The sequence below is a fragment of the Excalfactoria chinensis genome, chromosome 1, assembly GCF_039878825.1.
Source record: "Excalfactoria chinensis isolate bCotChi1 chromosome 1, bCotChi1.hap2, whole genome shotgun sequence".
NCBI lineage: Eukaryota > Metazoa > Chordata > Aves > Galliformes > Phasianidae > Excalfactoria > Excalfactoria chinensis.
The window spans coordinates 55294998-55439176 of record NC_092825.1 but is presented as its reverse complement, the minus strand read 5'-3'; the positions used below and the strand labels follow the sequence as shown (position 1 = coordinate 55439176).

The 144179-nt window shown below is 38.6% G+C and overlaps 3 protein-coding genes across 3 annotated transcripts; 1 reads left to right on the top strand and 2 right to left on the bottom strand.

Moving 5' to 3' along the window:
* The first annotated feature begins 37988 nt into the window (after positions 1-37988).
* STMP1 (short transmembrane mitochondrial protein 1) lies at positions 37989-44067 on the top strand. Its single transcript, XM_072351848.1, has 3 exons — positions 37989-38129; positions 41707-41760; positions 43600-44067. Exons 1-3 carry the CDS (start codon positions 38115-38117, stop codon positions 43678-43680), a joined length of 150 nt encoding a protein of 49 aa, XP_072207949.1. The 5' UTR covers positions 37989-38114; the 3' UTR covers positions 43681-44067.
* Positions 44068-53359: 9292 nt separating this feature from the next.
* SLC13A4 (solute carrier family 13 member 4) lies at positions 53360-77590 on the bottom strand. The gene is made up of 16 exons (XM_072345942.1): positions 76771-77590; positions 72255-72383; positions 69316-69452; positions 68590-68771; positions 67914-67968; positions 66352-66391; positions 65627-65698; positions 63923-64113; positions 62581-62700; positions 60103-60204; positions 59523-59624; positions 58453-58550; positions 57183-57313; positions 56195-56356; positions 54225-54362; positions 53360-53505 (listed from the first exon to the last, which is right to left on the bottom strand). Exons 1-16 carry the CDS (start codon positions 76867-76869, stop codon positions 53368-53370), a joined length of 1896 nt encoding a protein of 631 aa, XP_072202043.1. The 5' UTR covers positions 76870-77590; the 3' UTR covers positions 53360-53367.
* A 4089-nt stretch (positions 77591-81679) lies between these two features.
* Positions 81680-106661, bottom strand: FAM180A (family with sequence similarity 180 member A). Its single transcript, XM_072326866.1, has 3 exons — positions 106586-106661; positions 83044-83144; positions 81680-82073 (listed from the first exon to the last, which is right to left on the bottom strand). The coding sequence occupies exons 1-3, from the start codon at positions 106659-106661 to the stop codon at positions 81732-81734; spliced, it is 519 nt and encodes a 172-aa protein (XP_072182967.1). The 3' UTR covers positions 81680-81731.
* Between the last annotated feature and the right edge of the window lie 37518 nt (positions 106662-144179).

Below are 144179 nucleotides of genomic sequence, written 5' to 3'. Positions count from 1 at the left end.
AAACTGATTATTCCTGAGTTCCATTAGTAATAGCCTCTTTAATTGATCTCTCTTGAAATGTTACACAGAATGAAATAATCACCTGAGTGTGCAAACATATTTAATGGGACCAACTGCCTTTGCTGTGGTACTTAATGCTTTGAAATCCAGAGAGTGTTGTTGAATTAGTAAAATTTAAGGTTTTACAGGCATGTGAAGAAGGGGAGTTCTTACTTTATCTGAACCAAAGATTTCTCATATCCAGCAAAACCATGAATATGATAATAGAAAATAATCCCACAGCAATGGAAGATAGCTGAAACCCTAGAACTGTAATTGCAATGAGGTTCACAGAAAACTACTACCACAAGCAGAGATCAGATTCCAAGTGAATCCTCTGTTCTTTATCACTTTAGTTTTTGCTGTCAACAGTTTACCACAGATCGACTGCTACACACTTGATTGAATGTTTTTTCTCACCATAAGTTACAGATCTGTTGTAAAGAGTATGTAAGGTTTTATTTTGTAGAGGCGGAAAGGTTAAAGGAAGATGCGCAATTGGGTCTAGACCATCCATCCTCCCTATGAGGGGAGAAAACATGCAAACGGAAAACTGGAAAGAAGGAGCTAGGGAACTACACAATGGTAAATCTAACTTCAGTCTTTAGGAAGACACTGGAAGAAATAATTGTGGAAAATAATTTTTGGGAGCAGCCAGGAACAATTTAGCAACAGAAATCAGAACTAACCAATTTGATTTTATATGAGCAAATGACTTGCTGCATATGCCACAAAACAGACAAGCAGAAGTTATTTATCTTAGCTTCAGCCAGGAGAGTTCATGGTTGGAAATGTTTAAAGGTGTTTGTGAAATACCTTGTGATTTAGACACAGTATTAAGATTCAGCTCCTTCAGACTTCATGTAAGTCTGGAAGGAACACTTTCAGCATAATTTAATTTTTTTCTAGTTGTTGAGGTAGAAGACAAAAGCCTTTGGATTCCCAAATCACATTTGTAGGAGAAAAAAGAAAAGAAAAAGAAGAATAAAAAAAAGGAGAGATGAGGCAGATGTATCTGATGTATTTAGGGGAATAAATACTACAAGAGTATAAGTTTTCTGCAGCTAGGTAGCTAGAGACCTCATAATTCCAGTGTAGTTCTTAGGTTCCTGGAAGAAAAACATTTACAAGCACCGATTACACAAGGAAATAGCAAAGTGATAGGATGTTTTAATTATAATACCCTTTGAGAGTATTTAGTCATTAGCATTTCTATATGTAGTTTTCAATACTTAAGAATTCTCTAGCTCTTCCCTAGTTCCCTGGGTGACAGTAGCTCTTAACATTTCACAGAAGAACATGCATGTTTTCTTAATGTTACTTTATCCTGACTTTGTAAATGAAAGATTTTTACCCCACACACATTTTGCATCTCTGCCCACTGTCTGATTTCTCACTCCTTGCCTCGAGTGTGTTATCAACATTGTTTTCCACCTAGAACACAAACATAGCGCCATACCGAATACTCTGAAGAAAACAATACCATCTCAGATGAAACAAAGACAACTTCTAATTCTGCAGTGGGTATTCTCTGAGTGAGACCTTGACTATTGTACCATAATGTGAACCTCCAAGTCTTAAGAAAAATAATGTTGTAATGCCAACTTTCTACTATGCTTGTGGAACATGAAAGGTTTGGTGAAGTCAAACTCCTTGCCTCCACAACCTTAAGAGATCTTGAGACTAGAAAATTCATTTGCATGGTATTGCACAGGAGAGACTGTTTGAAAAAAGGTTGGTTTGGCTTTTTGTAGTTTTAGATGTTTAAGCAAAGATTATGCTCAGTAAAAGTCCCCTTTAAAGCTGTACAGAGCTTTAAAGACCTTAGTTGACTGAGTGAATCAATGTTTTCCAGACACTTCTGTATTTGCTTTGACATGGCTGATAAATTCAATGAATAAATTTAACCAGGGGGGATTTGGGGTAAAATATGGAGTCTGAATAATTTTATTACATTTTGAAATGTTGCCCCAAATAAATCTGTTTTTGAAGAGCCACAAACACTTGCACAAATGCTGACAGTGACTTAGTCTGGTGAAGGAAACAGGCTCATGCACTGAAGAGTTACCTCTGTTAAAGTTATGGGCATTTCAGACTTGACTGCTGTCATCTTCCAATTCTTCAGGGTAAAACCTAAATCAAATCAAATAGTGTCACTGTAGACTTTCAACAAAAATAAATAAATAAATAAAAATAATAATAATAAAAAATCTAAATAGCAAGAATTCTTAAGTTTTGTAGAGGAAGATAAGAGTTCCTCCTTAACACAAAATGATACTCTCCTTTACCTACTTTCTACCTTTTTAAAGAAAAGAAAATATAGAGAGGAAAGGAAAGAAAGTGGATTAGTAGTTATTGAAAAGATCTATCCAAATAGATGAGCTGAACAGAAATTATATGTAGTAAGCCTCCAAACAGCTCCATATGTTATTCCTGCTCTCAGTGTGTTATTAAGATGATTTTTTCAGAAAATTAAAATCACTGAAATCGACATTAAAAGAACCAGCAGTGCAGGAAAACAGCCAACAGCTAAGCTACTGGTTTCAGAGTAAGGATTTCTAATTCTCCAAAAGCTCTCCTCAAATTCCTCTTAATATGTTCAAAGACATTCACAAATTGTGAAAGCTTCAGCCAATAGAATAAGGCTTATGGATTTAGCACAAGAAAGAATTGGCACAGCTTCACAGAACTCCCTCAAGGCTCCTTCAGGAGAGTATGAAGTGACCAAAGGCAATGGCTTCTCATACATTCTTGTCTTTGAAAACTAAATCCAATATTAGTTCATCATCCCCCTAAGAATCTTTTTTAATTCTCTGGCAGCTGAATGGCTCAAAAAGCCTAGGAATTTTGCAACAAAGTGGATTTCGAGTGGAAGCAAATTTGAGTGAGAAAAATGATTTTCTTTCACACACAAATAATAGACATTGAATTCTACAGATCAGTGGGTTTGTGAGCACAGTATACGCAGCACTTTGAAGGACTCAAAAATTCATTGTAGAGACTAGTTTTAATGTAATAGCTGTACAGTTGCATTGTCAAGAGAACTATTGTTTTACAATTGTTACAAAATTTAATTTTACAGTCTAAATGAGGTATTATGTAGCAATGAACCTTTTTACAAAGACAGTCATTTTCATTGTGAATGGTGACAATAATTTCTATCTGTGAGGTACTTCTGTATCATGCAAGGATTAAGCACACTTTCCATTCCAACTCACTGTCCAATGTGATTTATAACACAGTGCTTCTTTTTATTATGTTCAGTATCTTCAAACACATTTAATTGTTCAGAAGGCCCCAGCATATATTCTTTCAAACAGTGTTCCTCCTTCCTAGCTTTTCTAATTTTGCTTGCATTTTAATTCTTATCAGTAATTTCAGTATAATTAAAAAGAGTTGGGGAAAAAAAAATAAATAGATAAAAAACAAAACACAACTATTGCTGTGGAGTGGAGAAAAAGTCAAATGATTTCCACAAAGGAGTAATTGTGGTTCAGCTTCTTTTTCTGCTCAAATGTCCTGTCATCAGATGCCATACTGCACTACCACCTACTGCTTTGTGAGTTTGTGCTCTGTTTAAGGCACTCATTGTGGCAAACATAGTTTCTCAGTCAAGGCCTTAATCTTACTGAGAGGCAAGGTGACAATGAGCTACCCAAAATTCCTTCTAGGACAGGAAGATGAACTTTTGAACCAACAAAAGGAAAATAAGGGTGTTTACACAGCCATCACTTGTGTCAATACTGTTTCAACTGAAACATACTCCAAAGACAGAGACAAAACTGAGCTAGATGGGGAAGTGGGGCTCAAGTTGTTTGGTCATCTGAACCATGTATACAGTGATGTAATATCTTCTTGTGTCTGAACCACCATGATCATCTCTGTTAAAAGCTACACAGACACAGACAGTACAAAGACAATATTATCTGTTTTCCCTCTTCCTATATTCCTTTTCAATGGGATACTTCTTTCTGCAGCTCAAGGCTTAGCCCCAGTGCAGTGGCTACGCAACCTGAGCTAAATGTCAGAACAAACTGTTTTATTCTGAGAAAAGGTTTTGTGGAAATATGTAGAACCATAAGAAAGCTTAAGCTATGAAAGCATATTGCTATGAGATACAGCTTAGTAGCTCAGTGGGTAGTAATGGTGACAGGAGGACAGTTGGAACACATGACCTTGTAGGTCCTTTCCAACCTTGTGATTCTATGATTCTATGATATTTAGAAGCTTGAGAATTTCAGAGGTAAAACACCAATACAGAAAGTGAATACATACAATTCTAAAAGATCTGAAAAGAGAACCAGAAGACAGCAAAATAGCAAAAATGAGGATCTTTAGCCCTTCAGTGGTCAGTGCGGTGGCAAAAGTCACCCTCTTCCACAAAGCAATAAAGGCTCATTTGCCCCCTCACTGATCACTGCTTGGTTAGCTCAGTGTCATCAAGCTTCTTGTTGGGGGATGAGAATATACTAAGGCTTAGCCTAATGGCTTGGTAAGTTTAGTTATTTATTATGTGCAATATCTTTGGCCTTTCAAGCTGTATGTGAAGGCCCTGAACACAGGGCAAAAGCTGCCTGTAAAAAATGACCCAAGAAGACTTGCAAAAAAACTGTTTACTCTGTCTCAAGGAAGCAGGGCTCGATCATTCAAGGAAACACAATTCAGAAAGTTACTATTGGCTTTTATTTTCTATACTCACTCCTTGCAGCTTAGATTGGAAAAGAAACCAATAGAGAAGAAAAAATCAACCTCATCAATTGAAAGTGTTCTCTGCTCTTTTATTTGCTGTCTTTCCTACAGTACAAAAAAGAAATTTAACCACTCTTCCCACTTTTCTTCCACCATTTATTTTTATTTTATTTTTTTTTCAATGGTCTGTATTTCTTTATTTTTTTGTTTTCCTTAACAGTATCTGAGCTCTGTGATTTGTTTGTTCACAGTTCTCATATGGGAAATATGTCTAATATGGAAGTGCGTACTCAATAGGAAAAGAGGGAAAACAGAAATGAAATTTCATCCACAAAGATGGTCTTGCCAAGCAGTGGAGAGAATATGCAAATTGCTATGTCATTATGATTATTTCTGAAAATCTAAGAAATTCAAAAGAAAATGATTTGGAGCATATTTTCTACTTTTGTATCCTTAAAAGATTTGTGGAAGAAATAAAATCCAATTGTATTTGACTAGCAGCAGCCCTACAGAAAGGTAGCAGCTAAACTGACAGGAACTAGCTTAACAGTGAGGTTTTTTTTTTCACTATAGCATCATTTATTTTATTTATTCTCTTGATCAAAAAGGAGAAAAAAGGCAGAGAGAGGCAGAGGTGGAAGAGAAAAAAAAGAAAAAAAAAAAAAAGAGGAGTTAATCCTTAAAAAATGTTAAGCCGAGTTGTGGAAGAAAATAAAAAATGATGCTTCAGGTATATGATGTAAAGCATATTGTGTGTCCTTCCCTTTATAGTAATAGAGAGTATGATGGAGAGGATGTGCTTTGGGGTAAAATTGCATACTATCAACTTTGAGCGGAGGCAATGCAAATAGAAGCATTAAAATGTAATAACACCTTTATTGAAGAGTCAGATGAGAGAAAACCTGTCTGCTTCTATTTTCTTCTTGGGTGTTTATGTGATCTGACATTTCTATCCAGACTAGCAGGAAGCAGCAGTACATACAGTACTGGGAGACACACTGACAAAGATTGCTTTCCTGTAGAGCTCAGCCATCAGGACAAGCTTCTTAATATTTCTGGCATGAAACAGAGACCTTTCCTATGATTCCTTTAGTGCCTGGGCACAGGAGCAGCTGATACTGTGCAGGCTTCCTTTAAACAGTTTTGAAATACAGTGTTCTCCTGTCTTTCGGCTTTCACACTGGAAAGAATACACTTTGGTTTTAACACATCTCCATACTCCAGACCTGTCTGTAACATCCTCACCTCTGTTAATGGGTCTCACACCTCACCTCAGTGTCTCTTGTGTTTCCTCTTTCCTGTCCCTGAAATGCCCAGGAGCCTCTCAAATTATGTTTTCAAGCTCTCATGAAACCTCTGTAAGTTTCTGAGCTGTCCAGAATCAAATCAAATACATCTATGTAAACTTCTTGACAAAAAGGTACCGGGCAGCTTAACTCTACTCTCACTGTATTTAATTCACAGCAAAAGTCTTTAGGATGGATGTGTGGGGCAGAAATATATACAGATCACATCAATATGTCATCTGGTTAATAAGATATCCATATCACTATAAAGTGAGCTTAGTAGCCCAGTTTCTAACAAATCTCTTCTGTCTGTGTGTCAAGTGTGCTGAGAGTTAAGAGGACCTCATACTCAGAAACCCAGATATATTTTCAGTGTGCTAGGTTTGTTAGTAGTTAAAGCTTCCTAGTCTACCAAACAGCAACCCAGTAACAGAGCTTGTCTTTGTGAAGACCTCCTGACGGGCACAGTGTGCTTTGTAATGATAAAGAATAATTGTGTTCTACAGAGACCATCAGTTTTTATATGGTCCTAGTATTGTAGTCATAATCATATCTAACATAACTGGACACAACCATTTCTAAGTAGGATCTTCTTAGAAATTGATGGGGATCTTCATTTTAGCTCCATTTCTGGGTTTGGATCTTCTCTTTCCTGCATGAAAACAACTCTTCTGAATTACATGAGAAAGCTTTATCTTGTACGTCAGGAAATACAGCTTAAACCTTTTAATTCATCAACAAAACAGCATTCTTACATCATTTACAAAGGAGACACAATTATGTAATTATGAGATTTAAAGTAGATCTGGTATAAGATAATTAGTTTACTTCCCTTAGAAATCATTCAAGGGATTTTGGAGAAAAAATAGTGCATATAAACTTTTTTCACCAGTGCAATATTCCGCACCACTTCTCATAGTCAGATGAGTATTTCATAGAAGTGTCTTTCTCCAGACAGTGTGATACCCCGAGACTACGTTAAGTTGCATGGCTGTCAGATTTTTAAATAGAGATGTACAGAGAAAACACATTTTGAAAACAATACACAATAAATTTAAAATCAATGTTTTCCTTGATTGCATGTCTACCCGGGAGAAATGTTCTAGTTCATTTACAGGCTATTAGGTTCAAAGCAGAAATGACTGGATGAAATTCAGTGAGTCAGATGAAGTGGTTAGTCAGAATAGATAATGCTTATGGCTCAAAATCTATTCAACCACTGAGAAGAAAGAAAGAAAAAAATAATTCAGACTGATAGATTTGTAACATGCACTTTTCTTTCTTTTTTCTTATTTCTTATTTTTTTCTCTTTTTTTTCCTTTTCTCTCTCTCTCTCTTTTTTTTTTTTTTTTTTTTTTTTTTCATAAGAGAAACAGATAAAGCTCCACTTTAGCTTCCCTGGGAGCTCTGCTTGGATTATCAAACTAGCAGCACATTTCTACATACATTTGAAGACCAAGAATAGGAGTTAAAAACTTGGGCACTGATTCAGAAATGTACTTAAAAATGAGCTCAGACTTAAAATTACTCTAATCAAAGACAACAGGCTACTGCCTGATTTTAGAACGCAAATTTAGCAGTAATAAAATGATGCCAGCATGAATGAAGTGAAGGCTGTCATCTTTTCCTGCACAGAACAAAATGACATTGGGAGTAGCAAGGCAAGATCGTTTAAGATATTTCCCCCTCCATCCTATCCTCATCAAACCTTTCTCTATATTCAAGCTTCTTAAATTTTTCCCACTACAGTCCTTGAGATGTTCAGCAATAAGTTTAGGTGGCATCAACATTGCTAAGGCTATTATTGACACCAATTCAAACTTATAATGTAAAAGGCTATTGTAGCTCCTGTCAGCTAACCTTAACATTTCAGCATCTTTTTCCCTCTTCCTGTTACAGTTTCACTGCTTGAAGTTGTTGCCCACAGTTCCCTCACTACCAACACCTCAGCATGATGTGTGCTACCACTCAGAACATGTTAGGATACTTGTCTGATTGACTGGTTTAATTATGAGTAGCTGGAGAATGATAGGAGCAAGAGCATGAAGGTGACGAACAGAAATGAGATTTGGGGTAGATGACCAGAGACCTTAAGTATTACTAAAGGCTTCCAAGGGTGTGAAGTTGTGAAACAAAGGTTTTATTGTTGAAAACATTTTGTAAGAGTTGTTCCGGTTTCTTAACAAGTACATTGTTTTCATAATCCATAAATAGTATTTGAACAGATAAATGAACTTTCATTCCTGTGCAGTTCCTGCATTGACTTTTGACAGATTTCTCACCAGTGCCAATTATCACTTTTTCTCCAGTGTAACACTGAAAAATAAAACTAAAAAGCGTTAAAAGTGGTAAAGATATATATGTACATAAATGAGTAGTTACAGTAAGTAGATGAATACATCAAATTTTTGATCATGTTAATGCTTTTGTTTCCCATGATGTTCTATAGGAATAAGCTCTCCAAAATTACTGAGGCACCATTTCAAAAATAGCTTTCATGTTTTTGAGTTTGGAAAATGGCCAAAGCATCTCCAGCTTATCTCCTTTTGGATGTTTCTTTCCAAGCTGAGAAGTCTGCTTAGCATTTCTTCATGTCTGGTCATATTTGTTGTTCTTTTTCTCACCTAACTAATGCCTCCTGTATCCTTCTTGAAGACTACATAAGTATTCAATGTATGAAATGCTTACGTTTTATATTATGGAATAGTGACTTTTTTTCTAAGTATTCTCTTTGATCTCATAATTATTTTTTTCCCAAGCTTAAATTTACATGGGTATTCATAAATTTGTTTTTCTTTGTCCACATATATCATCTTGAATTTCTTAACACTGAATTTCATTTATCATTTTAGATCTCTGTAACTTACTGTCATGGATTGTCCAGAAAAATTCAGTCAAATTTAATTCTTACTATGACTATTTTTTTTTTTTTCAGCAGAAATTTTAATCACCACATTAATTTCTCCTTTCAGTTTCATTTGTGATGCATGGAATAGAAAAAGCTCCAGGAAATATTTGTAGGTGAAAATATCAATGATAAATCATTTATTCACCTTTGCAGTAACTTTCTGGAAATTCAGTACTTGAACTGTAATTCAATAATGCTGTATTTGCCAGGTCTTTTTTTCCTTTTACTGTTAAAGGATCAAAGATCTCTGTGAAGCATGACAAACATCCTGATCTCTCTGTAATATTTTGTATTTATACATAATAAACTATTCCTGTTTTATCATAATGTGTACCAGTTTTCCTACTGCATAAATCAGATTTGTAGAGTTACATTTTTCTTAAATGCCTCTTAAAATTTGACTTAATGCTCCCTGTTTTCTGATAAAAAACTTAACTTTAGAAATTAGATATTTGTTTTAGTAAAACGTGTTAGCAATTATTAGTTGTACAACTTTATATCTCTTTTGCCAATCTCTCATTTTGTAAAGTTTCCAGACTTGTCTCTCAATTCCAAAAAACTTTTATAAAGCTCTCCATATAAAAACTAACTTACTTATTGTTTATCATTTTTCCTTCTATACCCAGATAATTTTCCATCTCAATCAACTTTCTGGGAGGCTTTTTGCTTTGATACATTTTAAAAAGTTCCTTTTAGCAGCTTTTTCTCCCTCTGAAAATTTTTTTCTCCAACACTTCACTGATGTGTCTCATTGTCATTCTCTGTGTCACATGTCAATTTCAATTCTTTTTTCATTTTCCTCATTTGGATCTACTTGTATCCTTAGCAACTTAGCAGATGACACCAAGGTGAGTGGTGCAGTTGACACATGAGTAGGAAGGGATGTCATCCAAACAGACCTGTTTGGATTCTAAAACTGGGCACATGAGAATAAAGCAAGGTTTAACAAGGCCAAGTGCAAGGTGTTGCACTTGGGCCAAGGCAATTCCAGATATGAATACAGACTGGGGGAACTCATTGAAAGCAGCCCTGCAGAGAAGAAATTGGAGTTCCCAGTGAACAAGAAGCTGGTCATGAGCCAGCAGTGTGCATCGGCAGCCCAAAAGGCTGCCTGCATCCTGGGCTGTATCAAAAGAGGGGCAGCCAGCAGGGAGAGGAAGATTATTGTCTCCCTCTCATCTGGAGTATTGTTTCCAAGCCTGTCTGCTCCAGTACAGGAAGTGGTTGCAGTGAGTCCAGAGGAGGGCCATTAAAGATCAAAGGGCTGGAGCACATCTCCGATGAAGACAGTTTGAGAGAGTCCAGCTTGTTTAGCTTGGAGAAGAGAAGGCTCTCGGGAGATCTCCTTGTGGCCTTCCAGTAATTGAACTGGTCTTACTACCAGGACTAACAGTGGGACTGACATGGTCTGATAGTGAGATGATAAAGCAAAATGTCTTTAAACCAAAAGAGGGGGGATTTAGGTTAGATGTTAAGAAGAAATTTTTTACTCAGGGGTTGGTGAGGCTCTGGCACAGGCTGCTCAGAGAACCTGTCAGTGCTCCATTTCTGGAGACATTCAAAGTCAGATTGAATGGGATGCTGTGCAGCCTGATCTAGTGGGTGGCAACCCTGCCCCTGGCAAATGGGTGGAACTAGGTGGCCTTTAAGGTCCTCTACAAAGCAAGCCATTCTGTGATTCTATTACAATAAGGGAACACAAACAATTGTTTTTCCTCTGAACTGTCAACCACTACCTGACAGTACAGTGAATGGAGTACTCTGTCCTCTTGGATGAAATGTCTACACAGAAAAATAAGGGAGGTTTAGGAGACAGAATTTCTTCAAAGCCAAAGTATCTTGGTTGAGGACAATTGTCACCTTAGTATAGTATATCTCCATATCATTCCCAGCACTGGAACATTTTGGGAATATAGCTTGCTTTAAGCAGTAGGTTTAACCTTTTGATAGAGATGTTACATACTGCATGAAATATGTACTGCTGAGTGACATTTTCCCAAAATGTCACCTTCTAAAACTCCTGGATTAGTTATGTGGTATCTTGACACTGCCCCTTACTTCAGCAAAATGGATTTTTGTTCTTTATACCCATTGCCAATACGGCATTCTTAGTAATAGTTCCAGAGACTGAAAGTCCATTATGAATAACAGGATTTGGGACTGTACAGTTATGCATAATGCTATTTCTGCTTTGTCTTCTGCTACCATGGCTATGCAGCTGATGGAACTAAGGCATCACTATAAGTCTCCTGAATTTTCTGTGCTTACCATGTTTCAGAGAAGCATTTTTTAAATCAATTCACATCTCATTTGGAAGCAGCATAAACTAGATGGAAATCTAGGCACTTTAGATATTAGATTACTTGGTGACAATTATTTTATTATACTGTTTTGTCTCCCCATTTCAAAGTAATAATAATAAAAAAAGTAACTATATACTTTTTTTTTCTCCAAATTAAACAAAACTTTTCAAATGTCTACTCCGAGAAGATCTCAGGTCATACAGTTTTCTAAAAATAGGATTTGAAGAGCAGATGCATACAAACAACCTGTGCAGCAAAGACAATACCCTCCCTGTATAGTCATTTCCTCAGGTTAATGCAAATCACAGTGAATGAGGCCATGATCATGTTTTTAAGGCTGATGGATCACCTTGTGAGACTCATACTTAATACAAAGCTGCCTATTTAGATGACATAAGTCATCTAAGATGAAGCATGGAAATGCCACCTGCACAAACTGTAATCACTGCAAAACATAGGTCACACTGTTAACTTGGCCACATATTCTTCTAGATGATGAACAACCTCTTATCTGGCATGCGTTGTGGGAAATGGCTAGGGAAGTGTGTCATTTATGAAAGTACTTGTTTGGCAGAGAAAACAATCAGAGTGGTCAAGGAAGCCTGTTGTGGTTAACTCTGGCAGGCTGCTAAGCACTGAAAAACAGCTTGCTCACTCTCTCCAGCAGGATGAAAGAGAGAATATGGAAAGCAAAAGTGAGAAAATGTGTGGGTCAAGAGAAAGACACTTCAATATGTGAAGCAAAGTGGTGCTTGTAAGCAAAGCAAAACAAAGTATTCATTTATTATTTCCCATCATCAGGAGGGAAAGCAGGTCTTCATGAGAAATAACAGTTACTTGGGAAGTCAAACATGATCACCCTGAATATGCTGTTCTTCTTTTCCCCAGATTTTATCACTGAAGGTGGCATCATAAGGCTTGGAATATCCCGTTGGATGATTGGAGTCATTTGTCCCAGCAGTGCCTACTTCCAAATTCTTGAGCACTGGGAACATTCTCGTGAAAATATTCTATTCAGGAGAGGTGCTGACATCCCAGAAAAACCAAACCAAACCAAACGAACAATAACGACTACTACAAAACTAAATATATTTATTATCATGGAGTAAAGGGCCTAAAGAATACCTAAGATGTGCAATAAGGGATGTGTTCTGGCACTTTGGGTTAGTTCATCTTCCAGTATTCTAGAGCACTACAGAAGAGCTCGTGCATGAAGTAAGTTCTCTGAAGAAGTGAAAGCATCTTTTTACTGTAATTAATATTGTTATATTATAAGATTTTAGCATGCAAGTATGACTTTTTCTGCCACTGAATACCTGCGCAACTCCTCTGCCCTTAGCCCTTTTAGTGAGAGCTGTAAGAGCAAACAAAGTATCTCAATCAGGATTCAATTATTGTACTTACTCTACAAATTAATATAATCCGAAAACCAGAAGCTTTGTCAAGGGAATCTTTTAAGAGGTGGGCTGAATTTTATAGACAATCTGGCTTTGAAGTTTTGTGCCTTTGAATACAATAGAATTTAGTGACAATCCAGCAATTATTCTTCAGAGTGTTGTGAATGTCTTGTTACATGCTTCATTAAATCCAGAAGAGACGTCATGGCTAAATTCCTGAACTGATAGAGAAAATAACCAAAGAAAAGAAAAAGCAAGTTTAAATGCTCAGTTTCTTCACTAGACTGCGAACACTGACTTACTAATTCTTAAAATAAATAAATAAATAAATAAATTCTTCCCAGGAAGAGCAAGAAACTCTTGTATCAATATACAGTTTTTAAGCTTTGAAATAAAAGTACAGACAGCATTTTGACTCCAATTTTTAAGAAAACAAGCAGGAAAATATGTCGTTGTTTACTCAAAAACTCTACATTTGCAGACCTAAATAAATAAATAAATAAAATTGAAAGAGCTCTTGTCTTTTTCTCAAAGTGCTGCCAACACTTGCTACTCTCATTTTTTTTTGCCATGCACAAATGTGCACACAACCTTCCATAATCCATTTGTACCCCGGTGCTGATCCTGGCAGCCGAACCCCAAAGAACCCACTCATCTATACCGTTTGCCTTCTGCTGAGCCTTATGCTTCCCAGCACTTCTGGGAAGACTTCACCACACCAGCTGACCTACCAAATGCAAATTTAGACGGGTCTGGATGTGTTTGGGCTCCCTGGACCCATTATAGACAGCTGCTCTGGCACGTGCTCACAGGAGTTATATGGCAGCACTTCTCTGTGTCTCTTTCTAGAGTGAGGCTGTACCTATCTTCGACTTCCCAAATATTTAATTGCTTCTTCCAGTGATGCTGGAAGTATTTCGTTTACCCATTGTCTTTATATACATCAGTAATCAACCACAATTATGACTATATTCCAATATTATACAAAATTTTGTAGGAAACAAAATCAAATTTAGCCTTTTATTACAAGCAAATTAATTCACATACACCACCAAACTGTGTGCTTTACATCCAGGACTCTTAGTCTCTACATCCTGTAACTAGCTGATGGGTATCTCACCAATACAGCCAAGAGGAAAAATAAGATTAATCCCTTCTAATTTGGATATGTTTTCTGTTTGCTGCTCAAAGAACCAAACAAATAAATTTTCTTTATCTATTTTTACCATCTCTACTTTCATTTTAATCTTAATCTTCTCTCTCTTATCTTAGTCCATTTCATATTTATCATCTTTATTTTTGTCTTAATCTTCATCTCTTTTTTACCATGGTCTTTGAGTGCTCAGTAGTGTTTGATAGACTGAAATTTTGGGATTTAGGCACTTTGAAATAGCCTACAGAGTTAATTGGTTCGGTATCACCTAAGCATTAAATTTTCTAGTACTCCTAGGGTACTAATTATAATTTAAAATCTCCCCAGTGATTGGTTCTGTCCTGATATCTTAGGAACAACAAGGCTTAAAAAACCCTTGTGAGGTAGATTTCATGATGCCTTTTAAATAGTTATATAAAATGCACTGCAAAGAGATCAGGTTCTTTGCACAGTGGCGTGCTGTGAATCAATGATAGGCTCCGCAATAGACCTGGAATGACCTACAGCAGTTTTGCTTCCTTTATCAGACAGGCTTTATTTACTCAGAAAACAAATTATTACATGCACAGTCCTTTCCTTTTCCCCTATAGAGCACAAATTATCAGTGGATGGAATTAGATAGACTTTTTTGTTTGTTTGTTTTTGTTTTTTGGTTTTTGGTTTTTTGTTTTGTTTTTTTAATGAGGCAGCAGAATGTTTCGCAGTTGGGCAGTTTCCTGGTGAGAAACTAATGGATCTTTTCACAAAGTTTCAGAGCCCCACAGATTCTGTTTTGTTATTTTAGATACTATTTTTATAAAACAAAGAAACCAACAAAACTTTGGAGGTTTTGCTCATTTGTTTTCCTTCCTTACTTTCAAGACCTGGTTGGGATGATGAAAATAGAATGGTATATAATGCATTAAAACAAATTTTTCATTTATATCCTCCTCCATTAGGTTCATCACATTTTTTAGATCCAGAGTGCCACAGCACATAACTCTTATTGTTAGGTTAATAGCTGTTATGAAATGAGGAGCGTAGCGTAGTCTCAACAAAGCATCATAATCTGGTACAGTAATGGGGAAGGGTCCCTTAAACCTCATACTGAAAAAGCAAAATTGTGGAAAAAATGCTAATACTGAAGTTAATCTGCTTCCTAACCACTGAGTGTTTTGCATCTTTTGATGATATTTTCAACCATCTTCTGTTGTGATATGTAACAAATGCACTTGAGCTTCACTTAAGCTGTCTTGAACGTCCAGTGACTGCAAGAAATCAAAGGCTCTTCACTTGCCTTCCATTTCATAGCTCCTACATACTTCCTAAGTGATTGCTAGATTTATCAGCGCACCAGCATGTCGGTGACTTCCAGCCACTATGAAAAGCACACTTAACTCACCCATAAACAATATTATGGTGATTTGTAGGCATATTCTCACTGCTTGATTGCCTTCCTGTAGCTCAAGGGCTGCAGGTACTTGCTAGTCCTCCACAAGGTGTGCTGGGTTGATTAACACAGGGTCAGCTGCCACTCTGAGTATCTCATTACTCCAGCCATCACTGTCAAATACTAAAAACTTGTGAACAAGTAGGGTCTTTCCCCTGTTGCATGAGTCACAATGACACTGTTTAGATATTAGAGCAGCACAAGGTCACAGATGCAATAAACTTACTGTTTCCCAAGCCAATAGAAAACAATCATTCCATGTTGGAACAAGCCTTAGCCTTCACAGTACTAGTTGTTCCCGAGCTATATCACGTCACTTTACGTTATTTGAATGATCAGAATGTCTGCAAAATTAACGGCTACAAAACAGTGCACAAGCTGTCTTGTATATTGGCTTGTTTGAAGATAATTGTAATCATGCACAATTGTGGAGCTATATGTGCATGGCATATAGGGCAGACGTCTTTGCTGCATTTGACAGAACTTATTCTCAGAATAAATCAATCCTACTATTTTGTTTTGTTTTGTTTTGTTTTGTTTTGTTTTTCAGGTAATTGAAGTTCCAATAAATTCAAAGTACTTCCATGTCTCATAGAACCCTACATATTTCCTGAATGTATCCATTCAGTAGTTCAAAAGACTGATTGGAAGAAATTTGCATTGGTATTAAGGAAGTTTAATATATTTTAAAATCCCTGATGTTCAAATGAGAGTTTCAGAGAGAAAAACAACTCCTGGAATTTAATCATTGCTTTTCAATAGTTCTTAATGTCTTAGGAGTCCAAGTCACACTGACTTGAGATGAAAAATTTGCTCTGTCTTGTCTTAAAATAAAGACAAATGTTCAAAAATTACTGAGCAGTTTACAGTTTCACTTCAGTTGTTGTGGAATACCACATACATATCAGGTCAGGATCATGCTTCAATGGCCTTTCACCTAAATAAGAAAATGAGTTCACCTTTCTCTTTTTATTGCCATGAACACCATGTGTCAGTAAAACTTAAAGACTAAGGGCTTTTTTTATTCTCACAGAATGAATTATAAAGAAGAAAAACCTTGCCAACAATTCAGTTCAAACATCCCCTACAGTTATCATATATGGTGTTTTAAGCATAGCATTAAAGCACATATTCTAACCTTAATAAGAAAAAGATTATGGATGCTATAGTACCTAAATTATTAAGGGAAAATATTCCAGCCAACATAAATCAGAGAGTACTGAATCCCCTTATTGTGCTTCTATCTGTTAAATCAGCTTAGATTAAATAAGGTGATTTTACGCTTTGATCAAAGATTTGTTTCTGTTAAGACATTAGATTTGTTGAAATATTAAGAAAAACGTATCCTAGTGCTTCAATCTAGATAGCTCAGAAGGCACCAGAGACAATGAGGGTTTCACACATAATTGTTGCGTAGTGGTGTCAGGGATAAATATAGCATTCCTCCTGCTTTATGAACATCTATCACAGGAAAAGATGGCTTTCTCTTCTCAGTCATGCTGGTAATCCAGGCTAAAATCTCAGCTGACTGTAACAGGAAACATCAGGCTTGTTGGTGAAGTTAAAATGGGAAAGTCAATTCAACATAATCAGGCTTTTTTGATCTAAAAAGCATGTTATTTCTTTGGAACTAAATCACTTTTGTGCATGCAAAACAGTGTCTTGTTCACATGAACCAGCATCTTGTTCACACAGTACACATATGTCATGGTCTTGGTAAAAACGCTGCTATCCAGTAAAGGGTGCATGGCCGCACAGACTTTTTGGACCTTAGTTTACCCATCTACAGTCCAGGCCTGATTTTATTAAAGTTTTGATAATTCTTAGAGGTCATGAGATGCAAATTCCAATTAACAATAGATTTTTTTTTTTACCCGCTCACTTCCAATATTTAGTTAGGTGATCTGATTTCTGCCCATTAAGAGTAAGTAGGCACAGCAGCACAAAACATAAGAGATGAACTAGCTCATCGTCTTCAAGCCACACAAAGAAGACAAGTCCAAAATCATAAAACCATTCAGCCACCTAATAAAAAGACAGAGGTATGAAGATATTTCCTTTAAGTCAGAATTTCCCCAATGATTTTTCTGTACACCACAGTCCCAAAGTTGCACTCTAGTCTCATTAGCATGGTTGCAAGACTATGTATCTGTAGCTGCACCAGAATGTACAGCTTTTAGTGTCATCACCTGTCCTGCATCTCACAGCATAAGCAATGCATCTGCCTACCTGGAGGCCTTAGTTCTGCTACAAAAGTTCTGATAGACTGCACTTTCTCCTGCTGATATAGTCTGGTTTGTTTAGCAATAGAATCCTAGAATCACAGAATGGCTTGGGTTGGAAGGAAGCCCAAGGATCATCAAGTTCCAACCCCCTTGCCACAGGCAGGACCTATAGGGATCAGTGTCTTTGTTTAAGGATCAATATATTAGCTTAGGAAAAGGAATAAATGAGTGCTAGTTCTTAAACTTTCCCTGTCAGCTGTGTGAACAGCTTTGTTTTCCTCAGCCTTTCTACTTCACAAGAAGCACTGGAGTCACAATAGACTACTTATCTTTGCATTTCACCAGGTGCAAGGATGCTTTGCTCAGATTTTCACGTGTATTGTTTTGGAAATAGCTCATTATGTCCTAACAAGCAATGGAAATTTGCCAAATTGGGGAAAAACAGGTAAAGGTCAGAAAGAAGTCTCTATGATGAAGCTGATGATTTAAGAATGGGAAGAAAGTAAGTGGTTGAAGACCACTGGAGGCAGCTACCATGAGTGCCCAGAGGAATGTTTGCATATATTAATGAGTTCTTGGAAAAGAATGAATATGTATGTCAATGTACTGCATATGCATATCTTCACTGTTTAAATGTAGAACCTGAACTCTGAGAGAGTGCGCTTGATTTGTCAAGGCACCCAGTATATATCATTAAGAATAATGGAATGCTGCTTTCTAACTCCACACTGGAGTTAAAGAGTTTTCTTCCTTTATTTCAGATGACACTGATAAAAGATATTTACATGATCTCTGACTGTAAATTGCACAATAAGGAAGGAATTTTGCAGATTGTAAGGGATGGATCGTGCTTGTATGCAGTTCTAAATGTATATGTATATATTTGTGCCTTTTGTTTGAATGCCACACTTTGAGATATCTATATAAACAAGGATAACATGTTCTGCCTGGTCCATACACCCAGCATGGTGATGTTTTCAAGTGCAAGCCATAAAGCTCCTACCAGCTTAAGGACAAAGCTCTGTCTGACTGAAATGTCAGATACTATATTAAAAAGGTAGCAGATTGTGACGATAATGAAGTGCTGCAGCCTGTCGCTATGTTACCAGCTGTTCCAAACTGACATGTCAGAAGGAATAGCAAGGAAAATGCCCAGAATCCCTGTTTGGAAACTCTTCCCACGCCTACTGCTGACTGAAGTATTTAAAATATTTACAGATACAGCCAACATGTTTCTTTATAAACAAAAGCTAAAATGATAAATAGATAAGCATATTACCCCAGTGAGCCTGCTGTCTAAAATCATCCTTTTGCCTATCCACTCAGCCTCAGACTGCATTCTGCACCCTCCAACAGAGAGAGATTGATTTAGGAATGGGCATTTCTCTGCCCATTCTCTTTCCCTTAAAGAGGCCAAACTCCCCCTGATTGCTGCAGAGTGTTTAAAAGTAGATTGAAACAGGAGGAGAGAGTTGTTCCTGCTGGCAGAGGATGAGGTGAGAACTGTGAATGCTCTTTAAGGGGAAGGGGGGGGGGGGGGGGGGCACTTTCCATCCCTCAGCCTACTGGTTCTACCTATTACTATCTTATTTATACCACATTAGACTCACAGACTTGGGCAACGAGCCTTGTTGGATAATAATACTGGCTCCCCAAAGGTGGGGGCAGATATGAGGAGGTGCTACACAAGGGCACAGCCAAAATATTGCTTTCATCCTGCACAGAGCAGAGCTCACAGCAGGCTTAATCCCTTCTCCTCCCTTAGCAAATCTACCACTGCGCAAGACAGAGAGCTCTCATCAAACCATTTCTGCTCTCATGGATTTTTTAAATTTTTTTAAAAATTTATTTATTTTATTTTATTTTTTTATTTTTTTGTAAACAGAGAGAACAAAACAGAGTCCTTATCACAGTGCTAGGGCTGTGCTTTGACTTGCCTGGTGATTTTGATATGAGGTGGACCTTCATCACAGGATGTGTTTGTTGAGAAGAGATTGTGTTTGGAAAGGCACTGGATCTGGATGTGATTCTCTGCTCAGAAAAGCCAATGTCATTTTCAAAACGCTCTGTCTACTCAGTCAAGCAAACAAACTGGTTGGAGTCAGTTATTTCCTGCTGAACACTGTGCTGAAATAGAATTCTTAATTATTTTACTGGTTGTGTCTGAATTGTTGCTTACATAAAATGGTAGGTTTTCTCAACACTATGAAACAAAACCAGTTCTTTGGAAAGCCTACAACACTTTAAGTAGAAATAGGTTCATTTTGTGGTGAATATCTACCATATTATTACCCTAACTCAGTAGTTAAATATTTTTAACTGGTTTTAAGTGAAACTAAATTTGTGCTAAAAATACAGAGCAGGTATATTTTAAACAGCCTAGAACAACACAGTCATGAAGTAATTTCATTGTTTGTGAAAAAAAATCATACTCAAATACAAAGGCTGCTTGATATTCAGTTTCAGTAAAGGTGTTTTTTTGAAGGTGATATGAAGCTGAGAATCACAGGGGAGTATAACTATGATGTTCCGGTTACCAATGAAATGTCGGAACCAGCATGGTATGAAGTATGAATGGCTGCTTGCCAGGGTAATCTGTAGATAATGGAAAATAGAATTGATAAAATCATAAATAAAATTCCTTTTAATTATTAGTGCATATAAAAACAAGTCGATCAGAGAGGAAACAGAGCCCTGTACTGCTAAAAGAATCCTACTCCTTTCCCTGTCCTTTCAGTGATAAGTGCATGTGATGGTAACTGCATCTCTGTTGAGAAATAAGGGTGATCAGCCATTTAACCAGCTTTCTGTGTAAAAGTGCATAAAAGCTTCTTGGTCTGTCTAACTTGACCTACTGTATTTATCCTCATGCTACTTCAAAGCACTTCACTGCAGCCCATATATCTCACATGAAACCTGATAGAACTTCTACAGCAAATACAAGGCTCGGCCAGTATCACGTAAGTGCTATGTTTTCTCCTCATTTTCAACTTCATTTTCTGTTCCTCAGTTTTGCACTGTACTTGTGAATGGATAGCATCTAGATCTAGATAATACAATATACAGCTCTATATGTTTGAGCTAATATTACATATAAAAGAAAGAGGGAGATTAACAAGACTAGCTGCAACAGTTCTCAGAAGCCTCCAGATGAAGGTTAAGCCCCCTTTTTCTTTCATAGACCAGAGAAGGGCTTCTGGTAAAAGCATGTGCTTTCACATAAGAGATCAAATGATATCAGAAACCATGAATTGATTGTTCACAGAAACAGTGTGATGTCCATCGCTTAAGGTTTTCCAGACGTCTGCCAGGAATATTTTAGGTGATGACATAATCCTGATGACTATCTGAATCCCTTTCTGATCTGTTTTCTATGACTGCATAATTCTGCTATATATTTTAATGTGTTTTCTACCTTCTGTGAAAGAGGAAATGTTTCTGTCTGATCTCTTTAGTAGTATTTGCTGATATATAATTTTATTGACAGCAGGGTCCCCGGAGCTCAAGATGTATTGACTCAAATATAAATAATTTATTTTTTTTTTCCCCACTCCATTATTTCTGCTTAGCCCTTTATTACCATCCTCCAGATAGATTCCTGATTAACATAATTGGAGCAGAGAGTTCTGGTTTTGACTTTTCAGCAGAAAGTTTTGTTGTTTTTTTCCACCCCCCAGGAATTCAGTGCAAGCTTGACAACATCAGACTGGTTGATTGAAATGTGCCTTTTAACTTTGTCTTAAGAGAAAACCTAAAGGAAAAACATCAAAGAAAAATAACACTCTAAATGAAAAGTGCAGAATAGCTACTACTCCTCTACTCTTTCCAGCTTCTGTGCTGAGTGGATCAACAAAGGCTGATAGAATAAAACTAGGGACTGCCTGTACCACAGAGACTTGTAATGAAAGAAATTGTTGGGGACTTAGGCCAGTTTAGCAGTAATGAAGAAAAGACTTCTGTGGTCAAGGTTCTTGGCTCTGGTTGTGTTTATTCATTTGCTGTCAGTGCATGATTTATAGACAAATTATTATTGACAGGGTGAAAGCACTGCACTACTTTGGATACTTGGAGCCTCAGTAAATACTGAGATTATCCATAAGCACAAAAGAGGATTTGTCAAGGTAAATTTTGGCCATATTAAAATCTGACAAAGCATTCACATTCAAATACTGGATATACATACATTACCATGTACATATGAAGTGATACATTTATGTTTTGTGTTCTCAAGCTTGAGTTATGTCCCTTATCTTATAATTACAGGAGTCATTCTGAGTTCCTGGCAAATGAGAAGATGTCATGAATGCATCCTCATTGTTATATTTCTCTCTATGATGAGAAACAAGCAAGATGTATTTTTTAGCTTATAATCAGTAACTTTAACATTAATGTCTTTAAATAATTTTGTAAATACAGTTTCATCAAATGCCACTAACATCCCTATGTCATCTTACACTGATTTCACTTCACAAAAGCCAGTGCTGTGGGATATAGGTACATCTGAACTGTTTCTAGTGTATTCAGGTTCTTCCCGGAGACTTTGTTTTTCTCCATCTCTTGGAAATGCATCTCTAACTCTACTCATGAAACAGAACACTTCTGTACCACAGCATCTCTCAGAGAGAAAGCACTCTGCTCAAGTGCTTTCTTAACCAGCTTTGTGGTCTTCCAGGAAGTGAAGAATTTTTCTTATATGGCTAACAAGTTTGCTGCCTCTCCTCTGCCTTTGAAACATCTAAAACATATGCCAGGGAGTAACACTACAGTGCATTTGAAAGAGATAAAACAGAGAGATGATCAATCAGATCCAAAGATGTCATAGCTGAGAGCTAAAATTCCAGTCCATTTAGGTTGCTGGTAACATACCCATCTCTCTGTGTCTCTTTGAAACCAAATTTCCTGAGTTTTCTGAGTTAAAAACATAGCAAAATCTTTCATGTTGGCCATTAGATGGTAATAAGGCCACTAAAATTGACAGAGTGTACAAAAGCTGATGCTTCAGAATGGAAATGAAGACATTGTTTTCGTCTGGAGAGTACACTCAGGTAAACTTCAGTGATCTGAATATGTATTTAACAGATCCCTAAGGACAACAGCCTGCCAAGCAGGGCAAACTGAGTGGCTTCAATTGAGCTCAGTCTCTTACTGCCAGCATAATACTCATCTCCTATCTCAAACTGACTCTGTTATCTCCTGCAAAAGAGAGGGTGCCAACTCCTATACCTCCACTGCCAGGAGACAATGGACTTCCTCAGTCTGTCCAATAATGGCATTAGAAATGAGAATCTGTGATGATTTAACTTTGAGATATTCCTCCGTAGATTATGGGATCAAATTTACTCTGTGAGCATTTAATTCCATTACATCTTTTTGTAATGCTTCCTTGAAGATTAACAGTGATCTCCCCAGGAAGAAAGGAGGACCTGAGAAGTTATGCTGTGACTCACTTCCACAGCAGCATGGAACTATTAAGCTGCAATTTCCAATGAAATCATAAACAACCATCCAAAGAAAGTAGATGAATAAGTGACTTCAAGAAGAATCCACATTCTAACCAGTTCTTCATCTTGAAGTAACAGAGAATTAGATCATCATGACAAATTAAATATAAAAGATATGTAGACTACTTCAACATTATTTCCCTCAACCACCAGGTGGGTTATTCATAGAAGGAGATCAGGTTGGTCGAGCAGGACCTGCCTTTCATGAACCCATGCTGTCTGGGCCTGATCCCTTGGTTATTCCAACATGATGTGCAATAATCTAAAATTATCATAGGAACCATACAAGTTGCACTTTCGTTTATCAAGAATTGAGACTCTGCAAGAGTCCTGGCAGAAACTTTGAGCCATTTAGGAGTATATAAACAAATTAGCAATTTTGAAGACAGACTCAGATCAATACATGTCAGATCTGTAGGGTCTCTTGAATAAAAAAAGGTGAAAGGAAGAAGTGAGATATGTTTTCAGATGGATTACAATGGTGAAAGTGATTAGAGACAAGATTATTCAGAACCCTTTTTGATTAGCTGTGCTACCCAATGCCTTCCAAAGAGGATGATTAATTGAACTGGGTGAATACTGGCTAGCATGTGTTCCTCTATATGTATAGATATGCACATGCACTTTGTAATAATTATTTTTGCAGAAAACGTTGACTTCAGTCTCTAGATTCTTGAGCTATGTGCATTGTGGAACTGTCAGATAAATGAGTGGTCCAGAACATAGCTATGTTACTTCCCTATGCAGGGATTTCTCTATTTGCAAAATGATGTTAATTATACTGATTATGTCAGGCAGAGTATTGACATCTGCTGACAAAAATTATTTCATGTTAATGGACTTGAAACCATTTACAGCTCTTTCTCATTAGAACGAGTTAGTTAAAATTACAGTTAGGGGTTTGACTTCAAAAGAAAAACCTGTGCCAGCTTTCTGCTGTACTTTCCATTGACACTGTGTTACAATTTAGAAGTCTTATCAGATCACAGAGCACAGGAAGGTTTCCTTGCCCCAAGGAGCTCAGGAATCTTTAATGGGAGTTTTCAATGTATTTGTATCAACTACACTCACACCCCTCAGCATTGCCTTCTCCACAGCGTTTCCAATATTGCTAACCTTCATGCTGTTACTGTTGTGGGTTTTTGTTTGTTTGTTTGTTTGTTTTGTTGTTGTTTGTGTGTGTGTGTGTGTGTGTGTGTGTGTTTTGTTTTTTTTTCCCCTCTGAGGCTTAGAAATACAATGGGGAAGAATAAAAGAGAAGAGAAAGTCTCCCTCTGTACTAAGAGCTTATTCACTGACTCCTTTGCACACTCCCATTCTAGCAGGCTCTGTTCAACAGCTCCCTGCCTGCCTGCCTACCCCAATGATTTTCACATACATTGAGAGCTTTACAGGAGGATGGCTATTCAGTATCTTCTAAAATGTTGCTGTACATCTCTCTCAAAGCAAAAATGAGTCTGAATAATACCTGACAGCCAACAGATGTACAATCTGTAGACACAAAACCATTTTGAAATTCTGCTAACAACAACAGCGCTTCTCTTTGTTGCAAGATATTAAAAGGGAACAGAGGGAGAACATGTGCATGAAATGGACTCACATTTTCCAAGAAAACAAGAGCCATTTATATTCAGCAATCAGTTATACTTTGTAATTGTGGGACTGAGAAAAACAGGAGCTCAGCATGCTGTTTCAGTAGATTTGCCATTCTCAAAACCCTTTATTTTCATTTTATCAAATAAAGAGGTTAGTCTACTCTCAGAGAGTGGTCAGGCACTGGAATGGCCTGCCCAGGGAGGTGGTGGAGTTGCCATCCCTGGCAGTGTTCAAGAGGCATCTGGATGAGGAGCTCCAAGATATGGTTTAGTGGTTTGCTGTAGCTATGGTAATGGGAGGATAGTTGGACTAGATGATCTTGTAGGTCCTTTCCAACCTTGTGATTCTGTGATTCTATGATTCCGCTAAACTCGATTTGCCCTGAGGTTGATTTGTATGGCAGCACCACTTCAGCACCCTTTGCCGCCTCCGCTATTCGTAACTACATAGATTTGAATGTTCTTCAGCGCCATGCCCCAGAATTCTTCTGCGACGTGAAGGCCCTACTTTTAAAGCAAAATATTAAAATCCTGCTGCTCCTTTTCCCCTTTTTCCCCTGTAAATTTGTGGGATAGTAGAAAGTGACCCCTGACTGCAACAAGCTCTTGAGCTCACATCTTGAGTTCAATATGTGCTGAAGAGCTTTGTTAGACTGCAGGATTAGATTGCAACCACGTGGGATCCTCCAAATGTTTTTTTCCACTTCCACTTTAAGTCATGATTCATCATCCTGCTTGATAAAAGAACGTAAGTGCTTCATAAAGCAAAAAAGCTTTGTAGTCATTGCTGCCATCTCTATGAAGAAAACATTGCAAATGCACTTTGCCTGTGTCTAGTTCACCATCTTCCTATGCAAAAACGTGTAAAGGGGAAGAATCTGCAACAAAGGTTCTTCTCAATGTTTCTGAGCTTTTAGTCTTTAATGAATGCCAAGGAGTAAAAGCAGTGGAAACACTGAAGTTGAAAATCAGAGAAAGCTATCAGGATTCCTCAGACAGAGAGAATGGAAGAAAAAGGTAATTTATGAATGACAGTCACAAAATTGTTTCTTCTAATGAGGTACATTTCTGTAAATCATCTTCTTTTGGAGGTTTCTACAGGCCTTTTCATTTGAGATAGAATAAGTCTTGTCTGAAATTATTCAGGTTATCTTGAAGCATTCAAATAACGAATAATATATGAGGGCAGCTCTGAAAGTAATTCTATTTTATTATGTTGGCCCATGATGTTATAGGCAGATGTTGGTGATATGGCTGTAGAGGTTGAACCTTCCCACCAGTATCCCACCACATTTTGATGGCATGTGACAGATGGCAGCAGAGGGGCAGTCTAACAAAATGGCATCTGATATGGACTTGCTTATGAAGCGAAATTGGGGAATTGAATTCCTTCATGCAGAAAAAAAGAAGAAAAAGCACCTACTGACATTCATTAATGCTTCTGCATTGTTTATGGAGATCAAACAGTAGATGTGAGCAGATTGTGCTTTTCAGCAATGGTGACAGTGTACCACCTTCACTGGTGCAGACTGTTACGACTGCAGTATGCAGGCTCTTGTTCATTGCTGACAAAAATGGACAGCTAATGATTGTGACTGTATTCAAAAGTAGTGTTTTGTAGCTGAGAATTAGCTCTACCATATAGTGTCACTGTGCTCTTTTTATCTATTGCAGTTTCCACTGAAGTAAATAGGTGGCATTACTTTCAGAGTGACCTACATACCACAAGCAAAAAAAATTGTATCTTAGTATAAAAAATTAGGGAGGATTAAAGAGGACTTTTCCTCTGCACTTCTTCTCCTTTGCAAAATTCTGTTTCTGTATAGTCAACTAAGTTTTCTTTTTTTGTTAATATATTATTCTTCTCAAAGGCACTTTTCCTCCTATGAAGAAGTCTTGAGGCTCTCTGAAGACTGTGTTTAAGCACTCCTTCCCAGGGTCCAGGCTATCAACTCAACAGACCGTTCAAAATGAACTTGTTTCCCGTGTTGCTGCTCATCAACAGACTTAACAGGGCCATGTGGCACAACACAGCTGTGCCCTTCTGTGTGTTTTACTGGGAAGGAAAATGAAACTTCTGCAATACAAATACAAAATTTTGGAAAGGGAAAAGACAGATACAGATCTAGTAACATTTAAATGACAGGACAGTATTTAGGGAGGCTTCACTGATTCTGGGTTGTATTGACACAAATTCCTCTGACTCCACCAGATGCAATTCATACATTGCAACCTGTAACACAACTCTGCTACTCAGAATTCACACTTCTTCATACACCAGAGCAATGTAAGCATATATTTGTGTCATGAATTTAACCTCTGTGGAGCTTGGTATTTATCTGGCCTGATACCAAGTATTTAATGTGTTAGTTCAAGCAGAAGGAAAGGGAGAGCAGTTTAATTCCCTCTCTCCCTTTTTATCACTAAGATATTAATTACATTGCACTGTGAAAAAGCTACATAATTACAGAAACGTCTCCTGTTTGGGATGTTTGGTTGTATCCAGGATAACCACCTGGACACACTGTGTATGGAGTGACGACAGAAGAATAGTTAAGCACTCTGAGGATTTGCTTGCACTAAGATGCTGGTGTTCCTTGTGGTGTGTGATGCAGCCTTGAGCTCCTAGCCTCCCAGATATGGCATCATTGCTTTTAAACCTTCTGCTGAGATTTTCATTCCTTGGAAATCCAGTTGAGAAAAGAATGAGAGGAGAGGCTACTGCATGAACTGAACAGTGGTCCTGGTCCCTCATTTACCTTATAGAAACGTTGAAAAAGAGGTCCTTAAGATATTTTTCAGTCTGACACTAAGATTCTCTTTACTTTTGCTAGTTGTTATCCACAATTTCTGGTTCTATGGGTAGCTAGTATTTGCTACAGGTTACACTAAAGTAAGATGTTAGAAAGTGGAAGCTAAATCTAGACATCCTTCTTCATTATGGATAAGAGAAATGTATGTGCAAATAGATATCTGATGTAGATAAGGAACAGGAAGGGAAAAACATCTTGGCTTTGTTTTTCATTTGTTTCTTTGTTTTGCAGAAACCTTAGAAAGATGTTTGTTTACCTGAGTGTTTCCACAGAAACAGCCTCTGATAAAAGGTGATTTTTAATGAGGCTTTTGACTATCATGCTCAGAGATCTTAAACAAAAAGGTTAGTGGAAAATGTGGATATTTAACAGGTGAACAGTGAACTGAGCCAAAGATCTGCTGTAATATTACAAATTAGCTAACATTTGTTCCTGCAGCTTTATTCAGGCTCTAAGAAATATTTAAATTTACTATAATAGAAAAGTAGCTGAATACTTGAGAGTTAAGTCTGCATTAACTATTGGGTTAAATCCTCAGTGAGGAACAAATGGTAACTAAGGCAACAGGATCATGCATTCAATACCTGTTATTCAAGTCTGTATCCTCATCTTCATTAACTATCACACTGTTTATTAATATTCACTCTAAAATGGATGTTGCCAGAACCACTATGCTTTGACCTAAGTGGCAGGACATGAATTAACATGAAAAGATCTCAAAACTGGTAGTGACATGTTATGATGCATCTTGAGCAGTACAGGTCTTAGTATTTGAAGAATAACTTCTGCTTTTATGTAATAAAGCATCAAAAAAAGAATCTCTAAATAGGGTTCTGAAGAGAGCTGCCTGGAAAACAGCAGGACCTATAGTGGCAGGGGTCACAACTCCTGAAACAAGTATGATGAAATTAGTAAAACAACAACAGCAACAACAACAACAGCAACAACAACAACAAAGGCCAAAACACTTGGTTAGATACCTAGCACCAATATGTAAGTATTGTCACATAGGATCACAATAAGAGTATCTTGTATGGCCAAGACAAAGCATTTTAGATGAGACTGGAACACTTATGTCTTCCTGTTTTTCTCTGCTGTGGTAAATGGGAATAATATGTTCAGAAAATATATGCTACAATACTGTCCTGTGATTGTTTGCAGAGGTAAGGAACATTATGATAAGGACTTGGAAGAACTTGAACACATTGTACAATATAATAGCACTTCACAAAGCTCTTAAGACACCTTTGTCTAGCCTCCCACAAGCACACAGAATCAAATACACACAGCAATTCATCACTGAGCTTATTCATTCCTCTCCCATTCAGAAATTAAACAGCAACAGATGCAGCAAAATGAAACGAACAAATAAAATTTAAATGTTTCCTTAGGAGTGATCGTCAGAACATAAATTATTTAATTACATTTAGAATTTCACACCGTGTTAAAATTCATACAATGCTAAATAATGACATACATGAATATGGTTATATTTTTGAACAGTGTATGTATACAATAGTGTGAATACTTATGTCTGTTCATGGCAAGCAGGAGCTTGCCTTTCTGTTTCTTCAAGCTCTACCAGAGAGAAGTTAGGGTTGGCTGCATTTTCTCAGTGTGTTATTTCAGTAACCTTTCAAAAGACAAGGCATAGCACTAGTACCTTTCTAAATTTGGTCTCAAATGCCCAATCCTACTCATAATTTGGAGTTAGGCCTTTAATTCTGTTGCATTTCATCACCTGCAGAGTTTAATGTCTATGAAACTGAAATGTCCCCAAGCACAACAGAATTATCTATCTGTCCATCTTAAAAAATTACGTTGTTTAAGCAAAGGATGTCATTCTTCACACTTAAACAGACCTATGAAAATGGAAGCACTTAGTTACTGAAACAAGACTAAAATACCTGTTCTGAGTGACATATTGCAGACAAGTATAAAGAATAGTGCTGATCTTGTATTGATCAGTCTGGGAGAAAAAAAGAAAAAAAAATTTTGCTTAATCTAAAATCTCAGATCCTGCAAAATCCTTGATTTTAGCTGTTTAAAACCACAGTGATTTGTTTACTTTTTTTAACATCACACTGGCCAAAACAGGTAAACCATTCAAATGGTTTAAAAAAAGTCACTATACAAGGAAAAATTCCAGACTTTTTGTTTTGGCTTGTAAGTTATTAAATTCTTGTAAACTTTCCATTCCATTTGGGTAGCTGTTAGATGAGACCTGGCACACACTGGAGCGCTGTTGAAGAGTGGTCAAGATGACCTCATAGTTAGGATGCTTTAGAAGGTCTGATAGGATAAAAATAATTATCAAAAGAACATTAATATCTGTAGATTTCTTATAGGGATTTAAGAAATATTTGAGTTTTCCACTTACAGTGTTTTTTAATTTCTTTCTTTTTGCTAGCCCCAGATGCTGACTTTCTCATACACTGTATTAGTGAGAGTAAGACTAGCTATTACACTAAAAACTCATAATACAATTAAAAGCAGCATCTCACAAAGGCATACGATGTATTTTAGATCTTACTAGAAGTTGAAATTCTAAATGCTCATTGGGCTCCCTTTAAATATTTAGCTCAAGCCTCAAATCCTGGAGAACTCTTGAGATATCGTGGGGCTACAGATGTCTCCAAACTGAGGCTTTCAGATATAGCAGACAGTGGGCATAATTGGGGCAGAAAAAGAGAATTCACAGCTGTTGTGTCTTGCAGATTTGGCCATTTGGGTCCTTTTGTTCAGTGAAGGACACTTAGGAAGCTTCAACACAATATTTCTTTTAAATTTAGTAAATCATTCAAGCCCTGATCACTTGCATGACTGTGATGACAATCATAAAAATGAAAAAGTGAGTATCAAATAATTTGAATCAAGTAAGTCAGGTTTCTCAGTTTTGTTTATGGTGTGTTCAGGTTTTTCATTTTCACTGAAGCCTATAAAGAAACAAAGATCAAAGGAGGGCATCACATTTGATTTGCTTACATCAGAGTCAGAATCAAATATTTAGAGCCACAGTGACAAAGGTCTGCATGCTGTGATTCTTGCCATGAACTCACCTGAACTACTGATTGTAAATGTGGAAGACTATCCAAGGCAGAATGTTTTGACTGACTTTGGGATCTTTTTAAAAGACTCCCCTTTCTGATATTGCTACTGTAAGGAGAACAGCTGGTAAAATATTCTGATTCCACAATAAATCTTATTCAGGTTATTCTAATAAATTAAATAAATGAAATCTAACAAAAGAAAAACACAAAAAACCACCTGACCAAATAATTCGTTTTGTTTTGCTTTCATGAAAAGCAGAGCAAACATATGTTAGAAAGGGGAAAGCATAGTGAAGTCTTGACAGAGAATCTTTCTTTCTGAAGAGCAGTTGGTAAAGCTCAGCCTTATAATTCGATTGTTCCAACAAGTGTGATAAAGTCAGTTAAGTCAATGGCTCTCTGTCTGTTATGAAGTACAGTGGACTTTTGGAAAGACGAGTACTTAAAATTTTGTTTTTAATAAATATTATCTAACTGTGGGATAAAAAGATTGCAACAGGCTGATAAAATTTTTGATACTTTGAAAACATTTCTTAAGATCTAACTTGAGAAAAGAGCACCATCTATTGATCATCAATCTGAAATTCCATATGGTGTCTCATTTACATTAATTTTACTTATATACAATATCATAACCCTCTTGCCAGAAGCTTTGGGAGGTTATTGAATATGTTTGTAAGAGTTACATATTTTTAGCTACCAGCTCAATCTGATATTTTATTGTTATTAGTAGCAGCAGAGATTACATCTAAGAACTTCACAAATGATGGCGATATTAGTAAACACCTATTATCACTGTAAGGATAATACATACTTTCACTCCTTTGCCAGGCATCTGTCACACAAACAGCTATTTAATTGAATCATAGAATCATTTCAGTTGGAAGGGACCCTTAGAAGCCATCTGCAAGGTCTCCAACTCCCCTGCAATGAACAGGAACACCAACAGGTAGAACAAGTTGTTCACAGCCCTGTTCAGCTTGACCTCAAGTGTCTGCAGAGACAGGGCATCCACCACTTCTCTGGGCAACCTGCTCCAGTTCCTCACCACTCTTACTGTAAAAAATTTCTTCCTTACATCCAATCTAAGTCTTCTCTCCTTTAGTTTTACACCATTTTCCTTCGTCCTGTGAAAATAGACTCTGCTAAAGAATCTGTCCTCTGCTTTTCTATAGCTTTCTTTGGATAAAAATGGCTTCAGGTTTCCCTGGAGCCTTCTATTCTCCAGGTTGAACAGCCCCAGCTCTCAGGCTGTCCTTGTAAGGAAGATGTTACATCCTTTGGATCATTTTTGTGGTCCTCCTCTAGAAGCACTCCAACAGGCCCACATCTCTCCTGTACTGAGGACTCCACATCTGGATGTAGTACTCTGAGTGGGGTCTCACCAGCACAGAGAAGAGGGACAATACCACATTCCTTGCCGTGCTGGCCATGATTCTTTTAATGCAGTCCAGGATACAATTGGCTTTCTGGGCTATGAGGGCATGTTGCTGGCTCATGCCCAGCTTGCTATCCAACACCACCCTCAAGTCCATCTTTTGCAGGGGTGTGCTCCATCCTTGCATCACCCAGCTTGTACCAATAACAGGAGTTGCCCCTACCTAAGTTCAAGATCTTGAACTTGGATATTTAGTCACCTGAAGAGCTACTCTAAGGGTAAAAGATGTTTTTTTAAGTAGGACATATTTTTCAGATGCCCCAAGTAAGAGAGGACAAGTACTTCTCTTTCCAGCCCCAGCACAGATTTATGCCAAATTACAGTCTAATTTAACATTGCCTTAAAAGCATGTACTTCTTCTGCACTTGAAAAAACGAGTGAGCTCTTGAGTTCACCTCCAAAGCTTTTTTGAGCTTGGTTTTCTGCCAGAGAATCGGCTGTGACAAAGAAAAGCTAATGAAGAAGAAAGCACCAGTGAGAGCCATACTCATTTCATGCAATAAATATTCTCCCCACTCATACCCTGAAGATGTAGTCATATGTAAATCTCAGGTTGTTATTCAGGTGTTCTACCAGACAGGTTCTAATCATGTGCTTTTAATTATATCACATGCTTCTTTTTATAGCTGTTCAGAATGCTGTGATTTTTCTTCCACAAAGTTTGCTCAGATTTGTTGTTTGTTTTTTTTTTTTTTCCACTTATAGCTAAGCAATTGCCCTTTGGTTCATAAGGGCAAAGTAGCTGCCCAGGGGCAATACAGTGGGCTGCCAGGTGGGTGTATGGAAGATGCTGGGCAGTGAGGGTGGTGGTCCAGTATGTCCTAATGAGGCAGAGACCTGGTTGAGCAGGTAGCTGAGCTGTGACTTCAGTCAGGACAGCTGTAGTCTTGATCTGGACAGGACCAAGCATTGGAGAAGACCCAAACTTGGAGGATCCCAGAACATTTCTCCTAGCTGTCCCCAAATCTTAGTCTGGCAGAGCCTGCTGCACTCAGACAAGGGCTACCCAACAGTAGCAAGTAAACTTAGCTATAAATAAGCTTTTCTTTGCTCATCTTTATGCACATTTGGTAGGACTTGAATTCTTAAATAGCTGTAATGTTATTCCAGAAAATTAGCATGCTTGTATTGCTGTCATCCTATGATTGATAAGGTTATTTTCCCACTGTCTCATACCTGATGTGATTGTAACAACAGTCCCCAAACCAAACTTGGGAAGCTGAACCACAAGCTCCCACAGCTGCATGAGCAGTTATAGCTTAAAACTGTGAGCTGAATCTCTGCAGTCAGCACTCATGACCTATGTAGGTCTGGCACAGAATGGAAATCATGACTTGTTAATTACCTTCTCATGAGATAATGCCTCTCAGCAATCCTACAGATCATTGTCCTCATGCTCTAAAGCACTGTTTCTGGAAGAGAGCTTTTAAGACGAGGGAAAGCAGTGGAGCTCACTCTAGAGTTCCCTAGGTCAAATGATGTCTGACAGGTTCTTTCTGTCCCAGCTGTGGCTCTGGTGACAGCCCACTTCTGATGGGGCAGCAGAGGGGAGAAAACATTGCAAAGTGTCTCAGGACAGATAGGAAGAGCTAAGTTGTGCTCTTGGCCCCTGAAAATTTGTCCATACAATGTCCGACAAACACAGTTACATAGTCAACAGAAAGAATAGTTCAGTATTTTCACATGCAATCTGAGGAAAAGTAATTTTTTTTTTTTTTTTTCTAAAACACTTTTTTATTATTTTAATTTTTAACTCCAGCCTGTCTTTTGAATTAGGACAACTGACGGTTATTGGTGCTTTTTGTTTTGTTTTGTTTTGTGAAATTATGAAATTTGTTAGAAATTCACAGTTCTGTGTATAAAAATTAGACTTCAGAAGGGTCGGTAGAAATGACCATAGAACAACTCTCTCTTTTAGCTAGTAGCTTCATTTGAAAACCTGGCCTTAAACTTCAGACTCGCATAGCAAGTCAGTGAAATCTTGTGTTTTTCAATGAAAAATGAAGAAAGCCATTGATCCATAGTATCCATTCTATCACTCTCTGTCTACTGTGTACTAAGATGGTACAAGTTCCTATGGCAAGCCAAAAAAGAAACCTGTAAAAGTAGAGCTCCTCAGAAACTGTATAATCACATAATAGGTTGATATAATTGACATTTGACTAAGGCGAAAAGGAGAAAATTTTCAGAAAGAAAATAAAAATCTGGGTCTTCAACGAAGTATATCATAAACAAAAGTTTTAATATGTGGTTTTCTGGCTCCATCTGGTGTTCATTTCACAGAATTTCTAATTCAAGAAAACTACTTACTCCCCTTTTCAGCTTTCTAGTGGAAATGAGAGGTTTAAATGATATTAAGAGGACTCAACTGACATTAAAACACTGAAACATTAAAAGATTTGTGTACTCTGGGGGCTTATTGCTTCAGTGAAGGCACAACAAATATACTGTTTTTCACTGTGACTATTCAGATTTGATAAAGAGCTTCTATAGCTCATGACTTACCACTTTCCTGATAATTTCAGTCAGACTACCAAAATACCATCCTTCTCTTCCACCTTGACTCAATTACATCCTCATTATGGTTAAAACATCAGTGCTATTTCTTTATCCAGATTATTTTCCAAACACTTGCAACACAATTATCATGAGTCTTCACATCAAATTTTTTACTGTTGCTGCTTTCAAGTCAGATAATATCATATTGACTACAGAGAAAAAGCAAGAGTGGGAAACCACCACTTGTCTAATTACTAGGTCAAATGTTTATGGAGAAAGTATGTGTATAGTCTGGGACATAAATCACTTTCCTCTTCTTTGTAAGCATTTCTCATAGTGCAATGACATAACACCTTTCTTTTTCTACTGGGCCTAACATGTAAAAATGTCTTGTCCTGATATGCTCTTATACCAGTGTATTTTAAAAAGGAGTAAACTAATTACTGTCATTCAAAAAAGAGACTATTGAGTGTGTGCCATAGATAGGACTGTAGACAGATATGCACATACATGTTAAAAACATTAGATGAACATGAATGCATTCTCAGATATGTTTCAGCAGTTGAGAATAATGCAGAACAGACAGTACTTCCTGCCAAACAAGATTTCTGCATAGCTAAAGTGCTCAAACATACTTCTAGAGCACCTGAGTAAAGTAGGTAGCATTGAAAAAGTCTTCTGCAGCAGCAGAAGTGTTAGAAATGATAATTTGTCAGCATCTCAATTAGAAATATGAGCTTTCCAACATTATTCATTTTAAGTACTTTATTCTTCATAGTTCTTGGTTAAAAGGGGAACCTTAAAGACATTGCTGATTTATTTATGTGTATTACTGTGGTCATTACATCTTCCTTGCACATACATACTGCTCAAAATTATCAAGCTATATGTATGGCTTGTCTGCAGGTGACTGAAGAACTCACTGTTCTCGTTATTTAGTATTTCAGATTTGGTTTTGACTGAATATACACAATACCTCCCAGGATTTCATTGTTGCTCCTTGACTTGTACATGCTTTCCTTGCCAATTATCACATTTCTGGGTATGGACTTTTTCCTCTCCCACCTAAATAACTTCATTTCCTAAAATACATGTGTATGACAGCAAGGTGGAAGGAGGTAAAGCAAAGATGCTGTAAAACAGCTGTCAGTCTGACTCATACCATGTTTCCCCAGGGCAGTCAGCTGATTGTAGCCAGCTTGGCACCACAAGCTCAATGCATTTCTGTTTGAGTCACTGCTCCTTATTCAGTACATCCCTGCTTCCAGTCTCTATGGCAACAGCTGGAAGCTACAAGAGAAAAAGTGCTGCAACAGCTGCTTTGAAAGAGCCAAGCAGTCCTGAGCCTCTGGTCTGAAAAGGATTATGACTTGTATTGTCCCTGACAGGACAAGCAGGGAATAATGAAACAAAATAAATTAAGAGCTGGCCATATTACTGATCAAGCTCCAAGCAGGCAAAACAAGACAGTTGCCACAAAACACAACAGACTCCTTCCAGTCCCTGAACATTGTCCAGAATAGCATAATCAGAGCTAGAGACAGGGAGTTTTGTGTGCATCTTCCTGATCACTTCTCCTCTCCAAGATTCAATAAGTGCAGGTTGGAGTACTGCTGGCCTGTGAGTCTCTGAATTTCAGACAAATTTTGAAGGAGCTCAACAAATTAAGGGCTGTTGATTGTTCCTTTTCTTTTTTCTTCCTGCTATTAAATTGTGATAGTTACATTCATACATCAGAAATGGACTGAGTTCTTCCTTCCAATAAAATATGCCACCCAGCATACCCACCCTCTACAGTCTCTGACTAAAAATGATTCAGTGTTGGCTAGTGTAAATGGAATTGACTTATTTTAAAGGAACAAAAAAAAGTTCTTTGGCCACACATTAAATGTCACAGAAGGAATTCACGTCATGTAAGAAAGCAGCTGTGTACAGTACTGTTGAGTGAAGACTATTCAGCAGATGTTCTACTCATTATAGTCTAAGCATAATAGCATCACTACTAATGAGCAAAAAAGCAGGAAAAGTCTATGTCCCTGTGGTGATACTGTGGAGGCATTACTGTTATTAGAAGCCCTGTTTTTCTTCTGACCTGCCACATGCAAAGACTAGAGTCTGTAACATTTCCTTAGTGCTATAGTGCTGAGTGCCTCTTCTCTGCCCTTGTGAGACCCAGCCTGGAGTACTGCATCCAGTTCTGGAGTCCCCAACACATGAAGGAAATAGAGTCATTTGAGCAGATCCAGAAGGCCATGAAGCATCTCACCTACAAAGACAGGCTGAGAAAGCTGTGGTGGGATCTTTCAGCCTAGAGTAGAGAAGGCTCCAAGGAGATCTTACAGTGGCCTTCCAGTATGCAAAGGGAGCCTACAGGAAAGCTTGGGAGGGACTTTTTATAAGGCCAAGTAGCATCAGGACAAGGGGAAATGGTTTTAAACTGGAAAAGGGTAGATTTAATCTAGATAAAGAAAGTTTTGAGGAAGCAAGGAATCCAGTCCTGGCTGTTGTGCTACACTGACATGAACCACAGCTTGCTATTGCCTGGCACCAGTTCTGACCCAAGGAGGGAAATGCAGGTCAGTAACAGCCTGAAAGTTGCCCCTAGCCCAGCTCCTTGTTAGTGCCACCAGCCCCAACAAAGATGTCACTTAGTATCTTTCCATGCTTCCTTTTCTAAATTGGTTGGAAGACAGTTTTTTACCTCATCCAGGTTCCTGCTCTGGAAAGAAAGCTTTCTACTCAGTTTCTAATTCAATGAGAACATTTGAGCTTTCCTGAAACTAGCATGGGGACAGAATTACAGAATTAACTTTGTCTCAGAGTAGAGGTGAGTAATGGTTTCACAATAGCTACACAGTTTTTGTTGTAGATGTTGGGTTCATGAGGCAACAGTCTGTCCTTAAATCCCATTCAGACCTCATGTTTCAACTTGTCCCTGCTCTCTCATCCACCCAGCTGTGAATGGCTCGGCTCTATTTATAACCCCCTTGTGGGTCGGGGGGGCTGCTGTTTGGCATCCCAGCCCTCTCTCTCCACCTGACTGCCTTCCTTTGCTTTGCTATTCTCACACTGCTGAAAATCTTTCAGTGTTCTTTGGCACAGGAGGCCCAGATTCCCCAAGTCACCAAATCAGAAGAAGCTGAAATCATTCACAATTTCACTCACATCTGAGTGTCTGATTTCCCTGACATTTCCTTAAGATCTTCAAGCTCAGGGAGGGCAGATTTAGGTTAGATATAAGGAAAAAAATATTTTACTATGACATTGGCAAAGCATGGGAACAGGTAATGTAGTGTTGTGGTTGATGCCTTGTCCCTGGAGACTTTCAAGGGGAGTCTGGATCCAGCTGTGGTGTCTCTGTTCGTTGCAGGGGAGCTGGACTAGATAGCCTTCAGAGGCCCCTTCCAACTCTAAGGATTCTATGATTCAGCTCAAAACTGTCTGCACTGTAAATACTCAGATTCTTATTTAACTAACTTCTCAGCAACCAGACCCCTCCCTGGATGCAAGGAGGTGTCCAGCAGCCCTCTTTGCTCCATTTTTTATCTCAAAAAGCGCCAAGGAGATGCGGGACCTCCACAGCGCTACGCTCTGCAGGCCGGGTGAGGTCTAGAATCAAGGCAGGGCCGAAGCCCGTGGCGGCGGTGGGCGCACCCTCCCAGCGGTGGCTCCTCCCGAGCTCGGCGTGCCCCACCGTCAGGGCGGCGAGGGCGGGCCGGGACCCGGAAGAGGAGCCACCGCCACCCGCCTGACTTCCCCGGCTGGAAAGCGAGCAGTCAGGTGGACGCCATGCTGCAGTTTCTGGTGAGGCTCCGTGAGGCGGTGGCGGCGTCGCCATTTCACGGCGGGGCGGAGCGGAGCGGAGCGGAGCGGAGCGAGGGGGTTGTGGGGTGAGGACTGTGCCGCGGGGCGGGCGGCGGCGGCTATGGGGCCGCTCCGGATGGGCCTCACGTGGGGAAAGTGCGGAGCTGGGCCGTGCCCCTGCTACTGCAGTGGTGGGTGCTTGGCTGTGGTTCATCGCCCTGCAGGGAGGTTCTTCTCAGCCGTTCGGAAAACGGAGAGTTTACGCCTTATTTCTTTCCAAGTCATGCCCTTAGTTTGTCGTTAAGGTCCAGCAGATTTCCCTTTCTCGCTGTCGTATCCTCTTTTTGCTCTAATTTCTTTGCACTGTACGTGTGCCTGGCTTCTGTTACAAGACTGATAATTTTCAGCATCAGGAAGATGCAGGTTTTCTTACGTATATGTTAAGGCAAGTGGTAATGCGTCATAACTGCCTTGCATTAAACCCCTCCAACAGAACAATTAATAGATGTTTTTGCATTTTTTTTTTTCATTTTAATTTTCTTTTCTGCTTTATGTGGGGTGAGGGTTGGCCCCTTAACCCAATATGACAGGATGTAATTGCCTTAAGTTACGCCAGAGGAGGTTCACGTTGGATATTTCATCTCAGAAAGAGTGGTGCTGCACTGGCACAGGCTGCCCAGGGAGGTGGTAGAGTCACTGTCCTGGGAGGCATTCAAGAACCACATGGATGTGGCACTGAGGGACATGGTAGGGCTGAGCTGGTGTAGGACAAAATGATCTTAGAGGTCTTTTCCAACCTTAATGATAATGTAATTCCTTTGGATGTCTGAGGTTTGATGCCTGCCTGCTCTTAATTCATTATTTAACACTGGCATTTTCACTGACAGTGTGACATTACCAGACCAAAATAATAATAAAAGATGCTGCTTTCTGCTGTAACAGAGCACAGAAACAGTCTTTCATTTTTCATTCTAGTGGTCTGCAAGTCACTGGAAGGTCTACTCTAGATTTTCATTATATTCAAACACTTAATGACATCCTTTAATCTTTAAATAGGGGAAGAGTGAGTCAGCTGGTTAATAAGTTCCATGCTCACTGTTGATAGAAGAGATGGCCCTTTATAAGTTCTGAGTCTTGCATGGTTTTATGAATTGAAACAATAAGTGTTATTTTGTATCTCAACTTCAAAACAAAATGGAACAACAAGCAGTTAGGAAAGCCTGTCATTTCTGTAGCTGTCTTTAATTGTCTGCCTCCACTCCATTTAAAACACTCAGCAACGATAAATATGCAGAATCACCCTCAAACTTTCTGTGTTTATCAACTCTACTGCTTGCTACTAATGTTTATTCTTTCTTATTTTTTTTTCCCAGTTGTTAGATGAAAGCCACTTATTATGGCTTCTCAATAAGCGCCTGAAAGCTTGACAAGTGACATATTAGTTCTGAATTTTCTTCCTCTTTGGGTGTAGATTGGGTGTTTGACTTTTGCTGTCCCTTGTTAGGGCTGTTGCAGGGAGATAAAAGGATAATCTCAACAACCTTACCTTTTTGTTACCCAGAGTTAAGCATAAAATAAATGCTTGCTTAAAATGCAACTTGAAATTCTGGGTATTGGATGACCCTGAACTTTCGTAATCTTTATTGTTGTTAATTAACATGCACATTTTAATTGGCTGTATTTTTATGCAATCCAAATTATAGAAGTCTGAATAGTGGGACTTTTCCCACTGCTGGAATTGTTAATTATTAACATAAACATAACATAACTGGGTAGCTTGCTTATGAATGCAATGCTGGATTTTTCAATAAAGACATATCCTTAAGTGGATTACCAATGTCAGCATCATCTGTACTGAGTAAGGCCTATCATCTGGCGGAATATGAGATAGTTGACCCATCCTTGGAAATATCCTAAGGCAAAAGCCCAGAAACCTGCTTATAAGCAAGGGCTTGGTTTGTGTTTTCAAGTGAATTCCCAAACAAAGATAGGCATGCTAGAGGTTGGGGAAACTTGTTAGAGTCATACACTACATCAAGTGGAGTCGTAAGTCCTTGAGAAGTAATTATAAACAAATAATAAGATCAGAAATCTGTGCAAGAAAATACTGAAGTTATTGCAGTTGTGGCTCATGGGGCAGCTTTCAGCAAAGTTTTGTTTTCTGTATCTGGGTTTCAGCTCTGATATTTGTGGAGTCTGAGTCACTGTAAAAATGAAATGTTCTGTATCCTCTTTTGGGTATGGAAAAGATGTCTACTCAGATGTGATGGTAAAGTTGTTGTGAACAGCAGTTTTAGTTTTCTTAAAATATTCTTATTTTGGCAGCAGTGACCATAAGCAATAAGAATTTTCTTAAATAGAACTGGAATGGAGGCACAGCTTTGGTAGTCTCCCAGAACTATCAAAAGAGCTTTCATAGGATACTATGTACTTATTGTGGAATGTAACAACTAATTATCCAGAACCTTTTAGAGCTCCTGAGTGAAAATCATGTTGTCTGTCTGTGAAGAGAGGAATTTATTTTCATCTCAGGGTGATGTTACACATGAGGATTTTCCTTAGCTGTTAAGGAGGGGGATGGAACAGGAACTGTGCTTCCATTTTGCTCTTGCTCTCCTTCCAGACTAAAGTTTCACAGCCAAACTTTAAGCAACTCCTAGTTTGCTGTCAAAAGTAGTTGTACTTGCTTTCAACCAACTGTGCTTTCCTGCCTTAGATCAGAGTAGATTTGGCTGGAAACTTATCTAGGAGGTGTACAGTTGTGTGCCCCCAGTGGCGCAGTGGTATAAGCTGCTGCTTGCGGCACGGGAGGGCCCGGGCTCGAATCCCCCCTGTGGCGCAGGGGTAGAAGTGCCGCTTCGCTACACAGGGGGCTCGAAACCTGGGAGTTGGACTCGATGATCTCTAAGGTCCCTTCCAACTCGCACGATACTATGATACTATGATACTATGATGATGATACAGTTGCTGGTGTTACAAAAGAGAGTAGTGCAGTAAAGCACTGGAGCAAAGTGGAGAAGGGTGAGGAACCTCTGTCAGTGGCAGTGCAGTTCTGTATCAGTTAAAATTGATGGGGAAGAGCCCATTAAAATATCTTTCTGCTCTAAAATTTCAGCTCTATTACTGTGTATTATTAATGTGTTGAGTCATTCTGTGGCCTGTCCTTCCCTCTATAGCACAGAATGTTATTTTACTGAAGTATTGCTCTTGGATTTTCAGCTCTGGACTGCAATCATTGAGATACTTGGGCCCCTGCTGTTGTGTTATTCTACTTTCCCACTGTGATAGGATTTACTGCCTTTGTAGGTTTGCAAAGAATTTTGCAGACAGATGATCATAGGCTTACCCATACAGTCTTGGAGACATATATTTAAAACACAGTTATGTTGTATTTTGGAAATTATTATAAGGTTTTCCTGGTGAGGCAGCTGAGTCAAATTGTGTCTCTCTTTAGAAGAATGATGCAAAAGTGTGACTGGAATTGAAATTCCTTCCATTTTCAATGTTTTTAAATTTTCATGTTAACTAGAAGGCATTTGATAGGAGGGCATTAACTATTCTCTTCTTTCCTTTTTAGCTTGGCTTTACTCTTGGCAATGTGGTTGGGATGTATCTGGCTCAGAACTACGATGTATGTATCCCTGTATTCTCAGAGTTGAACTTAATTTGAATTGAAAATGTAAGAATGTTTTCCCTCAATAAGAACTGAATCAGTCTTTATTTAAATGTTTGTACTGGGTTTGAATGGAGTACAAATTGTACTAACTTTAGTTACAGATGATCTCAAATTTAAATGGAACCAAAACGTCTATCTCCTTGCTTTCTCATCTATGTAACAGTAGCGATTAGACCGTCAAATAATTCTGGAGCACAGTTACTGTAGCAGGGCATATAAAGATAAAATTCTTTGTTAGATCAGTTACACTTGGCTTCTTTTAGGCTAAAGGAGTAAAATTTAACATAAAGTTGGTTCCTTTATTTTGCAGCCTATACCAAACTGTAGCCTCACCAGTCTCTTTTTCAAGTATGTGGTGACATTTATGTCGCTAATCTGCAGTACTCAAGTCATCTTACTAGCAGAATTCTTATTTTTTCTCCACTAGTCTGAGGCAAAATTTTGTGATGCTTCTTGCCCATTCAATCCAACAACAGTAACAATATTCTGTTGTTTCTTTTCAGTGTCTGTTTTTTAAAAGTTATGGATTTGTGGTCAAAAGAAAATATTGTATACCAATATGTGCTGTAAACATAATGCAGTGTTTTTCTGGAAGCACTAACAACGTGTTGCCACAAGAGGGCGAGTTCTGCTTTTGATTTGGAGGAAATTATTTACTGGCAATATCGTGACTTCAAGTATTAAAATGGTGATTTTACTGCTGGTATCAAAAATATTTTTATTAGATTGCATATAAGGTGAACTTGTCTTAATGAGGTCTTAATTTGGCAACTGTGTACAACTGTGCTTAGTTGTAAGCTCATGGATAATTCTGGTGATAGCAGAGGACTTTTTCTGGGGCATGTTATGGGTTTGGGCTTTTAATTTTGCTTTCTCAAAAGGGAAGAGCGAAATTTCTCACATCATACTATCACTCTCAAACTATCCAAGCAAAGGATGACAGTCAGAGTTGAATATCCTGCTATACGATCAGGATATGAGTCAAGTAAATATTAATGATTTTAAAGAAAATCATATCCTGAGTTGGAAGGGAATCAAGAGGATCACGGAGTCCAAAATCCTGTGGTGTTGCTTCTCAGTTTTAGTGTGAGTTGTGAGTCTGTCCTCACATTAAAAATTTGTTTGTTTTCTTTTTTCCCCCCAAGTGGTCAATACTGACTGATTGATTTGTCAAAATGCTTTTATTTGTAAAAGAAAGCTGAAAATTTGAAGTTAGCAAGTGATAAATTGAATTTTCATTCAAGTGTGAAACTGCATGTGGTTGCCAATTTTCAGTGCAGTAAACTTCCCCAGTGGGGAATTTTGGTGCCCGCAAAATGGATCGAGAGACATATTGCTTCACAAATTTCATTAGAAGATATTAGCTGTTCTCGAACATCTTTTCTCTCTTTCTTTTTTTGTTGCTGGGGGAGGTTGTTTTGTGTTATGAGTTGGGTTTTTCTGACTAGCGTAGCACAATCTACCTTTCCTTCCAAATTCATTATGATGCCTATGTATCAGTGTTGGAATCATTTATTCTTTATCAGCTCATCCTCTGTCAGTGAGAGATCCAGGCTGATCTTAAGGAATTTCCTCTGAAGTAACTTCTTTTCCTCACTCCTTTTTCCCCCAATACTGCCTAGTAAAAAGATTTCCTGAAGTCTGGGTGAGGTTCTTTTCTCTGTCATTTCCTTAATGCTCTTAACCTCTGTGGAAATGAACAGTGTTTATAGTATGATCTTACCAACTCTTGAGATCACATAAATCATTTTGTTGTTGTTTACTTTTGTTTTTTTCTTGTTTTTATCTTTAAAGATTCCTAACATTGCAAAGAAGCTTGAAGATTTTAAGAAAGATGTGGAAGCTAAGAAAAAACCTCCCAGTGACAAGTCCTAAAGGGAGCAGTGTTACCCAGGTCACTTCTGTGCATGCATCAAGGATGCGATTTACCTTTCTATTGACAAAGATCAAGTAGAGGTTTGGCATGGGAGGTTCCTCCACTTTTAGTCTCCTAGAGCCAGAATGTCCTTGTTTTGAAAAAGCAACCATGAACTTTTCCTGGGACTGATTTTTCAAGGGTTTCAGAATTTTGGATTTGCAACTGATAATGTGACTGGATAAGATCATTTGTATTTTTTGTTATCTCTTTTCCTAGTATTTTGTAACCCATTTTTACCTGATCCAACTGGAAAATAGTGTTAGTCCTATTATTATGTATACCTCACACTTTGTAATACACTAGGTCCTGGAACATCGCAGAAGAAATTAAATGCATCAAGAAGTAACTTTCAGAGTTTCTTGTAATTTGTTGTATTTCTTAAGGTCTGCATTCCCTTATTGGAGAGGGAACTTCCTGGGATTCTCAAATGGGAGACATGACAGTGAAGTTCATTTGTAAAACTATGAACCTAGAAGGAGGGAGGGAGAAGTTCCCACTTTTTCAATTATGATAAATGATTGTTTCCACCAGTGTGAAATTTGTACAAACATGGAGAAGAAAAGACCTCACTGTGGCCTTCCAGTATTTGAAGGTAGCGTATAAACAGGAAGGGGAATGGCTGTTTATGTGGGTTGATAGTGATAGGACAAGGGGGGAATGGTTTTAAACTGAGACAAAGGAGATTTAGGTTAGATATTAGGAGGAAGTTTTTCACTCAGAGGGTGGTGATGCACTTGGGTGTTGCCCAAGGAGGTTGTGGACACCCCATCCCTGGAGGCATTCAAGGCCAGGCTGGATTTGGCTCTGGGCAGCCTGGTCTAGTGGCTGACAAGTCTACCCACAGCAGGGGGGCTGAAATTAGATGATCTTTGAGACCCTTTTCAACCCAAGCTGTTCTATGATTCCAGAAGGCATAAAAGGTTGCCGACTTTAAGCCACATTTCACTGTTTATTCTTCTATTCCCTGACTCAGTGAATTTAATGGCACAGTTTAAGTCATTGTTCTTTCATGGAGCCCGGAGTTAATTTCAATGATCCTTGTGGGTCCCTTCCAACTCAGAATATTCTGTGATTCCGCTTTTGTCAAATATATTGACCATCACTTCCTCAGTGTTCTGCATGGTCTTCAGCCCATTGGCTTTTTGTTTGATTAGAACCACTTCTCTGCTGTACCTCATATTGTCTGTCTTTTATGTTCCTCATCACTTTTTGCATGCCACTAAGATCTTTAAAATTCACGTTGTATTACCACTGTCCTCTTCTGTTTGATTGGAAAGCAAAGCCTGTGTTTAGAGAGCATGATTTCACCCAAAGTCTATTTTAAATTCCCAGGAAAGTATTGCAGAAATTTAGTAACATTCCACAGTTCCTCTATTTTTTTCCTTTTTTTTTTCTTCCTGTAAAATAGAAGAGTCCTGACAAGTCTCCAAGGTTATTTAAATCCTCATGCACTTGACAATCTTTTGCTGATCTTGAAATACAAATGTTATCTTCACTACAAAATACGCTGTTTTGCTCTATAGACATGGTGGATTGTGCTACTTGAGGTAGACGTACCCTTTAAGCTGTGAAGTACAGGAGTCCCCATGAATTCGTTATGATTTTCATACCCTCCCCCCTACTTCAAAGCCATTAACTTGAATACATCTGGATGGATTCCAAGCTCAGGAATTTTCACAGGATCATCAAAGATGTTAACAAAAATCTTACATCAAAATTCACTTCATTTTCCAAAGTTTGGTAATGATAACGCTCTTCAGCAATGCAGTTCTGAGAAGGTATTTGTCATCTTAAGGTTCTCCTTAGGGAATATAAATAGCCAAGATATAAATGGCCTGTGATATCCCATCCTTCCTTTTTCCATCTGCCCTATAAATATTTGACAAATTTCAAGCCATCTCAAGTTAGACAATCTTAGCAGCTATGCCACTGACTCTTCCTATAGTAAAGAATAACAAACTCAAAAGAAAGATAAGTATTTTTGGCCACCTAATATAGGTTAGTAGAAAATTCATGGTAGCAGTATATGTTGAAGACTGTAAGGAGGTAATTTGTGAAGGGAGTTCACAAATCAAGTGCAGCCATTTTTACCTATTACTGAACTAGTCAAGTGTACTCTGGTCTTTGAAAAGAGTTTTAATTAGCTTTCACAGACTTTGAAGCAGACTGAAAGACTTGTCTTCCATGCAGAAAAGCTTTTCCATAGAGTGAGACAGCACTGTACAGCTGTTTTACAGCCTTCATGAATGTAATGAACTGAATTTCCCACAGCTTCTGTTTTTTCTTGATTTTTGTTTGTTTTAATATTTGTGTGTGTATGATATATATATTAATGTCTTCTACTTTGTGGTCTCGAGGAGAATGTTGAAAAATACTGGCTCGCATTTCTTTGGTTGTCACATAAAATGATAGTGATGCATAATATTGAACTAGTTCTTTCACTGAACATTCTTTATGTCCTTCTGGTTCTTTACTGTTGCCATGTGCTTCCGTGGTTCAACCACCCGCCTCCCCTAGGTTCTAGCGTTGCCCCCTGCTAGGGCCAAAAGCCACTATGGCACAGTCATCACACTCACTATGACGCAAATCCTCGTTAATGCCTACAACACTTTACACAGTGATGAGAAGAGGAATAATGCTCAAAATCTCTGTATTTGGTGCCAGACAGGACTGTGTTATTCTAGAAGCACAGCTTTGGAGCTGAAACTTTCAGCTGAGCATTCCAAGCATGTCAGCACTTTTTTTTTTTTTTTTTTCTATCAGATTATGAAGTGAAACAGTTACAGCTATAGTGCTGTAGAAACAAGATTTGTTTATCGATATTAGAGACAAGACTTATGCATTTCGCAAGGCTTGCAATACTTTCCGTTTTAGCTCGAGCTGTCTTTTTTTTTTCCCTTTTATAATAAGCTGGAGAGATGGATAACATACTGCAACACAGTTCTTGTCAACTTTGCAACTACTGTCTAATACGAGGCCTACTCCAAAAGTAATATTTTATCATGTTGGCCCATAATGTCAGAAGCAGATGTCGGTGGTATAGCAATAGAGGATGAACCTTCCCACCAATATCCTGTTACGTTTTATTGTCGTGAAACAGGTGACAGCAGAAGGGCGATCTGACAAAATGACATCTTATATGGAAGTGCTTATGGAACAGAGGTGTGTCCTAGAATTCTTCCATGCAGAAAAAATGTGTCCTAGAATTCTTCCATGCAGAAAAAATGGCACCCATTGACATTCAGCGACACTTGCTGAATGTTTATGGGAACCAAACAGTGGATGTGAGCACAGTGAGGTGGTGAACGGTGCACTTCAACTATGACAACAGTGATGTGGAAGACAAGCTACATTCCAGACAGCCATACAGATTTTATGAGTGCATCATTCTGGCTCTTGTTCATCACTTAGCTCATGGTGCTGACTGTGTTGAAAAATAGTGTTTTGTGGCTAGGAATCTGCTCTGTCAAACAGTGTTATTGTGCTCTTTGTATCTGTTGCAGTTTTCATGGAAATACAGGAGACATTATTTTCAGAGTGACTTAAGTACATTTTACATTATTTATCAACCTGAGGTTATCCTAGATGATACTAAAGGTTAACCTTATGTTTCCACGTGGATAATTACTGCTTCATGCAGATCCTGCATTGGAGGGTTCAGAGGGACTTTGGTTCTGCTGTATCAGGTCACCTTCATGACATCTAGGAGAGAGTTTCCTGCACAGACATTTTAAATGTGCAGAAATCTGCAGTAACTGTGAATATCTGGAATCAGTTGAAATATACAATCCTCCCTTCTACAGCCTCAGGATAAATGCAGTTGGATCCATTTTCCATTGTTGATTATTCTGTGCCTTGTCAAAGGAGTTGAAGATTTGAAGCAAAAGGTGAGGAAAGGAATATATAAGCTACTAATAGACTTAAAATATTTACTCTAGATTGAGACATATCTTGTAATGGAAAATGCTGCTCTTCTTCCTTTGAGTACAGTAGAAGTTTAATATTGAAAAGACAGAAAATGCTGGATAGCAAAGATGGTTATTAGCTTGTGGGTCATCAGTGTTCAAATCAGGAAAGTAGAGTTTTCAGAGGAGTTCTTGCACTTTTCCACACACAGCTTCACTGAGCTATCTGCTCAGTGGTGCCATGTTCTGTCACAGAACCACAGGTCCTTGTAAGATGGGTGCTTCGTTCCCATGATCTTTACTGCCCTTGGGCCAAGCTCACTCCAGTATGTTCATGTCCTTATCCAGAACTTGGCATAGCAGTCTTGATGTGACTAACCAGGGCTAAGAAGGAATGAAAGCTCACCTCTTCCCTCAGCCAGAGGGTGTTCTGCTTAATGCAGCTCAGGGCGTTGTTGGCCTTTTTCCTTTGAGGACATATTGCTGGCTTGTGTTGGCCTTATTTACAGGGACCATCAGGTCATTTCCTACAAATTTGCTTTCCAGCTGGTCAGTTCCAGCTTGTACAGATGCATGGGATTATTCTTTCCCAGTCATGGGACTTTGCATTTCCCTTTTCTGATCTTCTTGGATTTTGTGTTGGGCCATTTCTCCAGCCTGACCTGAGGGCATGACAGGAGGCAGACAGGAAGCTGAAGTCCCAGATCTGTGCCCAAGCGTGGCTTGACCTAAGGGAGGTTAACATAGGTGGGAATCCCAGGTGAGGCCAGCGAGGGCTGTAATGGCTCTTTATTATACTCAGGGCACTGGCATTGGCTTTCTGAACTCCATGTGAGTTACTTAAAGCTCTAATATCTCCAGCCTACTTGTGTAAAAGATGGGTTGTACTGAAGAGGAGTTATTCAAGGATAGGAAAAGAATTAATGAAGCCACCAGTTTATGATTTTACATTAGGTAGCATTATCTACATCAGAAGCTTCTATTGTGAATTCAGGTAAAAATATATGACTCCTGTTACTTTAGCATGTAATTGATAATATTTTCTATGAGAGCTCTCCTTTCTGGTGAAAGGGTAAATATGTAGTTCATGAACCATCTTAATAAAGTTAACTATTTTGTTGTCTGATGAGTAAAGGAACATAGAACTGATTTATCAGCACAGCGTCAGTGCTGCAGGGAATAACAGTGACACTCTGAAATTTTATTGCCTTTGTGAAGGAAGGATTTTTCCACTGTGGTTCTACTTTGTGGTTCTCCTTTGTCAGGCGATGCTGGCAGCTGTATGCAGTAACAGCTGTTAAGACTTCTCAGTGTATGCTCTCTTGAGCAATGTTATACATGTCAAGCATCTGGAAAAGGGCTTTGAATGGCCCAGACTACTGTTGGCCCAAAGAACAGGCGGCCCTTAGATTACCTTTGAGACTGAAAAGTTGTAAAGGAAGAAATCAGAGTTTTCAAAATTAACAAGGAGTTGATTTTATAAGCCTAAATTTTATCTGTATTTGTAGAAACATGACTGTGAATGGGTATTTCTATGTAAAAATTAATAGCTGCTCTATGTGTGGTAGAATTACTTTGGATATTAGAAAGTTACGGTGTATATTGTAATGTGGATAGTACTGGTAAACTACATAGAGACCCTTCCCTAAATGCTCTTTCTACTTTTGCTTCAGACGAACAACAAATTCTACTTATTATGCTTCACAGTTGTATATGCTAACCTTTACTTTACAAATCCCAAGCCAAGGTCACTTTTTATCGAATTTGTACCGAGATAAAATAGTTGTGGATGTTGTTTGCTTTTTCACCCGAAACATACATTAATCACAGACAACTAGTTTTACTTTCTTGAAAAATAAAACAAATTTCATGAATTGCCTTTAAAATAGACTCTCCCACCAAACTCAGTTCCAACTTTAATACATCAGGAAAATGCCTACAAACACCAGCCCCGCAAATCACTGACTCAAGCCAAAACTACATTTGAAACTTCAGTAACTTTTCTCTGACTTAGATTATGTATTTTCTTTATATTATTTTCTCTCACTGTGTTCACGAAACTTTGATGTTTGTCTAATGTGGAGCTGATTCTTGTCAAAAGTAATAATAATAAAAAATGATAATTCAGGCTGAAGTACTAAGACAAAGGTACTGCATAGATTTACATCTCATCTATGCAGATTGCCTCAAGAGCAGAGGGAGTTTAATTCTTCTAGCTTACCCTTTCCCCATCCTCCCTGATAGCAATCTTTGTGAGGCCGAAGGCTGGAGTGGAACATACTGTTGGTTTTCTATGTGAAAAAAAGGGATTTTGCAATCTTTCATCACACTGATTTCTTCACCTTTTTGTATGAACTGCACTTTTGGGGTCAAAAGTGCAAGCCAAGTAGCAAGATAATGATAACTGCAAAAAATGATACTATTATTCAGACTTTCCTCAAGCAAAAAGGAATTGAACAACCCCTGTGGCTGTACAGCTATCATGCTCTGCTTTTTTCCTTGAGAAGTAAATCAGCTACAGCGTAAATATTTGTTCAGTGTATATCTGTTTAGTTTTATGAAATTGCTTGAGTTTTATATTTCCAGAAAAAGAAATAGACATGTATCCTCTATCGAATTATAGTAAGAGGTAACATAAAACTGACTGATAAAATAGTATACACTTACTAGGTAAGGTGATTATACTCTTTGCATAAGAATCTTAAATTCTGAGCAGAAAACAGAGCTACGTCCTGATGAAAGTTCAAAGCTTATGGAAATCAATTTGAAATCAACCTTATTTCTCCTTGGAAGAAAAGACTTCACCTTAGGTTACTGCTAGAGACAACTCAGAAGTTTGGTGACATCGTATATTATCAAAGTTTCCCACTTTTTTGTCCAATTGCCATTTATTCCTATTAAGAAACAAAAACAAAAGTAAAAAAGCAAACTGTTACTCCCTTTGAAATCCAGATTCTGCAGCTAAAAACATTTCCATGTACTCATTTTCAGTGAGATTAATGGAATTGTATATGCACATCTAAGGGGAGAATCTGGCTGTGCTGCATGCACTGACTTATCTGATATGGAGAAAGTGCCAGGGTGGCACATTGCCTTCACAATGGGGTGTGACAGTGACAAGTGCCAGCATCTGAGGACATCAAAATGTGCTGAGAGCATCAACACAAGAGGGAAGGCTCCTGGGGAAATCCCTTTTTTAGAGTTACTTCCAAAAGCCTTGAGGTCAATTCTGTGAGACTCGAAACTATGCCTGAGGCTCATGGAAATGTATCTGAAGGAATGAAGTATTGCTTTAGGTGAGCAACACAACATCAAATAATTTTCTTTAACCTAGTGTTATTGATGTTATTACTGGAGAGTGTTGGTGGGTGCTCTGCTGATTTTTGACTAAGCCTAGATCTCCCTAAAGCCGATTGGAATGCCAGCTGCTTGTCTGTCTTTCAAAATAAGAATATCCTGTGTTCTTATCCCCTGGGGGCTGCGTGGGATAACAAGGCCTGATGGGGGTGGAGCTGAGCTAAGAAAACAGGTATTAAGCAATGGGGAGTGATTTTTGGCTAAGCAGCTAGGCAGTTTGAGGGCGGCGGTGGTGGATGGAGAGTGAAGTGAAAAAAGTTTAAAATACGAGTGCAGAGTAACTAAAGCCTTGAAAAAGAAGCAAGCCAGAAAGACTTTGTGGAGGGAGAATGGTGGAAAGTAACACTGGGGACTGTGAACAAGATGTCCTGCATGTTGTGCATGTGATTACCCTTGGTACTGCAGCCATCCAGCTCTCAAGAGCACTTGCTCCTGGAGAGTGCTGTCCATGTTGGTGGATGGGCATTGCAGTCTGTGCCTGGAGGAGCAGAAGGCTGCCCAGAAAGGGGAGTCAGCAGAAGTGAAGGGCTGGGTCCCAGAGGAGCCCCATGGGTTGTGTGTGCTGCAGTGCGGCACTGGCAGACTCAGGAATAAAGGAATAAAGGAATGAAGGAGATGAGAAGTAAGACAGAGGCCAACTTCCATGGTTTACGAGGCTGCAGGGGTGCACAGAGCCATGGATTCACAGCAACTCTCTTCTTCCAAAACAAGAAGTTTACAGGAAGAGCTATGAATAGAAATTGTTCTGCTAAGTTGCCTTCTGCTTTTGGTAAGAAGTGCTTTTGTGATCTTCCAACTTTGCTCCTCCTCTGCTGACCTATGACCTCTTATTGCATGTGTTTACTTACAAGACAAAACTGTGGAAACACTGTTTGATAGAAGCCATAAACCAACAGCTCCTGCTGTCTCAGCGCTGCTTCCATAAGGGCTTGGTGGGTTATGAGAAGAAATGCGTCATATTTATATTCTCATAGAGTACAAAAATATGCAGTAGTGAATAATTTATTTTATTGACATCTTATTTATGCGGCACAGGCATTCACACTAACATCTAGAGAGCCTAGGTTATATGTGGAAAGCATACAAATTTATTAAAGTATATATATGAAGAGAGTGGTTACATTAGAGCCAATCACCTTAATATACAGCTTAAAGGCACTGTCATTATGTATATATATATATGTATATATATATATATGATTTAAAACAGTACATAATGCAAGAGAGGGTTTACTAGGTATCACAGGGATCCACTCAGAAAAGCAGGACGTTCACTTTGCGTATGATAAAGAGATTGACCTTTTGGTCTGCTAATTATTTGCTTTATCTGACAGTTTCCCATGATTGAAGTTCCTGTTCTCTGGGCTGCTAGGGAGCAGGGTGGTGTGATGTTCAAGTGAATACACATGACGAGGAGCTACGCCAGTGTGACTCACTTCAGCACACTCCCTTCTTACTCATGGAGCAGCACTATCTTGGAAGAGATGCGACTCTCTCTGTCAGGGAAATTTTAAGTGCATAACTATCTAATATGAGCAAAAATAAAAAAAATAAAAAATAAAAATAAAAAAAAATAAAAAAAGAAAAAAAAAGAAGAAGAAAAAAAAGAGGAGAGTAATGGGTCTGTTGGCCAGGCAATGTTTTTCTGGTCACAGTTTCCTTTGTTGAAAAAGCTCTCACTGCAGTAACAAGGAGAGAAGATATTGATCCAAACTTTATATTGGGGATTGTAAGTACTGCAATGCTGGAAAATTTATACTAGTGCTGTGGAAAACAAAAAGAAACAAAAAAGCAATTGTCCTGACCAGGAGACTTCTCCTTCCTGTCTGTTTTGTGGTTTCTGATATCCCTTTGAAATGTTGTACCTGAAGATTGGTAGCTGTATTTCTTTCTAGGCCATATCGATTAACTGGCAGAATGTTTTTTGTTTTTTTTTTCCAACACACTGATGATTTAGGTTCAAAAGATGAAGAAGGATTTGCCTTGAAAAGAAGCAAGATTAGATAGCTCTGAGTTTGGAAAGAAGAGTTGCTTTTCATTCTCTGTGGATGTCAACAGTAAAACTGAAGTCAACTCTTGAATACACTAGTGTATGTATACTTGTATTCTGTACTGGAGTTCAATATCACCAGTCTTATAGGAAAGCAACAATAGGGGAAAACTAATCTCTTCATGTAACTCACATAGACTTTCAGAACTGAAAGAGTTATGCAGAAAATCTCCCTGTGAGTTTTCTTCATGGTTTTGCTCTGGATCTTGGTTCTACACATGCACAGTTTTTCTCCTTTCTTTCATATATGCAATTTATATTTAGTATTTTGAACTCGCTTTGGTCTTGCACTACTTTTTTTTCTTTTTTCTTTTTTTCTTTTTTATTGAAGATTATGTCTGGCTAGTGACATTGCTTACTGCTGCCCATTCCGGAAAAGTATTCAGCTGGAAGAGTCTAATTCCCCATGTGTTGATTGCCACCATGACAACAGCCAGACCAATCAGATTTACTCCCAGACCAGCTTTCACCTGCAAAAACAAAATGTATTAGAACACACCAGTGATGCTTGATCAAAATTAGTTAAAACAGAAACTGAGAAGGCAAAGAAGGTAACAGCGGGCAAGGTGAAGAACACTGATGGAATATATTTATATGTATTTATATGTGTAGTAATAATGCATACTAATTTCTAAAACAAACAAAAAAGAACTGAGTGTTATATATCAGAGTATAAGTTGTGAGAATATTCAGGAGTGATAGTCAGAGGCTGATGCAGCTCATCAGAAAACTGCTTAGTTTATTGCTTGAAATTTTCAATCACATAATCAGAATGGGATTTTAAACCACACATAGAAGAGGGATAACTGCATGATTGGTGATAATGGTGTGATTTAGTGTGGAACAACGTGATAAAACTGATTTCTTTTACTCTCCTGACTTCCCCAAGCACTCTACTGTTGTCTGCTGCTTCTGCTGACCTAACAGGTCAGCACAAAGTCTTATGTACTTCTGTTGTTTGATACCTGTTTGACCATTATGTTCAAAAAGGCAAAGATGAGAAATATGTATATCCTACAGCAGATATCTAACTGTCCTTAATCTGTCACCTCTGTGGCATAGCAGCATAGTAGACAACATGACTATATTAAAACCAGTACCACCATCACTATTGTAGACTGCTGTGCGTGGGTACAAGGCATAGGGATTGCATGAAGTATGGGAGGATATATCCAATCCCAGGACTCACCATATCCTTAATCTGGCAATGCCCATAACTGAAGACAATGGCATTTGGAGGATTACCCACAGGCAGCATCACCGCAAAGGAAATACACATGGTGACAGGAATCAGGGTGTATAAAGGGTTGATAAGCAGCGTTTCTGACTGGAAGGAGAGGAGCAGGGAGAACAGTTTTACTTAACTTAAAAGCCAGTCCTCATAAATAAGATGGAAAAAACTACTCTGCTTCATATAAAGATAATAAAGCCATGAATCTCAGTTCTCTCATTTTCTACACATAAGCATGAAAGTATTTCTGTTTGCTTGTTGGGATTATGGTATAATTTGGAGCTGGTAACCCTCAGAGGATTTCTGTTGAGATATTTAACACTGAAATATCTCCACAGTGGTTGCACACTGCTACTGTTAGGCCATCCTTTGTTATTTTCCCTGCTTGTTCCCCATGTGATTCTGTGCTGTGCATTCTTGATCTGATCACTGAGTACTGCTTCAGTCTTCTTCCAAAAGAGATCACAAGAGGTTGACATTACTAATTTTTATTTTTATTTTTTTTATTTCAGCTGCTGAAGATACTGAAACCAATCTGTAAAGTCTTCCTAGCCGTGGTTAAGAAAGAACTGTAGAACCAGAGAACCATTAGGGCTAGAAAAGATCTTTAATATCTCTTAGCTCAATCTTCTACCTACCACCAATTTTGCTGACATAAACCATGTTTTGAAGTACCAAATTACACAAATTACTCAAACACTCAACTACCTCTCTGGGAAGCATGTACCAGTGCCCAAGTATTGTTTTGGAGAATAAATGTTCCCTAATATCCAACCTAAACTTACTGTGGCACAGCTTGAGGCCATTTCCTCTCATCCTATCATTACTCAGGAGAAGTCAACTCCCACCTCACTACAACCTCCTTTCAGGGAGTCATGGAGAGCTATAATGTCTCCCTTGGTCCCCTCTGCTCCAGACTGAACAATCCAGTTCCCTCAGTTCATAAGTGGGAAGCCTCTATTCATCTGGGACCTAGCTGTCTGTGGTCCAGATTTGCACTGTGAGGAGGCAGTACTGGCGGAGCATACTTTTAGAGTCGTCTGAAGAATTGTTCTTGCATTAGAGCCTTCACTGGTGGTGAAACTTTGCATTGTAGTCTGTGTTGCTGTAGCCTTGTACTAAGCGGAAGAGTATTCTCAAGGCTAACTGGAGAAGGAAGCATCTCCAGGTTATTTTCAGAGTCAAAAAAGAAAGCTTGTATTAAGGTGTCAGTTCAGACTAGTGAAAGTAGATTGCCACTCTAAATTTCTCTTTAGAAGAGTCTCTGTGGAGCACAGGGGTAAATTTGTATTCATCAGCCATACTAACACAATTATTTATTTTTCATCCGACCCTATATTCATATTATTTCAGAGTTATTCACATGATGTACTTGGGACAATCTCATAAAATTGTTATAGCAGGTAACCACAATTCATGTTCTACATTCTTAGTAAGAAAAGTTTCACGTCACATAAAAGAAGAAAAATGAGACAGTTTTCTGGAGCTGCTATTCCAATACAGAACAAAATTTGCATCTCTTTTCTCTGCCTTTGACACCAATATACTGACTTTTTCTCTGTTCCTTACAGTAATCTCTGCTTCTGATGCTGTATGTTAGCATGCTTGCCAGATCACCCCCTTGAACCTATTTTAATCTGATGATATGAAATTCTTTACTAGTCTTTCCTTACATGTGGTGAGTGGCTGAGTACTAACTAATGAATGATAGCCTATCTATCCCTCATGGCAGAAGCTATGTTTTTATATTGTCCTAGAGGTCTTGAATAAATTTATCAGGACTAAAGTAAGTTGCCTTTCAACCAGCTGTTATTTTTTGTTAGGTTGGTTTTTTGGGGAGTGTGGAGTTGGAGAATGAAAGCTAAATTTCATGTAAACTGAGTGCCACGGATCTAACAGGAAACAACACTGCTGTTTTTTGTACTCACCAAGCTGCATAAAATAGGTAGAAATATGGTTATAGTTGCTGGATTGCTAACAAACTCTGTTACCAGGGACACTAAAATGCAGGCCAGTAGAGTTACAGCCCAGTAGGGAAGGCTGCTCAGGGACAGCATTTGGCGTCCAATCCATGTAGAGAGGCCAGAGGTCTAAGGAAAGGATATAAGCACAACAATGACTAAATAGGATGTTTGGCAACCAGATGATTGTTTTCTTCAGGATAGTTTGCATCAGAGAATGTCACCAACAAGTAAACAAAATTAAGATAAATCTTTTTTTCCATTACCTTTTGTTCAGTAAACTGGATTTCCATTTAATGTTTAATAAAGAGTTGTCCATAGGAACACAGAGATACATTTGACAGTTAATAACTTGAATCTGCACTATGTCTGATTTTTCCCCTCTCTTCAGTATATGAACTGAAGTATTATAAATTGGTAATGAGGGACTGCATAATGTTGGTAAAATGCTGAGATGAAGTTATTCAGATTAAGTTGCCTGCAGATAGGTGTCTGCAGGAGAGCTAGGCATGTATTCATAAATTGTACTGCAAGGAAATATATTCAGTACAGCCCAGAGCATGATTTGTCTTATCAGCACGAGGCGCATGACTGTTTCTTAAATATAAGCATCCTGTAGCAGCTGAGATGTTTTCCACAAGCTGCTTAGCTGTTCATTGAGAAAGGGTCCCTCAGATATGCCCCTTAGATCCTTTCACTTCTGCCAGCCATGTAGGAATATCTAGTTCTCCTAGAGCATCTGAAATGGAAGCAGATGGCTATGCTTACAAAACTTAATTGAGTCCTGCCCATCTTTGATAGTTAGGTTGCTTTCCATTGAGGGAGCTGGTGTACAAACTTGTAAGTTTCTGAATTGTAATCTCAATCTGGAGTGCATACAAAAGGATGTAAATTCTGCTTTATTATTATTATTAATAATAATTTTGAAGAAGGGGAATATAATCTAAATCAGTACCTTGCATCCAGCTGCTAAAGCATAACCACCTCCAACCAACACTACAATTTCCCAGGGCATGGTCCTCTGAAAGTCCTTCCAGGTGATGATGGGTTCCAGCGTGTTGGTGTCTGTTGAACTTTCATTATCTCCTATACCAAAATAAGGTACATGAACATTGAACTGGCTCTTATGTAATAATCTTTCCATATTTCACACTACTGGTAGAAATGCAGTACTTGTGGGAGTTATCTTGAGAACTGTCTATGAGAAGTGAAAAAGAGTTTAGTTTATTTCTCTGTTTATCTCAGTTTCAGAAATTGCATCATACTGATTCCAAATATCCTGACCTCTCCTTGGCTGCTCTGTTGATGTGAATAGTTATATACCCTTCTTCTTTATGCTACAGCTTTTCAAGACACAATCTTCTCTGTTGTGAATGTGCATGTGCAAATAATCTGTAGATTACAGGATGGAGATACAATGGGATTATTTTCTCAAAGGAAGGCATTTGCTCTCTCTACTACATCAAGAAGTTTAATCAGGTGCACTTATGTTCCTAGGCTTTAGCTGGTGACACAGTTTGCTTAGATGCTTGAGTATATTATGGAAGTAAAAGATAAAGGGTGTTAGTTTTCCAGTATTTTGCATGTATTTTAGTAAAAAAAAAAAAAAAAAAAAAAAAAAAACAAACACAAACATATCTATACACATTTGTAATTTTTACATAACACTATGCAGGAAATTATGTTTTCACAAATGATTGCTGAAAGTCTGGCACAGTAGACAGATCAGCACTTCTGAACACCATCAAAAATGAACATTAATAATTAATCTTTATTATTGCTGGGATGACTGCAAAAGGAGCACTGCCAAAAATTACAACTGCCAGACAGTAACAACTGTTACCTTTTTTACATCTTCTTAATGAGATTATCATTTACTTCTTCCATACAAATAAAGACTAAATTATTCACTAGAATTTATCTTCAGCCAATTTAGCATATCTCTGCATTCTCAATATGGAACTACATCTCAATATTTCCTCAAACTCCTTCTTAAATTTTGAAAACTCTATAAACCCGTTGGTAATCTCCTGGATAAAACCACATGAATTAAAGTACAAGAAAACAAAAGGAGATTGATGTAAGGGGTGGTATAAATACCTCTACCATTCCACAGTTAAAATGTATTTGTCAAACATTTTGCAGAGACCAGAAAATACATAATTAAAGAAAAACATAATTAAAGAAAAACATGCCAGATCTCTTTCTTGCCACATGTACTTTACCTTTTTCTTTTTTTCCAAAGCATGGCTTTTTTGCTGGAATGAGGAAAAGGAGGAAACCAAGAAAAACAGAAACAGTGGCATCAGTCCGGTAACCTTTCCTGAGAAAGAAGCAGTGGGGTTATCATAAAAACACACTTATAAAGCCTTTGTAAACTATCATCTTCTAGCAGTTACAGAGTCCCAGAATTGCTACATGGCTGGGGTTGGAAGGGACTCTGGAGATCACCAGGTCCAACCCCGTGCTAAAGCACTTAGAGCTGAATTTGTATTTTCACAACTGAAGTCTTAGCAACAGCCTTCTAGAAAAATATATCTTCACATCAAGGACAAAAATAAGATTTTTATTCAATATAGCAATATGTATTTAACTAACTGCAATCATTGTCGATGTTTTTTAACATTCTCGTGAAAAGAGATTCCTGTCTGTTTAAAAATTTATTAACTTCGATGTACAGAAAAACAATATGCTTGCTAGAAACAGTAAATGGTAAACACATTCTCAGTAAAAGCCAAGCCTAAATGATCCTTAGAAATGAGCAGGACTGTTTTTAAACTAAACCTCTAAAACTTAGTTTGATAAAATACTTTGAGATGTGCCAAACTACAAATACACCCAGGAAATCCCAACCGAAACTACAACCAAAACAATAACATTACTTGTTTCACTTTTCTGTCTAATATTCAACCAGTATAGACATTTTCTTGATAAACTTTATTTTCTCAAACATACGCTGCTTTGTCAAAAACGAACAAATTTTAATTTTAATTATACAATCAATATATTCCAGTGATACCGTCTCTATGAATGCAATAAACTTCAGCTTCTGCACTTCCTATTTATTGCATTAGAAATATGTTTTGATCTGTCTGTTTAGTTCTCTCTGCCTAACTCATAAGCAAGAACACAATTTGCTGCTGTGTGAACAGCTGTAGTTAAGAAAGCAGGAATTCTAAAATTTGAACACTGTCTTCAGTTTTCACTACCTTGTTAAAAGTGGGTAATAACATTTTGTAGACAAAACTTACGGCATAAAGTCTGAAGACGTAGTTGCTTAAGGAACATCACTTACTTTTCAAAAAATGATGACCAGCCTGGAACAAAGCCGGGCTCACGAGTAAACCAAAGCAAGGTCATCAGGATGAAGAAAAATCCAGTCACCATCTCAGGATAGCTAGAAACAAAACCAACCAAACTAACTATACAGGTGTCAGTCTGAAAACCTGAGAGCAGATTTGAGAAGAAATAAGGAATCAGAAAGGTTTATAACAGAAGTAAAAAACATAAGGAAATTAGAAAAATAATAATAAGAATTAAGGAATTCTGCATTTGGATCTCAACTGAAAACCAACTAAATTCAGTAAAAATGAGCTAAAAAATCATTATTTTCAACTCAGTTGATCATAGGTAGGTGCTAAAGGAAAATATTTATAAATGCTTGTTATGTATTTGTGTCATTATCTGTTGTAATGTGGTAACAAGGTAAAGCTCATGTTTCTATTCCGCTGTAAAAACCTCATATTAAATCTTTTTAAAGGTACAACAAGCATAATTATGCTTATAACAATATTTGCAAATCAAAATGTAATTTCACACAAATATTTTTGCATGTAGTCCCGCCTAGACAGACAGATTCCTGAGGACTGTTTTACCTGACATTTCCCAGTTTCTTATATTCTTCATGAATTCTTCTCTCTGACATTTCTTCCCGTTTGGTTTTCTTCTTCTTGCTGACAGAACAGGTTTCCTTAAAGCTAAAATAAATAGCACAGTAAAACTAGACAAAGGCATCAAGTGAAAAGAAAGGCTGTAATGAAACAACAATAAAGAAGAAAACAGAAAACTCCAGTTGCCATTCTTCTTGGGTAAAGGTGTGATCAGGGCAAGGCCTGATGGCTGTGGGAAGGGGAACTGTTGTTTGTGACCTTTTGCTATTCTTAGCAGTTTCCAAACCAAGAGCAAGACCACACTGCCTCTGCCACAGAGACAAAGACAGTCAGCATATTTTCGTTTGGTGAAAAATGCCTGTACAACTGTGCACAAGCACATTAAATATTTGAATACATTTAATCTTGCTATATATTTATATGCGAATTAGGCAAAACACCTAGTTTACGTAGCTATCCTTCATGCCATAACAAAGCCTAGGAATTCCTAATTGAAAGGACTATACTTTCAAGTTCACTTTAACATTTTCTTCATATTCTTTCCCATTATGTCCCTTTGCTATGCTTTGGGCCACAGCTCTGTTTTTCTGCTCCAGTAGTAACATCTATTAGACAGAGGTGTATGGGGCGGGTTGAGAAACTTCTGCAGGTTAACCAGTCTAAAATAGGTTGCAGCAGCTGTGAACTAAAGCATGTTGAGAGTGAAATGGTCTGTTTTTTTAAGTTCCTGCTATTTTAATGTTTCCTTCGTTGTCCCACAAGAGACCTATGCTACCACATTGGCCAAATGGAGTTTGACAAAGGTGAAATTATCTGCATAGTTTATGCACCAAAAGATGCAGGTTCACCATCTGTGATTAACAAAAATGTCTCAGTTTTCATGTTCATTTTGTTTTCATTGCAACCGAGTACCTATGTGTCTCTTTTTTCAAACACACTTGGCACTCTTGTTCACATATTTAAATTTCCTTGCCAAATTCTCCCTTAGACTCCAGTAAAATTCACCATCAGTAATGCAGATCATGGAAGAGAAAAGGAATATGTTTTTTTAATGGCCACTTCTATAATGACAGTTCTACTCCTAGCTCTGATTTTTTGGTAATAATTGTTTGGTGGGTCTATTCTCCACCCCCTTTGAATTAGTCTAGTCCAAGTCAGATTAACAACATGGGGCTTCCTAGAAAGAAGAATATGCAACATGAACATTACGGGAATTCAATAAACATTTATATATAAGCATTAACAGCTGTTTCAACATGTTCTCAGTGTTGCTAGGCTTAGGAGAATTTGAAGTTATAGCATTGTATCCACACGCTTAACATAACACATTCTTTAATGACTTTAAATGAACAAAGATTTAAGAGGTTTGGAACCAACCAGCACTTCTCAAGAAGTCAATAATGGTTCGGTCTGTGGTATTATCTACAAAAACATTAATCAGCATGAGGTCTTGGATGTGGAATTTCAATGTTTTTTATTTTAAAAAGTAGAAAGTAATTGAGGGTAGTGTTAGGGCTTGTTTCCTCTCAAGATTAAATAAATAAATAAGATTTAAACAAAATAGAAAGAAAAAGAGATTTATTTTAGCCTTTTAATTTGAAACTAAAAGGCTCAGGGAACTGTCTGAAGGACATGGAAGTTATTCACCTCTAAATTACCTCCTCAAATCTACCCAAGGTCAGCTGCAAGCAGAATCGATTATCATTTTATACATTGTCATAGGTGAAATAAATTAGTGATGTCAGTTCATCTTACTCTTAAGAGTAAACTAAATTAAATTAAGGCCACTTTAATTCTGAATAAATATGTACGCAATACATTTTAATGCAGATTAACTAATCCACTCTAAATGCATATACTTTGTCAGTTTTCATTAACTTTGCTGAGTGCCTCTGCAAAGAGAATACATGATGCAAATGATCTAGAAGTCAAAAAATTGTTTTGGAACTCAGGAGCCTGCTGGTATCAAGGGGTATTTACCTCTTAGCCTGAGTGTTCTTTTTTCTTTAAAATCAAATATATAAATGGAGTTTGTTTACTATTAAAAGATCTTATATTAACTTTATTAACTTCAGGCAGATCTGAAAAGTAAATTGTTCAATTGCCATTATTTTTTCCTATTCATCTTTTCAGCTGTACCTTTTCACAAGGACTTTTATCAAGATTTTTGGCCAATGATGAGACCCAGTTATAAGAGCTTAAATAAAAAATCAGTTGAGTGCATAGAAAAGATTTCCATTAGCAATACCTAAGCACTTTACTCTTAAGCAACAATAGTGTGCACTTCTGCCTGTCCGTCCCAACTAAAAAATATTATTTCCTCTTGTAATTTTTTCTGCCAAGAAGGAAGTTGTACCTTAGCTTGAATCATTTGAACTAGAAAAGCTCTTATGAGAATTACTCTGATGAGGTCAATGATGCCCTGTTTTTGTAATCAATACATCTTGAATGTCTTGCACTTACTTGCAGCCCAAGAACAACCAATGCATCCATAACCAAGTAAGGACCAACATGATGAGGGAAATAGGGAAACTGAACAAAAACCAGGTTCCAAAATTCACCACTTCAGCATTTGGGTATTGGCTGTAAATGGAAAAAAAAAAAAAAAAAAAAAAAAAGCAATATGTACGGATGCATAAACATATATTTATGTTTATATATGTCATAGCATGAAAGAAAACTGTTATCATTGTGTAAATGTGACAAATAAAATACTTGTTCATAGTAAAGCCATTGTCAAAAGATGCCAGCCATAAACCATGCCCGAGATGAACCAGACAGAACTTCACACCTTTAAGTCCAGATGGTCTGGAGTCTCTATCCAATTTCAACAATCATTGCAATTACCAGGAATGAAATCCTGTCTCAATGAGTTTATTATCCAAAGTCTTTCTAGTATCAGTAGAACTGAGAATGGTTTCACTCAGAATCTCTATGTCTGTCTTATTCTGAACCACAAAATAATCACTGTAGTCTGATAGGTTCTGACAAAGATGTCTAATATATGCATTTGGTGGAAGTGTCAAAAAAGCATGGTCTTTGGAAGTGTTGTGAAATCCAAATTTGTGGGCTAAAGATGGATTCTGGATGTAGTTATCATTGCTGCTGCCATTTCGAAAAGTGAAATGCAGGATAATTTTACAGCAATGGCAGCAGCTGATGATCAGAATCAGGTCTGAGCCTGGTTACATATCAGTGTATAAGGAGAAGTTCCATTGGCTTTCTGACAGAGATGACATTCATGCCTTCGAGAGCTCTGGGCATATGTGATAGAGGAAATATTTAGCTCAGAGTTGCTTCCCATCATCCATGAAGCAAAGGTGTAAGGCCACATTTCTAAATGTACATATTTCTGCACTGCATGTTGAACAGCAGAAGTATTACCACTGATGCCTCTAGGCTCACCATGAGAACCGGCTTTCTACGAAGCCAAAAAATACCTTGAAGCAAGTTTTATGACTTTTCATCTTTTGCACTAATTTCTCTTTTTCTTTATTCTTATGTCTGCATGGCTTTTAGTAAGTGTTTAATTTCTGAAGGTGCATGCTGCCTTCTTGATAATCAGTTTTAATATCAGAAGAAGTTGCACAAGAAAAATGTTGAGAAATTTTTATTTTGCATGGGAGGAAGTATTAACTTAAGCTCCCCCTTACAATCTTTAATCATTGGCAAAAAATTTTAGAGAAGGAAATAAAATTGTCTTTAGAAACATCATCTTAGGATAGTACCCCGAGAGAATAAATAACCCACAGGGAAAGCCATAGAGATGATATTGACCAATTGTATTTTCACCCATGTCACTTACTTGTTGAAGTGCTCTAAGAATATGAGGCTAGTTGAAGTCCCTATAATGGTTGTCAGTCCTCCAATAGTTGCTGCATAGGAGATACTCAGTGAGAGGCATTTGCAGATCATGTGGTCATGTCTGGACTGATACCGGTACTTAGAGCTCAGGTCCTGTTCAGAGGGCTTAGGAGGCAGGACTAGTATCTGAGCCTGTGAGGGGATACATTGATCAAGGGGAGCAAGAGATTAGAACAGCAGCCCGCTCCCTACTTTCTCTAATGCCATGTACTAATAAGAGGGAACAGATTTTTTTTCTTCATTGGTATTAGCTGGGATCAGAACTTGAAACCTGTCTAGCAGCCTGAAATTGCCTGGTCCATGGCAGAAATATAGAATAGACAGTAATCGGACTTCTGGCCACAGTTTGGGTCAGCTCCAGTTCTGACTGGAATCTCAGCTGGATACCAAAAGGCCTTTGTGGCCTGCAGAGGCAGGATGCCAGCACTGCAGCAGAAGGAATCTGTAATCCTTAAGGCTTATGAGCAGCGACCAGACAAATGCTTGGTGGACTTTTGGCGCTCAGACTGGCTCAGGGCCTCTCATAAATGATTCTCAGAAAGTGCATGAAACAGGCTGGGCCATGAAAGAAAAAGCTACAGAAAAAATATTGTTCCAAAAGAGGTTTTCTTAACGGTGACAGGAAAGGCTCCTTGCTACTAAATCAAGCAGTTATGTTGTAAAGGTAGAGAAACTCAGAGCACTTTACATGCAACTAAGGCTTTAATTTACCATCAGGAAAAATGTATCAAGAGAGTCAAATAGATCTGTTAAATCATTAATTTGGATTTGAGATTATGTCATAAAATCAGTTGCGCTGTAAATCATGCTTGTCATCCTTGTCAGAGTTCTCTGGTTCACATCCCTGTAGGTTAAAAGTGAGGAGAGTGTGTTACCTATAAAATAATCAGTGAATGCAAATGGGAAATGGGTGCAAGAGGAAATTGAATACGAGGAGTAGTGCATTAGACTTCAGCTTAGAAATATGCACTTAGATTCATTAGAACTGCTAATTCAAATGCATGTGTTGATTTTAGTCTAATCTTTCCTGAACTTACGCAATTTAGGAATTACATAACTGCAGTATTAAAAAAAAAAAAAACAGTCACTCCTTGGGCCCACTGAGGAAAAGTAGAAATACTCCAGTTGTCTAATGTAGGAGAGGATTTTGATGGAGAATATTTGGCAGTAAAAAAAGGAGATGGATACTAAGACTGCCAAACCTACTGGGTGAACAATTAAATGATCCGTGTCTGCTGTTAGTTTAGTTCTGAGCAGAACATTGTGAGTCAAGGATTGCTCTTTTTTTTTTTTTTTTTTTTTTTTTTTTTTCACTATTTTCCAGGAAGGCCTTGCTGAAGTAAAGTAAGAATGAAATAAGAATGAAATAAGAAGTGAAACTTGTGTTTGCGTTACTGAGTATAACGCTAAATGAATTGTACAAGCCATTCAGAAATGTCTTATGGGAAGATGGCTATACTAATACCTGTGCTGGTGGGATTCTAAATGGGAGCAAAAATTAGCATAGAGCTAAAAAGTAACCACTGTTAAGATGATAGAGAATGATTTCATGAAAAGTAGTTTAAAAGGAGTAAAAATGTAGCAATGATAAACAGGTGGTACTCCCCTGTCCCTTCCTTCACCCCCATTTCTAACATCTCCTTACCTGAGGTAGGTGCTGCCCATTGGATTTCATAGTTCCAATTGGGTTGGCTATCATATGCACACTATTCATAGTCTGTAAAGAGACAAATACCTTTAGATTAGCCTTTCTTTTCTTCCTAGGGGCACTCAGATTAGGACTGATATTGCTTTATAAAACTCATGGCTTGTGGGCTTTCAAAACAAACAAACAAATGAAAACAAAACAAAGCAAAACCACCAAAGCTTTAGCTATAAACTATACTGGAAAAACATGAGATTATTATTTCTTTAATACTGTTTTTATTTTCAAATGATGTTAATATTCAGTATATTCAGTTTTTCCCTCTGCCATGTAGCAGAATCTAACAGTGCCCTTGCTAAAGACTATTCCTTTGTGAGATGTGTAGTTCAAATTAACCAAGGCATCTCAATTGCAGAACTTGATGGTAACTGGGCATATTACCCTTACCTGAACTTGCTAAAATCTGTGACTCTGGATGGAATTATTAGTTTACTGACGGGATCCTTGGCAGTACTTGAAACAAACCCTATGGCATCAATGTTTCCCATCATGATTTGTGCAAGAAGGCTGGTAGGTTAAATGCAGGACATTCTGTGCTATACATTCTCTGACAACCACTTCTTATTTGAAATAAATGAAGGAGTTGTAGAACTGTGTGGACTGTGTTCTGGTGTTATTAGTAAATACTGTGGCTCAGAAGATACAGGTACTACCTATGATAATACCTTTGATTGCATCAAGGAGCTGAAGTCAGTAGTAGTAGCACTAAAAAGAAAGAAAGGAAAATATACTTTAAAAATATCTATTCACCCAGCTCCCCCAAAAGGTGCAAATCATGAGAAAGAGAGGCAACAGCTGCAGGAGATTTAATGCCTACTAAAATGGTAAAGAATACAAATTATTAGTATCTCTTTTGTGGTATCTTGGATAGATACAGGGGAACAATTATTATGTTCCACAGGACTCTAGCATAGTAGCAAGACAGTTCCACTTCGGTCCAGGAGAGCTGTATGTATTCACAGTAGCATACACTCTATTCTAGGAATGGACTCCATTCTCCATGAAGTGAATTACCAGGCAAGGCAACGCTACCTCTATCTTGTTCTACTCGAGTTCTTCCTCCATCAGCCTCTTGAATGCTTTTTATGAGCACGGTCCTGTGCCACACTAAGGCTTTCACTAAGATCTGTCATGGGTAGCATGTGATCCATGCAAACAAAATGGTGAGCTTTAACTTTGCCATTGAAATCAGATTTAATTTCAGAACATGGGCTACTTCTCTTTTTCCAGTAAATTTCAAGATTATTATTTTATTTCTTTTCAAGGAATACTGCTTTAATAATAGTTCTGTTATGAAATATTTCTCACTTATTTTTCAATAAATCTTAAAGAAATTAATGGCATAATGCCAAACTGAAAGGTTTCTTTTATACTGAAGAAAATATGTCTGGGATAAAAAGAGAGAATAAAAAGAATATTAGAAAGCTCATTAGTCTCCAGGCTAATAAGAAAGCTATTTAGAACTTGCAAACTAACTTAAAGTTGTCAACATGAGCTATTTGAATGATAATGTTTGTTTTAAAGAAAATCTTAAATGGTGTAACCAGAGCTTATTTCTCTTTCATATTTACTCTTGTGAATAAAATAGAAGAAGCTCAAGGAGAAACTTCATATTTTAACACCATACCTTTTAAGAAGATGCTTCTCAGAATTTAGCCTGTATTGTAGTTGGAGGACAAGAACTTTGTATAGACTCCTGTGTATCTGACTGGTTTATCTGATAACTCAAAATTGAAAATTAGTCCTTTCCTTTATCTGTTATTATTTTACTGAAAATAGAGGCCTGGTTGAAACTATTAGTGCTTCAAACTTCTGAAGAAGTTTGGCTGTATTCAAATAAATCTAATACATTTCTTTTTTTTCACTCTGCCATCATCTGTTTCTTGAATACTCATGACAGTTAAAGCTTCCCTCAAGGATCCTCTGTAAGTGGGCATTTCCTTCACTTTATAATGGTAATAATGTTTTAAAAAAAGAAAAAGAAAAGAAAAAATGAAAAGAAAAAGAAAGGAAAAAAAAAAAAAAAAAAAGAATCCCAGCAAACTTTAATGAGATCCAGACCATTACATCAGTCCCACTTCTCATATCAGCCTTCTTTGTCAGCTACATCTAAAACAAAATTATAAGCTTTTGCATGCCCTTCCTGCTCTATTCCTCAGTTCATTTCATTGCAACCTTGCAACCTGTGTAGGGCTCAAATCTCCAGTCGTACAGGGTTCATTCTTACTCCTCATTGATGAAGATAAGCTCCAGTGAAGGTTGCTCATGCTTTTCATTGAGACCTGTAAAGAAGGAACAGAAAGCAGTTCTTTTGGTAAGAACTGATCTGAGCCTCTGGGTGACTGAACTTGGAGGAGCTATTGCAAACAAAAGCTGGTCTGAGCCTTCTCAGGTACTCTGTGACATCTACACAGCATTTTGTTGTGTTGTATTGTCCCCAGAGCATGCTCCTTACAATTAAAATATTATGATCATGTCTATGTGACTTAAGGCCTCAATGCCAGAATTTAAGTAAGGTTAGATGACATCATTGTTCAGCCTGAAATCTGTGAATTGAAAGAAACTGGTGATTTTTTCCTTCCCAAATTCTTTCTTTCTGGGAAGATCAAAAACCCCTAAAGATCTTTTCAGAAGATCTCTGAACTGGGCAGCTTGGAAGGGCAGGCATAGAAAGGGCAAGCATGGGATAGTCACAGAGCATGTTTGGGCCTTTGCTACATTTCAAGGCAAAACTGTCTTTCATTTTTGAAAGAAATATCACCATGCAAAAAGAAATAGAATGTACTGTTATCGTTGGCAGTACAAATCAAACAGCTTTGACCTGGGTAGCATTTAAATAATATATATCAATGATTCTGGTCTCTAATAAATAAGAAAAAGAAGTGGCCAATATTGGTAAATACCTATTGGCTTGTTTTCTTCAATAATAGTGCTGCCTGCAGTACTGATGACATCACACTCCTCCTCAGCATTCACAAGTTCCTGGAGCACTGCCTCCACAATTGGCATCACCATGGCTGTGGTGGATGTGTTGGAAAGCCACATGGAAAGCACCGTGGTGCAACACATAAAGCAAAGAAGCAACCTGGAGTGTAACACAGTGAGACTTTGAGGCACTTTCACAAGTACTAAAGGCTTTCTTACCTAACATTTTTCTTAGTCAAATGGTAAACATATAGGATCTTTTCTCTTGGTGCCAAAATACTATTGTGTGCATAGATTAAATGCTGCCTTGTGTTAAGAATTGTCATAAGATCATATATCACTGAAAACCCTTTGCTTCCCCCCTTGGAAACCAGCATGTGACATGAGAAACACTGATTTCCAGTGCATTCAGGGATACCTTAAGAATTATTTTATGACTGCTAAACAGACAAGGAGGGAACAGAGAGATCAGGAGCAAGGAATCAACAGAAAATAGAAAGTAATGGAACTATCAGTTGAGGAGGAGGAGGTGGCAGATCACTGAGAATGTTTGAAAGCGTTCAAATTCTAACAGGGATAGTGGGTAGGAACAGTTGCCCCAAACCCAGCTTGGTTTTATCTGTGGATAGAGAAGCCTGAGTTATTTGCTTTTACAGCTGTCTCTATTAACTTCAGACTACCCTGATGTCTGAAGATTCACTCACATGCCTGGCTTTGCTCCAGCCATCATGACCATTCGCAGAGCTATACGTTTATGGAGATTCCATTTTTCCACAGAAGCTGCCACACAAATCACACCCATGAGTAGCAAAGTCGTGTTCTTGAAATATTCAGCAGCCACCTGCATTAAGAACATGGGGGAAAGAATCAGTTAAAAAACACAGTAAGTAGCCTACACAGAGATCATGCTGAAAAGTAAGAAATATTGTGGGTTCCACACCCCCACGTGGAGAATCACAGCCAGGAAAACTGAAGAATTCGGAAGTCATAATGCTTTCTTTAATCTCTTTCATTTGCCACTTATGGGGCTCCATACTCTCTTGTTTGTAGATTGCTCAACTTTGAAGAGATTGAGAGAAATCTTACTTCTTCACACAGGATGTTTACTGCCTAGAGTAAACTATACTCCACAAGGCACCAATTGAAACAGCCACAAAATTCTGCTCTGACAGCACCTTATTTATGTGCTTCATTTGCTTTTTGTTATCGAAGTATCATTGCCTGCCTTGTTTGCATTTCTTATGTCATGTTCAACTGTTAGGCAAAATGAGGTATCTCTGGAAACTGTGGCTTCAGAAAAAAAAAAAAAAAAAAAAAAAAAAAAGCTATTCAGGGACATGCTCTCTGGATAGAAAGATTGTGATATTGCTGTGATGATGGTCTGCAGATACTGCACCAGAACTTTTTAGAATGGAAATCCACCTGCACTGTGTTAGGGAAAGAAGGCAAAATTTCAAATAAAGAGAACTTCAATCTGGAAGGGATGAGCAAAAACAACAGCTGGCTTAAGAAAATATTCAGAGACAGTGCAGGAAGAACTCCAAAGCAGAGTTCTTGAATATGGGACTTGTTAAGTCACGAGAAGATACTCTGTGAAGTGACTGTGAAAATAACAAGAAAAACAAACAAACAAACAAACAAACAAAACAAAACAACAATGAAACAAAACACTTTTTTGTGAAAACAAACAAAACAGGAGAAAATAAAATTTATAAATGAGTGTTTGGAATCTATCTGAATATTTTATTTTATTTAAACAAAATTTTTCACGAGTTATGTCTGCAATTTTTTTCCTGAATTCTGAGGCTCTATCATTTTAAAACAATTAAAACAGTATTTCTTCCATCTTCCTCCATTATTCTTACACTCTTTGATAAAAATATACAGCTGACACTAGTGTTATTTTGTGCATGTTGCAGTAAGTGTTAAGGATATAGTTATATTTATTTAACAAATACCCACAGTGCCCTTAATGGACTTGTCCATCATGGTTGTGTGCCAGAGCTTTTAAATATCACTTTTTTTTTTTTTTTTTTTTTTTTTCTTTCTTTCTTCTACTGGTTTCTTTCTCATTAACTTTATTTTCCTAATACTTTGTTCAAAAAATTTTGAACTGAATGAATCTACCAAACCAGCAGCACAAAGAATCTGTTGTTTTGCTTCATCCTTTTCACAGCCAATTCTGAGAAACAAGTGAATACTAAGGTTCTTATTAATACATACATACACGCATCCAGACTCATTCTTCCAAGACCCTGTGAGTGAAGTGTGGTTTAAACTGCAAGGCGCAAGCCCCAGTTTCTATGGCGCTTCAGAGCAGCAGATTGGAAATACTGCAGCACCATCAGCTTCGCTTATTTTAATAAACAGGATTTCATTTCTGTTCCTAAAGTAAATAATACATTCTCTGCAGTAATCCCAATGTCATTTAATTTGATATTACGTTGAATTTGTGAGGCTGCCCCTACCTTTTCATTCTCTGATATGCTGCAGTGTTTTGTGATGAAAAAGCATAACTACTTTACCTTTACATTAAGATGATCATGAAAATATTGAAACATGCAAATGGGGAAATGTACCTGATTATAGCATGCAGTTGTTGCAACACTGGAAGGAATAAAAGAGGTCATAAAGCTCTTGTTTTATGTTTGGTTCCAGACGTTTATGAGTATGCACATTGCCAGACTGTGTTAGAAGTTCAACCAACCTTATGGTTGCTACATATTCTTCTGTGTTACTTGTATTTCTAATTCTTATAAACTAAGTGTAATGCTGCTTCACTCCAAAAGAAAAAAAAGGGGGGGTGAAGAGGGGGGTGGGGGAGGAGATGGAAAACTGTAAGGAATAAAGATGCAGATGAAACTGAAGGAATTCTTGGCATATGATGAAAGAAAATGACATTCAAGAGAAACTCAGTTAAGCAAGTTCAAAATGCATCAAAGAGACTTTTTGTATCACTACTCCTTTTCCTTAGAACTGATGGCTTCAAGGCAGTATTAGAGTTATTGGTTGGAAAAAGTTCTAGGCATCTTTATAGTATTACATGGTAATGCTTTTTAATATATGCGGCCTCATAATATATGCAGCCTCATACCTTGTACATCATCTATAGGCACTGTAATGGGTTTCCCAGAGAAGCTGTGTCAATGCCCCATTCCTGAAAGTGTTCAAGACCAGGTCGGAAGGGATCCTGGGTAACCTGAACTAATACCCAACTTAGTGGTTGGGAACCCTGCCCACACTGGGGAGTTGGAACGAGATGATCTTTGAGGTCCCTTCTAACACAAGCCATGTTTTGATTCTCTGATTCTGTAAGGCTTATAGATTTTCCATCCATCATTAGAAGTAAACCTTCCAGTTCATCCCATAAGTGCTGTTTGGAGTAAGTGAAAGGTTGAATCATGGTGTTAGGAAGTGCTGATGATGCAATAGCTGATAGGATGGACACTTCTTTGGCTACCATGTCCTTTCCTATGTCTAGCTTTCAGTGCAAGAAAGGGCTGGTTGGCCCAAGTTACACAATGTAAGATGTATGTTTCGTCCTCCCAGACTCATTCTTGCTAGTCCACTAAAATTTGTTTTATTTGAATATTTAACTGAGAGTCAAAAGATAAGGTGACAAAAATGTGCACAGTGGTCTTACCTCACTGGACTTCATGACTCCAAAAAGTGGGTATAGGAAAGCAGGAATTAAGGCTGCTGCACCAAGAGGTACTGCTTCAGATACCCAGTATACAGCCGTCACAATCAACACGTAAGCACATGAGGCTTCCTGTATGGAGAAAACACCACTGTTTACCCTGGGATCATTTTTGTGTCTCTCTTCTGGAAGCTCTCCAACAGGTCTATGTCTCTCTTATACTGGGGACTCCACACTGGATGCAGTACTCCTGGTGAGGTCTCACCAGTTCAGAGCAGAGGTGCAGGATCACCTCCCTCACGCTGCTGGCTACTCTTCTTTTGATGCAGCCCAGGATATGTTTGGCTTTCTGGGCTGGGAGAGCATGTTGCTGGCTCCTGCTGTTTGCCATCCGCCAGTACCTCTGGGTCTTTTTTGGTAGGGCTAAAGCTGGTGGAAGATGGAGTAAGATGGTATCTCCTGGATGTTTTTACATGAAAACACACCTTTTAGATAGACATGCCTTTATGTATGTTTCTATTAACTTTATGTATGGAATTATTAACTTTAGGAAAAAGATTTTATTTCCCTGCTCTCAAATCTGAAGTCAGAATAGGTACTGAGGTTACCCAGAAGTTTTGCAGAATCTGGTATCTTAGGACTGATTTATACTAGCTGTAAATCTGCCCTTCATTATTTCCTAGATGTTTTCTATGATGCTTTCACTGTATGGATTCACAGCTCACAATGGCTGTTGATTAGAAAATGCACTCTTCATAAGTGGATAGTTCAGCCTGTTCATGTATGATTTTCTTATTTTTCTTTCCTGACTGTGTGATTCACAAATTAAACAGCTTTCAAGAAGTCAGCTGTAGGAAATTCCCACAGATCTTTGTGCAAATCGATAGGCATGTATGACAGTCAAAGGTGAGTCTAAACAGGGGCGTGGATTCACTGGAATGAATCAATAATTTCTCTTTAAATCCATATACCTCTTTTTTACACTGTCCCTGATGTATGAAGAATCCCATTCAGCTGTTCCACTTCTTCTATTTTTTGTTTTTAAATTTAATACAACATATGGTAATAACAAGCAGAACATAACCTACAGAAAAGCTCATGTATTACCATGTATCATTTCTTTTACTTGCTTAAAAACTGCAGCCAAGCTTACTCAGAAACATGGAATAAAGTTATCTATCAGAGATTGTTCTGACTCCTATTTCAGAAAAGTGTAACATTAAATAGTTCTAATTCAAGCAACTAGAACCTGAAGAATAACCAAGAAAAGAAAAATGAAAACAAACAAACAAAAAAAATTAAAAAAAAATCAAGAAATATAATTTTCTTGAATCAGATAAAGCTAATGATTTTAGAGACTGTTGAGAGTATCTGAAATGCTGCTGGACAAGTTGACAGATTTAGCTCTGAAGTGTTTCTTTTTGGGTAGAAAAGTATGTTTGAAATCTTTCACCACACAAAAACATACATATTCCTGTCCTTTATTCGTTATAGGAGAGTTTTTTATGTTTTAAGATAGACAAAACAGGTTCCGCTAGTCTTCTCTGATCACATATCACATTAAAGGATTTTGCTGCAGATGTAGCTTCATTGTTAGCAAGATCAAACACTGTAAGGTAGGCTAGAAATTATTGGGTTATAATGGATAAGGGAGATTTTTTTTTAAGTAAAATATTCATGGATTATGATGAATGTGTTTTATAAAATTGTTGGTATACTGAAAGAATACTGTTTAGGCTGTAGCAGTTTGAAGTGACCACTCAATAAAAAAAATCAAGCCAAAGTTTTTGAATTAATATGGAAGGGAAGTGATGGCGATTAGAGATTTTAGTAATCTCTGTTCTAAAGACAGAACAGTTTTAGGTGCGAATCACAGTACTGACTGATGGGTTCATAAACATTAGCCAACTTGTGCTTGGTCATTTTTAACCGCATTCAGCCTCATGGTTGATATTCCACAGAGAGCAAAGGATAGGGTTCTTTTAGTGACCAAGTGACTATTTTACACACACACATATATATATATATTTAACTAATCAATTTCTGTGAACAAGCTTCTTTCTTTACATGGGCTCCATGATGTTTGGCAGCATTGAAGACAAAACTCTTGTGAATGAAACAGCACTAATTTTTATTTTAAAATGGGGCAGATATAAAAAAAAAATAGAGATATATTTTGACAAAATTCTTAATAATCCTTTCATACTAATTAAGAAGTGAGAATTAAGCAGGAAATAGGAAAATACAATGCTGTAAGCTTTTATGTGATGGCTGGGGGGAATACCACCTCCATTCAGTCTTCAGGGAAAGAAAAGAGGACCGAAAAGAATGACTTGGCTGAAACTTCCATAATATGGATAACACACACAACTTTTGTGGCTAAACCATCTGAGGATCTCAGAATACTTATTAAGTGAAGGAGATTAAAACAGTGAAAAAATATCACTGCCTGGAAAATAGGCTGTTTTTTTTTCTGTATTTTTTTCATGGTCTGAAAAGTATCTGTGAGTGACTCTGACCAGTTGTAAAAGTCAGATTTCAGGTATCAACTTGGGGAAGAATTCAAACAAATTTCCACACTTTCTGCCCAATCATTTATTATCACAAAATGATAAAAATAATTAAACAACAACAAAAAACAACACCTGTGGACATGATTCCTGTAAACTTTATCTAAAGAGTTCTGAGTCCTCATGCTCCTTTTGATGTCCCTTGACACAACATGTATAACACTACCCCATTTCCAGAGTTGTAGTATCACCAAAGAGGCTGTAAGCTGATTCCCTGCAGAAACACAAACATAATTCACCTAGTAATTCTGCTCTCTATGAGACTGAAAGCTACTGTAATTGTCTGATAAGTGAAAATATAAGAAAATCATCAGGAGGCAAATTTAATCTTTACATTTAAGAAGTAATCTTAGTCACTGTGTTGTAACAAAGTAAATACTAGCTGAAAGCACTTGAATAGTAGAATAGTATCCTGTCAAATAAGTTTATTAACTATAGATGTTTTCTTAATGGCATTATAAATATTTGTCCAGCTCTGGGCCAGATTAACAGCTATGCTTTCCCATCTGCAGTCATTCCCTCATATGCAAAATGAATGCAAAATATCATCTGATGACTTTTCATGTCACTTTGCAGTAAAGAAACGCTACGAGGTGCAGAATAATATTGCAGTGGAACACATGCCAGTATAAGAGCAGTTTTTGTTTCAAAACCATACCATACCACTACAAATCCCTTGGTTATTAGAGAATTTACTTCCTCTGAGTCTGGTAGCGAGCAAACACAGGTAACAAATCTCAGTGCAGTGAATCTTGTGTTGCCTAAGAGAAGGTCTCAGGGGATATGGAGCATGCTGCTGTTTCAGTGCCATACAAGCATGTCACAGAAAATCTGCCCTTTCAGTGGTATTGAGGGAGATGAAACCCTCTTAAAAACAGGTCTTTGTAAAAAGGTGGGCCTTACTGTTCTCTGAAGAAAGCACAATTTCTTGTCATTCATTCACACTCAAGTCACAAAAGATGAAGAACAACTATAAGAGTGCAGCTGTTTTCAAAGCAGAACTCCTTCAAACTGTAAAATACAATTCACCGATGTAGAAACATTATCTTTTCTGTGAATCCTGTTTTTTCTTTCCAAACAAAAACCTACAGTTTTCTAATCCTTTGAATTGTTATTTGATAACAGCAGTAGTATTCATAAATCCTGTAGTGCTATAAAGAAGATTTAATCTTTAACAAGGTAAAAGAAGGGATGGAAATTGCTGCACCATTCAGTCAGATTTATGTCTAGCACTATGAAAGCCATAGCTGCAGAATTTTTAAAACACTGCAAATGCTGGCAAGTTGAACATCACCGTTTCTATATGGTAGGAGTGCATTACTATTTTGTGCTTGACCACAGCAGAGATATGCATGGAGAGAAGTTAACCAGGGTTATTCATTCCCATTGCCTTGCTTATGTGTTAAGCAAATATTATTCCCTCCTTTGTGCGGTTGTGGATACTTCTGAGTTATCATTTATTAACCAATGCCAGAACTGCTGCATGTCAGTAGAGGTACCTACACTTGCTTTCCAGTAGCAGATGCCATGTGTTGTCCTACTGAGTCCTAGGTCCCAGTTCACTTGAACATCTGAACTGCACGCACCAAATAGAAAGTTATTCCATGCATATTTGATATTAAAAACTAAAGACACTCCAAATATTCTTTTGAAATACCTCTCCCTCTCACACACCCCTGAAGAAACAGTAGAGATGCAATATATCTGTCTTAAAATAAGTCTACACCTAGTTCTTCATCTCTGCTTGTGACATTGCTCATAGTATCTCTGGTTGTTATTGTGATGACTGCCGAATTTTTCACTCCTTCAAATCTGAGTCCTTGATATTTCTGAGAGCAATGGTTTTCATTAGATCCTTGCTTCTCTTTTTGGCCACCATAGTCTTATCCAGCGAGAGTGCCTACAGTACTCAGAGGCTTTGTAAAAAAAGAAAATGAAAATGTACTTACGCTGCAGGGGTACAAAAGTGGCAGAGGAAGCAGCAGAAGTGGAATGAGAAAAACCAGCAAGAGGTTTCTGGATCGAAGAATCTCCTTCATCATTGCCATGCCTTTTACTTTCTGGTGATTTCCTTGGATTTCTTCCTGGGATCTTTAGATTGTCCAGTTTCCACTCCACAATCTCCTTCACCTTTGCCTGTATTTCACTGAAAGGACTCTCTCTGCCTCGTTTCCAGTTTTTACACAGTCACCTCAGATAGCTTCCTTAATTTGCTTATTCTTCAGTCTGTTGTTTTGAAGAGAAACCCTAATGATTTTTCTGTTAAAAAGGCATTCAGTTTTTGTAGGGCTCACCAGCACATCCAAATGACTTTCATACCATGAAACGATGTTTGCAGGTTGGGTCATAATGATCATTTGACATTTTCTCTTTTTCTTTCAGAGTCACAGTGATGACAGCGTTCCATCCTTATCCCCATAGTCTGAAAGACTCTTTTCTTCCATCATCTGATTTTCAGCAAAGAAATTTTTGTTTTCATAAGCTGGGTGGAATATCTTCTGGTGTGCTGCTTTTTTTTTCCTGTTAGCTAGTCTGGATTTTTCAAATATAAGTTTCCTTTCTGCTGGAAAATTCGTAATACTAAAAAATTATTGTTCACTTCACAGAAAAAAATCTTGTAAGAATTCTTACTTTAAAAAAAAAAAAAATAGAAAATAGAAAATAAACCAACTACAGTTCCTTACATTCCATTCTGTTCATATTTTTGTAGTTTTGGCCTCCTCTCTGAATCTACCTTTTGCCTACTTTTGCCCTGAGCCTGGAATTCACAGGGCAGCAATTCCAATACAGATTATACTTGGTCTCAAGAAAAAAAAAAAAAAAAAAAAGCAAGAAAAAAAAAAAAAAAAAAAGCCACAACCCCAACAACTTAAAACCTTTTTTTTTTTTCCCCCAATTCTAATTCACCAATAAGGGCTGCAGGAGGCTGTTTTTGCTCGGCCTATTATCTAAAACCCAGTCAGAACATTTGAGATAATATTTCTTCTATTCTGACCCATGCACACCATTTATTCATAAGGCACAGTCTAATCTCTGCATTGATTCATGTGCTATTAGTGACAGTAAGATGCATGCTCAAACTAAGAACTGTTATTCTATCTTCTATGATCTTTAATTGGAGGAGCATTTCTTCTGTGACTAATGATCTTTGTGGAACAGAAAAAAATTGGAAGAGTTAATCTATTGACCCATGTGCCACCTGTAGTCACCCATTTACCCTATATCTCACAGGATGCCATACACCTCATGTTTTCCATGCTTCCGAACCAGCTTGCTGAACATTTCCTCATACCCTGCTAGCCATGTGGAAGCTGGGCTCCCCAGGCTGAGCTGGTGTGTCTCTGTGACACTGATCCTGGAGAGCAGGGAAAGGCAGACCTTTGCCAGAGAAGACTTTGCCTCATCTGATGAGTCTGATGTGCAGTACTATTTTTTTTCCTGAAATTCGTAACTGTTTCTAGGACTGTGTAGTATTTTTATGCCTTGAAACTGCCGTCAGGCATCAGCACCTTGAGAGCCTTCAGGCAAGTTTAGCAATTAAATCTGAAAGCAAAAATCTAATCAATGTAAAAATTGCCAATAGAACAATCCAGCCAGGGAATTTATACCCGTTTCAGCAGTTGCTTCCAAACAAACAAACAAACAAACAAAACCCACCAACCAAAAAACAAACAAAAACACAACCAACCAACCAACAACAACAAAAAACAACCAAAAAACAAAATAAAAATTAAAAAAAAACACTAAGAAAACACCCCCTCCCTTGAGGGCTGTAAAAAACACTCCAGAAAACAAAGAAGTTTTGTTTAAGATGAACAGAACTGTTGTATTTCACTGCTTCATGATCTGTGAGGTCCAAGGGTGAACAAAAGACTGAATGAAATGACTCTGCCCCATGGGAGAGGAGCCATCTATAAACTATTCTGAAGAAATAAAAAGCAAGTGGAGCTCGGCATAGATAGCAGAGCTTCTCCCTTTCTTTTAGGAACAGGCTCCCTGCACCTGAGGCAGGGAATGCAGTACTGAGGGAGGGAAGCTGCCCAAAATCCAGAACACTGCCCAGAGACAGTGCTCCTTCCCATTTGAACTCCGGATAAAGAAGACAGTCTTGCTCACAATTTATTACCTCTTCTTAACCATTAAAGGGAATGTTTTATGCCCCCTTCTCTCCTGTACCACTGATCCCACTGAGTTTTACAGATTGAGGTAATCAGTTTTTCTTGCTGCCAGTCTCTTAATAGCAAAACTTTTGCTGAAATCAATACAACAGAAACACAATTAGTTTTATGTAGAATATTTTATTATTACAGTAATTGTTTTCTCTTAAATAAATCAGGCAGTCCAAGCACATTCCTGAGAAATAAATTTCTTTTCCGGCAGTAATGAAAGGGGTGAAACAAATTCAGAGAGACTTTATTTTGTGCTACAGAGATAAAGGTTTCATCTATCAACCTGTGAAGTATGTATGCTATCGGGAATGACTGTGTAGTCAAAATTATATGCAATTCCTCTCTGAAGGACCTGTGATACTTACTGATGATTAAAGCCTGTCTGCCAGACAGTTCTGTTGTGGGGTGGCTGGGAAATATTTCTCTGGAGGATGACTGCCAGTAATTAAGATTTTCTGAGATGCTCTTTCCTGTTATCTTTGCAGATTTGGAGTCACTGTCTGTAAAGGATTTGTGAATGGCCTCTGTTTCTGGCTCTACAAGCAAGTGGTGCTTTAGGGAGACAAGAAGCAGCCAAGCTGTGAAGGCAGAAATGTGCTCCCTCTCTTTTTAAAGCATGAAGAGGGAAGAAAGCACCAACATCAAGAATGTTTATGCTGGAGGCTTTGAAAGGTTTGTGAACTGTAGGGCAAGGCTTCTGTGAGGGCACTGATCTGTGTATGCGAGTGCCGAAGATGGAGGTATTTGTGGCTCATAGTTTTGTAGCTAAGGTTTTCAACTTCCTTTGATGTATGCCTGTCAGATGTCAAAACTGACCAACAAAAACCTTCAGGTGCAAAAGTGAAACTACACGTGTATATACCTGCAAGTGTGTACACTCATGCATACTCATAATCAAACCACTAAGAAGGATTGATTCTGACTTTCGTATGCCCTTTGTCCAGCTGTTCTTGCCATTTCCAACCTGCTCCTAAGGCTGCTGTGAGTCCCTATTTCCACAAGCGACTGCCAAACCCAGTGTGCTCTGACTGATCGCAGTGTTTCTTTTTCCTGCAACCAGATGGCTTTGGATGGGCTTTTTCTTCTCCAGCCCTTGGAGTATTCCTGTTAAGAGACACAGATTATATTGTTCCATTTGCCCAGATTATTGTATAATCGTAGAATCACAGAACAGTTTGGGTTGGAAGGGACCTTAACCCCATCCAGTTCCAACACCCCTGCTGTGGTCAGGGACACCTTCCACTAGACTGGGCTGCCCAGAGCCCTATCCAACCTGGCTTGAAAACCTCCAGGCATGGGGCACCCACAGCTGATGTGTGGAAGCACATCACAGCTGTGATATATAAACAATTAAGCATGCCTCAGAAATTGGTTTGGTATCCTCAACCATCCTTTACAGTCTCAGTTTTTTTGATTTGGACCCATCTCCTTGAGAAATTATGTATATGGAGAAAGAGAGAGTGCTGGTATAAAAGGATGAGACATACTCATGTCTTTCATACACTGTGGAAGAGTGAGATAGAGAAACAGCATCTATATAACCTGTGGGCAAGGTTTGAAGAGTATTTCCTTTCTTTGTTCACTAAAGCTACATCCTCCATGATTTTTCTTTAACAGTTTATAATAATCTGTTGCACTACTTCTACAAACAGGCTTTGCAATAAACAAGTACCGCTTTTCCTCTGCTTCCACATTCAGTATTCCCACCACTGAACTGAAGAACAACCTTTCCTTCCAGATACTTGGATATAATTTTTTCCTGAGTGAATAATATAGGATTCTTCCACGTACACACACACACTCACACAAACACACACACAAATACACAGGTGAACAGTATAATTTACAATCAGAAATGAGCCACACTTATGAATTCAGCACCATGTATGTTTTAATCCACCCTCTTCCCCTGCCTCAGAGGGATTCTGACGCACTGGTTTAGATGATCTAAGTTCAAGTGATAGAATCAGAAAATAAATTCTCATCATTAAATTAAATAGAGCTTTTGTTTGCCTTTTACTCCATAGAGGATAAATCCATGTTCAACTCAAAAATAAAGGAGCAGAAGCAAAGTCATGTGCAAATAATGAAAGACACTGAAGACTAATTGGGAGGGTGGTTCTGGGGACCGGGAAATATGTTTACAGGCACTGTTTGCTGCTGGTAGTCACAATGTCCTTTGTCTTCTGCAAATGTTATTGTGATTAAAAACTGGCTCCGCCAAACGAAGTGAGTCAGACAGTGCTTATTTACAGGAATATTTGGAATGCATATATTTGCCATAATTTCTGGAGGCTGACAGTTATGAAACCCCTTCCTTTTACAGAAGGCCTTTGCCTCTCTTTTTAGCATTCTTTTACTGAGCTGCTGAAATATGAAGTTATTTCCTCTGTGAAGAAAGCAGCATTTTCCAGCACATGTGCATATTGTTTATAAGAAACACACAGATAAAATTGGGGCATATCTGTCTGGGATATACATCAGACTTTCTTATTTTCCTTTTACAGAAAATGCCTCAAAGCTATCACAAAACAGAACCAAAGAAACTGGAGAGTTTGAAGACAAGTTTTTTCCCCATCTAATATGTATCTATAAAGTGAATTCCACAAGAGGGAGCTAGAAAACAAATAATCTCTCATGGAGCGGGCCGTAAAACCTTTCATAAAAGGAAGCAGTGGACGTTCTACGTGTGCCCCTTATCAACCAGAAGCGGCTGAGTAGCTGCTGTTTCGAGTCTCCTTCTATGATGACTGTTTGTTGTATGGAAACATCAAGTCGTGCTTCAGCGCTTTGTAAAGATTGACAAAGGATTCTGCCCAAGTGTCCTTCTGGTGTCCCTGGGACTGAGCAGCCCTGTAGGCTGTGTAGACCATGGTCAGCACTGTCCTTTCAAAGTCTTCCTTCTTGAGGACTCTTGGATATGAGGACAGCCTGCTACTCAGCCTGCGGATCTCTGTGATGCTCTTGGGAATAACCTCATTGCAGATGGTGTCAAACTCAGCAGCCTTCCTCAGCGAAGCCAGCTCCTCATCTTTGATGGAGATCCTCTGACCTTTGTCAATGTCAAGCTCAGCTAAAAGAAACTGTCACAAAAACAGAACACAGAAAGATGTTTATCTTCTGCAAGAGACTCTAGGCAGAGTTAATATGAATTAACAACATATCCTTAGGGTTTTGTTATAGATAAGATGAAGAAAAGCCTCACGTGCCACTGGCTGAAGCTGGGGCAGATCAGAAAATCTATATGTGAATGTTGGACTTCTCTATTACATCCCTAGTGAAACTAAGACCAACTCTGGGGAAAGGAGAGAGGAAGAACAAAAGGCAGGTAGCCTTCTTTTGTACAAAACAGGCATATGCTGCTGCTGGTATCACATGGGTTTTAGAGAGATGAGGGCAGCAACACAACCAGGAAATACAGCAGTGGCTTCCCAGCCCATCTTCCTTGCTTGAACAACCAGTGACAGTTTCTGAAGGTGTAGGATAGCTAGATTTGTCCCATGCCCATTCTTCAGTTGGGCTACTTTCCCTTAGCTAATCATACAACGCTGTTCCAGACTGTGTGTTACAACTGTAGTCTCCGCTGCTGGGCAGGAGAGGACATGAATAACTAAAAAGAACCAGTCATGCCCTTGGAATTATTTTGCAGTGATCGATACTGGTTGTTTTAATTGTTTGAACAACTAATTTGGGACTGAGACTCAGACCAACAAATTAAAATACATCGTGTTGTTAATATATTATTATTCTGGAAGAAAGCTACTTTCAGTGGTCAGATGTTTGCTCTGGTTTTCCCTGTCCCTGTCTGTGAGCTAGAACCCACGCTTCAAGTACTGCAGGCAGCTGCTGTCTGCCTAAGTACTTAAAGAGCTGAGTTCGGTGTATATATATGTCTGTTCTCTCCCTTCTGATGAGGAAGTATATAATCATCAGTGGGTTTATGGTTGGGATGAGTAAAGGTGGAATGAAGACAGGTAATAGATAATTCCATAATGTACAGTAAGCTCAGATTTGGTTAGCAGTTGAGGTACCATTTGCACTCATATACTGAACCTCATAAAGTAGAACCACATCTTCCAGGGAGTTTTGTAGCACTGGATTAAGGAAGGCAGCTGAGGACCTCTTCAACCGTTGAGCAGCTGGGTAAAGCATAGCTGGAAAATAATAATGGGAAAAGAGAAATTCTATAGGGTGCCAAACTTGGGAAAGAAGGACTTCTTCAGTAGTTGATTGAACTAAATCACTGCCCACTACAAAAACACTATAAAGTATAATTTCTCACTATAAATAAATGGTATACATGGACTGTTTTGATTGTAATATGCTGGAGGAAGAGGCCAGCTCTTTGTCTTGCATCCAGTATCCAGCAGAGAGTCATTTATGACTTAGGCCTGGGACTCTGAATCACAGAGCCTGAAATGTGTATTCCTCTCCTTGTTCAGCAAGGAGAAACCAATGCTGACCCTACCTACAACCTGTGTTCTTCAGGCTGTACTCCAGCTGTCACACTTAAGATGTTACATTTCTCCTTGTTTCTGCTGTCTAGAAGTTGATCTCTCTGTACTTGATAGCTCCTAGATTACCTCATTTGTCCCCGGTATTTATGTCTGGAAGGAGTGACTCATCCTTCAGAGATGTTTATATCTCTTCATTAAGCCTGGTAGCAGCTTGCACAAGACAGCTACATTCAGTGAGGTGAATCCCAATTTATTATGACCTTAATACTACACAGCCTTAAAGCTAGACACAGCCAACAGTCAGATATTTATTCACTGCTTCAAAATACACTATTGAAATAAGAAAGCAAGAATAAATATATCCCCTGAACCCAGCACATCACTGGGGAAAATGGCTTTGTAGAATCAATGACCTTGATAGTCAGGAGTATAGAAAATACCTGATGTGGAATTACAGGCCACTTAAAGGCTTTGAGTTACTATATTTACTGGCCAAGTACTATTTAAAGGTATAAATTCCTTTTGGAGTTTAGGGGAAAAAATATTTCACTCGGTGTTATATGCATATGATTTGGATGGTGATGTTTAGGGTTTGCTGGATTTCTCCTAATACCCGGGAAAAGGAAGGGGTTTTCTTTAAAAGCTATGCTTGCATGACTACTGCTTCATTTTCTCATAAGCTTCACTTCTAAACCTTCACTGTTTTTCAACTGTAGCTAAATTTGGAAAACAGTTTAAAAAAGGAGAAAAAGTTTTTGGAGGACACTATGATCTCCCTTACTGTCTCCCCCCCCAGACCCCCCTCTCCATCCCAATGTATACATATATATATTTACAAGTAACGTTTGATAGAACATTCAGCTTTTTTAAAATTTCTGAGAAGTTTAATCGCATCCTCATTCTACCATATTTTTTCCATAAAATATTTTTACTAGATCAATTTTGTCTTGTTTTGCCAAAGTCCTCATGATGGATTTTGCACACTGTCGAAAACATGAATATCATTTAAAGATCTCTTTGCTGGACATGCAAAAAAATTCTGCACTATCTGTAATTATTTTGTGGAAAAATTGTCCCTGCTCCCTGACCACACAATTCCTCAGATAATTTTCTTCTTTGATTACCGAAGCAGATCACAAATATGCACTTCTTCCTAAACACTGTAGCCTAAATGCAGTCCTGCTTCCTGGACTTGTGCCAACTGTTGACTTTGTTAAAGTTTGACTTGTTAATGATATTTAAGTTCTAGTAATTCCAGGAGAAAGAAACTAGGCCCTAAGAGATTTACTTAATTAGGACCTTTGCTATCTGGCATATGGGAAATTAATTGGATAATACCAGGTATAAAGTAGTTCATGCTTGACCCAGGAGAGAGTATTTTCGACTTGAGTTAGCTGGGGAATGTAGTATAGGCAAAATAGTTTGCGATATTGCAATAAAAAAAACTTCAGCTGGATACTACAAACTGTAAATACATAGGTTGCTATGAAAGTAATGCCTCCTATTTATTTCCATGGAAACTACAACAGATGGAAAGAGCACAATAACACTATTTGATATAAAAAATTCTCAGCTACAAAACACTATTTTTCAATGCTGTCACTACCATTAGCTATGTATTTTTGCCAGCCAAAAACAAGAGCATGCTGCACCTGTAAAAATCTGCACCACCCACTGCCTCACTGTGCTCATCTGCTGTTTGGTCTCCATAAACATTTAGCAAGTATCAATGAATGTCAGTAGGTGACATTTTTTCCATATGGAAGAATTCAGTTCCACATCCACATCCACATCCACAGTTGCTTCATCTGCACTTCCATGTCAGATACCTTTTTGTCACTGTCCCTCTGCTGCCATTTTTCACATCCCAATAAAATGTGGTGGAATACTGGTGGAAGGTTCAGCCTCTACTGCCATACCACCCACATCTGTCCCTTGTGTCATGTGTAATAAAATAGAAGGCATTACTTTCAGAGCAGCCCTTGCAAATCCTGCAGTGATGGGATGAGAATTAAAATTAAAACTTTCTTAAGAAACTGAATGGTGCTTGCACTGTATGTGACTAAAAGAGTGAATGCATCAAGTAATGGTACAGGTCACAAGTTGACCAAAGGTTCTACTCTGGGAGTGAGTTTGCCTTCCTGTAGTGAGACAATTCAGATCTAGTCCATTTGACCCTGTGTTTGGAGGACCATGGGAGGAAGAGATCAAAAGGACAGGCATCACCTAGGGCTGTTCTTCACCAGGCAGTGAATATGCCCTGTGTTGGTAGCAACCTCCTCTCAAGCATCCTCCCTATGGCCTTCCTGCTCTTGGAGAAGAAAATTTAGCTATTCAACAGTTTGGGTTTCATAGAATCATAGAATCATTTGAGTTGGAAGGGACTCTTAGAGGCAACCCGGTTCAACTCACCTTCAGTGAACAGGGACACACACAGCTAGATCAGGGTGCTTAGAGCTCCATCCATCCTGACCTTGAGTGTCCCCAGAGATGGGGCACCCACCATCTCTCTGAGCAGACTGCTCCAGTGCCTCACCACTCCTGACCCAGCCAAACTGGCTACTGACAAGCAGGGCTATCAACATTTTTTGCTGGTGTTCTATCATTGCTGTTCATCCCTCTTTCTGAAAGCTTTGCTAAGATATCCTAGAGCTATTTCATCCTTCATTATTGGCAGTTGAGGAATGCAATCGAGTGTTTGTGAAGCACTTGAAACTTCGAGTGCTAATTGCCAAGTAATTAAAACTTTTATCACTGGGCAATTAAATTTCTAATTACTAAGCAGCTGGCAGAAATCCAGGCCATAATGATGACAATTCATTTTTGTATCTTTTATATGCTCTTTCAATGGAAATAGCCCCAGAGTGCAGAGTACCCACACATATGCAGATGTATTACATCCCAAATATTCCACGAGCCACGGAAAATGTGTCTATGACATCTGTTTTGGTGCTGTTATGCTTATTATCATCATACTGATCACTTTTGGCTTTCAGGCCAAGTGCAGACTCCTACCAGAGACCTTGGCAGGAAGACTTCTGATTCAGCCCATCACCACCCAAACAGAAATGCCTAACTTAAGCAATCTTCAGGCTACTGAATAATGTATTATTGACTGAGCACTGACCTACTTACAGAATCACAAGTAACATCATGGAAGGCATCTGGGTTTTCCTAACCAAATGTTCCCAGGATAACATGGATTAGGTTAGGACATTCAAACAGACACAGGCCTGAGCTACTGTGTTGTGAGAAAGGGCTTTGTATGCGTATCAGAACCATACCTCTATAGTGGTCAGATTAGCACTGACTCCCCGATCTCATTATCTTGTTCCCAAAGCATATTAAAATTTGTTACTGTTCTTACTAACTCTACTCAGAAACTTTTCTGAACTCATTTGTATTTGCCATGGTGATCTGATTTTCCTGCTCCACGTTTTATTTTATTCCTTCTCTTTCTCTCTTTTCCCACACAGTAGATAAATCCTATTGCCTCTCCCTCCACCATCCTCTCCTTGAATTCATAAATTCCTCAGAGACCAAGTGAGCATTTAGAGCCAGTGCTCTCTGACTTTTGTCACACTGACTTATAAGTTTAGCACAAAAACTGAGACAGGGAATGATTTGCAGCAAGTTTCTGCATTTGATGATTGCAAGTTCCACTTTAAGTTCTTCTGCTGACCTTACTTCCACCTTCATCTGCTTCCATACCTGAGATAATTTAGGTGAGCTACATCAGTGAATAGCAAATTAGCTACCACCTCTTTCCTTCACCAAAACAGTTACCATTTCTTAGCCATTTTCTTCTCCCTGTCATAGAAAGATGCAGACCAATGTGCATCGTTTTGTGGTGATGATACAGATGATTCATTTCAGTGACTATGAATGTCTGAAAAGAACCCTGATCAGTACTGACAGAGAAGGCCCAACCTAGATCTGTAATGTAATGGAGAAACTTCTGATGTGTTGTTTTTAGTTCTATTACAAATGTATTGAGTGATCTCCAACTGAGTTACGGGTACTTCTGTGCTAAGACTGAGTGGTAACATAATAAAAAGCATATCATGTATGAAGATGAGGTGGAACAAAAAGGTTTTGATTAATCTTATTGAAATCATTATTATTATTATATTAATATATTTTATTATTATTACTACTACTATTATTATTACTATTACTATTCAAATCAGTTATATGAGGGCTGCTTTCAAAGTAATGCTTCTGATTTTATTATACTGGCCCATGATGTCAGACGCAGGCAGATGTTGTTGGTATGGCAGCATAGGTTGAATTATTGCACTGGTATTCCATTATATTCTTTTGCCATGTGGCAGATGGCGGCAGAAGGACAGTCTGACAAATGGTTTCTGACATGGAAGTGTGAGTTACTGAAAGGTGTGGAATTGAATTCCTCTATGTGGAAAAAATGGCACCCAACAACATTCATTAACACTTGCTGAAGCCAAACAGTGGATGTGAGCATGGTGAGTTCATGGGTGGTGCATTTCAGCAGTGAATGTGAACACTGAATATGGACACTTGCTTCTAACCTACCTACCTGAGTGGCCTTATCCTGTGCCCTGAGGTTTGCTACTGATTGTGCTTGGAGCTGATGATCAGCTAACAAGTCTAGTCTTGAAGGTGACTCAAAGTGATCTCAAAAAATGGTTAAGGACTACCAGTCTTCTTCCATGTTGTTCATTGCAGGAGTGTAGCCACTCTTGTATGACTGCTAACTCAGCTCCACTTCTCCTTAAGCATTAGCTAGGCTTCTAAACAACAGCTACAGTAGGGTTTGCCAACTAGTTGTCCTGCTTCTAACTATTTAGCTCACAACAGCTTTGAGATTTCTTTACCGTTTAAATGTGATGTCAAGTCTGAAGCTGTGAATAGATCAAAAGCTGGGGAAAGTGAGGAGGGACTTCTTATAAGGGCAGGTAATGACAGGAGAAGGGGAAAAGTCTTTAAACAGGAAGAGAGTAGATTTAGACTAGATATGAGGAAGAAATTGTTTACTGTGAGGGTGGTGAGACACTGGCACAGGTTGCCTAGAGAGGTTGTGAATGCTCCCTGGAAGCATTAAAGGCCAGGCTGGATGGGGCTTTGAGCAACCTGGTCTAGAGGCAGGGCAGTTGGAAATAGATTATCTTAAAGGTCCCTTCCAACTCAAACTATTCTATGATTTGTTTTAAAGATACTTTCATCTTTCTTAAGAACTGGCCCAGAATTTTCTGGACTTCATTAGCCATGTGATAAACATTTGTTGTCAACATAGAATGACAGAATCATCTAGTTCCACTGCTTAGTTGTAAGAAATTGCTACATGCTTGGTAGTACATCCAGCTTGACCCCTCACAGCAAAATTTTCCCAATTTTCCCTTTTTTGCCTAAAGCTTTTGAAGTCATGACTTCCAGTTCTCAATAAAAGGAAGTTACTGCAACCCAAAACATAATGACAACAATTTCTATTTACTTAGATGTGTTCTCTTGGTAAAAGCAGAGAATAAAGGTGATTACTACAAGAGCTTCCCAGTACTGTGACTGTAGTTTGCGTGGAAATAAATATGCTGCTTCCTATATGAAATGAAATGAAAATATAAAACTTCATAGATTATTGCTCACGATTGCACAGTAAATTATGTAAAACATTTAAAAAAACAGTTCATTGTCTGTTATTTTTTGTTCTGTTTTATGACAAGCTTCGAGAACACACAGTATTTGAATTATATTCCATTTTCAGTCTAAAAAGCACGTGATTAGAAAAAAAAAAGAATGAAAAAATATGTGGCCTTGCTCAGCCTTTTTTTTTTTTTTAATGCAACCTTCAAGAAGAGTAAAAAAATCTGCTCTGTTGCTTAAAGTCTTTTAAGCTTGTTGTATGGAGCATATGTTGGTTCCATGAGGGAGATGGAAATTTTCTCGGTGTTATGATATTTCTGTCTAATCTGTGTGGGATTTGTACTAAATGAATCTCAGCACACCCAAGGATCCTGCTAGAGAAGGTATTTGTTAGTAACAACTGTTGGAGATGGATGGTGGAAGTATTGCTTTGACATTCATCCCTACATTTTTTCTTGACCATACACTGCAGAAAAGAACAAATGAGTATCAAAGTCTGCATGTCCTTTAGGAAAGCTTTTTATTTCATGATTCTCTTTGATAACCTCACTTATGAAAGTTTGCAATCAGACCAGAGTATATTTTATACACAAACAGTTTTAATTTGGGCTGAGTTTCTCCATCACTAGAGTAACAACCGAATATCACGAATTAACTGCCTCAGACTGTGAAATTTGTGCCTTTACTTTCCTGCAGTCATTCAAAGTCACCGATTATTTTGTTGCCCTTAGAAACTACCTGCTCAGGCTGGGGGGTATATCTTGATTCTGGAAGGATTACTTCCTCCATAGTGGAGTGGTGGTAGCCTGCGAGAGCTGTGCGGCAGGCAGCAAAAGTTGTGTCGTAGTCCACAGAACATAGAGTGTTATTTAGAAATGAGCAGGTCCATGTGCAGTAATTTTAACCATCTTTATTTCTTGTTTGGTCTTGTCCCCAGAAGAATGTATGCAAGATGTTTAAGGTGTGCTAGGCCTACAGTCTCCCCTGGGATAAGACTAGAGTTTTAGCTGGCCAGCATTGTGATGGGTGCTCAGGCATGGTTTCTTTACACTTTAAGACATTTTGCCTTCCTGCATCAAAACTGCTGTATTAGAAATAATTGAACAGTTTGCAGGAGAAATAAAATGAATGGGAGTCTGGAGAAAGAATAAGAAGAACTGAAAGCAAGGAAGCACATAAAATATATATACATATATATTTATTTATTTATATATATATACATATATATAAAGATAAAATATAAAGACAAAGAAAACCACTGCATTGCTATAGGCCAGCTTCTGAAATCTGCATGTGGAATTGCAGTTACTCACACAAGTAGTTCCCATGACAATAAGTTCTATGCAAAGGCTTGTGCATTCCAGCTTTAATACTCTATTACTGGGACATGAAATCCCAGTGCCCCTCAGGAGAGCACAACAGTGAGATGGAGAAGACATTTTAATTACAAGGCAAGATGAACTTGCACATTTTTAAAAGCAGCTACCAAGAGAATTTTCGTCTTTGTACTTTTAGCTCCATATTGCTGGTATATTAGCTCCTAAGAATGAAATTTGAATGAAAATGATCTCTTCCTTTTTTCTTTTCTTTTTTTTTTTTTTTTTTTATTCTGCCTGCTGGCAAGAAATGAGACTGGGCATTTATTTCCTCTTTAGTTATAAATTGAAGGTTAAAAAGAAAAAGGCTCCATCCTAAAAGTCTGACTGTTGTCAGTGTAGATATGAAAAGGAGGTCTCCCTACGAAAAACAGCAACAGCCAACACAGTTTTTAGGGGAAAAAAAAAAAAAAAAAAAAAAAAAAGTTAAAAAATCTTAGAATTAATGACAAGTTGCACATAATTTTATTGTTAATGACCTAATCAGTTCTTTCAAAGTTACACTTCATTATTTTATCCCCTTTTTTAAAAAAAGATACCTTTTCTAAATGGGTTTCTTAATTCCATACAGTAGGATTCAACCTACCTTATAATTCTATGTTTCATAACTATCCCGTGATATATTACTTTAAACCATATGAGACTGGCCTAGACTAGACCGGACTAAATTAGATTATATTATTTTAGATTGTGTATAGCGAAGTTCCTACATTAAACAAAGGCAGTAGCCATTCTAGTCACTTGGCATGAGTAGGAAATTTAAAGGGGTATTAAAAAGATCAAAAACACTTCTATTTACAGTAATGCATACTACTGGAGAAGGAAATAGTCCATCTGAGCCTGTACTTGTGAGAGTACTGGTATATTTTTTACAGGTAATGTACATGGTTTGGGATATTTGACTAGCATCAACTAACTGAAAGGGTCTCAAAATTTATTTCCTCACATGGAATTTCCATTATGCAGCATTTTCATTTGTTCCCAGCCTGGAGAAATGTATTCTGTGCTATTTATTTTTACCTTGGTCATGAAGAGGGGATCCCTGCCTGGAATTATTTATGCTCACAGAATCTTGCAGATGTCCCAAATAAGCTTTTAATACGCTGAAGCAAAGCTGCTGAAGCAGAGATGAAGAGAAAAAAATATACACAGAGAAACTGAATTAGAGAAGTGAAATGTTCGGTACTTCAATTTACTGACATGGTTCAGGAACTGGAGACAGGCTGTAGTGGACAGTATAATATATGAGTGAAATGCAGCAGTAAAGACAATGCTAACCCTGCTGCACTGACATCTCAAAGAGGCAATAAGATATTTTCCCACCTCAGGTAAAGGTGGGAATAAACTATTGCTTTGTATTTCCATTCTTACTGTGGGACCCCCTGTCCCTTTCTGTTTGCATCACAGTGCTTTCCAAAACTTCTCTCCAAGTGCCCTTGTGCAATGGGAAAACAGAAAGCAATCTTAAACCATTTAAATTGTTTCCTTCAAATAAGGGGATATAATGATGAACTAATCTATTTCCAATTCTACCACGAAGAGAAGGAGGGAGGGAAAGTGCAGCTAGGCACCAGTGCTACAGGGTCGAGTAGCATCTTTTTGTACTTTCTTTTTCATTCAGGTTCCTTTGGTTGCCAGGCAGAAAAAGGTGACAGTGTGGCTAGGCTTTTGCTGAGGCTGACCTCAGCCCAGCTACAGCTGCAAGGAGCGGTCCCATGTGTCTGCCTCCAGCCATGCTCTCCCTCCTTTCATTTGGGCTAACTCTGCTTTGTGGAGCTGCACAGTGAGCCAAGCCAGGAATCTGGCAGGTTGTGAATGAATGCTGAAAGAAGACAAAAAAACTGTGGTAGCTTTTAGCTCCCTTATTCCCCTTCACAACTGCTCTGCCAGCAGTGTTCCTTCTTGTGAGCAACTCCCAGTGTAAATGTGGTCCAACAGCTGTTAGGACATTTGGTGATGATTCCAGATCTTGAATGATGTAAGGATGGATGGTAGCCCTGGTTAAGAAAAGCAGAGAACCTACCCTTGATCTAGCCATCAAATTCATGGACTCATTTAGAGAATGGCTAACTCATTTAGTGCAGTTGCTTCTGCCAGAGATGAGGATAGGCTGCAGGACAACAGGCGACCATTTCCTTCTCTTCTAGGCTTATACTCCCCTTATCTTTTAAGAGAGAAAATTGGACGTATCTAAATTTTATTCCAAGCCTGAATGCTGAGAAAGGAATCAAATGTCAAGTCTGAACCACAGATCAAGCAGGGAGCAGGATGGGTTTTGTCACAATCATGAACTGCAGTTCAGTTTCTTCAGGCTGTTGTTGACCAATTTTATAAAATGTCTATTCAGAAAGTAAAATAATATCTTGGTTATCAGTTAGACAACCAGTATTACACAGATTTAGAAGTTCTTTTTGAGATTAGCCTGCCTTTTCAACCAGAAGAATGCCTGTCCCCTACTACATGCTAATATGAGAATTAACAGATTTCTGTCTTATGATGCCTTCCAGTTGACCCAGTCTTTTCTGCACTAATAAAACACAATTCACTGGACCTGTTGTAAAGATCACTGCTTGAAAGTCTATGCACGTGGCCAAACTGAAAAACAGATACTTTCTGCCTTCAAATCTATGGCCATATGCTTATCTGCAGAATAAAGAAAATAATGAAGGATTCTTGCTACTGTTGATTGGGTTATCCTGCGGTGAATCCTACTGTGGGAACTGCTCCACTGAGATTGTGGAGCTTTTAGCTGAGGTAAAGAGAAACAGTAGAAAAGATGGGGTCCTTGAAATTATTCATTTAAGCTATTTGTGAATACCTTCAACCAGCAAGTAGGTTCCAGCATGTAACTGTCAAACTAGAAACTGCTATTAAACTGATAACAAATTATTTATTATTCTAATTGTGCATGAACTTCTCATCCATATATAGCTGCACACATGCAAAATGACAAGCTATTCCTCGGACTGATTATTTATTAGTATCACAGCTCAGAACTGAGGATAAATGAACATTAAAATGTTCATCAATTCTTCTCCTTCAGATTAGACTGAATCAAAAATTTCTTCCCCCTTCTTTCACATCTCCATCCAAACTCCTCAGTAGGAGGAGAATGCATAAATCTCATTTGTCTGCTTCCTCTACTTTAGGATTTCACCTTTTCTCAAAAACAGTGAAAACCCAGCTGTCTTTCCAGCTGTTCATTGAGCTCCAGATGTCAGTGCACCTGCTGATGATTTTCTTAGTAACATGAATATGAGCTGGATAGTAAAAATGTATAAATCAGCATTACCAGATGAACAAAAAACAGAGGGATATCGTGTCCTTTTCATAAAGAAGTGAATTATTTCTGAGGATAATGTATTTTCAAAGCATTGTGTGTGTTCTAGCAGGGAAGATAAAGAAGTCTGAGAAAGTAGCTGAGAGCTGAAGATGGAGTCACGTTACGTTTCTGAATGTCTGGTCCCCACTGTGTTATTTTCTGCATTTCCATAAAAATAATACTAAAAATTAATGGAACTCAAATATAATCATCCAGAAAAAAAAAAAATAAATAAAAAAAAAATCAGTAGATTTTAATGTGCAGAAGAAATGATGGGCTAGCAGAATTTCATCAGTCTCTGTATTGTCAGAAACACATCAAAGAAATTTGAAGGATAACTTCAAAACAAATTAATTTTATAGCTGCCTCCCCAACTTTACAAACACACACATGAAATTTCCACCTTACAAAGTTGACATTTTTCTACCTTTCTTTGTCATTTCATTCTCCTAAAATTTGAACGTTCCTAGATCTTTCAGGTTTCATAATTTGTCGAAATAAATCCGAGACAGATATACAACTGGATTCCTCATTAAATGCAGAAAGCCCTACCAGGAGCCTGAGTACAGCAAACTGCTTAAGGCAGCTGTACACGAAGGACTAGGTTCTCAAATGACCTGAGCTATCACCACTAGCCCTCTGATGCTGTGCTGTAGACAGCCAGGTCACAGAGAGCCCTGTGCTGTGAAAGATGTGTTTAGGATCAATGTGAAGAGAAAGTTTTTATGATGGAATAGCTGCTCCAATTGAGCCACTGATGTCATCTCTCTAGACTTCAGTAAGACCTTTTACATGATCTCCCATGACATTCTTCTCTCCAAATTTGAAATATATGGATCTGATGGGTAGACTGTTGTTTCTTCCAAGGACCTAAAAGGTATCAAACATTGTGAGCCTCTCCTGAAACTGGTGAAAATTCAAAACTCTACAGCTTTTGCTATTCTACTTCCTGTCACCTACAGATGTCATCACTCAATGTCACCCAGGCAAGAAGACCTTGCCAGTTTGTCTCAGATATTTGTTTCAGAACTTTTCTTCCTATCCATATAATCTGTTCTAGAGTCTTTTGAGCTGAACTTGTAAAATGGAATTTTGTTTCCAGGAAAATAGTCTAAGTAAGTTTTAAGGAAAAACTGTAGAGAATCAGTGCGAAGAAGTTACTGTGATACTCAGATTGTGAATATCAACATGCTTGCTTTTACCCAGATTTAGGCTTTCTTCTCACTAATTTAATATCTTCAAAGATTTCATAATGGGATGTGCTTGCTTAGAATAGCTTTTACCAATAGGTATACACTTAGTGGATTGGCATTTTTAGATGATTCTGACTCTGTTGTCTTGTGACTAGAGAAACACTCTTTGCAAAAACCAAACTTCATCATGTGATAATTCTGAATGACACTTCTTCCTCAACTTAGTGGTAATGAAGGGAAGCTGAGAGAGATCATCAAGATCTGAGTATGTGATTGATATCCATTTTACGCTATCATAACATAACATAATGACTGTGTTATTATTGATCTGGATTGTAGGTGAGAGGAAACCATTGTTTGAGGTACTGGAACACACACTACACATAAAGCAAACTAATCATGTGTTAGGTTGACATTTAGCATGACTGCCAAATGAGATAGGGATAGCTTAGGCCCATATTTTTATTTCTATATGGGAACCCCTGTACACTTTAAATTCCGTTTTGACCTCTGAGCACTACATAGATATTAAGGAAGAAGAATGCAAGGTAGTGGGGTAAGCACCTCTTACATACTGTGTCTGATCAAGCAGCCATGACCCATTACACTGCTCTGCAGATAACAGTCCTGATTGTTGTCAAAGAGGCATTCAGAAGGTGTTTTATAACTTCATATAGATAATACATACTTTATTTGGGAAACAAAAGCATCAAAAATAAATGAATTAAATTTTGGAAAAAGATAAATAAAATAAAATGTAATTAAATAGCTGATCTCAGCTGAATTGGAGCTAGAAGGTCAGTACTCTTCCACCTCAGTGGGCAAGCATTCTGGGGGTACTGAGGTCCAGCCCTGGGTTCAGCAGCATTCATTCACAGAAGTGCTGGGGGAGACACATTTGTTCCTTTGATGGTTATTGCCTTGTTTGTCAACAGGAATGCAATCAGAAATGAAAACCACAAGGACATTATGTCTGTAGTAAAGAGCCAGATGGATGTGATGATCTTTAATTTGCATCAAATAAATAGAAAGGAGGGATGAGTATGGAGCATTTAACACACGTGATGAATTGCTTATGTTTACCCCACTGACAAATTTGTGCAAGTAGAAATTGAGCTCTGCTTTGATAGTGATGTTTTGATTAAGAGTCTTTGTATGCTCCTTTGTAGGATATATATACAGACACACATTTGTTTTGGACTTCACCTCTGTTGGGCCATGCTGGACATGAGCAGCATGCACAGAGATTAGGGCTGACATGACAGGATCAGTGCTGGACTGATGGTCTGTGCATTAGTCATTCTCTGTTTGAAGGGCATCCAGAAATTCTCAGTAGACATCAAGCAGCCCACTCCATAAATACTATTTCTATCTAGAAAAGGAGTGTCTTTCTAGGGAAATCTAGGGTATCCTTAAGGGTTAACAATTTACAACATGGATAGGGCTTCTTCATAACCTGGAGCCCCAAAATTTTCCTTACCGTGAACATAAGAAATACAACACTATGACAAGACAAGCTTCAAGTCCATGTGACAGTCAGATTGAGACTGCCTTGTTTTTCTCAGCTGCACTGATAAATAGCTGAATCTTCCTCTCAGCATCCTGTGTTCCTGGAGGATTCCCTCCATCCACCACATGTAGTGTTGCCCAGACCTCAGCCAAGCAGCTGCTGTCTTCCTTTTGTGCATCAGGGCTTGATTTTACAGAGAACAGTAAGGGACAGGGACCTCATGAAGAAAAGAAGGAAATTTAGACAACACAGGCAAGAACTCCAGGCTTGAGACAGAAGGCAGGCTTGGGTCTATGCTTGTTGTCTGGCACTGCCCTTCATGACTTGAGCTTAACTGGAACTGATTCTATGTGATTTCCATTATGGGGAACACAAATGATGAAAAACTCATGGGTGCTTTTCTAACTCCATATCTTTGTGAGAAGCCACCTGAGTTTTGGATTTACTAACTCCAAGACAAACTAATTCTGTCCCAGCAAAAACCCTGGTTGAATAAAGCATCAAAACAATCTGCATATACGTTTTTGTCATTAGACTTATCTGCCAAATTGGCATGGCAATCCAGAAAACCAGAAGTTGCTGCGACTTTGAAAAATGAATGCTTTCACTTAAAACATGCTGTACTATATTTGGATGTCTACAAGTAGTGTTTAACTGGAAAAGGAGTTTGTTCGGTGCCAAGCCATGAACAATAGCAATAAATGAAAATGAAGCATGCATTAAACGTCTTTTATTTTAGATGTTTTAAATCAAAACAGTTCTCCCAGACAGAGAATCTGCATTTAATAAACAAATTCAATAAAAGGTAACTTTATGCCTCTTAAGAGACAGGCACAAACAAAAACATAAAGTCATGGTTGTGAGCATTATGGAAACCAGGGAGGAAAATGAGGGCTTGCAGAACCTGATCCATTCCTCCAGAGACTGATAGAGGGAAAACAGGGACAACTGTGTTACTGCTGCTGGGACTGATGTTAATGGCAGAAGACAATTGGTCTTAATGGGGAATGCTGCAGTCCCATAACCTTGTAAAAGAACATGCTTTTTTTAACTTCCATGTGAAAAACAGGCTGTTTCTTGGACAGCGTAAAGAGTTCCTTTCATACCTATAGAATTTTAAAAGCTCAAAGAGACATGTGAGGACCCTGGCAATTTTCTAATTCAGCAGTAGTAACTTTTTAGTTACTTTAGTAGTTACTTCACCATGACCAGTGGTGAATTGCCCAGACAGCTGTATCTCAACATCCTGGAGCACTGGGAGGCTGGTGGGAACCAGAAACAAATGTGTCCCTGAGGAAGAGGCTGAGGCTGGCAGTGCCAGACCCAGAGGAATGCAGCCATCCCATGAGCCTGAGAAACACAGATAAGATGAAGACCAGCTGTGACAGATGGATATCTTCTGAAGAGCAGGTTCAAATAGGGATGCATACCATTCTGACAAGGGGGTGAATGTTACCCTAATCTTAAGCATATGTGTGCTTCAATCTTTCCTATCCATATTCATCACATTTTTTAGTATCCCTTCACATTCCCTCTCTCTTCCTCTTTTCTTCTCATTCACATAAACACCTTTCATTTGCCACCTTTGCTATCAGCCACGCCACTTCCTCCCCAGATAACCTCTGAGCTCTGAAGACCTTATTTATCCCTTTCTGAGCAACTCTTTTTCAGCTACCCACCTGGCTCCTTCTGAGAAGAGAGAGCCTCATGAATTTGGAGCCCAGATCCTGGCTGGTGACCTGTTTCCCTGTGGCCAGGGAGGAATTTCCAGAGGACGAGCAGTATGTGTGCTGATCTCAGGGGAACTGGGGAACTGCCAAACCAAACCAGCAAGCTAAGCCAGGAAAGGAATGTTTGTGGAAACTGGGAATAGTGGAGCTTATTTAACTTTGCTCTCTTCCTCCTTTGATTTTTTATTTTTACTTTTTAGCCTTGAGCCCAGCACAAAATCCTCTATGACACAAGCACAGCAGCAGTAAGGTGAGAGGTACAGGCTATGGCTGCAGCCCACAGCACCTTGGGGATACAGGGAGAGCTGCTGCCAAAGGATAAGGCACTGAGTAGGAAAGAAGCCCTGTGACTTAGGTTGTAGACTCAGACTAGTTTAGTATTTCTTGTGGAGCAAGAATGCGGGGGATGTACCATAAAGCTGCCAAAGCAACAGCCAAGTAAAACAGAATTTGGGGTTAGTGAGGGACACAGGGAAAACAGAGGCATGTAGGATCCCTTCATCTTATTTTTTTCAGTGGAAGTGAAAACCCCATAGATGACTGTCCCTTTGTGAAATTTTGTCTCTATATCTGCCTGAAACTTTTACCTGTAGTTCATCCTATTTGCCTTCTCCCCCCCCTTCCCCCCCCCCCTAATTTTTAATACCTTGACACATCTCCTTATCTACTTTGTACCATCAGCTTTCCATGTAGCTGACCTGCATGAACTTCACCTATACAAGTGCCACTCTGTTGAAAAATACTTTAACCAACAAATAACACTTCGAGGCTGGAATATTTTAATACTCAGCACTATTACAGGAAATTAAGTTATAGAGAATAATCAAAATCATAGGCTTCTTCAAGACAGTGGCAAAACTCCCACTGACATCAGTGCTGACAATTTGCACACACTGGTGCTTTTAAAGCAAGTTACAGACAGGTTTACACACACCAGACCAAGACTCATACAACACCCTGCACCTGGGGTCTATGCATTCCACTAGGTTCTCTGCATCTCAAAGGCTCCCTTCAGTGGGATGCAGAGGAAGAATCCATAGTTTTGCAGAGCTCAGTGTTGGTCTCCAGGATCCCAGCCCAGCATTTGAGTCTTGACCTGCCTTGAACCCGAGCACTGGCATTGCATGCAGAGTTAATTGTTCCACTGTTCTGCATTTTACCTCAGTGATTTACATCTTGCCAGGCACAATCTGAGTAATCAGAGCCTCTGCAGCCTGATGATGTTCATTAAGACCTGCTGACTTTCCCTTCAATGACACAGTACTATTCAGTGCTTCTGACAAGATTTCATTTGGCTTGAGAAGTCATTACTCTCCTGCTGAATCTGGCGTGATTTACTTCACGAAAACAAGAAAAACACTTTGTGCTTCACAAAAAGGGGGGGAAAAATCACCATTGATGCCAGCATACCAGACTACATGCACACAGTCATCCTGAAGAGATCTGAGACAAATTATTCAATTACTTTTCACCTCATAAAGAAAAGAGATGTTAATATTTCCCCTCCTTAACTACACTGAAAGTTCTTTGGAGAAGGAAAGACTTTTTTTCTATGTATGTTCACACAGTGTCAGATACAAGTGGGATATTGGGCCACAGAAGTGGAGTAAAAGATAATCAGGAAGGGACTCGGGGAGCTCTGCAGTCTTTGGAAGTGTATATAAGTTATTTCATTTATGACGGAACTTTTTCACCTGTGGACGGGAACACTGCATTCAGAACAGCTTGGTAAAAGTAAAGAGGAGTTACTACAGTCTAAAAATGTAAGGAGGAATTTGGATGGCAGGAGCTGCTTCTGAGCTAGAGTTTGGCTAGGAGATAAGGACCCATGTGCAAACCAATCCAGATCCCAAGGCAGTTCTACATCTCGGACTGAGACAAACACATGGAAGTCTGTGTGGGCATGCCAGAATTCTAAAACTAATCAACAAATTAGTCTGAATTAGTAGCAAAGTGCCTTCCTGGCTCACCAGTCCTTGTACTGGGATGGAACTGAGATTGTTGGGAAGATTCTACTGGTCCACTTTCAGCTTGTGCATCTCCCTTAGTCTAGCACATACTAAAGAAAAAACTGTTGTACCTTACCTGTTTTCTTTGTGTTCTAAAGTACTAGATATATTCTTGTGTTCTAAAGTGACCCAGATGTTGTTAAAATTATCTTTCAGCTTTTGATTCCGTCAAGCTATTTATGACACTACAACCTGTAAGTTTTACCCAATTTTTGACTGCTTCCTGTGGCAACTGGAGCCACAGAATCATTTAGATCCTTCCTTGTTAGCAGCATGACTACTTTATAGAGTACAAAATCTGTGATCTAAACTGAAATGTGAAAAATTCTATAATCTGTCCTCCCTCTGATCTCATCCCAGTTTAGCACAATTGCCCTACAATAGGGCAATTGTGATTTACTAAGCACCTTTTTTTATGTCTTTCAGTTTCAGGTATCCATTGTGAATTCTGATTCATGGGTCATCTTCTTACAGGTTAAATTAATTAAGTCTACGCTATAGAAGCACCTGGGGAATCAGGATGTGCAAAAAAGGATTTTGATTACAGTTATAGCCCTACTCTGTTGGAAATTTTTCCTATTCAGGTGAAATTCATTCAGGGACTATTGTATTTTCAACACCAAGCAGCTTTTACAGATATAAAGAATTAATCCCTTTTCAGCACCTTCCTCAATTGTCTTCTCACTGAAGAGATGTCCGAACCAGACACAGTATGGTCCTATCAGTGTGGCATTAAGTCCAACCAGGTGAAACCCTGTTGAGAGGCAGAGCTCATTCCCATGGGCACATGCCATGCATGTGATTGTCACCCTGCCAGGAATCTAGCTAAGGTCCCTGCATTACTCCACAATGTGCTGCTTCTACTCCTGGTCTATGATCTCTCCTCCCCAAACTTCCATGCAGAGCAGATGTCCTTCATCATTCATTAATGTTCAACCTTTTTTTCCCTGATTCAAAACATGTTCTTGTGTTTGTGTACTTCTAACTTCTAAAAGGGCAGGAAACATTCCTCTAATGCCTCCTTCCTAATGTTTTTTAAAGATCTATTATTTGGATCTATGACATACATAGACTTATCTCTTGTACAACTCTTTGCAAGGGAATTGAGGAAATAAAAGCACAGATACAAAAACTCCCTTCTTCAGGTCATCCATTTGCAATGCTAATTCTCTGAATTTCAGTCCCAGACTGCCAGTTGGGCAATGTCACCACCTCTTTGCAGATACAATGGCAATATTTAGTGCATTTGCATTAGGCAGATGAACCTCTAAACCAGAACACTGCAGCCTACAAACATGCATTCTCAGGAACTGTTACAGGCTTGTGAAACAGACTCAGGGTAGGTGGGAATAACCTCCGTAGCAGATTGATCATGCTAATTGATGTTAGTGTAATAGATCCAATGAGCTGGGAAGGTGGGACATCTGAAGCAATTCTTCAAGTGATCATGTGGGAGCCAGAGATAAGGGAAATATTTTTCTCCATGAGAAGGAACATACTTTACACAGCCAGGCATGGAAAGATTTGGCTCTGTTCCATAACATGTCATATCTTTCATAGTTGTATGCACAATACATATTTTACGATTTGGATAAAAATAACTTTATGAAAATCAAAGTAATTAAATGTTGCATTTTTTAAAAGATCTTGTATGCAGTCCAGATTGTGTAATTTGCCTTTTTTCTTCAGCCAAACATTTGGAGACTTTAAAATAAGCCAAAGCCATGACCTGACATACTTGAGGACTTCTGAGTGCGTATGTGAATACGTGTTTGACCATTTATGTCATAATTACATGCTGTGTTAAAGTCATATTCCTTTTCCTCACACCAAACAAGGTAGCACAGTTGGACTAGTATTACTTTCAGTGGTGGAATCCCAGAGAAGAGAGTGCCTGGCTGTAACTGTGCAATATGAGATGGAGGAAACAGGCAAATATGGCTAAAATGTGTTGCAGACCATAGAGTCATTTGATTTGGAAGGAATCTGTAATGGCCATATTGTCCAACTCCCCTTCAATGTACAGGGACATCTACAGCTAGATCAGGTTGCTCAGAGACTGACTTTGAGTGTCTCCATGAATGGGACATCCACCACACTCAGGGCAACCTGTTCCAGATGATCCAGATGATCCTATTCTAAAGATGCTGTGCATACCCTAAATCCAAGGTACTCATCTTTTATATATTTGGCAAAATTGACATCAACCTACCTGGTATGATATGTATGATCACACAATACAGAAAAGTTTAAATTCTACTTCCTGATAAAAGGACTGGAGATCTGAAGAAGACTGCATGGAGATTTAAAAGGACTGCTGAGAGCCCATCAGGAGATCAACTTACTCTTCCCATGTTCTGGAAACACTTTTTTTCCTTTTTAATAATGCATGAAGACCAGGTAAATCTGGATATGGTTGTAATAATGCTGACATCCTGAAAGGCACAGTACAACCATTCCCAAAAGCACAAAGCCCCATCAGTGTCACTATAGTTAGTATATCTTTTTCTCATTGACAATTTTTATGTCTTCCAATTGTTTGTTGTCCAGTATTTCCTACTTCATCCTCAGTGAGAGGCAATTACCACTACAGCTGTTTCTCACTGTCCAAGAAGCCACAACCACAAGGACTATCACTGCATCTTCTCTCCCTAAGCAACCACAGAACCAGTGTGCCATTGTCTGTGTGCCATTTTAGTCGGGAAGCCCTTAAAGAAAATATTGCCAGCTGAGAAGAAATGTACTAACAAGACTTGCCTTAGGGTTTCTCCTCAGGGAATAGACAGTTCTTGTAACATAGCCCTGAAACTCACTTCTGCTCATCAGCGAACTGGTAGTTGTCAGAGCAGTACAAGAAAAGCAACTGGATGACAAGAAGTGATATTGGTTCAGATTACCACAGTTATGTGTGCTATTTTTATTTTTCTCCTTTTTTATTTTTTTTTATTATTATTATTATTTTTTCCTTTTTTTTTCCCCCCTACAGTTCATACATTTATTAAGGACTGGAGTTGTTATCTTTTCCTTTCTGAAATTAATAACATGTCACCTCTACCATTCCATAGGAAATTCAGTTTCCTAGAGGCCTAAAATTATGTTTTGTCCCTAGACGTGTACTTCACAAATGCAAGAGGCTAATATCATACAGCATAGCCTACAGAAGACTTGAGGAAAGCTGAGCTTGATGATTCCAATCATTCTGTCACCACTTAAAATCATAAAATCGCAGAATAGCCTGGGTTGGAAGGGACCCAACAAGGATCAGTGAGTCCAACTCCTGGCAACACAAAGCACCACCCAAAATCCAAACCCTGTGTCTTAGCCCATTGACCTCTGGCACTCGGGGCTGTGCCCACAGCCCTGTGCATCCCGTTCCATGCCCACCGCCCTGCGGTGCAGACCCTGTCCCTGACCCCCAGCTGCCCCTCCCCTGGCACAGCTCCATGCCGTTCCCTCGGGCCCTGTCTCTGTCACACAGAGCAGAGCTCAGCGCTGCCCCTCTGCTCCCTGTCAGGAGCTGCAGCCGCCATCAACCTCATCTCCCCTGCTCCAGGCGGAGCAAAACCAGGAAACTCAGCTGCTCCTTCAATACCTTGCCCTCCAGACCCTTCTTCATTTTCATGGACCTCCTTTGGATGCTCTCTAACAGTTTTATGCCCTTTCCATGCTTTGGTGAATAAATTGCTCCCTGTGCTCAAGGTGAGGTTGCACCAATGCACTACAGTGCCAGGTACCTCTAGGATTCTGAACACATCAATCCTTGTGAGTGAGATTTGCCTGTAGCTTCTGGAGTAATGTCCACAGGTGGGTCAAAACAGACTGAGTATGTCATTTTTTAATTATTTTTTATTTTACAGAAGGATGAGGAAGTGGGGAAAAAAGAAAGGAGAAAAGCAATAAAAAATATTTTCCTATTTTTCAGTCATATTGTTTTAATTTTTTGCCATTCACTGCTGCTCATAAAAGCAAAGAGAGGTGGCAGACTGGAGTTCCCACTCACTGGTCAATTGAAACATATTCATCTTTCTTCACATATTTGCTGTTTGTTTGTTTTTTTCAGCAAAGAATAAATACTTTTTTGCAGGGCTTGGGCATGGAAGATAACCCAAAAATAAAAGGTATAAGCTAGATTTTGTTTTATCCAATTTACAATGTTCATTTATTTGAGGAACAACAAACAAACAAACAAAAACAAAACAACCTATCAATTGTAGCTAATTAAATCAGGGCCCTTTGTCCTACTGGTTGGTAAACAGCCTGGACTATTGGTCAAGATGAAGCTAATATGCAGATTTGTATTTCATTTCCATCAGACCAGATGCTGATCTGTCTGCTTTTCTACTGCAGAACACAGACTAGCAGTTGGATAAGATTTAAGTAACTGGGATTAATCCAGACACTTGTGGAAGGAAAGAAGAGTAATAAATGCACAGAAGGGTGTGTCATTCCTCAGTACTCAGTCAGATTTCCTCTGACGTTTATGAGTAATTTACAACTTTGGAAGGTTCTTTCACCCCGTAAATATTGCAGAATAGGATAGGACTGATTGGGCTGACAGACAGATATTTTAAGTGACTGGGGGTGCTCTGAAGTAGCTATTATTGAAAGAATCAAATGTTTAAAACAAAGGTTTAAAGCAAAATCCCAGCAGTTGTGGAGAATTAGTCTGGCTTCCTCCTCAGCAGATCCTTAATATTTGCTAGAAAGGAACTCCTTGTCATAATGGGGACTGGATTTCCTCTTCCCTCCAAAGCCTCTAAAATCAAGCTGTAGAGCCTCCAGCTTAAAAATAATCTGCTTTCACTAAAGGAAGCATAGAGTTCTGATACTTTCCTTTAAATGTTCTGGTGATAATAATTGGACTTTTGTAGTTGTGTGGATTTCTTTTATGGCTACGTTTTTGCTTTTTAATTAAAATAAGAGAGTTAGCAAACACAAAGAACAACCTTAAGTTGCATATTGGTTATTTCATGGTAATGGACCCCTCCCCATGTATTTATCACTTCATAGAAAAGATGTCCTAATTTTTCCAAAAGGTAGGATAAGTATATATGTGTAGATTTGTTTCAGATATTCAGATTTAGTTCTAAATTCCTCACCTTTTCACGTGTCCTCAGTGGAAAGGTAAATGCTTATCTAGAGAATCAAAGTATTTCATGAAAGCAATCGTTGCTGTTTCTTCTATTAAACAGTCAAGGAAGTAAAATACACAAAAATATATTTACTCATCCCACATCATCTAACAGGCTAATGGAAAAACTGCAGGAAGAACCTGTTACTCTGAGTCAAAAGTCAGTGCCCTATTAGAAGGCCCCCACTAGCTATAAGGAAGAATTAAATGTTGATACAGAGTGAGCAGAATTGTATCTCATCATTACATCACTCAGAATTTGCCTCTCATACAAAATTCAAACTAAATACAGAGAACAGATTGAAAAGGAATTAGCTATAATGAGGAAGCATGGAAGATCAGAACTATGGAGTGGGAGAGACACCTGGATGTTTTTTTTATTGGTTTATTTGTTTGCTTTTTTAACAGAATCCAGTTCCTTTAAGAATCTGTACATTTCTATATCAGAGTAACGTATGCCTTTTGGGAGATTTACTTTCTCCACTTCCAGCAGCTTTACCGAGTATCTACAGGACTCATAACAAATATCAGAGGAAAGAATTTTAAAAACAAAAAGGAAACCAAAAACCAAAAAACAAAACCAAAACAAACCAAAACCAAAATAAACCCACCATCATCACTAGCTGTCAAAGAAGTACCTCCTATGCAATCTGATAATCCCAAACAGTTTCATAAATCACTTTCACACACATGAATACAAACATATCATGACTGCATACTGTAGTATTGGCCACCGAAAACTGGTAACACCCTAGCTAGCTTTCTCTGAGTTGTGCATGCTAATCTATCAAGGTGACATCATAGGCATTTCTAGGCACCTTGCACAAACTATGCTTTGTTGAGTTTCCTATTAGCAGGTGTCTGCTTGATGGGGTAGAGAACTATCCCACCTGTGGCTGCAGAGGCTTTTGCTTTGAGGCTTCATAACCTATAATTCCTGTTAATTCAAGAGAAGAAGGAGAAAGAGAAAGGAGAAAGTGAGAAAAGAGCACAGTTTTATTCTTGGGATACTTCCTGTATATGTTTGTATTATAGCAGAATATATATATATCATTTTACCTTTCCGCACTTACGCAGGTGCATTTTTCTATTTGTCTGTGCATCTATTTAAGTGACCCATTTGATGAAGAAAAAATTCCAGATCTGGGAGGGTTGAATTATACATTCATATATAATGCAAAATAACTTCAGGCTAAATCTATGCACTCAAAGTTTTCTCTTAAATAATTTTTCATGCTTAAATCTTACCTCTACTCCATCTGTAGTTTACAGTGGCATGAGCACTATAATAGAACAGCAGCAGCAGCAAAGTCTTCCAAAGCATCCTTTTCTTTGAAATATGTATGTCTAGCTATATATTAGTTTCTTTCTTTCCTACCTCCCTTCTGTTCAGGAATAAATAAATGGTTTTTCCTCCCTCCCCCCTGCCCCCTTCCCCTTTGAAGGAGAACCTGTCTGATCTTCTGAGTGCAGCTGAATTCAGCGAGCAGCTCCTCTCCCAACCCAAGTCTCCTCGGGATCAGGAAACTTACTTTTACAGACAGACTTTGTTTTTATTCACATCTGGAATGACTCATGGTGCATGTGAGTTTGCTGGCAGCTGTGAGAATAAATATCATTACATTTTTGTAGTTGAGTTTCATTTGTTATATGGGCCAGTTGGAATTTATTTTCATCCAATAAAATAGCCACAAGAAACTTCATTAAAGGACGCACTTGAGACCTAGATATGTTGCTACTTTTCTGTAACATAGGGCAGTATGTGCTAACCTGGATCTAAATCAAAAAGCTCCTCTGGAATGATGTACAGCTGCACTTGAATGCTTAAGTCAGGGAGTGGAGCGTATGTTCTGCAAGAACATTTTGCTACTGTGATTCATATAATCACTTTATTAGGAACATATAATGCTTGTGCTTAGACTTCTATGGGACAAGTGCTGGCCTTTTCCTCTGTTTGGCCACTGCAGAGCACAGAAAGGTCCAAATCCTTAACTGGCTCTCTTCACACTGGGACTGTGGGACAATCTGCAACAGCCAGAATGAATGTGGAGAGGTGAGGCTGAACAAAGAGGTTACTACATTTGTTTCCTCACTGACACTAGCCCTGATAAAAGCAACACTGGTATTGTTATCACAAATAGACCTAGCATGGAGTACAGGTACATACTGTCTTTAATGTAGTTCCCGCAACAGCTTCAGAATGGGCTGGGGAACAAGTTGCTGTATGTTGGAATAGACTGGTGAAAAAGGACACAAATAGTACCTAACAGATTCAAGGTATAGGCTGTACCTCATTTGGTGTATCAAAGTGATGAGCCTAACTCACGTCTTTTATAGGTAAGGGTAAGCCAGAAAAAATACACTAGCTTTATTTATACTGGTATAAAATTGGCATATAAGAGAGGAGACTCTAGCTTAGAAGGTATAAATAGCAGAATTATGGGGAAGAATTAGGAGCTGGAATGACAGACAGCAATGTGACTCAGGATTAATGGGTACTGGCAAGAAGGCAGGAGAAAACCTGCTCAGCTCCTGCCTCACTCATGCCAAATCCTGGCCTTTGCCTCAGTCCCCTCATTCTTCTCTGCACCAGCTTCAAGTAATACCATCTGTAAAGGGAGGAGGAGGGTCAAATAAGGTTGCCTTGCCTAAGGCGGCTCCCCTCATCTTCCTACACATACAGATTTTCCTGTGCTAAGGCTGCCTCAGGTTACTCCCACATGATGAGCACATGAATGTAAGACAGTACTTTGCATGCCAAGGAGATGGCAAAAGACATAATTAAAACAGAAGACGACTAACTCTCTTGCTGTATACTCATTCTGTTTCCGTAACTTATTAAGGAAGGGGACTGAATACAGTGTTATAGCTAGGAGTGTGCTCTCACAAAAATATATCTGTCCAGTAATTGTGAAGCAGGGATAAACTCATTTTTAGATGTCCTAGAGAGAGGGAGAAGGAAAGAGAGGCACCACAAGAAAATGACTGCTCCTGCAGTGGGTAGTGAGTGAAAGAGGTGCTTTGTAATGCTGTATCATTCCATTGCTTATCTAAGGAAAAGACTGTTGAGAAGAGAAGATGAAGGAGTTCAGATTGGCTCTATTTCATACTATTTTGCTGGAAAAGCCCTGCTGGAGTCTTTACCTCCAGGCTGTTGGCAACAGGACACTTCCTATACTCATTCATTGTCACTGCTTAATATATTTAGCCTACACAGGGAAAGGAGAAGAATCACAGTAATTTAATCCTCTAATCATCCACTCTACTTCTAGCCTCCAGAGCAGGAGAACAGAGAAGCAACAGAAATCTCCATTTTCAGACACCAGAGATTTTGCTCCGAAGCTATATTTTCTGTGACATTATTTTTCATTATTATTTTGTGAGCTATTTATTTATTTATTTCTCCTTAAACTGAGACTGGCTATGGGACCCTTTCTAGTAGCCTTTTCTTATCTCAGACACAAACTGTCCCCACATGTAGCTCAAGATCTCACCTTGGACTGGAATCTTCAGATAGTCCATGTTAGACTGCAGCTATGCATGTGCCACAATCGTAGGGCAAATTTGACATTATGACTCTGAGTGATGTACTCAGATTGGCTTTCTTAAAGGAAATTTAGCTGCAGTTATAACAGGGCCATGCAAAATAAAGAATGCTTTCCCTATGGCATCTCCTCAAGAACTGTGAATGTCCCATTCCCAACACTTAAAACTATAGATGTTTTTCACTCCCATATGGATGTACACACACAGAGAGCAATATCTTCTCTATTAAAAAGCCCTCAAGATGAAATTAGGAGATAAATCTTTCAAATGTGCCCGGGGTACTTCAACTCCACCGCTTCTACTCATCTCATGACTATGTTTTATTAGATAGTTCCCAGTTATGGCTCAAGGTAATTTCTGGCTTTGCTGAAGGTTTGAATCACAGCAACTATAATGATCGCTAAAAGAGCACAGAAATCCTCAATAATGATAAATATTGAACAATCTTAAAGTGCTTTGAAAGTATGAAGCTAAGGAAGGTGAAGAGTTCATCCTGAAGATGTACCGTGCTGATGAAACCAGGAAGCAGAGAGCTAGTCTGCAGGCTGCTTGATATTCAGATCTTAAAGCAGCATAGGGCCAGACACTAGCACAGTCATATTAAGGTAAATTTTTATGTTTTGGCAGTTCTCATACATTCTAGCATTGGATCCGCCATTCCTTCAGAACTCGCATACCTGTGAGAGCTTTCAGGCACTGAAAATAAAAGTTGCTTAAGGTGAGAATAAACATTCATATAACTCTCAGCAATACAATTAGATTCCAAGGGAACAGCTTTTCCATTCAATTCTTCCATCCTGATTCTGTCAGTGAATGTCAGTATACACTGCTGCTCCACCACCGTCTTTTAAAGAAACTTGGAAATACAGAAGGGGGAAAAGATGTGAATGAAGGCTGAGAAAGGAAGAGGACAGCTGTCATTTTGTGGCCCATGCACAGCGAGGGCAGAGAGCTGGTAATGGTATCCCTAAGCTGTCCTTCCTTCCCATCATGTTGTCTTCAGTAGCTCATTTTGTGGAATAATTTTTAATTTAAAAAGACAGTACAGGAGGAAATAAGACAATGGATAATCCAAGATCAACATCCTGCTGGATCTTCCAAGAAGATTCACAGGAGAATACCAGTTAATGATGCCATTTCAGCTTTGGCTTTGATGAACTTTTGCCAAATCGAAGATGGAGTTCCAGTCTGCCCTGACACCTCAGTCACTACACTAATCACACAAAAATCTTTTATATATATATATATATATGTTTATATATATATAAACATATATATATATATGTTTAGATTACATAAATTATATATATATATTATTCTATATATTATTCTATACACACATATACATACATACATAAGATTCGTCTTTGTTCAGTTTGAAACTGTGGGAACTACCTCTGAACTGGAAGCTCTTCTCTGCAGCCAGATTCCTGCTCTACTCAATCAGCCATGAGGCATCTGCCTGCTGGTAAGCCAGCACAGTGGAATGTCAATGCATGACGCAGACACTGGTATCCATTGTACCATAGAGATGGATAAACTTAGACATACACATGAAGTGACTCACCCATGGAATGAGCTAGTGAGTGATGGTAGAGCTGGGTCTAGAGACTGAAGGCCCGTCTTTTCATTTCTCTTCCCAAAACATAAGGTCCCAGTCTGCACCAGCTCAAACAGCACCAAGTTTTGTCTACCTTGAGAAAGAAGCTTGTACAAGATGCCAAGTAGAACCCTCATAATTAGGATATAGCTGTACACAAGAACTTACAGGAGATGAAGAGTTTTTTCAATGCCAGACTACTGGCAGCTGAATCTCATTATTGGTGATGACTTCAGATTGCCTCTTAGCTGCTGCTTGCACTTCCTACAGTAGCAGTTTTGATGATTGATAGAATTTCATGTGACCTGAATCTATTGCTACGTGCAAGAGGTAATTAAATATTCACTCTGGCATAAAGAAGGAATGAAAGGATGACACTTTGCCATGATGATAGTATTCGTACATGAGATACTGGCTTTATTATCTGCTTAGATAATCAGATATCCACTTCTTTCTTTCTTTTATTTTGAAGCAGGATTAATTCCATTAACAATAACATTATAGCCACCAGAAGCATATAGAGGATGAAAGATCAAGTTGTTTCAGGAAGAAGAGGTCTTTGAATACGGTTTCTTGAATCCTAGTTATGCACACAAACTATTAGCAAGAAGGGATCCTTCTCCTACTTTAGATATAAAAAGTCAGGGGAGGATTCATGTTTATGAACACAGAGTCAAATAACTTCCACCAGTTTGAAGCTCCAAAGAGATACAAAATTTAATATGCTTTTTTCAGCTTGGTATTTCCTATTGACTAACTTAGATCTTTCTGGTTTTCAGGCTGGATTACATGAACCATCCTCAGACATCTAACTCTCTCCCTAGGCAGTGTACAGACAGCCTAGATACTGCAGCTGGGGTTGTGAATACAGTTCAGAGCAAAGTAAAACATGATCACAGTTAAGCACTGCAGTGTTGAGAGCTTCTACTGAATTGAGTCTTCATTAAACTACTGTGCTAGGAAGGTTGTTTTGATCAAATGAATGTAGGACTATGTGAAAATTGATGAATTCAAATATTTGCCCCAAATTATTAGGAGAATAAGCAGGGTGTCGCTGGAGGTGGTTGTTTCATTCTTTTTTGGTTGGTTAGTTGGTTTTATTCTTTTCCTCAAGCATCAGTCAAGATGACTGGTACTCAAGCCAGCCCACAAAGGAAGGAACATGGCGTTACAGGAATCAGCATGGAAATACAGAATTTATCATGGAAAGTCACTGATGAAAGTCTGACTTCTTTCTCTGGCAGCACCTTATAAAATACAGACTATTAATTTTCATTGTGGCTTCAAGGGAATTTGTTGATGTACATTCACCAGGGCTCCACCTATCTTTAAGAATCTATGCTGATTTACACCAGCTTGTAAGTAAGTAGCCCTTGCTGGGTAACACAGCATAACCCTTTTGGAAAATTAAACTTGTAAAAATATTCCGTCTATTCTGCTTCTTTTGCAGTCTTTTGGCCATGAATGTAAGCCCCAGTGACATAAAGCCAATGCAAACATTAAGTCCATGACTTGCAGTTAAGAAACAGAAAATGCTGTTAGCAGTGCTACTTATTGTAGGACAAGGTCTGAAATGAAGCAGACTAGAATTTCGTGTCACAAGTCACTGCTAAAAACATAAAGGAAGATCAGCTATGCAGAGAATTTCCTGCTTTTCAGCCTAGAAAGTCAATAATGACCACAGTGAACATTCACAGGTGGAGTTTTGTGACTGAATCCTTAGAACATCTGAAAAAAAGCTTTTCAGTAAATATGGCCCTGAAATGTTAAATCCAGACCAAAAGAAAAAACATAACAATACAAAACCAAGAATAATTGATACCATCTCTGGAGTGGAAAGAAACACTAAATGATAAATACAAGCTTATTACCACAAGTCATTAACAAGAAAAGCCAGAACAGAGTTATACAGATTTTCTGTTTTAGTTGGAGTATGACTCTGAATTTTCTAAAACTGTGGAAGGAATTGTTCTGAAGTAAGGAAAGAGACAAAGTCTCTGGCTAATAATTGCAAGAATTATGAGATTAGAGACACAGTAAAGGTGGGTTAGATGATGATACCATTAGAGGTAGGGAATAATGCAGATGCATTACATAAAGAGTAAAATGGGAGTGGGATGAGACTAGATCATTAAAAAAGGATGACAGAAGAGGAGAGGGGTTAAGAATAAGTGCCAGATGCACACAAGGTTATGGAATTAACATACAGACAGAGACACTGAACAGAGCTGGGCTCTTCACAGAAGGTCTGCAATAAAGCTTAAATCAATGGGAAGTGCAAAATAAAGGTTAAATTTCACTCGTTCCTGTTCTGAAAACTTCTTCTGCCTACTGCTCTGAAAACTTTTTCTGCTGACTGCATTGTAGCACTGGTGCAACTCCTTAGTAAAGTTCTGGTGTCTTCAAACATGAGTGTGGTGAGAGAAAAACTCAGACCCTTCCTCATAGAAGTAGAGCATTCTTGCTCTTCCTTTCTCCTCAAACAGCCTCTTTGGCAAAAGAAAGAGAGATGCAACAGTTGAGCTGCAAAGCAGTGTCTGAACTTTAACATGCCTTAATCTGTAGAATAAGTATTCTTCTTCACAAAGTAAGAACTGCTTTCCCATAAAGCTTATTAGTACATTCGAAAATCATAAACCAATTTTGTTTTTTAATTATTTTTTTCTGAAAAATTAAATACCAGTCATTTCTAGATGCTTAAGAGAGCCCTTCAGTCTACTTTGCAGGTAGAGAAGATGCAGGGAGATAAACCATCCTGAAAAAACAGAAAGCCTGACGAATGCATGACACATAGATCAACTGAGCACATTCAGATCATCAGAGATGAAGAAATTATTTTTCCATGCTATTAGCATGCTTGGCTATCAGACCCCCAGAAAATGAATTAATTATTTTTTGAAGCAGTAAGATTTTCAAATATGAGAAGAATTTTGTGTCAAAGGTCTTCAAGAGGTATTCAGAAACCCATCCTTTTCTATGCAGTGTAAGCTTCAAGTAAAAGGTAAATTAGAATAAATCACTGACTTCTCCATGTGTGAAAAATAAGGAAGGTAATGTTGCCTTTTTCCCTAATCTCTTCACCTCTTTTGGCTGTAAAATGCTTTGAACAGAGACTGTGTCATACCAGTAACATGCAAGACTTAATTTCTTCTGGGACCTTTGGTGTTGAATCAGTCCTCCATGCCATGACTCTGTACTGAGCCACCTAGATGAAGAGAGAGAAGTATTTTCCTTTTGTTTTATCCAACAGGCCACATTCCAATTCATTGACAATCGACCTGATCAATTGGGATATTTAGCACACAGATGTTTTACTGTCTTAAGGAGGCATAAAAAATGACCAGCTCCTCAAAGTTAAACCTCAACACATGTTTTTATACTGGAAGAGAGTGGGGAAAGAAAAACAGCAGCAGATACTCCTTATTTCTCCAGGGCTTTCCTCGTCTCTCTTTTGTGAATCAGTGGCTTGATCTAGTAAGAAGAGCTGAGACATACAGCTTTACTGACAGCAAAGAAGATAATCTGCAGGCTGGAGATGGAAAGGAGGTCAAAGCCAATTAAAATCTTCTAGACTGTACAGACCAAACTAGAAATCAATGCTCTGAACACATGAAGAGTTGGATGGCTGTTCAGGACATATTTTCTCACATGCAAACAGTTTGTTGTTTTTGTTTTGTTTATTTTTTTTTGTTTTTTGTTTTTTTTTTTGTTGTTGTTGTTGTTGTTTTTGTTTTTTGTTTTTTTTTTTTGTTTTTTTTGTTTTTTTTTTTCTTTGTGTATAAAGTGAATAGCATTTAGAGCCAGAAACTATACTGTAGGCTTCAGAATAGACAGCTAATTGATTTAACAGGTCATGCTTGTAGCTAAAAACTGCCCAAGATAGCAAACTCATTGAAGGATAAAGCAACAAAGGTGAATCTAAATCATGGATGGAGTCTTCAGTTCAGAAGAACTCTTATGACTGCTTTGAACCATTGCACTTCCAAGATGCTTTATTCTCAGCTCTGATCTTTCTCTCTGATCAGGCTTCCAAGGCATCTTCTCACCTTTTACATACATATGTGGTGAGGCAGAGACAGATACAAACTCCCAGCTGCTCTACAGGGCTCAGGGAGCAGCTTATTGCTGAGGTACATCCCCATCCCCAACAGCCTGAGGCTGCCCAGTGCCTTGGCACAGCCTGAACTTCTGCTGTACAGTGATGAAACTGGCCTAGGGCCTTTATGGAACTGTTTTCAATAATGTCAGTTCCTTGCTCCCTGATCCCCCCCCCCCCCCCCCAAAAAAAAGTAAAAAACAACAACAGCAAACTAAACAAACAGATTCTGTGAGTGAATAATAGGCACACAACAGAGCTCCTTCTCCAGAGAAATAATGGATGCATACAGCAGATCATTCCCTCACTTGAGAGGTCCACAATCTCTCTAGTTAATGTATATTCCAGTTAATGGGAACTGTGATCATTGGCAAGAGGCCCACCCTGAGCTCAGTACCAGCCCTAGCACAAGGGAGGCATTCAGCAGTAGCTTATATCCAAAGGCAAGAGAAACAAGTTGCCAATTGTGTCAGACGTTGCCTCAGGGGAAAATCCAGTTTGCAGTGCAGCCTGTTATATTTCTGTGCCCTATTCAAGAACTGGTTTCCTCTCCTGCGCCTCGCACCCACAAACTGCCAAAGTTAATAGCATATGGTGCTCATTAGCTGCCAAGGTTTCTTGATTGTGTATGGCACAGTGGACAAGTGGCAGCACAAACAAATCACCTTTCTCATTGCTTAGTAGGGTGTGGGCTGGTTTCTTTTTGAAGCACTGTCATTTTCCTCTATCCTCTGCTTGGCACAAAGGCTTAAAAGAAAATGTAATGGAAAAAGAACAGCAAATTCCTTCCAGAATTACACATATAATTGTATACGCATATGTGAGTATATGTATGGAGAATGTGAACATACTACTTAGAGCAGCTCCCCCAGTGAGAAACAAAGCTGTCTTTCATCCCTATGGAGCAAAGCAGTACAGAATCACTTACACTGCAGCTACCTTACCTCTGTGATATTTGTACTTGTCATTTGCGAAAATCTGTTATCAGCTGCTCCTTGCCTCTTGGGGTATACTATCAGGTTTCAAGAGATCAAGAGAACAGTCTCATTAGTTCTATACTTGCAGCAAATCTCCAGTGAGCTAGTGGTACTGGCCACCATGTAAGAGATCTAGCTCCTGTCTGTATGGACAATTTCCTGTTGCTAAGTCACTTTAGTTCAGTACAGGTTGAACCACTACCATGTTTCCCAGCTGTTTCTGTATTACACAGTATCTGTGGTGGATGTCACACTGACTCATCTCTTGTGCATCACCTGTGACTAAAACAAAGAGAAGTACTTGTAGACAATAACAGTGTTAATGCATAGGAGAGGTAGAAAGACAAATGCTCTAGATCTACAGGCTCCAGATAGTGAACACCATCAACAGAGTCAGAGGAGAATGCAGCAGGAGCTGACAAGACACCAGACCCAGGCCAGTGTCTGCAGTGGGTCATTTTGATACACTGACTAAGCATAGTCCTGTGAACAGCGAAAAATATTTTATTTTTATTTTATTTTTATTTAATTTTATTTTTTCCCACAAGAGAATAGAGCGCGGAGAAGAAATGTGAAACACAAAAGAGGGAACCTCCTATAAAATGCAGGTGTAGTTGTAATTTAGAAAAAGAAATTTGAGCTGAACTGCAAGGAATGGTTAGAAATGAGAATTTAAAAAAAAAAAAAAAAAAAAAAAAAAACTAATAAAAAAATAATAGAAAGAATAAGGAGTAATTTTATGCTAGCATAAAGTACCAAACAGACTGGGCCTGCCCCTTGCTCTCATGGTGGAATCAGTCCCTGCTGTAGCCTCAGTACAGCTCTACAGGTTCCCAACTCAAATGCCTGAAGTGACTCTTAACTGATTGCCCAGGGAATGCAGACAGCTTGCTTAGCTACAGATTTCCTCATCAGAAATGCCTAAAGTTAGGGGAAATGAAACTCACATTCCCAAGCCCTACCTTTGTGCTTTTCTGGTTCTCAAGTGAGAGCCAGAAGTCTTTGAACTCAGTCCTTGGGACTTGTTGAGCCAAAACTAAGAGTGGAAGTTCAGCAACAACTACATGCATTAAAAATCTGCTCCTAACTAAGAAGATACACAGCCACAGGGTACTGAGAAGCCCCTACCTGACATTTCCACAGAAGCTGATTTATCAAGGGCCTCACTGGGCTGTGAATACTCCCATCCTCACTTGACACTGTTCTATTTTAGAGGATGAGGACAGGCTACCCTTCCTCAGCCACTGCAGCTTCCTTACCTCCTGTATCATAGTATCATAGTATCGTGCGAGTTGGAAGGGACCTTAGAGATCATCGAGTCCAACCCCCGGGTTTCGAGCCCTCTGTGTAGCGAAGTGGCACTTCTACCCCTGCGCCACAGGGGGGATTCGAACCCGGGCCCTCCAATGCCGCAGGCAGCAGCTTAAACCACTGCGCCACTGGGGGCACACAAACTCATTACAACTCTGAACCATGAACTGGTCTCTCTTCCTGGCAATGCAGCAGGTCAGGTTGGTGCAGCTGGGACCTCCTTGGCCTCGCTCACCCAGAACTGGCTTTTTCCAGGAAATATCTTGTGCCTTCTGCTAATGAGGGCATGCAGATGGCTGGATGCTGCAAGCAAGCAGGGCATTTTTTTTTCTAAGCAATGGTAGGTACCACCACAGTAGTGTAGTGTATACTGTGTTTAGAAGGTGATTTAGAAAGCAAATAACACTTCAAAAATTAGTAGAAAAAAAAAATCAGAATCTTAGAATGGCTTGGGTTGGAAGGGTCATCAAAGCCTACCCAGCCCCAGGCCCCTGCGGTGGGCAGGGCTGCCACCCACTACATCAGGCTGCCCAGGGCTCTATCCAACCTGGCCCAGAACGCCACCATGGATGGAGCACCCACAGCTTCTCTAGGCAGTCTGCACAAGTGCCTCAGTGTCCTCTGAGTGAAACAGTTCTTCCTAACATCTAACCTAAGTATCCTCTCTTTTAGTTTAAAGCCATTCTCCTTCATTGTATTACTGTCAGATCATGTTAAATGCCAGACTCCCTCCTCCTTATAAGCTCCCCTCAAGTACTGGGATGCCACAATGTGTTCTCCCTCATCTCCAGGCTGAACAAACCCAGCTCTCTCAGCCCTTCTTTAGAAAAGAGCTGCTCCAGTCTTCTGAGTATCTTTTTTATTCTCCTCTGAACCTGTTCCAATAGTTAAAATACAACAGCAGGAACAGATGCGTGGAGAACCCCACAAAGATATTCATTTCCCTTGTGAAAGGTCTCACCATCTGCTGGCATAAAGATGGTGATTGTTAGCAAAACTAAGGGAAAAGCAAAATATTATCCTGTATCTTTAAGAGCTGAATCTTGTGGTTATGTCACATTTTAGTCAAAATAGAAGAATGAGGGTAGGAGACAGATTATGCTAAAGCAGATACTGGTAAGTATCAAAGTGAGATTAAATGTAAACGTTAGCAAACTGTGGAAGCATAAAAAAGGGAATTTAACATAATCCTTTTTGAAATTATAAATTAAAGATGTTTAGTCTCTTCTCCTCTCCTTCTCTCTCCCTTTCAGCCACTATCTCCCCTTCTTATTTTTATTTTGACAGTAAGCCTAATGGAAAATACCAACAGCTGAGCTAAGTTGATGAAACATTGGACAGCAAAGGGAAAAGATGAAGGCAGCTTTGCAGATTTTGCAGGTTACTGCCTCTGTGACAATAACCTCTTTCATTCCCTCCACCCCCTCCCTCTGGGGATGTTCATCTCCTGCTGCCTCTAGTTGGAAAGCAGAAACTTAGCAGATAAATGGGTTCAAGCATGTGTCCCAGGGAGATAATAGCTCTGACGTTATTCTAATTTTCTCCTAGTAAACTAGGGCTTGGTCTTGAAACACTCTCAGGCAAGGGGCCCTTACACAAAACAGGAGTCCCATTTTAATTGCAGAATATTTACAACAGACCAGATAGGTCTTTATGGAGAGCTGAATGGAAGGTAACTATGCCTGGCATTTGACAGTCAGAAAAGATTCAGATGTTGTTGACTTTCAGGAAGCCACAAAGTGGGAAGGATTTAAATTCTCTCCGGCAGTTACAGTTGCTCCACTTGCTGTTCTTTTCTCCTCTACCCCTGTGCCCCATGGTCTTCCTTTCTAGGGACCCAGCATCCTGCTTCCTCCCATATCAGTTCCCAGGACAGGGTGAATGGCAGGAGGAGAGCAGACATGGAGACAAGGGCCATATGTCAGGTTTGTGACTTTGAACTCTTTACATGTAGTTGTTTAGTCTGCCTCCCTCCTTGTCCATATGCTCTCATAAAACCACAGAATCACAGAATGGCTTAGATTGGAAGGGACTTCAGAGCCTGTCCAGCCCCAGACCCCTGCCATGGGCAGGGCTGCCACCCACTACATCAGGCTGCCCAGGGCCCCATTCAACTTGGCCTTAAGCACTTCAGAGATGGGGCACCACAGCTTCTCTGGGTGGCCTGTGCCAGTGCCTCACTGCCCTTTGAGAAAAAAAAAAAAAAAATTCTTCCTAACACCTAACCTAAATTTTCTCTTAGTTTAAAGTAATTCCCCCTGTCTAAAAAGTCAGTCCCCTTCTCGCTTGTAAACTCCCTTCGTTTACTGGAAGGCCACAATAAGGTTTCCCTGATGAGGTTTCTGTCTCATTAGTTTGCTCCTAATTGGAATATCTGCAAGCACTTACTCCCTGTGGTTCCTGTGGCCTGCTGAATAGTCTGCTAAGGCATTGCTGAATTCCAAAACATGCAGTGAAGCCATATGAGCCAGCACCTTCCTGCTGTCATCTCCCTTTCTCACTTGCACACATATCAGTGCAGAAGTAACAGCTGACCCCACTGGCAAAAAAATGGTGACCAAAATGTCCAAGACCCCACCCAAGAGAACTGAATAAATTAGGAAGACGCCCAATGAGCCTTGGTCAGCCCTATAATAAGCACATACTTTTAAAATTAGTTTTCACCATTCTGACAGGGAACGGAAAAAACATGTTTTGGGAAAAATATGTTCTTATTTATCTTGTGACTATGTCTTAGCCTGAGTCTTCCCTGCACAGTTAAAGCATGCTTCTATATGGAACAGGATTAGAGGATTTCTAAACTTGCAGTCATAAGCTGAGATCTGCTTGGACTGGGGCTGCTGTCCCTTCACCTTCACTGGCAGACCAACCTGTGTGTGTGGATGGCCACCCACAGTCCTTCAAGCCTCTTCACAACAGTTCAGTTTCCTCTCCCATTCTCATGGAATACAGAATTGCTCCCCCAGGGGTCAAAATAAACCAATCTTCATTTGCTGTGTCATGATACGTGTCCAAAGCCCACCTCAGCTAGTGTAACTGAAAGTCGTATTTCGGCATGGAAAGGAGAACACTTCTTCCTCCTACAGAGAAATTAAGTTTTCAAGATCCCAAACTTAGTTTGAAAGCTATGAATCCTAAATGAGCTGTTTATTCTCAACAAAAGAGCTGCTTTTTCTTAATTAAATATCAGTTTGTGGTAAGAAAATAAGATCACTGGCATTTGGCGCATTTGCCAGCTAGAAAGGCATGCTGTTTCTTGATATGAATTGCATTTGGTTTAAACTGTCTTGAGAAAATTAATGTCATATTCATTAGAACCTTATAGCCATTACCCTGGGCCTGAAGATATTTCTACTTAGATGATAATGTTTCAAAGAGAAAAAAAAAAGACCTATTTTTAAGCCATCTGTGGATATTTTTAATATACATATATTTATTTTTTGTACTTATTATATATTAATCTAAGACTGGTGGAAAATAATGCCTTTTTTTCAGAAAGAAAATCTCAGCGTATTGCAAGACTAAAATTCTGCCTGCAACGTGAGCACCCTTCTAAAAATATCTGTAAATATGTGAGAACTAGATAAAATCAGAAGAAAGAAAATATTTGCCGACTGCGAATCAATATTTGAAGAAGCTTTGGAAAAGGTTAAGAAATAAAAATGTACACTCTGAAGAATTTGTAAAACAAAATCTCAAATTGTGTGTCAGAAAGAAAATATTATGTTTCTGCGTAACTCAGATGAGCATGCACTGCACGGGTAAAACACTGCCTGAATATCTCATTGGGATGGGTAGCTGCTGCTGAAAAAAGCACAAACTGCTGGTGTTCGTGTGCTGAATACTACCATCTGGTATTCTGAACTTTCAGGTCTGAGTTTGGGCAGTAAAGACCTGAGTCTGGCACACTCATCCTGTACACAGGGCCTCAGCTGAAATAAAAAGCCATTTTATCACCTGGAAAGCTCTCTGCTTCCATTCAAATTAGATGCAGAGAGAGCTCTACAGTACAAACTACTAATATATAGATGTATTTTCAGGCAAGGTCAATATTGTAGTTGGATGCTCTGCTGATACTGAAGGAAGTGGAAACCTCATAGAGGAGCCTACAGCCTTTCCAGCCTCTTTCCCTGCATCCCAGGGCTGTCTCTATCAAAGGATGGATGGGGCTCTGCCAATGGCAAGTGGACCTCCAGGTTTGTCTAGGGGCTGCCAGGTGGCTGTGGCTGCTTCTTCCCCACTAGCAAAGTTCAGAACTGGTGGCTAAAGGGCACTGCAGGGCTGGTCAACAAAGTCTCTGCTTTGACAGAAAGGGATTCATTTTCCACTTACCCCAAAATGAAGAAATACAATCATGACCATTTTGTTTAAGTTTTCCACAATTTCAAAGCCTGATGAAATCGAAGAAAGAGGTTAAACCCTTATAAGTACAGAGATATTTGAGTTTTATATTGCATTTATGTGCTGCATTTCCTACCTTCTGCTGGTACGAGACTGAAGGACTAAAAATTATTTTCATGAGAATATTTTTCTCTGTTTTCTTGAAATAGAAGAGATGTGTTCCTCCAGTTTCAGAGTTTAAGTAAGCTTTGAGTTATCTGTTTGAAGCCATGGGGGAAAAAAAATGAAAAAAATAAGTTATCAGAATTATCATTTTGGACACCACCATAAGTACAAATTAAAAACAAACAAACAAACAAACAAAAACAAAACAAAAAACATGTAAAAACTTTTTTAAAATGCTGTAATTCAAATATGAAATAACCTGCTCCGAAATACTTTCTCAGTCATTAAACATGATCTGTATTCTGAGCTTTTGGTCCATAAAAAGTCTCTTCCACTAGACTTCAAATTCATATGGTCTCTTTTATAAACACTTAAGAGACACGAAGAGTTACTCTACATGTCTTGTCTTCTGAGGAAACAGAACAAAACAGAACAAAACAGACCAAAACAAAACAAAACAACTGTGGGTTTGGCTATAGATTAGGGTTTTTTTAAAAGCATCTAAAATTCTCATGTTTTCTGATTAAATTATAAAAACTGCCTGAAAACTAGCTAAAAAGAGCATAATTACACAGAAAACTGAAGTTCAAATAATACCCAAACGTTCCTGTTTCAATTGACTAATACGGCATTTCCAGATGATGTTTGCTTTGTAGTCAGATCATAGAATCAAAGAATCACCAAGGTTGGAAAAGATTTCTGAGATCATCCAGTCCAACCGGCCACCTATCATTAATATTCCCTACTAAACCATGGCCCTCAGTGCAACATCTACATGTTCCTTGAACACCTCCAGGGTTGGTGACACCACCACCTCCATGGACAGCGCTCTCTGAGAAGCAGTATTTCCTAACATCCAACCTGAATCTCTCTTGGCACAACTTGAGGCCAATCCCTCTTGTCCTATCACTGGTTACATGGGATGAAATCAATATGAAATCAGAAGACACCAAAGCACACAGAGTAGAGTCACATGAGTAAACAGGCAATACAGGAAATGGATAATCTCAGTGGCACAAAAGGTGATGGCTTCACAGGAATTCATACTCTGCATTTGGTTATGCCACTGTTTTGTTTTTTTTGTTTCTTTTTTTTTGTTTGTTTTTTTTTTTTTGTTTTTTTGTTTGTTTGTTTGTTTGTTTTTTAATTTGTCTTACATCCACTCTGCACTGTTTTTATGGCTATTTAAACAAACAAGGTCTTACCCACAACTGTATTTTCAGGCAGTGCAACTGGGATTAATTCACCTTATACAAATTGTGTCTCATTATCAACATCACAGTGCTTGAATTTAAAGCCACAAATTAAATAATAAGATTATAAAGTCACATACTTTTTGTGAGAAAACATCCTCACTGGCATCTATTCCCAAGACTCCCAAGGTTTCGTAGGAAATGGAACTCTAAGTGAGCACTCCCAGAGAGTTTCAGGAAGCTGTTGTTACTGCATTTTATCTTTCTCATGAGCTCAGTAGGTGAGCCAAGGCTGAATTCATATAGATTTATTGGGTAATTTCCTTGTGGAGTGTTTTAATATTTCCTTTGATCACTGACTAAATACAGGCAAGTTAAAATTAGATAAGATTCAATACAGAAATGACAGCAAGGACTGGGTGCATAGATGGGTACTTCTTTTGTATTCTTCTCCCTTCCACATGCACTCTTCTGAAGGCTTATGCTTCATCTTTCACGTTGATTAACTTCACTTATAATTGGATAGAATGCACACACAAAAAAGCCTGTGTTTGCTATTCATTTGTTGCACTGTAATTACTAACCCCATCTGAGGAGAGAGATAATTTACCATGCATTTCTGGTGTTCCAGGATGTCTGTGGCAATTTAGCTTTTGTTTTCCATGGAAAAAAAAAAAAAAAAAAAAAGTAAGAAGTTTAACTGAAACCAAAACATGCTAAGGAAACTTTGTAGTAACCAGTCCTCAGTATACAAAATGTACATTTAGCACAGATTAATTCCACTGTGGTTACAAACCAAGTTGAGGTAAAGAAGGTGGTTTTGTGGTGATCAAGGCACTAGACTGGGACTAAATAAATGATAAATTGCACTTCCTTTATTGTACTGTTATCTTAGAATTCCTCCTCAAGACAGCACAAATGAGGTAGATCATAGAATCACTGTTGTTCTATGATTGTTATGGAAAACTATATCAGAATGAAGATTTTCAGGCATGCTAGGGCATGGAAAAGGTGACACACTAGCAGGCAATAGGAGAACAAAGATTAATCCTTTTATATCTTAGATCAACAGACACCTCAGTATTGATCTATGTCATAAGAGTAATTGTAGAACTACATTATCACTGCGCTCGTAGCTCTGAAATACTTTATGAGAAACTGTAAGTGTACTTGTGCAAAAAGTGAGACAGTTCCATTCTGAACTAGGAAAAAGGGACATTGTATTGACGAGAAGAGCTTTTCTTCATGCTGGGCTGAAGACCAAAATTTGTGTTATGCTTTCTCTTTGCTAGTTAATTCTTCCTGGTGAGTACTGGCATTGCGATGAAGTTCCTGGTAAAGGAAACATCACTTGTGGGCCAAAGAATGGGTGAAGAGGATTTTTAACAATCAAGGACTTATGTTCTGCAAGAGGAGGGTTATATAAGGATTCAGAGACATACTTCTGCCTGCTTGGAGTTGCTTGACTGGCCAGCATCCTAGGGGAGAATATTGTTTTGGAATGAATGGCATCCCCAGTGGCCAAATGCTGCCTTTCAAACCACTTATGCAACTTCTCTTACCTTCCAAGGTGCTTCTTTGTTTGTTTGTTTATTACAAGGTCTGCAGTAGCAGCTTGGTGTGAGCTCCCAAAGTTATAGCTGAGATGTTTGATGTTCTCCCTTAGATCATGAGCTGCAAGAGCCTTATACTTTCTGAGAACACAGATTTCCTTTGTATGAAAATAACCAGAACCAGTCCAGACCATTTCTGAAGTCTTCTTCTCACCTCACTCTAAGTAAAATGTTCCTTCCTAACATACCTCTATTTGTTTGACTTAAGGGCAAACTTCAAGTTGTTGTAGCTGTTTTTTGCTAGTCTGTACATTTGCACTACAGAGGAATCATATGAGCACAGTGAAGAATAAATAACTACATTTCCTGGGCACAGATTTCCTGGGTGGGAAATGTCCTTTTAGTCAAGATACACCTTGGATAGCTGATGCTTCACATTATATCACTGTGAAGTTTCCAGCAGTTGAATTTTCAGTGCTCTGAGATTGTAATAGAAGTAGAATATGATAAAACATTAAACGTAAACCCTCTTAAGGGTGGGTGTCTCAGCACACGATTAGACAGAAATTCACAATATGAGAGTTTTGTGTGTGGACATTTCTTCCTTGTGGTTCTTAAGTGTTCCAAGATCATTTTTGCTGCTTGCCACATACTGTCATGCTGATAGCCTAATATTTCTTTTACAGTGATGTAAAAGCAGCATCATAAATGCAGAAACAAAAAAAGAGAATGTTCCCATCACCGCCACAGCTCATAGCCTGAGATGAAAGTGATTTAGTTCTTTTTAAAACATAGGGCTTATATTTGTTTGTCCCTGAATCACAGAGGAGTTGTGTATTTTCTTCATCAAAACCCTGAGCTCAAGTTAGACTATAGGAATACTTGTGTCAATCCAATATCTCACTCCAGGCAGAAGTGAAGCAATGACTGAATGACCTTGCCTGCTTTCTTCTGTTGCTTCTGTTGCCAGATCAACAGAATGGAGTGATTTGCAGAGTGTAATGAGACCTCTGGTCCTTGTAGTCACCAGCAGACATGCAAACCCACTGGCATGGCATGGTATTGAAAGTGCATGTCTGAGCCCAGAAGGGGTATCTTAAGAGGCAGGGAAGCAAAGAGAGACTTTCCCCTTTCAGTGGTAGGAACTCATTAGACCATCTTAAGCCTTATGTGTACTTTTATTCTCAAAGTGTCTGCTGTTTTAACCAGTAAGTTGCTCATTGAAAACTGTTCTCTTCCGTTTTCAATTGTTTCAAGTCCCTAGACAGTGCTGTCTTAAAGAAGCAGCTTAGAGGGAAATCTCTGCTGACACAAGCTTCACAACAAATTTAGAAAAAAACACAGATGCAGTATGACAAATAAGCTGAAAATAGTCTCACTTTGACAAAGAAAATGGCTATCAGTCTCACTTTTATTGCGTAGTCTCCAGTTCTTCTTCGTCTGCGTCATCTAATGGAAAGCAGCTACACCTTTCCCAGGGGATATGGTAGGATCAAGAACTGTGATTCAAAACAAAATATCTATTTCTGTTGTTGTTGTTTGTTGTAATTGTTGCTTTGTATTTTGTTCCTTGGAGGTTTTTGGTAAAATATTTCCTTTTTTCCCCCCCTTTTCAGATTTATCTGCTTTCCAGGGCTATTTCTGGGAGTGAATGATATATTTCACATGCTTGGTTTACTAATCATTTTAAACAGTCTTTTCTTAAGACAAAGCATAACAGGGAAAAAAAAATAAAATCAATATACAAAGTTCATAAACAAAAGATTTCATTTCCTTATATATATGTGGCAGTGAAAGGAATAGCGGTGGTGGAAGTCATAGTAAATGCTTTCAGAAGAAAAGGTCAATGACAATATCAAAATCTCATAAAATCTTGTTTTAGTAAATGAAACAATGAAATGAAAGAAGATACAATATCTGCTCTACTGTATTATCCAGCTGTAAACCTTGTTGCAAAAATAATACAGGTCACCTTTTTTCATCAGCTTGAAGTGACTATTAAAATGTTCATATATTGTCTGTTTTTTTCCGCTTCAAGCAACACTGAAAGTGAAGGAAGTAAAAGGTTTGAAATAGTAACAATGCTCTTTACAGGGCCTTTGTTTTAATAATTACACATACACACGTTCATTTTCAGCATTAACCTTTTAGCTTTTGTGCTGGAAAATTCAACATGAGCCCTTAACATGAAATTAGATTTTATTTTTTCATTCTTTGTATGCAAGAACTGAAACCTAATCTCCGCTGTTACCTTCTAGTACTTTATGATATACTTTATGCATATAGAAGAAATGCACTATGCTTATTGTTATGGAAAATGCTACACTGTTGTAGATGCATATATTATTCTGTATGAAATTACTTAATCATCTAGTATTTGTTTGTTTGCCTGGAATCAGTGCTCTGGTGCTCTGGTGCCTGACACTGAAACTAGTGGGCTGGATGAGCTTCATTGCATTGATGTCTGATGGACCCTGGAGAGCTTGTTTTTTGCTCCAATGTCAGTTAGCATTAAACCTCAGGTGGAGACCTGAGCCCAGAGAGGCTTTTTCCTCAGACTTTCTTACCCGCTTGAGTATAGGGGTTGACATTAAATTGGTTCTTAAACAATTCTGAAACAATGAAACAAATCTGAAACAATGATTGCAATTAAGCTGAAGATACAAGTGTTCATAAGATACTGAACTCAGTCCCCCTTCTAATCAAAGTCCTATTAAAAAACAAATTGCTGTGTCTTGCTGAGTGGTCACTCAAACTAATTGAGTTCATAGGGATCTAACTACAGAGCATTGTCTCCATCTGTAACCTAGCAAGCAGACTGAAAGCTCAAGATTTCTCCAGTCTGAAAGAAAAAAAAATGCTGAAAAGACACTTGGACAAGAACTTAATGAACTTATCTTTATTTGGCTGAGCCAGTTGATTCAGAAAACACAACCAATATCTGCTTCATATAGAAAGGTACAAAAGAATAGGATGTACATGTACACTGAGTCATCTTCAAGTTTTGTTTTGTTTTAGAATTTTAAATGAAATTGAACACACAAATAATCATTTTCACATCTTGTAAAGAATGCTTCTATGCTTTACATATAAACAGTATAAACATGATGCTTCCCATGAGAATATCTTCTTGAATAGTATTAGTAAAAGAAACTCCTACGTAGGCAGAGCCACCTCCTAAATGGGGCTATGCTTCTTGTCAACAGACTAACGTGATCTATTTTTATCATGATAGACATGGAGTCACTATGGAATAATACAAGTGTGGTAATTTATAATACTGTGCATCAGTTTTGGTTGATGAATACATAAAGGACTGTTACAGTATTGTGTGAACAAGCTGTTCTTCCTTAATGGATGATAAGAAAGACATAACCTGGAAAATGTAACATTATTAGATAAAAGTTACTTGGGGAAGGAGTGGGACTGGAAATAATTGCAGGATAATGACCTTTTTTTTCAGATAGCAAATTAGCTGCATTGCCAGTACTGAATTAAGCTACTGAAAAGGCTGTGCTGCTGCTGATTCTTGTTGAGAGCAAGCTGAGGAGGACAAAAGATTTGCAGTGGTCTGTTGTGACGCAGAGGTAGCCCCAAGGAGTTGAATTTTCAGCAAGACAGAAAACAGCAAGTCATGGCATCATTAAGATTGGTAAAGACCACAAAGATCACCTTTTCAAACCATATTCCCATCACCAGCATGCCCACATCATAGGATCATCTTCAAGTATCAGCTAAGCTTATAGAATTACTAGTTTTAAGGGATTCATTAAAATTGTGTGTGTGGGGGGGTAAGTCCGTTGTTTACTGAAATTCTCTCTTAGTGCTCTTGAATGGAAGAAAAATGCATTGCTTCATCCTGTGTTGGATGTGCTAAGATAACTGCAGCTGGTAGCAACAAAACTGTAGAGCACAAACCTACTGAGAGCAAGAGAAAACTGTGCCATCTCCCATCCATATGTGGCCATTTAACTGAGGCGATGGCTAAGAATAGTGAGCTGGGAAGGTCAGAGTTAGCTAGCCCAGTGTTCATGTTACACTGCAGTAATCCATTTAAATCCTGAAACAATGTGCTTGTATTTAAATCACAAGCTCCTTAGCACAGGATTATTCTTTTTCCCCTTCTTACTCTTAGATGTTCACATGATTACAAAAGCATCCCTCCTGCCTGCAGCTTATGAAAACTGGATGAAACTGCAGCAGAACAGAAGAATTCAGCTCACTCTGCTCACGAAGTAGGGTTACTTATCAGCTGTATACCAGTTACTACTGCTGTACCTCTGCCCTGCCAGGGGAATGCATAGTGTAGTTCTCCCTGCTTTTCTCAGGAAAAGGGCAAGAGTGAGGTTTCAACTAGCAGAGCAAAAAGCACGCTAGCAGACTGCAACCTCTCTTCCAGACACAGATTAGTCTAGGAATTATCATCAGAGCTTTACATCTGCTTCCTCTTAAAAACAACCAAAGACAACCAAACCAAAGATAAAGAACACATCAGCCTCCCTTGCGCATGCTTACTGAACATAACCCCTTATTCCTTTCTTTATAGAACTTCGCTAAAAATGAATAACAAAAAATGCTAAAACAACAACAACCAAAATCCAGTTTTTCCTCTTTATCAGCTCTCTGTAAGTCTGTAAATAATGCAAAGGAACAGAGAACTCTGAGGCAGATCCTTTTCCCTCTTGGTACCAACTGAGATCAGGACTGTAACAACTAGATGTTAAAGGCGTATTCCTAACCTGACTCCAATTGAAAAAAAGGAACAGCAAAAGGAGCCCATAAAATTATTTATTAACTGCTATAGTTAACATTGTCATAAATGGAGGCAGAAAGATATGAAATGACCTTTAATAAGATTTTCAACAATGGTGCTTTCCTCAGTGATACTAAGCTATGAGAAAATACACACTTTAATCCTCTCAGGAACTAAATAGAAAACCAATAAATAGCTAAATATAAAACCAGTACAAATATACTTAGTAACATTCTCATTAAAAAAAATCCCAAGGAGATACTGCTGATTTATTGCATGCATGTCAAAGAGAGACATTTCTGGGAAGAGTCAGGACTACTGACTATTTGACATGAACCAGCAGTGTGAGTTTGCAGCCCAGAAGGCCAGCTGTATCCCAAGTTGCAACAACAGAGCTGTTTTGCCAGAAGGGCGAAGGAGGTAATTGTCTCCCTCTGCTCTGCCCTTGTAAGGCTTCATCTGAAGTACTGCATCCAGGCCTGGGCCCCCAGCACAGAAAGGATGTGGAACTGTTGTTGTGGTTTCAGACAAGGGCCATGAAGATGATCAGAGGGCTGGAGATCCTTCCTTGTAAAGATAAGCTGAGGGAGCTTGGTTCATTCAGCCTGGAGAAGAGAAGGCTCCAGGGAGACCTCATTGTGGCCTTCCAGTACTTTAATGAAGCTTATAAGCGGGAGGTGGATCAACTTTTTGCATGGTCTGACAGTGACTGGACAAAGGCATATGGCTTTAAACTAAAAGAGGGAAGACTTACATTAGATGTTAGTAAGAAAAATCTTTAATCAGGGGGTGGTGAAGCACTGGCACAGTCTGTGCAGAGAAACTATGGATGTCCCACTCCTGGAGGTGCTCATGGCCAGGTTGGATGGGGACCTGGGCAGCCTGAGCTGGTGGGTATGAACATTTCCCATGGCAGGAGGTTGGAAATGGATGAGATTTAAGTTTCTTCCAATCCAGGGTGTTCTATGATTCTATAGTTCAGTGACATAGTGCATGTGTGGACTAACTCTTTAGAGCCTGGTTATAAAGCCCCATTGTTCCCAAGGCACAACCACAGTCCAATGATATGAGAGATTGTGGCCTTTCCCTCACATAAGCAGACAAGCCTGGTCTCACGTTGGCTAACCCAGCCCAAAAAATCAAGGAATGAATGTCATTATTTTAATACTTAAAGAAAGTGGAAGTAATCCTGAGGTTAGGAAATGGAGCCTTGTACCTTCTAGCTGGGTGCTTGTACTTGCACACTGGTGCTAAGGCAAATTTAATTAAGTTGTTATTTATTTGTAAAATAACCAAAAGTATTCAATATTCATTCTTTCTGGGGGTGTCATGTTTGATGTCCCTCTCTAGGCCTGGGATCGTTCAGTTGTTCCAAACAAAATTACTTCTTCAACAGAAAGAACTGTCAGAACCTACTCAACAGTAAATACCCTAACACATCCTTGTCAGAAACTGTATAAGAGCTTCTTCAAACAAATAGAAGATGATCAAAATATAAGCCTTGGACAAAGGAACCTAAATTTCAGTTTAGATGTCAATCCTTCTGCAGACTTGGACCTTTCAAGTGTAAGTGCTTGTTTACATCAGTAGAGGGACTCTCAGAACCCCCCTTTGGTGTCCAAATAACTTAGTAAGTTCAGCCTGAAGTCACATAAACAGCTGTGACACTCTCATTTGTCACATAACTCACAAATGTCCCAAGTCTTTGACCCTGCTGACTAAACAGCCACCACACAGACACTGCAACAGAAAATTTGTAAACTGCACATGCATAAACACTGAAGATCACTTCACTAGGCCATATTAGGATAAGACTAGGGCTGTATTAGGATAAGAAGATATAATGTCATCCCTGCATGAACGAAATAATTTTAATCACAACTTGTCTCATTTTTGGTGAAGGAAAGGAACAGTGTATTAAGTCACTAAGCAACAGGGTATGCATTATTTTCATCATCTTCTTACAACTAGATGGTATACACAACAACTAAAGCCAAGCAGGCTTCAAATCTGACATGTTCTTTAAACCACATGCTTTAAATGTGTTAGTTAAATTCAAAACTGCTTATCTGAAACTGATATTTACTGTCCTATACACTAGGCCAATTCTTTCATCCCAGTGAAATCTGAGCAGGTACATTATATATACATACCCTGTGCTGCCTCATTCATTTAGCAGTGCTCTAGAAATTGATGAAGTCACACAACTACTGAAGTCTGGAAGAGGATCTGACGTAGTTAATCATCAACTTTTAAAACTCATAAATAGCACATAAGGCATGCTGTACTAGAGCTTTTCTGTAACACTGGATTCTCAGAATGATAGAAAAATGAAATTTGGAAGGAACCTAGTTCAACACCTTGATCAAGAGGTGACAAGCTTATCAAAAGATAAACGCTGCTTCAACTGGCTTTTAAGAGATTTTCACATCAAAATCACAATCACTTATTTTATAATTTAACTACAGGACATACCCAAATTGTGTCTTTTCACAGCCTCATTGCCCAGAACCAGGCTTCTCAGTACAGAGAAAGAGACTTTTTGATGAAGTTGGGTTAAATCTAAAGAGACTGTCTAGTTAAGAAACTGACCAAGCTTTCTCACGTTATTTAAATTGCTCAAGCAAAATCCAGCAGCTCTTTCTCTGATCAGACTCCCAGTGAAGTCAGTTGCAGTTTAAAAATGAGGCTTGTCTGCACCTTTTATCAGATTAATCCCTTACTTTAGCTCCTGATCTGGATTGGCTGCTAAGGTACCATCATCATGACTCTTGACATTAGTTAGCAAGAGGGTTTTTATGACACATCTCTCCTTGCTGAGTATGTAGTATCACAGGAGCAGTTGGAAGCATGTATTCATTCATATAAAATAGATTGGTTTGAACAAGTGGGCTGAATAACAAATGAGGAGCTATAATGGGTCTGGTCTGGCTTTAAAAGATGGTTGTCCATCAGTGACCATGCTGAAGTGTTTGTTCACCAAGTATCCCTGTTTGTGTCTATATTTCTTATTGTTTTATTGCATGTGCTTCAGAGTAATGCCTCTAGTAGCTTCTTTTCTGTTGCTCCTACATAATCTTTTCTTGCTAACTCTATCAAACAGGCTCAAAGTTCAACCATTCCCAATTCCTCACCAAACTTCAACCTCATTTCATTTCCAAAGCCTTTGGAAATGAAAAGGGGAAACTTGAGAGCATCTGCATTCACTGAGGTGATGAGATGAAGGGGAACAGTGGTCTACCATTAGTCCTACTTTCTTGGAGTCTTGTAGGATAACAGTTACAGCTCTACAGTTCAATCTCTTCTCTCCTAAACTCATTTATAGATAGATACGGCTCAAAGCAGAAGAATATGGAAGAAATTTGCATCCAGAGGAAAACAATCTAACCAGCAAGTAAGAAATTTGACATGGAGTCTATTTCTTGGTAGGGGAATGTCATATTTCTGGCTGGGATAGTTAATTTTCTTAGTAAAGACTTGTATGACACTTTGTATTTTTTTTGTGAGAGTAATGTAGATGATGTGCAAGTGATTTAGTTATTGCTGAGAAGAACTTGCATAGAGTCAAGGACTTCTCTATTCTCGTGCTGCCCTAAGAGCAAGGAGCTGGCCTGTACAAAGAGCTGGGAGGAAACAGAGCCAGGACAGCTGACTCAAACTGGCCAAAGAGATGTCCCATACCATAGGATATGCAAGAAGGAGGAATAGAGGAACACATCCAGGAGGTGGCTGAATGGCTGCCTACTGATGGGAAGTAGCAAATGAATTCCTTTGTTCGGCTGTGTTTGCATATGTGGCTTTTGCTTTACCTAATAAACCAACTTTACCTCAATCCATGAGGTATCCACCTTTACAATTCTCTTCCCTATCACATCTGAGGAGACTGAGAGAGCAACAGTGTGGGGCTTAGCTGCCTCCTGGGGTTAAACATAGAGCATAAAGAAAATGCTATAGCTGTGGTCTCTGGGGAGGTCTGGAGAACAGTACTAAATAGCATAAATATTTAAGAGTGAATATGTGACATCATAAAAGTGTCCATAAGACATATACAGACAGCAGAGATTTGCAGTATATATTCTACATAATGTTCAGTCTTTAGAAATGAATGAGCCCTAAGCTTGCTTTCCTCACGGAAGGAAGTAAATGCAGTGAAAATTTTACTTCCAATTATTACAATATCTGGCAAAAATGAAATCCCAAGACAGACTGCAAAACCAGTGAAAAAAAATAAAATAAAAAATACTGTGAACTCCTTAAAAACGATGTGGTTTAAAGGACAGAGACATAAAATTGCCTGTGCAATTCGTCTGTAGCATAGCCCAGCACCAACTAGATCCAGGTTCAGAAAACAGATGCTGTCATCAGGCAGAGTAGGTAAAATTTTTCTTGCACTGTAGATTGCGAAAACTTTTAGAAGCTGAAATAAGGTCACCTACTTTTCCTTTCTGGAAAAGAACAAAAAGGACAAAAAATTGCCTGCTAGAATTTTGAAGTTCTGATCTAAAACCTCCAGGGACTCCTTTTAAACCATACAATAACTTATTTCCTTCATTTGCTGGTGGTTGCCCTAGGCTCGTACTGGCCCAAGCAGATTTGTAATGCACCTTTAATGATTCTTTGGCTTGTTAATTGGTTTCCCTGGGCTGTGAGTATGGGTTAGGAGGAGGCAAACATTTCCTCCTGCCTCCACCTCATTCCATGAATTTTCAAAGAGGAAAATACGATACATGTAAATGTAAAACAGCTTTGGATTTTGTTATTTCTATGTTTGTCTACTTGTTTGTTTAAAGAAAGCAGAACTTGAGACTAGAAAGAGTAAAGAGAAGAATTCCAAGAGAGATGGGGCAGGGAATATAGATGATCTGCCTTAGAACTGAGCCTTTCAGAAATCATATGGCTGTAAGCTTCCAAAGCTGCTGAGGAAATAAAGCACCAAAACTGTCTAAAAGTCCTTTTAGTGGAGCTGTATGTTAGTTCTTCTTGGGAGTCTGGGCTTAACTGAAAAAAAAAATAAATAATAATCATTGCAATAATGTCATACTTGGACTTGTCAGCAACATAAGATGTATTTTCGATTTTAAATTTTTGAAAGAAGTGATTTTGTTACAAGAAGCAGCCTCCTTAACTAGATATGTGACTACAATCCTATCCCAACCTTTGAGAAATTTAAATTGGATTCAATTTTGTGGTTTGGAGCTGTTTCAAGTTGAATAGCGTGGGCTGGGAAAAGGGCCAGAAGAGTATCCACTGCCAGGAGAAACAAAGGAGAACAAGAGGTACGTGGTATAACCAGTGCACATTACCTACTAGCCCACGGTAGTCTGTATTAATGCAAGGAAGAGTGAGTTCCTATCTTGTAAACATCCTTCTTCCTCCAAAGAGCTTTCTGTCTGCTCCCTGGCATTGCCAGAACTTATCATGGGCTCCCTAGCATCAGTGGATGATTACATTGCCCTGTTCCAGTCAGGGACTACAGGAATAAAAAATGATCTTTAGTCAAATCTCAAAAGTAAGTTACACTTTTAGAAAGGTCAAAACCAACTGGAAGGAATTCAAAGTAAATATGCAGCAATGCTACTGCATTATTTTTTAAGAAACCAGTTAAATTGGGCATAAAAAAGAAATCAGAATACAATTGACAAAGAGGCTATTCAGCACAGGGAATATGAAGTTGCTACTAGTCTGATTAGGCCTTCATTCAAATACAATCTCCTTCCCTTCACTGGAGTTGATCCTGTCATCAAAGAAAGTCCCAGCTGACATGAGTAAGAGACTAATCCTCCCCAAGTGGAGCTCAGCAATGGCATGATGTGATCAGCATATGCTGACATAATACATTTTTACATGCCAAAAAGCCTCCTGCAGCATGGTGTTGGCACAGATTCCTTGCTACTTCTCTGTCTCTCTTCTTAATAGAGAATGGAGAATCTCAGGAAAGAATTCTATGAAATTTTTCTCTGCTGTGAAAGTGGTAAAACTGGAACAGGCTTCATAGAGAGACGGTTGATGCTCCATTCCTGCCAGTGTTCATAAGCCATTTGGACAATATTCTCATTTATAATCTTTACCTTTTAAATAAAAGATTCAGTGCTTCAGTGCTTCAGTACTTCAGTGCTAACTACCACTGAAGTGTTCAGGCAGTTGGACTAGATGATCTTTGAAGACATCTTCCACAAGTTCTTTTCTTTGCTTATTTTCCCCCCCTCTCCTCTCCTCTCCTCTCCTCTCCTCTCCTCTCCTCTCCTCTCCTCTCCTCTCCTCTCCTCTCCTCTCCTCTCCTCTCCTCTCCTCTCCTCTCCTCTCCTCTCCTCTCCTCTCCTCTCCTCTCCTCTCCTCTCCTCTCCTCTCCTCTCCTCTCCTCTCCTCTCCTCTCCTCTCCTCTCCTCTCCTCTCCTCTCCTCTCCTCTCCTCTCCTCTCCTCTCCTCTCTTCTCCTCTCTCCTCTCTTCTCCTCTCTTCTCTCTTCTCCTCTCTTATCCTTTCCTCATGTCCTTCCCTCTTTCCTTCTTTCCTTCCTTCTTCCTTTTTGTTGTTGCTTTTGCGGTCATCTTTTGAAGGCTGTAGGAATGTAGAACAGCTAATGAGACTGATCTGACACTTTTTTTTTTTTATGTCAAACGGTAAGTCCAACTCTGCATCTTGAACAGCCTGAACTTGAAAGAGTTCATTAACTTCATGATTTAGAAGTTCTGTATCATAGTTATTGAGCCAACTGTTAGGAAAAGAGATGAACGGTGTGTTCCTTCCATGCTGCATAGACCATTGGCAGGCTCATCAGCAACTGGGGTGGGAAAGAATGCAGTATGACATTTTTCTCCCACAGATGTCTACTGTTTATTCTTTCCTTTGCTACTGGACAAGCTTATTCGCCTTTCTTCTTTGCCTCTAAGCCCTGACCCCACACATGCATGTTACTCTTCTCTCATCTTCTCTGCCTCATGACACTTTTAGCAACAGGACTCCTTAGCAACAGCAGTCCACTAATATTCACATCCAAGTCTCTGTTTGAAAAGTATCTCTACAAGGATCTTATCCAAGGATAAGATATAGAGTGTTTGATCTTCAACCAAGACATTCATTTCTATTGTCTAGTTTTCATTTTGTACTGCTAATATCTTTGGATTCTCTTGGATATGAAGTCTTTCCAGCTTGCTGTTTGCCAACAATTGCAAAGACTGAGGCCCTGCTGATACAAGTTCTGTTCTGCAAGTATTTCTTGTTTCCTCCTACTTATTTTCCTCCTCTTTTGATCAACTTGCATATACTTTTTCAAAAAAGCTCTTAAGATGGTATATCTTAGCTGGGTTATTCTGATTTCTCCTATAACTGCTTACCTGCTACAGGAGCTCACAGCTGACTGGGATAAAACCACAGTCTGGAAATTTTCAGTGATAAATCTGGTTGAGTTCATCATCTCTGAGATTTATGAAATCCATGTAAGTCATTTGATCAGAAAGTTGAGCCTGTCTATTGAAGGTTTTATTTATTTTGTTTTAATGCTGAGGAATTCCTCTTTGGCTAACAACATCCTGAATATTCCCTCAAACATTTGTTGGTGCTCTTTATTTTGCCTTTATGTATGTGAAATGTACATGATTTAATATTTTCTCTATTTTCCCACAAGATGGCACACTTTTCTTATGATAGTTGTATCCTACACATAGAATAATATCCTCTGCATAACTGAACAGGATCATAGTATCACAGAATACCCTGCATTGGAAGGAACCCACATAGATTACGGAGCCTAATGTCTGACTCCACATAGGACCACTCAAAATTCAAATAATATATCTGATAGGTGTTGTCCAAATGCTCCTTGTCTCCAGCACTCGGGGCCATGCCCACAGCCCTGTGCAGCCTGTTCCATGCCCACCACCCTGTGGTGCAGACCTCTGCTCTGCGCTGAGCAAAACCAGGGCCCTCAGCTGCTCCTCACACAGCTTGCCCTACAGACCCTTCCCTATCTTCATAGCCATCTTTTGGACTCTAATAGTTTTGTGTCATGTCCTTCTTACATTGTTGTGCCACAAACCTGCACCCAGTGCTTGAGATGAGGCCACACAGCACAGAGCAGAGCAGGACAACCCCTTCCCTTGCCCAGTGTCAGTGCTGCGCCTGATGCACCCCAGGTTATGGTTGGACCTTTTGGCCACCAGGGCACACTACTGACTCAGATTCAACCTGTCATCGACTAGAACCCTCCAGATCCCTTTCTTTGGAGCTACTTTCCTGCATTGTCCCTCAGTTTGTACGTAGATCAGGGGTTGCTTTGTCCCATATGCAGAATCCAGCACTCACTGTTATTAAACTTCACATGGTTAGTGATTGCCCAGTCCCCTAATTTGTCAAGATCTCTCTGCAAGGCCTCTTCTCAATTTAGTTTTATCCACAGACTTACTTAATACAACTTCAAGTCTTTTAACAAAGTCATTTATGAAAATATTAAAGAGAACTGGCCTTAAAATGGGACTCTGAAGAAACCCACTAGTTCCCACTAGGCCACCAGCTTGATGTAACCTCATTTACTTTAACCCTCTGAGTCTAGCCCATCAGCCAGGTGTTCACCCATCACATTATGTTTTTGTCTAGATTTATGCTGAACATTTTGTCTATAAGCATATTGTGACAAATACTGAAAGTTTTACTAAAGTCAAGGAAGATTACATCAACTGGCTTTCCTTGGAAAACTAGGTATGTAATCTGGTCATAAAAAGATATTAAATTTGTTAAACAAGGATTTCCCCTCCTGAGTGCATATTGGCTGTGACCAGTGGCTTCATCGTCTTCAAATGTTTTTCAATAATTCCCAGAATAATCTTCTCTATTTTACTAGGTACTGAAATGAGACTGACCACTTTATCTGGTATGTAAAGGACAATCTATTTTTGCCATTCAATGAGATGAATACTGTGAGCTCCATCCTGAGCTCAGGGAGAAAAGTACAGACAAGGACGTTCCTTGTCAAAATGTGACTGGAAAATTCTGTCAGTTTCTGCCTTTTTTGTGTGTGCATTCCAAATGTACCTCCAGCTATCACAGTGTCAAGCTCTTAATATCATCTAACCTACATTGTTTGTGAAAAGTATGACTTAGATGCTTGCATTAGTAAAGATAATTTTGCTCACGTGTGTCCACAAATATTTCCACCATTATCCTAGCTATCTATTTGAATGATCATCTGTGATTTGTAGGTATATCTACAGAAAGCTGTTCTGTTACCCAACATTTAGTAAAAATAACTGCAATTAAACGAACAAACAAACAAACAACTAATATTTTACCTTCAAAGACAAAGAGAAAATCCCATTACAGTGTGAAACTTATGCTCAGGAGAAGTTAGTGAAATGATGAAACTTGCTCTGTATTCCCTGTGGCTCTGCTGTTTTCAGTCATGATAACTGCATACAGTGTGAAGGCACTGAACACCTTTTTCCAGTGCCAGGTGATATAGGTGCTGCCCCGTAACAAGTGATTCAGTATTGAAGTTTTCCAGGTGCAGTAGTCATTTCAGATAGACAGTGTCTTTTCTACTTCACAGGCTTACATTCAAGTCTCAGCCACACAAAGGACTTCTGGCATCATCTGAGACTAACTGCCAAGTGTTTTAGTTCTCCACTGTTGAAACTTTAAAAGCTCTTGGTTTAAAAGCTCTTAGAATGCTTGCATCTAGCTGATGCTCCTAAGCAGTGCTAGTCACTGCTAGGCTCCTACCTCTACAGCAGGGACTTGGAGCCTTGGGATGTTCAATATGAGTCAAAGCACTCAGAAACTTTAGGCTTAATAGGGCAAAACCAACAATTTGTCAGTACAGGGAAGTATGGCAACAGACTCAATTAGCTGCTAGGTTGCAGAGTCATATAACCTGGGAATCTCATCTCCCAGTCCCAGTGCTCCAGATGCTGGATGATTTAGTTGTTTTAGGGGTTGTTGCAAAAGAAGGAACATAAACTGAAATCTGGGACTTAGCTTAGTTTTTAAAATGTCTAAAATAAGCATTGTGCTATTGATATGGAAATGCCTACGTGGACTTTCAAAAACAATCTTATGTGTTGGAATGGGATAAAAATAGTTACACGTTTCATGCCGTATTGAGTATTTGGCAGTGATCTGGACAGCTTATAAACCGAAGTCATGCACACTGAGTCCTCCTGTTATGGTAAACAGAGAACCCTGCAACAGTGACATTTCTCGTTTTTCTCTTGTACACCATGAATTTTTCTTTTCTTTCTTAAAGTCTGAAATGGGTACTTTTTGAAACAAAACACATGCTGATCTGTTGCAACAAGTTTTATATCTGGGAAGACAGCACAGCTGGAGACCCATTGCACTTGGCTGTGTGGAAACATCCTGTTCCTTTGTGCCTGTAGTGCCAGTGTATCCTGTCTCCCAAACAGAATGACTATACAGCATAATACTCTATTCAGAAAAATGTTCTTCTTGAACACTTCAAATTCTGTTATGTCAGAATTCATATTACTTATTTATCACGCTCCATTACAGGCAAATCTCCTTTATCTCGCTATTACTCAAAACAAGTGGACAGTTAGCAGTCTTCAGCATCATTGGCGGAGGCACGTTCCTTTTGGACAAGCTTCAAACAAAACGTTTCAGCTGAGTTCAGCAAACAGAACATACTAATTTGGGAACAACTAAACTATTCCTCTCAGTCGAAATATTAAAACAAAGCATGTTAATTTTCCAAATGTTAATATTATTTTAATAAATAAAAATAAATAAATTGCAACAATTTCACTGGGATGGAAATTCTGATTCACAGTCTTCAAGGTCCCTGTGCTCCCATCACCCCTGTACTCCAGCTCACGTGCACTGTTGATCAGTCATGCAGCTTCACTTCAGTCTCCTTTCTGACTTTCTCCTCTACCTATGCAGGCATGAGTGAAGACTGCAGGACACAAATGACTAAAGGAGTTGAAGCAGCAAGACAGGCCTTTGCAATAGGGTGTTACTGTAAAGAAACACACTTTCCCATTGTACCTTTTTCTTGTTTGCTGGTCTGCCTTTCCAGTGAACCCCTTTCAAGCCAAGGTGATGCAGGAAGCAGCTCTTCACTTCCAGCTGGGAGGCTGCTTCACCTCACCAGGCTCGTTCTCACCAGCTCTGGGGAAACAGAGCTGATCTAGAGAATTTCCTGGCACATCCCCAGTGCCAGCTTGAGTGGGAGGAAGAAACAGTGGATGAAATGAGCTGATGAGATTAAGAGGAAGACAGTAGTGAGAGGACCTAATATTTATCTTCTGCTCTCAGAGATACAAAATACATGGTTGTATGGTTTCATCTGACATGGTGAGTGGCAGGGGCCTCCATTCTTGCAGCTGTTGGTCAAATCTATGACATTGGGCCCAATCATTTTTCTGCAGTGGGAGAGAACAAACCTCCAGACCAACTTGTTGCTTTAAATAATATAATGTAAGAAAGAAAAATCATTGTGATAGGATTTTATAGTTAAATGTTTAAACTCAAAGAAGAGTGATTGTCTCCTCTATCACAGTTTGAAGGGTAAGGAGTTAGGTCTATGCTGAGAGCTAGTTTTGACCACTGAGAGGCTCTTACTGAGGCAAATTCTTCTGCCAGGCTGAGAAAGTAAGGTAGTTTAAGCAAAGCTCTTGTAGTATGAACAATGTCTTGACACTGTCAACATGATAGAGCATCCAGAATATTACATGAAATACCAAATTCCAAGGCAGAAAGGAATATGAAACCTGATTTTAGGGATCACAAAACATCATCCAATGTGGTGACTAGATTAATGACTTCATATTACAATTGAAAAGACCTTACTGGAGTCCTCCCTTTGCCTGAATTTCAAGGGTATACAAGCACCATTCACTCAGACATATCATTTGTAGGCACATTGGGGCACAAGTGTTACAAAAGATGGATAGATGTAGTGCATGAGTGGCCACTTGCCTGCACAGGAACTCCTGTCCCAAGGGCAAAGCTGTCACAGCAGCACCTAAAAGGCAAATCAAATATTGTTGGAGCACTGAAATGTTGATCCACACTTGGACTACTTTGATACATCACTGCTGACTGTTGTTATTATAAATGCTATTTTTCTCTGAAAGAGACATGTTTTATGTGTTGCCAAGAAATTTCTGCAAGAGCCAGTTGAGCTGCATGGACTTGTGTCTAGCTGGAATTATATAAAATGTATTATTGGGCATTTGGACACTGAAGAAAACAGACCACACCTAAGCAGTATGATGTTCTTTCCAGTGATTCCAACTTTGAGTGGAGAGAGACTAATAAAATTTTGGGAAATAAAGAACAATATCATAACTTTGGGACACTGTTGTGAATGGTAATGACTGAACACTGCACTGGGCATACAAAACAGCACTCCCTGAGTTTCAGAGAACAAATTGCCTGAAGATGGTAATTTGGAAAGTTAAATCTGAATCTCATCTAAAGGGCACTAGAATAATGTAAATGCTAATACTTCTCTCTGTGGAGTTTACCTTTAAAGAGTATACATTTCTGATCTCTCTTTCCCTCTGTAGGTGAAATATGCATTGCCATATAGCTCCTTATTGTTCCCACTGGATGTTCATTCTGAGGGCTGATTTAACTAGGATTAAAGTGAAGTTCAATTAAGTTTTACATTGGAGAATATATTCCATCTGTGTTTTTGTTTTTGGTTTTAATTTATCTTTCTACAACCAAACCACAAACAACAAAAAATGTATTTGTGTAGCAGGAAAAGCTCTGCATTGTAACATCCCTAATGTAGCAATCTAGACCATAGCCAAAATGTGAATTCAGACTTCTACTGTGCCAGAGGGAAAAAATCAGCAGTATTACAGAAACTATGGTAGAAATTTTATGCAAGGGAGCATATCTCATATGCTAAGGAAGGTAAGACAGCTTTAGGCTTTGAAATGACTGTTTTCTATGTGTGATTACATTAGAAACATCCAAAATAATGCAGTGTTTTGTCTATCTTTACTGCTGCAAGTGAAATATCAAAATATATCAATATCCTGCCTGCAATTCTTTCATTCTTGAACTCAGATTAGTAATGTGTCTGAACATAAGAAAGCAAAAAATTCCTTTATGTTTCATGAATAGCAAATGATGATTAAATATATATATATATAAAAAATTTATATATATATATATAAAATATATATTTATATATATAATAAATACGTAATGTATATATAATATATTAATATATATATAAATAATATATTTATATATTGTATTATATATGTTATATTATAATATATATAAAATATAATAATATATATATTAATATATATATAAAAGCCCCACAAATGTTTCTGTTCCATGGTAATTAAAAAATTGAGCATACAAAGTTATTTAACAAAATGAAATGCATTCTGTTGTTTCCTGAGAAAGAGGAAGTTTATTTTAATTATAGAGAAACAGCTTTTTTGTTTGTTTGTTTGTTTTGTAACAGAACCGATGTCAAACTCTGAGCTCTGTTGTAGAGCAAACACCAGAGTACACAGAATAGTACTGAAGTTTGCCCCTGATATCACTCCTGGAAGAAAAGGTTTGACCTGTAGGGCTGTAAAATAAGGAAAGAAGGAAAGTAAGAAGAGCTGCTGAAGTGCTTTCCTTTTTACTTGAAGGTTCAGCCCCAGATACAGTAACATAAAAAACAATATGGTGGAAGAAGCAGAAGAAATGCAGAAGAAGCAGCAATGAAGTAATCCCGAAAGAGGATGGCAAGACATAGAGGTGCATAACCTGGAACTGAAAGCCAGAATTTTCAAGGATTTACTTAAAACTGGGGAATTAGCTCCAGGGCAAATCTCTGACTCCACATGTTTTATGTGGTAGTTTTTAAGCTCCCAGCTTTCCATGTACAAAATCATGGATTTGATTATTTATTATAATTGTAATAGACTCTTAATTTATTTGACAAGTACATAGATTACTCTAGGACAATCCCATCTTCTAAGAGTGTTTTGGCCTCAATCCTGAGGAAACCGATGAAGATGTTGAAGAGCACCAGTCTAAAGACAGACACCTGAGGGACACTGCTCATCACCAGCCTCCACTGGGACATGGTGCCATTCACCACAACCTTCTGTCTACGTCCTTCCAAACATTTCTTATCCACCGAATAGTCCACCCCTCAAATCTGTATCTTTCTAATTTAGAGATAAGGATGTGGTGAGAGACCATGTTAAAGGCCTTGCACAAGTCCAGATAGGTTACACTGATCACCTTCCTTTTGTCTACCGATACCATCACTCCATCAAAAAATGCCATCAGAATGGTCAGGCATAACATTCTCTCATCCCTCAGGTGTCTTAACATGCCTTCTAGGAGGATCTGTTCCATAATCTTCCCAGAGAGAGATAAAGCTCACCATCCTAAATCCCAGTCCTAATTTCTTTGCATGGCAAGTAGTGAAAGAATATCAAAAGTTGCTTCCAAATGATAGGTATACATTTTTACTCATTTCTGCTAGTTTATGTAGCAAAACCTGGATTTGAAGAATTCAGCCATCATCACCTGCTCAGTGTAGCCTAACTGGAGACTTTGCAAAATGCTAGCAGATCTGGATTCTTTCAGGTTACATTAAGATCTTTGCCCACTCTGATGTGTTTTGAACAAAATTGATGAATATTCCAGAAGAAATCAAGAAGAATGACCTCTAACTTTGCTGCTGAGCTATTGCATGGTCTCACAGAACTGTAGGAGAGTGCAAGGTCTTCTTTTCAGGAAGAAATAGAAGAAAACAAGATCCAGTCAATCTTCTTAATGGTGCTGAGGGAACTAAAATGAGACAGAAATTCAGGTAAAGGCAAATCAATATATAATTACCACATAAATTAATAGACTGGTTTAAACTATGTATTTCCTTTCCAAGTACCAACATTCATCTCCTAACTCAAATGGGACCTGCAGATAGAAGTGCTCTATAAGGATTTGATTTAATACCAGTTGTCACATAAGTGTGTTATAGGAAATACGTATCCTTCTATTTTTCCCTCTGAAAATAAAGTAAAATGTGTAAAATGTTTTTAGACGAGAAATGCTTCTACAGGACAATCTGTTAGGTGGCTTTCTTTGCAGAAAGCAAACACTGACAAGGTCTGACATGATTTTAAATTGTTTTCATCTTTTGACATGATTCAGAATTACTTTACAGAACACTGTGAAATGACTGTTCAAAGCTCCTCAACCTAGCCTGACTGTAAAACACGGGTCTGCACTGATGGAGACGTGCTAGTGAAGTGCCAATAAAGTTGCTGCATAGGCAGAAATTGTGCTAAGGACTGACATAAAACCAGCAGTCGGTAAAT

Bases quoted from the DNA above. Each gene is read 5' to 3' on its own strand.
- FAM180A (XM_072326866.1), bottom strand. From the start codon at position 106,661: ATGCTTTGGAAGACTTTGCTGCTGCTGCTGTTCTATTATAGTGCTCAT. The intron at 83,145-106,585 runs GTAAGATTTAAG...ATTATTTTCCAG, and splicing joins AAACTACAGATGGAGTAGAG to CTATGCTTTACCCAGCTGCT. The intron at 82,074-83,043 runs GTTCAGTATATG...TTTTTGTGACAG, and splicing joins ATGTGGTTCTACTTTATGAG to TTTCTTTTAGCTGAGCTTGA.
- STMP1 (XM_072351848.1), top strand. The intron at 41,761-43,599 runs GTATGTATCCCT...TTATCTTTAAAG, and splicing joins ATCTGGCTCAGAACTACGAT to ATTCCTAACATTGCAAAGAA.
- SLC13A4 (XM_072345942.1), bottom strand. From the start codon at position 76,869: ATGGCAATGATGAAGGAGATTCTTCGATCCAGAAACCTCTTGCTGGTT. The intron at 58,551-59,522 runs GTAAGTGATGTT...CTTCTTTCTCAG, and splicing joins TGGTCATCATTTTTTGAAAA to GAAAGGTTACCGGACTGATG. The intron at 54,363-56,194 runs GTGAGTACAAAA...CTCTCCTTCCAG, and splicing joins TACCTATTTTATGCAGCTTG to TCAGAAACGCTGCTTATCAA.